The sequence below is a fragment of the Cyprinus carpio genome, chromosome A2 (genome assembly GCF_018340385.1).
Source record: "Cyprinus carpio isolate SPL01 chromosome A2, ASM1834038v1, whole genome shotgun sequence".
Classification (NCBI taxonomy): domain Eukaryota; kingdom Metazoa; phylum Chordata; class Actinopteri; order Cypriniformes; family Cyprinidae; genus Cyprinus; species Cyprinus carpio.
Window position 1 is genome coordinate 25500877 of NC_056573.1, and position 144179 is coordinate 25645055.

General features: G+C 35.0%; 6 protein-coding genes across 8 annotated transcripts in view; 3 read left to right on the plus strand and 3 right to left on the minus strand.

Moving 5' to 3' along the window:
* Positions 1–25667: 25667 nt before the first annotated feature.
* On the minus strand, positions 25668–31649 carry LOC109079466 (C2 calcium-dependent domain-containing protein 4C-like). The gene is made up of 2 exons (XM_019094616.2): positions 31514–31649; positions 25668–29533 (listed from the first exon to the last, which is right to left on the minus strand). Exon 2 carries the CDS (start codon positions 29494–29496, stop codon positions 28231–28233), a length of 1266 nt encoding a protein of 421 aa, XP_018950161.1. The 5' UTR covers positions 29497–29533; positions 31514–31649; the 3' UTR covers positions 25668–28230.
* A 6064-nt stretch (positions 31650–37713) lies between these two features.
* LOC109079455 (ras-related protein Rab-31-like) lies at positions 37714–47639 on the minus strand. Its single transcript, XM_019094605.2, has 7 exons — positions 47444–47639; positions 44566–44645; positions 43675–43756; positions 42661–42732; positions 42046–42152; positions 41258–41367; positions 37714–39661 (listed from the first exon to the last, which is right to left on the minus strand). Exons 1-7 carry the CDS (start codon positions 47477–47479, stop codon positions 39564–39566), a joined length of 585 nt encoding a protein of 194 aa, XP_018950150.1. The 5' UTR covers positions 47480–47639; the 3' UTR covers positions 37714–39563.
* Positions 47640–49062: 1423 nt separating this feature from the next.
* On the minus strand, positions 49063–64038 carry LOC109079424 (ralA-binding protein 1-like). 2 transcript variants are annotated; one of them, XM_042712494.1, is made up of 10 exons: positions 63907–64038; positions 61053–61387; positions 58883–59317; positions 57340–57689; positions 56055–56216; positions 54706–54837; positions 53188–53298; positions 52740–52861; positions 52246–52366; positions 49063–52141 (listed from the first exon to the last, which is right to left on the minus strand). In XM_042712494.1, the coding sequence occupies exons 2-10, from the start codon at positions 61297–61299 to the stop codon at positions 51830–51832; spliced, it is 1992 nt and encodes a 663-aa protein (XP_042568428.1). In that variant the 5' UTR covers positions 61300–61387; positions 63907–64038; the 3' UTR covers positions 49063–51829. The 2 variants fall into 2 exon arrangements, with proteins under 2 accessions (XP_042568428.1, XP_042568433.1); XM_042712499.1 differs by lacking the exons at positions 61053–61387; positions 63907–64038 and adding an exon at positions 59480–59979.
* A 4604-nt stretch (positions 64039–68642) lies between these two features.
* Positions 68643–92764, plus strand: LOC109079425 (cyclic AMP-responsive element-binding protein 3-like protein 3-A). 2 transcript variants are annotated; one of them, XM_042712510.1, is made up of 11 exons: positions 68643–68810; positions 72952–73062; positions 74068–74350; positions 76334–76467; positions 77894–78004; positions 79382–79488; positions 82753–82821; positions 84991–85075; positions 88832–88898; positions 88974–89070; positions 89866–90002. In XM_042712510.1, the coding sequence occupies exons 1-10, from the start codon at positions 68790–68792 to the stop codon at positions 89042–89044; spliced, it is 1059 nt and encodes a 352-aa protein (XP_042568444.1). In that variant the 5' UTR covers positions 68643–68789; the 3' UTR covers positions 89045–89070; positions 89866–90002. The 2 variants fall into 2 exon arrangements, with proteins under 2 accessions (XP_042568444.1, XP_042568437.1); XM_042712503.1 differs by lacking the exon at positions 88832–88898 and having other exon boundaries at positions 68648–68810; positions 89866–92764.
* Positions 92765–95316: 2552 nt separating this feature from the next.
* rxfp3.2a (relaxin family peptide receptor 3.2a) lies at positions 95317–97809 on the plus strand. The gene has a single exon (XM_019094590.2). The coding sequence runs from the start codon at positions 95997–95999 to the stop codon at positions 97194–97196; it is 1200 nt and encodes a 399-aa protein (XP_018950135.1). The 5' UTR covers positions 95317–95996; the 3' UTR covers positions 97197–97809.
* Positions 97810–143861: 46052 nt separating this feature from the next.
* The window catches only part of LOC109048451 (CUGBP Elav-like family member 5), a 133095-nt gene continuing 132777 nt past the window's right edge, over positions 143862–144179 (plus strand). Inside the window, exon 1 of the mRNA XM_042712531.1 lies at positions 143862–144179. This exon is cut by the window's right edge and continues 177 nt beyond it. Coding sequence (XP_042568465.1) covers positions 143870–144179 — 310 coding nt within the window. The 5' untranslated portion in view covers positions 143862–143869.

Here is a 144179-nt window from a genome sequence, read left to right on the forward strand (position 1 = left end):
ATGTTTCCTTGAGTGTAAAACAAAAACAACATTAACATGCAACATTTCAAAAAAGGTACGAGTTAAATAGTTAACAAAAATGATTCATTACCATTGACCGCACCACTAGTATTCTAATGAAATGTTAATGCTACGGCTATTTATGTAGAGCTGGAAAGATCATCCTGACCGTCCTGCATCCTAATGTTCACGTTTTGCTCTTGGCAGCACATCTCGACTCATTAGGCTGGAAGCCACAGGTAAACGCATTCTCATTAGCCTCTTTTCTAGCTCACTAACATAACCAATGAACCCAACAAACATCATAAGAGCCATATTTGTCTGTACGAGACATTTGTTACTTTGCTGGTTATTTTTACATGCAGTGTCTGCTGGCATTACCTAGAACAGAAGATTCAGATGCTCTTAAGTACGGTACATACGTAAACACTTTGTTAACAGGACTGTTTGTTTGGAGGACAGCCTGTTCTCTCATGGTTAACTTGAAAAGAGTGTTTTAGACTTCAAATATACCAAATGAACAGCAGCAGTTCCTTCTGAAGAAGAGATGATTAAACTAAGGATGTACATTATAGGATTGTTTCAAAATGAGCCAGTGTTTTAAAGGGATGGTTCACCCAAAAATGAAAAAATTGCTGTTAACTCACCCTCAGGCCATCTTCAGTAGAACAGTAAAGAAGATTTTTTTTTAGCTGAAACCGTAGTCCTTGGAGATTCATAAAGTGCAAGTCAGCGGCTACAGATTTTTGAGAATTAAAAAAAAGCATATGAACAAGCACAAAATTAATACCCATGGTTCCTGACAATATATTGAGGTCTTATGAAGCAAAATGATCAGTCTGTGCAAGAAACTGAACATTATTTACAACATTATTACCTGTAATAATGGAGTGATATCTGGTTCGTGAATGAATAACTCTTTTGAACCATTTTTTATTTTTTGGTACTAGCTGAACCAAGAAAAACTCAATTTTGGGTGTGCCTGACAGTCACTCCAACTCAAAATGAGCAAAAATACCAGCGTATATGATCCTATGATACTGTTTTTTGCCAACTCATTCAGCGCTCCAGTTCCTCCAACAGCCACTGAACTGAGGAAACTGAACCGAGCACTTGAATGAAGCAGCGGAATTAACATTTTTATGGTTTCTGAGCTAGTTTATTCACTTTAAATGCTTTAGGCATGTAAAACATCAACATTTCACAAGATTATTGGGTGCTTTAATAATATGATTGTGTATATGTTACGTTATTGTGTGATTACGTAAATGAACTAGTGAATTGAACCAGTTCATTGAAACAAACTGTCCAAAAGAATCATTTAGCGGAAAATAAGGTTAAGGATTACAGGTAATAATGATGTAAATAATGTTCAGTTTCTTGCGCAGACCGATCGTTTCACTTCATAAGACCTCAATATATCGTCAGGAGCCACAGGTATTAATTTTTCCTTGAAATGCTTTTTTATTCTCAATGACAGGCAGCCGCAGACTTGAATCACCAAGGACCATGGTTTCAGCTAAAAATATCTTTACTCTTCTATTGAAGAAAAAAAATCACCTACATCTTGGATGGCCTGAGGGTGAGGAAATAAACTGCAAATTTTAAGGTTAGCATTTGTATAATTGCATTGTTTGTCAACATAGTGACAATGTCAACTGACTGAGAAAAACTGACACATCTAGCAAATCATGAAACAAATCAGTATGCTGCATTCTCAGCTGGTTTTGCATCATTTCCCATCTACAAACTCAGTGAAATCACAGCAGCTTCTCTGACTGAATGATACACTCTAAAATCAAAGATGCGTGTAAAAAAAAATCACGTATGAATACCAAAGCGGCACGGATTAAAATCATTTGAACTCACCCACACACCACAAGGTTCAGGTGACCTCTGACCCTCAGCCTCAGAATAAAAATATTGTTTCCTGCCAACAGAATAAGAAATGTTTACTCCACTGTTCAGCTACTAACAAATAGTACTACTGACTGACCTTGTGCAAATGATAAATACTGCATCAAGCTGCAGTTTTCATTCATTTGTATTTTAGCATGATTATTATTATTTATAAATATTCATGCAGTTATTTATACTGTGGCGTATTATGTACGTTTTGCTTTTCAGTATGTGGGTCCAAGTCAAACTCTGGCTCAGCTGGCAACTCCAGAAAGTGGATGAAGCCAAATTCAAACAGCTGCAAAGAGAGACTCAATGGGAAATGGGCTGAAATTGTTCACAAAGTGATTATTAATAAAGCTGAAGCTATTTCTTGCCAAATAACAAGACTAAACAATATCATATTCCAAAGCTTTGTCAGCTTAGTTGGCCACTGAAACTTCAGTTGTTTTGCACTTTGCACTGGTGTTTCTTCAACTACAAACACTTGAATGACTTTTTAATAATAATAATAATAATAATAATAATATGCACAAATTAAATGCTGCTTTGAGATGTGAAAATGATATTTGTTCGAGATGGTTGATTACAAAATTCTTCTGTGATGCACATATATCCACAGTTGGACACTGGTAAAAGACAAATATTAGTAAAAAGAATGTTAAAGTGTGCATTAAAAACTATATAGTTTAAGAAACATTCACATATGTGACCTTCTTGAGCTGTCTGTGAACCTTTCACATTTTTGGTCCACCATCCACTGTTTCCTTGCTGCACATTACACCGTATGCACGAATTGAGTCACGTCACTCACATCTGGCATAGACATATTCTTACTTCTGCAGAAACAAGGAACACTTAATAACTACCACTTTCCACCGAACACCCACTCACATTTCATTCTTCAAAAACATAGTTTGGCTTTTACACTGAATGTTCTGTATCGTGATTTACCACCAGCAGACTTTATTACAGAACACTTACTGTAAGCACAATAAACTTCTTGTTTCTGCTTAATGTTCTCCTGAAATCCTCAGCAGTGGACATGTGTGTCCTCCCCAGAGGACGTCCCCTCAGGAACGGCTGTTAGTGTGGAGGACGGGTCTCTCTTTCTCTGCAGAATGAGAGACAGCGAGACAGCTTTCATCTGAGAAGTTTAACCTGCAGGTCTAGAGGTCAAAATGCATCCGATTTTGTAGTCAGATCTCGATTTTATAAAAAACACAGACATGCCATCTGCATCCAGTTCAATGATTAGAACTGCTGCTACAAACTGCTTTAATTATCATCAACTCAGCTAGCTAACTAAATATACTAAAACTGAAAACTATGTGTACTTCACAAAAAACAAACAAAATGACTAAAACACTAAAATGATCTAATTCAAAATATTAACAAAACTAAGGATCAATGGTTCTACAATCCCTCTCAGCTCAGGTCTTGCTAAATAAGTGCAAACAATTAAAGCATTACATTTTGTAGATTTAAAATCTATTATTTTAGGTTTTGAGTCAGAAAATTCAATTGCAAAATATGCTTATTTTGTCTAGCAGCATTTTTTTTTCTGATTTGCATTTTTCAAACACTAACAAATGCAAACAGTGCAGACAATTAAATCATAAAGTTTTATTGATTAAATAAATATATTTTACCCTTAAAATCTATAAACATATTTTATTTCAGCTAGTAGCCAAGGCAATATTTCTCATTTTCGTTTAGTTTAAGTACTAAAATAACTCAAACTAAATAAACTTAATTAAAAAGAAACAATATAAAAATAAAAAACTAAACTAAAATTAAAATGAAAACAGAAAAAAAGATCTAATTAAAAAATATGAACAAAAACAATAAAAGTATATCAATGATACTATAACAAATCTGTCAACAACTCAACTCTTGCAAAAAAAAAAAAAAAGTGCAAACAATTAAAGCATTCAATTTTATAGACTTAAAATTGATATTTTAGAGAAGTGGTCTGAATTGGCAGGCATTTCTAGCCGGCTCGTGGCCGATCATCTACAGTGATGAGGCCCCTGCAGACTTTTCTTGATGGATGACTATAAATACTGGAGCTGGTCCACAAACCCCCTTCAGTGCAGCGGCTCTCTTCTGACTCACTGAGTTCTTTTAATAGCACGCTTAGCATGCTGCCGAGGGCTGGAGGCTTTGGAACCCCACTTGTTTGATTAGCCACTTCACCCCGGACTGTTTCTTCACTTTTGAGTCACACTGAGAAAATGCCGGTCATTCTGTATGAATACTGAAACACTAAGTAATGTTTTGGTCAGTAGGTATGCAGTATGGTGACCTTTCTTATGGCTTGCAACATTGTTCTAGCCAAAACTTCTTCAACTAGTCACCAGTTTAAATGACCTGTTTTGTTGGATACTAGATAAGGTACTTTGCATAATCTTGCTGGTCAGTCCACCTGGCTGCAAAAGTAACCATCATAACTGTACGCTGTTCTCTAAAACTAGTTAAAAGAGTTCACACAAAAATGAAAATTTGCTGAAAATGTACTCATCCTCAGGCCATCCAAGATGTAGGTGAGATGGTTTCTTCATGGCAAAAGATTTGGGGAAAGTTAGCATTACATCACTTGAATGGGTGCCGTCAGAATGAGAGTCCAAACATTGTGAGATTATTGTGATAAAAACATCACAAGTGATCCACACCACTCCAGTCCATCAATTAATGTCTTGTGAAGTGAAAAGCTCAGCTATGTGATCAGCTAGAGACAAAAAAGCAGCAAAATCTGACCACGCCCCCAAGCCACGCCCCCGGCTCTTATTGTCAAAAAAATATATATTTGTATAATATAATATAATATAATATAATATAATATAATATAATATAATATAATATAATATAATATAATATAATATAATTTGTATTATTAAAGTACCTGCCAAAAGTTTGGAAATATTACAGTTATTAATGATTTTGAAATAAATCTCTTCTGCTCACCAAGGCTGCATTTATTTGATCAAAAATAAAGTAGCCTACAAACAGCAATATTGTGAAATATTATTACAAAAAAAAAAAAACATCAAATATTTTCAGCATCATGACTCCAGTCTTCAGTGTCACATGATCTTCAGAAATCATTCTAATATGCTGATTGGCTGCTCAATAAACATTCCTGATTAGTATATATGTTGAAAACAGTTCTGCTAATTTATATTTTGTGTGGAAATGGTGATACATTTTACATTTTGGTGAGTCATTTTTCATGATTCTTTGATAAATATAAAGTTCAATGAACAGCATTTATTTGCATCTATCAAATATATTTATTACATTTATAAAAACATTTATTAAATAGAAATCTTTTGAAACATTTAAAATGTCTTCATGTGTATGATGAATAAAATTATTAATTTCTCTCTCTTTTTTTAAATCTTACCACAAATGTGAGTGGTATCCTTGTTTCAACAAAAATGTTAAACAGCAAAAACAGTTTTTAACATTGATAATAATAAATAGTAAGTGTTTCTTGAGCAGCGAATCAGCATATTAGAATGATTTTTGAAGGATCATGTGACACTGAAACTTCTCTTTGTAAACAACAACAGATTTATAAATGATTCTAATGACGAATGTTGCGTTCCCAAATGTAAATGAAAGCGACTCAAACGCAGCTAGCATTTACAGTGAATCAACACTGAAAACACTGTACTGTTACAGCAGACATGTAGCACATCAGACTATAGCTTATATTTATATAATTACATCACTACCATTGATTTTTATGATCAAATTCTCACCACCGTTCATAAAAAGCTACCGGACGAGTAACACGTTTAGAAAACATAACCTTTTAAAGAATGCAGACTCATTTGTAAATCATTTGGATAGAAGAGCCTTCTAAATATTTAAATGTAAATGCAAATAAATGTTTAATGTTGATTTTTAAGCTTCTCCAAACTGCTCCAACCTGTTCAAACGGTAAATGTTGGCATCTTCGAAATCATCAGCCATCCAAAATTGGGATAAAATAATTTAATAGGGAAGATTGTTGTTTTCATGCAGCTAACTTGTACCAACAGCACTCAACAGCTAATTAGATAGTTAAAAAATAATATGGCTCCCATCCTATCGTCATAGCAACAAGAACAGTGTTTCAAGGTACATGTCATTTTAACTAAAATCAACTCTCTCTCTCTCTCTCTCTCTCTCTCTCTCTCTCTCTCTCTCTCTCTCTCTCTCTCTCTCTCTCTATCTCAACATATGACACATAACTCAAAGAAAACAAACGCACCTACACCAGTGCAAATAATACTGTTTCCATTATTATAAAATGCTCTGTTCCACAACATTGGCAATGGCATGTGGTAACAGTACCACCACAGTAATGTTTTAATTTCAAATCATTTTCAAATCTGAAATAATTAGTTATTTATTGGTGTACTTTAACATTGCAATGCTATCCAACACCGTCTGTTATCCTGTGTCAAATAACAGATGCAGATGTTATTTACAGTATTTTGTAAGAAATAAATCTCAAACAATACAGAGCCAGATATCTCCTAATTAAAGGGAATGATCATTTCTAATGCTTTAGCTCACATAAGTGAAGGGTCACGCGACTCTATTTGATGCTGAGTGCCGTTAGCAAGAAGGATCGAAAAAGCCTCTTGATGTGAGTGTAATTACTACACTCCACTGAACCTGGAAAACACTTTGAATATCCCTCTAGAGACAATCAGCCAAGGCAAAAAAATAAAATAAAAAATTAAGTCAAGTCACTATACAGGCAAATCCTCTTTATTTATTTTTATTTTTTTCATTAGATCGTTGGGCTACTTTGCCTCCATAACATGCCTTTATTCAGACATTTAAGTGTTTATTTTATTACACTTTATGTATTCTTTGTCTATATCAATTACACACACATCTTTAAAGGCCATTTTCTCAAAAATAGTTATATATATATATATATATGTTTAATTCATCAAAGAATCCTGAAAAACAGTTTTTACTGTATTTTTGATCAAATAAATGCAGCAATAAAAGAGTATGATGATATCTATTTCATTGATGATATCAAAGAGTATGATGACAGGTTTTTACTCTATTCACCTGTGGTATCTTACCTTAAAAACAAGTTGACTTCATGCGTCTTTCAGCTGTGCATGTGTGTTAAAGATGGCTTGGTTGAGGAAATGTGTTTTTTTGGATACTTTAATGTGACGAAGGCAAAAAAAGAGGACGAAACAAAGAGGATCCGATGAAAAAAAGCCTTGCGGTGGCAAGAGAAAAAACAGATGAAAGAAAACAAAGCCAGAGCTGGATACGACAGGACAGAACAAGGCCGCTTCAATCATGACTGCACATAACAATCCTCCAGGACACATTTAAGGGCACTTTACAACCACACGCCTAAAACTTACCCATTTCCCCTCAACTTCTACTTCATTTGTTAAAACAAATCCGAAAGGCCTTGATTCAGTTCCGTACGCTGGGATTTTACACGTCTGTCTTCATATAAGAATAAATAAATATTATTTCTCTGTGCTTTTGTGACAAATCAGTCAGTTTGTCACGTCCTCCTCGTATTGTTATTAAAGCTCGTCCTGAGTGGCTGCCAGCGAGGAGACATGAAAGAGAAATTATGATTCTGACAAACACCGTCACAATGTTCTCAATACTCCGCCGTCACGCGGCGGATAGGAGTGCGCTTCAAAGGAAATGTCAGCGTGAGATCATGAGAGACTGACAGCGGCTCACAGTGACACGACTCAATCAAGTGTGTCAGTTTGACTCGTACACGACGTGAGGAGGAATAAAAAAAAGTTGATGCAAAGAGACTCATTCTGCTCCTTTTGTGGCATCAATGGAAAACCTCTTTCAGAGAATAAATTGTACAGAAGGGCATTAAAAGAAGTCTGACTGCTAATTGAAACAGATATGTTGCCAATGGACAGTCCTTAATAGTATACAAAGGTATAGTAATTTTGCTTTGGCACTCTTTGAGTATATAATATCTTAATATAATATTATAAAACAGACAGTTCCAACTCCAGTTGGATCCCATTGAAAAAAAGGAGATTAATGCACATTTTATATTAATGCATCGAATCAAAACTAAATGAACTATATACTCTGTGGAACTGCTTTTTCATTTCATTAAAAAAATTAAATAAAATAGAATAAAATACATCCATCCTCCAAACCGCTTATCCTCTGTATGTTCACGGGAAAATGAATAAAAAAAAATAAAAATAAAAAAATAATAAAAATAAAATAAATAAATAAAATGTAATTAAAAAAAACACAATAAAATTTAATTATTTTTTTCCCCCATGAGAGTTACCCATCCACTCTTCTCTAAAATAAAAACAGAAGCAGCAATGGTTCATTATTGTAAATTAAAATCGACATTTACAGTGAAAACAAAACATTTAACTTTCATTTGTATATACTGCATTATGGATAGATTTTAGCATGACACCAGCTTTTCCTTATTGAGAACCACAAATCGTACCAGAAAGACAGCCTAATGGTGGTTTACATTTTTAATGAATAGTTGGGACACCAAAAACTGTATATCTGGCACCTTAGTGATATGGGACACAGCCAACGGCACAGTTGATGCTCTCAGCGTGACAGAAGCTCCAGCTCACAGTCATAATTCTCATCTTAATATGATAATAAATACACTATATTATACACCTAGATCTCATTGTCTGGGATTGTTTATCTCTCAAATATGAAGAGATATTTGAGCCTCGCATCATTTCTTTTTCAACCTACATTCACTTCTTATGCAAACAGCAACAAATCCAAGGCAAACACTTCATATCCTCTGAGGACTGAAAGATGGATCTTAAATGTATCCCTATTCATGACACAAACTTCAACTTGGAAAATAAAGCACCAATCGAATAGATCTTTTGACTATAAAATATTGATTTATTTAATGCTTTTTAGAAACCGAGTTCAGGAGGAATATGCTCATTTCTTTGTGATGTGTGTCTAAAGAGCTGCTTCAGGGTTTCAATAATTCTCCCAGCAACCTTCCACCAAACCACAAAACCAGGAGCGTAGGAATGATTTGACAAGTGTGGAGAGAGACACATTAAAGACATGGGTTTTGATTATCTGCACAGAAATGAGGGTTGCAAAATTGTCTTTAAATTGTGTTATAATGGTTACTACACCTCTGCCTAAACCTCCATCTGAACTTGCACTGAGTCTTGTGTACAAGCCTCTGCATTGAGAACAAGTCAAACAAGTTTTTTTTTTTTTCACTTTTATGGTCTATATACCATAAAATACTCTAAAATGGCTTTACTTGTCATTTTATCGCCTTATACAATAAAAATTTGGGGTTGGCAAGATTTTTGAAAGAAGTCTCTTCTGCTCATCAAGACTGCATTTATTTGATCTAAAATACAGTAAAATTTGTAAAATTGTGAAATAGTATTAGAATTTAAAATAAGTGCTTTGTATTTGAATATATTTTAAGATGTAATTTATTCCTGTGATGCAAAGCTGAATTGTCAGCATCATTACTCCAGTCTTCAGTCACATGATCCTTCAGAAATCATTCTAATATGCAGATTTTCTGCTCAAGAAACATTTCTTGTTATTAATAATGCTGAAAATAGTTGTGCTCCTTCAGATTTCTGAGTAAACTGTGATCATTTGTTTTGAAGATTCTTGTAAGAATATAAAGAATATAAACAGCATTGATTTGAAACAGAAATCTTCTGTATCATTTTAAATGTCTTTATTGTCACTTTTGATCAGTTTAATGCATCCTTACTGAGTAAAAGTATTAATGTCCTAAAAATTAAATTGTCATATTTCTAATATGTTACAAAAAAGGTCCAGATTTCATCCCTGACTACAAATTAGTAGGTTGACAGAAGCAGGTGCTGAAGTAACTAGTGCTTGGCATCATCAGATCTCTCCAGCTGTTTTCTTCTGTGCCTGTTAAATCAGCTCTGCGTTTCTGATTAGGTGTCTATTTGTGTCTGTTTGCTCACTGGCTGTAGCAACTCAATAGAGCTTTGTAATATGCTGCATTAGGAAAAACAGCAGAGTGGAGCTTCTAACAACTCTATGTAAATTCAGCAGAAAGTATCAGGACACCTCGTACGAGATTTCAATGACCCACTGCTGCAACTTGGTTAGCATTGTTTTCGTATAGTATGTACTGCCGTTTTTATTATTTTTTGAAAATAAACAACATCCACTATAGTGCTTCTTCACAAAATAATAATAATATAAAAAGAATAAAATAAAAATAAATTTAAAAAAATCTATTAGGATATTTTTAGGCTTTTTCCCATGAGAGTTACCTATTACCTATTGTGTAAAATTACACAGGAATCATTTTAAAGTATTCCGACATAAAATAGACAATTACAGTGAGAACAAATAATATGCATTATAGTACTCAATGTTTTTTTAAGTGAGTGAAGCAGTATACTATCGCATGCGCACATAATGTTGCACGTCAGCAGCTTTGTGTCAACTGTGTCTGTATTATTCACATTACATGACATCATTCCTTATCAATCTACAGTTTGCTTCCACAGCGCTGTGGTAATATGAACAAAGACAAAGAAAAATTAAATAGGAAGCTGAAGAACAAACTAAATGAGTTGACTTGATTATAAATCACATTCAGATGCTGCGTTGACTGAAATAAACTACACGAGCAGCATTCCTCAACACAACTAAACATAGCTTGTGTCTGGACTCATTTCATTTCCATCCATTTGCCTTAAATTTCCAAGCATTCCTGTAAGAAGGGAGGGAATCATATAACAACACCAGCATTTCCTTCCTGTTGTTCGAGTCATCTTTGATCTATAATTTCCTGGAAAACATTAGCTACTATGGTTTGCAGCATCTTTGGTGGTGGATTTAGATGCGGCTCTAGCATTCTGCTCTCCCTTCGAGGGCTAATAGCTCAATTATTCATAACTCCAATTTACGTCTCCAGGAAAAAATAAATAATTAAATAAATCTGCACGTGAAGAAGGAGATGGGGGGTGATACACGCTCATTAAGAAAGGCTGGGAAGGTAAGTGACAGTAACACTAAATGGGCCACTCGTCTTCCGCACGAGCGTGTAAACGACATTCACATGTCTCCTAATGAGGAGGACAAAACATCCCCAAATGATTTTTTGAGCAATTTCAGTTTCACGATGTAAACACGGGAAATACAGAGAGGTACTTAATTGCTCTTGGGAAAAATGATTGAGTGAGAAAAAAAGTGTATTTATGAAGTGTGATTGTAACTGGGAAAAAATCTGTGGAATTCTTCTATAAAAAATTGTTATAAAATAAAATTTTAATATTAGATTAAAAATTTTTTACATTAGAGATGTTGCCTTGGCAACTAACTGAAATAAATTAATCATAGTCACATTTTTTATTTATATTTTTATTTATTTTCATTCTATTGTATTATTTTTTGTTTATTATTATACAAATAATAATACAATTGACAAAAGCACAAACATATTAAACTAAAAGAGGTACTTAATTGGTTTTGGTAAAAAGAGATTGAGTGAGAGAAAAAAAACGGTTTATGAAGTGTGATTGTTACTGGGAAAAATTTGTGGATTTCTACTGTAAAACAATTTTTTGTTATATAAAATAAAATTTAAATATTAGATGAAAAAAAACATTAGAAATGTTGCCTTGGCAACTAACTGAAATAAGTTAATCATAGTCAAATTTATTATTTATATTTTATATATAATTTATAGCTAATTTATTTTCATTCTTTTATTATTATTATTATTATACAAATAATAATAAAAATGGCAAAAGCACATAACACATTTACTAAAAATATTAAACTAAAATAAAAATGAAAAATTGAAATCATAAAAATAATAGCCAATTCAAAATGTTAATAAGAACTATATTAGTATATAAATACTAAATACTAAAGTAACAGGAAAGTACTAGATTCATACTGACAATTGGAAGCGTAATCAAACTAAAACTAAATCTCAAAAAATAAATGAATGAATTAATAAATAAACAGAACCTAAAGAGTAACATTATTAAACAAAAAAGTATAACAAAATTACTAAAAATCAAACTAAAATTAAAATGAAAACAGAAGATATAAAATTAAATGAAATTAGTTAAATTAAATTAAATTAAATTCAAAATATGAATAAAAACTATCATATATAAATAATACTAAAATAACAATACACTCTAATTGGTAGTTGAAAGCATAATGAAGTTAGCCAAAATAAAGAAATATACACACAAGATGGTGCTGAGGGTTTGTAATAATAAATTAATAAACTAACTAACTAAATAAATAAATGGTTTAAACTCATAACTCATGTAGAAAAGCAGCAAAGCGCATGTGAAAAGAGTGTTTACACAGTCATTAAGGCACAACAGCTAAAATAGTCTGTTTAATTCTAAGGGCCAAAGAGAAGGTGGGAAATAATCATGAAAACTAAACTGTTTTGGCACAAGAAACCATGTCTAACATGGGGAAAAATTTAAATGTTAAAGACTTAAGACATTATACTTCAATTTACTGATCAATCTTGTTCATGACACCAAAATAAAACCCAAATAAACAAGTATATCTGTTTTTACCACAGATAAGGAGAAAGTCTCCACACAGCTTCACAACAATGACAAAAAACCCTGAATCCTGATGCCAAACTGTGCACGAACAACACACACATAAACCCGTTAGGACGACACACTGGAGCGATTACTGCTATCTGTGTGGGTTAATTTGGTGCTTTTGAAACAACACAGATGGCCATCAGTCAGCGGTTCAGCGGCCATAGAGCCAGTGGGTTGATAGGGAGGATATAATGCTTATGACCCAAATAAAACTGGACACACTGGCTCTTCGCCGATGTTGGGAATGGAATACTAGCTTCCTACTTACTGAATACTGTGCAATAAAAACTGTTTTTAAAAATAGTAGTAGATATTATTCCACAATAAACCTTTTGGATAGTAGTATGCAAGCAGATCCATCATACCTGGAGAAATCAATTACTCCACTGAAGTACACGATTTGAAGATCACGATCTTTGTGCATGCTCACTTCTGAACCCCACTGGTTTTAAGCCCAAACTCTGGAGCTGCAGGAATGATGACTGAATTGAGTTGAGTTAATGACATCAGAAAAACATACACAGTACCTGGGCTTTAAGCAAGCAGACAAGGCAAATCAAAATATGTTTAATAATTTAAAGAACATTCAATAAATTTTGCAAACTTGTCAAGTTAATGTTGTGAAAGCAATGCTTGCACTCTTCAGGAAGTTAAAATTAGAATGTCTTGCTTATAGCTGCCTTTGCATATATTAAACTATAGGACAAAGTACTTTAACATCCACACATCACATTTTAAGCTATTATCTGTTCAAGAGTGTTCAAGAGGTTACGGCAAATAATGAAAGGTCACAGATTGTTGATGACAGCCAGTTTTCCAAAACCTAGACTGAAAATGAATAAACTTGGTTATTTAGCAGCCCCAATTGTTTGGTTTTAGAATAATTTGATGAGAAATTATTAAGATCATAATCATCATCCAGGGTTGGGATGTAATCCCAATGAGCTGGTTATGAACTATATGAGCTATATTAAATTAAATATATATGGCACAAAAAAGCTTCAGATTCGCAAACAAATGACTCTTATGAGCCAGTTCTTTTAAGCAGTGTAGTCCGATTCACAAAAAATGTCTCTGATGAGCTGGTTCTTTTACAGTAAGAGAATCATAAATACTGGATCCTCTTTTATCCAGTTCACAAACAAATGACTTATATGGGTCGGATCTCGAAAGACAAATGAGGTACTGGTTTGGTAACTGAGTGGTAACTGAAATAACATCTGACTCTAAATAAATGAACTGCAGGCTAACATTAGTTTTAGTGTCCATCTCGAACGCAAGTTTTATGTACCAGACTCCTCCAGTACGCTTTTGCCGATCTCTAAATGAATTTATTGTCTTTTGAACAGAACACTGCGTCCTGTTTGTGCAAATAAATATGCATTCACACTACAACTCCACTGTTTCAAATGGCTGCCAGCCAAAAAACAAGAATAATTACAAAGCAAAATAAGACAATAATGACATATCACACAGAATTCTTCCCATTGTTGTTTTCTTCTGGGATGCAGAAGTCTCATTGCTTTCTGGGAGAAATTATTTTTTGAGGCTGACTGTATCTGTCTTCTCTAAGTTTCAAATGATAAGCACAGATGACATATGCAGATATCAGAACTGAGGTGCTGTAAGGACGGATGTACGTGTTTATTTGAGGCTGATTCATCAGTCTGTCTAAATGAAACAGCCACATTCAGCACAGCATGCTCATTAGGAGATACTTCTGCACTGAAACCAGACAGAACATTTTTATTTTTCTAATGCATTCTGACACTACACAAGTATAAGTCTTGCAGAAAGATGAACTCTAATTTCAAACTCAGAGTGACTGAGCTTTAGGCCACTTTCACACCTTTCTGTTGTGATCCCAGTCAGTTTGACGTCAGAGTTTGATTCATTTGGTTACTGAAGTTAAAAAGGTCTGTTTCAAAAGGTTCAATTCATGTGAACTCCAGTACACAGTTCGCAATTAGTATGTAAACAATCCACTAATGATAACATATACTGCAATTTGCATTTTCTGATCACACACTTATTATAGTAATTATATAAACTGCTTTAGTGTCTTTTGCGATGCAACCATGGTTTTGATGGATAATCCAAAGGGACAAATACTCATTCAAGGAACTGAATTTTATTTGATCTTTTGGGATAAAAAGCTCAGTATTCTGTGAAAACATTCGCACAACTTCTTCACCAGTCCAAACCCATTATTCACTGAAAGTAGGCTGCAAAAATGACTCGTTCTGCACTTCTGTCACCTTATAATAACATAATAGAAATTAATGACCGCCCCCACATTAACACTTCCACGCCTACACATCATCTACTTGACTTCCAAAGGATACCAATGTTAGGATTGAGTGCATGGCTAAAATTGATTTTAAACATTGTGCCAGATTCATGTCATGAATGTTAGCATGACACAATTTACTGTGGATTGTGTAATGAACCACTATTAAGAAGCCGGATGAAGCAACCTTTGCAGAAAGGTTAAAGTTAAAGGAACAGTTAGTCCAAAAAATGAATGCTGAAATTTAAATGCTGAAAATGTAACTTCTAAGATGTAGATGAGTTTGTTTCTTCATCAGAAAAGATTTGGAGAAATTAAGCATTACATCACCTGTTCATCAATGTATCCTCTGCAGTGAATGGGTGCCGTCAGAATGAGAGTCCAAACAGCTGATAAAAACATCACAATAATCCACAAGTAATCCACACCACTCCAGTCCATCAGTTAATGTCTTGTGAACAGAAAAACTTTGTGTTTGTAAGAAACAAATCCATCATTAATTCATTTTTAAACTTTAAAAAGTTGCCAATGCAACATTTTTGCTTAAAGCATTAAAATAACTAAAACATAATAAAAAATATATAGACATATTAAAAAATATATATAAGAATAACTTTATTGTTCAGACTTTTCTCCCCATACACCAAAGGTTTATCTAATTTTTCCATAATAATATTTGTTTTTTTTTTCATTTGCTTATTTTTAATTAATGCAATATTAAATAAAAAATAAAAAATAAATTCGTATTTGAGTTTGAAAGAAAAAATGTAACAGTGCAAAAGGCAACAAAAAAGCTTGGGCATTACTGACTCTTGAGGACATATATATATATCATTTCAGGCACACTGAACAAATCAATATCACATAATCATACACTCATTAACCATAAGTACTGTGTTCAACTGCCAAATAGCCCCTCATTGCTATGATGACCCAGCAGTTCTGAAAGTGAATCTGCCCACTTTAAATGCAAATGAGTGCTAATTTTGTGGGAAAATACATGATAGCCCATGAAATGATGTTTGAATAATGTTGTCTGCTCTCCAGCAGTGAAAATGCTTTATAGGATTACTGAGGCTCTTTTTAAATGGTTACTTCACCCTTATGTCAGTCCAAACTGGACTTTTTTTCTTCTTGGATGTTTTGAAGGATGTTCATGCTGTTCATTTATATATAATATGATACACCACGTGCTGTAAGGTTCAAAAACAGTCTATAACTAACATTAAAGCAATAGCTCAAAAACGGTTGCTTCCAGCTAAAATATGAGTCTTCTATCCATTATACTGCTTTCTCCAGTATTAAAAAAGAAGTCTCATTTGAATCAGGAGAGAAATATGCACAGATCAAGCACCGCTTACAAGCCAAAACAGATTTGTCTGTGGATTTTCATGTGGACTTTTTCACTAGAGGAAGCGTTATTATGGATTACAGACTTTAAAAAGCAAAGATTTTAAGTTAAAAATGTCTTTTCACATCACAAGACATTAACTGATGGACTGGAGTGGTGTGGACTACTTGTGGATTATTGTGATGTTTTTATCAGCTGTTTGGACTCTCATTCTGACGGTACCCATTCACTGTAGAGCATCTATTGGTGCATAACATTTTATTTATTACACTGCATCAGCAGCTGATTGGATACTAAAAAGAGAGTGATCTTTATATAAATGGTGCAGATTTCTTTCAAATAATCAACTGATCATTCACAGTAAGATCTGAAATGTGTATTAAATTAGTACAGTCATGTGCATTCAAAAAATGGAATTACAAAATGTTAATCTAAATCGTAAACTACATATAATTGTGTACATTCTTTTTTATAACAGTGCTCCATGACACTAACGATTCAATGCTACAAGCCTTATCTGATCAGTGCTTCACGCTTGGATCACCATGAATTATATCAAAGATGATGTGTTTAATTTCCTCCATTTTCATCTTAATAGGCAGCAAAAATGTGTAAGTTGCTTTTCCTGAATGTAGTAAACACTGCGGCGCTATCAAAACAATCATCTGTTTAAGCGGCCCAACACAGAAACATTGGCTCATCCAACAGTGATGCCAGCTGCACAGAAATCACACACTTCACCTTTAAGTGAGGAGCCTGCCAGAAAAAAAAGTGTCGTCCCACACATTATCCGTGGATTATGAAATATTGTTTACATAGCCGAGATGTAGAAACTCAAACACTGAAATGAGTCTGACTGCAACTGTATGTACATTTTTTCCCCTTGAAATGTCAGTTTCAACATCATTCTGATGGTATACTGACTTCTAAAAATGTGAATGATTAATTCTGTTTCTTTTCCCAATGTCTGCTGTGGCAGTGTGGAAGTTTGATGAGCGGGTACAAAATTCCACGAAAGGGGCGGATGGCTTCACGATAACAACAAATGCACGCGTACAGTACAGCTTTTCACTGTAATTGCTACAATGATATATTCACAACACTGAATTCCACTCAACTGTAGGGCAGTAGCGTGATTAAATATTTAGTAAAGAGTAGGCTATATAAAACAAAATGTATAATAAATATTAATACATATCTGACACAAGACAAATATTAAACACATGAAGAAGGTTAATGGTTGTTGTACAAATTAACATATTCAACATACCCAAATTAGAAATAAAATAGCAAAATATCTTTTCATGTTGCTATGGCAGCAACACAAAAGCAAAAAAGTAATCGACTGCTTGTTGACTGGGTGGATCTCTTGACCAGATTATTGATTTCCATCTATGTGCATTCTGATTAATTGTTTAAATACACACAATCAGCGTGGCACAATATGTGCACATGCATTTATTTACGTGCACACTTCAGGATATAAAGTGGGTCATAATCACCCAATAAAGGCTAGAGAGAAAAGCTCTGGGGTCGAACCTAAATTGGCATCTAATAAACCCCACAGCGCTGTTCTTTGACTGAAATATCAGTGAGCGGCCAGCAGCATTTGATCTGTTATAAATAGCAGCTGAATACGCAGTCCTGTGCCTTTAGAGCAGATAGCGCACTGCTCATGTTGATTAGGCTGTGATTGGTGTGCGGCAGCGTTTTGGCTCCTTTATTCACCATTGCCTCGCAATCATCAAAACTCACCACACAAGCTTTTATCTACACACTCAAAGGCGTCTGGGAGGAGAACACCGACCAATCAAACACAACTCCCAGCCCGCACCTTCTCCACAGAGTGAGTAAAGGGCCCTGTGTTTTAATTAGGACTTAATTATTGCCTGCTTTTGCTTGTATTGTTCACTTGGTTCAAATTTGGCAACACAATAGCCAGCACTTCAGATTCAGAAATTTTTACTGTTTTCATTTTGACCAGACTTAAAGAAGCAGGTTGTCTCATTATTTACATGACTTATCCTCATGTTGGGGGTGTCATGAAAATAAAATAAAATAAAATAAAATAAAATAAAATAAAATAAAATAAAATAAAATAAATTAAAGATGGACAAAAGTGAAATCTAAAAAAAGTAGAAATGTTTCTCTGGTAACTGAAATAAAACAGGTTCAAGATGAAAGCAGTGTTATTTTATTATCAGCAAGATACTATAGATTTTTATTTTGAATGTTTTATTATTTTTACATTTCTGTTTTTATTTTCATTTTAAAGTTTCAGTAAATTTGTTGTGCTTTTTTGTAATTGTTTGTAGTTTTTTTAATGTCTAGTTTTTTAGTGTTTTTTTTTATTTCAGTTTTAGTTTTAGTTATTTTAGTACATCAAATTAAACTAAATGAAAATGAGAAATGTTGCACTGGCTACCTAAAATTATATATTTTGTTTTGTTTTGTTTTGTTTAAGTTAACGTTTATTTTGTTTATTTTAAAGGTTTTAGTTTCAGTTTTTGTTAACTTTAATAATCCTGGTTTAAAGTACTAAAATTACTCAAACTAAAACTGAAATAAAATAAAATAAAATAAATCTAAATAAAATTATATTTAAAAAAAACATACAAAAATGACAAAAGTACATAGAATACTAACATTTAAAAACTGAAAATATAAAAATATTATTAAATATATAAACAAAAATAATTAAATGGTGTTATTTTCTCTATAGAAAAGGAGATGTTTATGCATCCGTTTTCTATATAAAGACAATTGAAACTAACTTGACAAGTTTATATTTGAATTATAATATAACAGGTCAAATTTATCTTTTAGTTTTTCAAATAATCTGAAACCTATAAAACCTGAAACTGAAAAAAGTCCCAGAAGCTGAAATGTTTCATGAATAAAATCTTGCCTTCTGTCTTAACAGGAAAAGAATGTTGAGATTTGAAAAACAACCTCATTGATTTAATGAATGTATTCAGCACATATTTATAGCTAAAAAAACATATTTTGATGATTTCTTTCCTGAAACTATTTCAGACATTACAGAAGGTACCCAAATGGATATGCTTGGATATGTCATATGGTATTTATATGAAGACAGTTTCCACAGAGACACTCATATACACAAACCCACTCACATACACTCATGCAGATCTATTTACAGTAATGGCACCATGAGAGCTGTGGAGAAAAAGTGGAATTCACGAGGATGAAGGTTACAGATGTCAAGACTGCTTGACACAAAAAACACTTCTGGAAATTGAGCAGCATCTCAACTGGTGGGTCGCAGGTCTGTGCTGATGCTCACAGCAGGGAAAAACAATGCTGCATGCAAATAATAACATACAATTACTCATATAATTGTATATTGTTAAAATAAGATGTCAAAGTCCAATCAAATATGTCAAATTAGACAAACTAGTTGCAAAATACGCCATCATCTTCAAAAACTTTGATCGAAAGAACTGTAATGTAAATGATAAATATAACCTAGATTACATTAAATATGATTCATATTTACAATTTTTTTAGACTTGGCAACTAACTGAAATAAGTTAAAGTTGAAGTACCAAAACTAAAATTAAAATAATAAATGAAATAAAATAAAATAAAACTATATAGAAATCAAAACTAATTAACTAATAAAAATACATAAAATTACTAAAACAAATTAAAATTAAAATCTATAATTCAAAAATAATAGCTAATTCAAAATATTAATGAGTACTATAATAGGATATAAGTAATAATTAAATACATTTTTTTTCCATGGAAAAGAGATGTTTGTGCAGCTCTATTCCATTCAAAGACAGTAGAAATCAACTAGACAATTTCTTTTTAAAAGATTACATAACATAAAATCGAATTTATTTCCTGAAATAAAATCAATTAAACAAAAATCAAAAAACTAACTAAAACCGTAACTGAAGAAAAAATAAGTTTCATAGCTGAAATGTTTTATGTATTATATCTTCATAAAAAAATTAAAAATTTGCAAAACAACAGCTCTAGATGATGTCTAATCATGCACAACTGACCGAACTTCACTACATTTATTTGCAGAGAACAGTACAGATATCTTAATGATGAATGCAATCAAACATTAATACACTGGTTATAAATAAATGAAAATAAAAAATAATTCTCAGTTTTTGAAGATTCCCAAATGAACTTCATTTTCAATTCGCTGTATTTTGTTTCTTAAAATGTGTCTGGTTAGACATCATGCTGCAGTTTCACTCCTCTCAGAGTCATTTAATTTGCTTTAATGCCCTTTTGCATTGACTCTGAAAGTGACTCAGCTCAGCCAATCAGGAATAACCATGGAGCTGTTTTTAGTGAGCGGCGCCAAGGAAAACCGGTGAAAGATCACAGCACCTGCCTTATTACCATTACAAGCCTTAGAGGAAACATTTCCTAAACTTCTGTGAGTTACGCTTAACTTTTAATGCTCCTATGATCTGATGAAATATGGACACAATGGTTCTTTTGTTGCCATAGCAACATTTTTTACTTGGTGAAGTATTTTTGCATCTTACCAGTATAAAGTTGATACTGTGTTTCCAACACGGCCTCGTAACAGAGACTGTAGTGAACAGCAGGCAGAAAATGCATTATAAATTAATATCCAAAATGCATTATTATTATTACTGATTATTCCTGCTGCAGACATGAACAATACTTTAAATTTAACTGCTTTCTAAAGAAATTGCCCTTACAATTTGATACATTTGGAAAAACAGTCCAAAAAAGCCATATCAGAGACCTGAAGACGGGTCAGTAACTCTGCCCACTGATTTGTGACACCCTGGGTTGCCAGTTGGCAGAAAACACAGTCTATTGCAGCCATGGAAGCCAGCAAACAAACTGGCTCAGAGACTGCAGATTCTACCCTACCTAAAAGACTTCAGAAAAACTTTGATAATTTTTAAAACTCATCAACTTACAGTATGTAAGGCTCGTGGCCTTCCATTTTCAGTGGCGCTCGTTCACGTTTCGTGTCCTCAATCTGGCAACCCTCGTGAGTGTTGAGTCTGGAGGAGATAGAAACAGCGATCCAATATTGTGAATTTAGACTCCAGTACCCATTTCAACCGTTAGCTGTCAATATTACATATTTTTCTATTGGCGAGCGCCACAAAAATCAATTTTCAATATTAATATGAATAAATATTAATAGATTGACCAGGTATTAAAAAAATTTAAAAAACCTTGGTTTTGTTTCATTACCTAATCTGTCAGCTATCACAAAATGTTCAATATTTCCAATGACCTTTCGTATTGTTGTGCTTTGCTACCAGCTGAGGAAATTATTACGATGACTTCAACTGAGATGCTTTGTAAGTCAGATCTGCCCTTGTAATTAAAGTAAAAGTTTATGTTGGCAGTAACAGAATTAAAAAAGTGGGTAAATATATCCAGAAAGACTAGTTTAGGCTAAACTGGCCTAATATCTGCAGTCAGTGTGTGATCTGTCTTGGGTGTCGCTCCAGAAGCTTCCTTGAAAACATGTTTCGAAGCAGATGTACAGAACATACTGCTCACAAAGATCCGACCAACTGGATTCAAAACCAGACTGCAAATGTTCTTCACCGTTGCCATAGAAACCCTGGGCCAAACCCACAATCCAAAACACAGTATGGCCGACTTTTCTCAGTTGGCTGTTATTCTGAAGAAAAGCCACTTGAAAGACTGACAAACAATTTCTTCCACAATGAGGCACAATCGCTCAGTCAAACATGAAAGCTATAATTAGCATAAATATAACTTATGTCTATGAGCATCCATAAGGCAAAATGATGCTGTTACATCTCGAGAGCGCCTGTAATTTCAGTGCATTGTTGAAATAAGTGCAACTAACTTACTGTGCATGTAATATTTATTGTAATACTTATTGATTCTTGACTTGTTGACCCTTGGTTAGAGGTTTATACATCTGTCTGACCTGATTTGATCAGTTGAAGCATGTTGAATTGAATGGAAAAGAAAAAAAGATTGAATATACACAAACAAACAAATACATACATAATATACACATATGATGGTGAATAAATAATGACAATTTTTTTTTTTTGTGAATTTTCTCTTTAACTATTTTAAATGTTTTCTTTGGCTCCCTTTGTGCACTTCTCTGCAGCACTTTTAAAGACATCAAACTCACTTACTCCAGTAGAAAGAGCTCCCAAATCTAATCCAAAACTCATTATGGGTTTAAAAGCCAAGATAAAGACTTTATCACTTCTCTAAAAAACGGTCCTGAGTTTCATAACTGTTTAGGTTTGTGTATCTTCTACCCATAAATTAGGATCTGTCATAGTGCTATGCTACCAACAGCACATCATTCTTTCATTTTCTTTGTATCTCCAGTGACTGTAACTGATTTAACAGAACAATACGAGCACCATCTTATAAGTCACTTCGATAAAACTGACTGCCATTGAAATAAATGCAAATGCATCTGTCCAAAGCAAACCTGTCCAAAACATTAATCATCCACGGAAACACAAAATCCTTACTCAGATAAAAACAAAACTCTAAAAACTGCCTATTGGTTTACATGTACTGGCTAATGTTAGCACAGCTAAATATGTTGTTATACATGTGTGATCAGTAATACATGAGAAAAAAACCCCCCTGAAAATCCTATTGAAAGAATTCTTATATTTAAAAAGTATTATTATTGTTGTTGCATATTCATGAGATTAATAAAAATAAATTGAGGTAATTCATTGGAGAATGGATTATTGTGGATTCAATGATGAATTTGTTTCGTACAAACACAGCTTTTCACTTCACCAGACATTAACTGATGGACTGGAGTGGTGTGGATTACTTGTGGATTATTGTGATGTTTTTATCAGCTGTTTGGACTCTCATTCTGACGGCACCCATTCACTGCAGAGGATCCACTGGTGAGCGAGTGATGAAATTTCTTAAAATCTGTTCTGATGACTGTACAGTGTGAAAAGCCAGACAGTAGTACAGCATCAAGAAGCAGTAACCACCTGCAAAAATTACATCTGACATCAGACATGCAATCTGGGTTATATATGAAGCGACGGGAACACTTTTTGTATGGAGAGACACAGAGGAGACTGTTGACAAAGGAATTGTTGAATAAAGTCATTCTTTTTGTTTTCTTCGCTTACAAAAAGTGTTACTATCACTTCGTATAACCCAGATTCCACGTCTGATGGCAGATGGAGTATTCTGACGACGACTTAGGCATACCTTTTCTGGACCTTGACACTGTTATTTACTTACAGTCACAGGCCTCCCGGTTTTCATCCAAAATATCTTAAATTGTGTTCCGAAGACAAAAAAAGCTTCTACGGGTTTGGAACGACACATGGTCATTTTATGGTGTGATGAGACCAAAAATTTGAATTTTTGTCAGAAAAAACACATTGCATACATGAAAACCTACTTTTTTGAATGTGAAGAACACATTTTTGTCATTTCACCATAAACTTAAACTTCACAATAAAACACCATAAAACACCTGGAGAAACAACAAATCTGGCATTTGGACACAAGCCATGATTTCTTGCCCAGACAAAACATACTGAAAAAAAACCAAGAACAGTTACCACATTTTATGGTGGTCTTATCTGTTTTCTGTAGGGTTTTGTATGTATAGCGTATACTTTTAACATATCAGCAGCATTTAAATCATAAAACCACCACTATTAAATAATTACCAGCACCTTTAACATTAAAGTTTAAGAACATTTCTTTCAACCCTATACTTAGATCAAAATAAGTGTAACACACTTGTGAAAAATCAATACAGAAAATTCCTTCAATTTAATGGGGTGCATTGGGCCATATTTTTTACATTCATTTCTTAGGGAGTATAAATATTACAAATCCATTAAATTAAGTCAGTATTAGAATTGCAGGAACCTTTGATGCAAGTGTTTGAATTTAATATACTGTACCATATAGTGTAACCCTCATTTAGCAATACTTTTTCTCCACAAACTTTTTAATGGAAAAGTTATATATAAATTAAAGCAACATTGGAAAAGTAATGTCATTTGTACTTTCTTTGTTAACCATTCAAGATTTCAAAATTCAGCTACAAGTGTAAAATTAATAGAAATGCAATAAAATAACTCCTTGAATTCAATCTTTTATGAAGCTCAAAGGATTTGTATGTGTCTAAAGTTTTAGATGCTGTTGTTGCTGTACATCTGTACAAGTGTCTATGCAAACACAGAAAAATGTATGTGTGCTAGAAACTCACTTGCAAATACACAAAATCATGTTCACTTTTCCAGAAACATTCTGGACTAGATTCAAATCTGAGGGTTAAAGGACAGAGATCAATCATTGTACACCATCTACACAACATTTATTGAGCAAGAAAATAGACAAAGCAATAGCATGATCCAGTAAATTTATGAATAGAACATCAGTCTGGAAAAGAGGAAGAGATACAGAGAGAAAATAAAGCACTGGAAATAAGCTAATACAAACAAACAAAAACAAACGTCATGACGACAGTGCATCTAATTAAAACCACATCCACCTTCAGAATAACAAGCCAAAACACCACACTATTTCTGTGTTTGAAACGGCACATCACAGGTGAGGGGTGTTTATGTACACATGCATAGGAATGCTGCGGCTGGTGACGGGCTCAGGGAAGGAACGGGAATCAAGTACAGTGGATAGGCACTTCATTTTCCATGACTTGCAAGACACTTTAATCTCACGTACAGGAAGATGGTTACGAAAATGAATATGATTTAACACCCCCCATATTGAATCCCTTCTGGAATCTATTTCTCATCTTCTAATTTGAATTCTCTGCCAATCAAAAAGAGCAAAAAGAGCTCCAACAGGAAATGGAAATAATTTAATAAATTAATCTTTGTACCCTGGAAGTATACAGTGTGGAAAAAAATCACATGAAGCACATATGGAGTGATTCATATCCGGAGTGTAATTGCGGGCCATTTCTTTTTTTTTCTCTTTAATAATAAATGTTTTTAGCTTGGTGAAAGTGACATGCAAGTGGTTTCAGTGAAGGAAGAAAGATGATAAACCAACAAAGCTGAAAATACCCAGGTACAAATTAATAAATCATGGAAAAACGGAAAAGCTTTTGAAAAGGACAAATTCATCAATTAAATCACTGCATTTAAAGGGAAAGCACTAAAACTGATCATTTCAAACATATGCTGCATGCTTTATCATGAAAGGAAATCTAAAAGAGCAATTGAGGTCAAGATGAAATGAAAACTTTTCAAAACTTTTTTGCAGTCAAAATTCAGACATTTTAAAAGGGAATGTTGGAGAAAGATTTCCCCAGGCAGATTTCATAATGGGTTTAAGTTGATCGCACGGATTTGTAACGATGACCAACAGAAAGGTACTTGGATTGAAAGTGAGCTGTACTTCATGCATCACTACACTATTGATATTAGACAATGGATCTATTTTTGCATGTACAATTTTTGTGTGATGTTTTTTGTTGAAATTTAACTTTTTTGTGTGTGATTCATCTGCATGTTATTCCAAAAAAATGGGGAAAAAAAAAAAAACAGTTTTCAGAGGTGGCAACCAACAACAACTCTTTAGCAACTTTTGCACAAGAAAATCACTCACGTTCCAGTAGAAAACATGAAATTCCATTTGGTGTCACATGTGGCACATAAATTACACTTCACCCTTAAGAATATGCAAATGATTCATCAAAAACACACAGATGTGTTGCCTTGAACTGAAGCCAGAACTGAGAGACAATCTGTCTCACTTCTAATAGCGCTGCAATTGTGTGAATCCACTCAAGAACCGAAGAGTGTGGTAACCTGATTGAAGAGCTCTTAGGAACATTACAGGACACTCTTTAGGTCAAACAAAGAGCTTGCCACGTATGACGCATTACAGTGTCTCATACAAGGGTAATTTTAAAGTCCAAATTTATCTGACTTGGATTTAATCAACAGTATTTAAATGGAACCGTAGGGTGAGGTGAAAATCCAATTCATTTTCAGGTTTTTAGATATGATATAAAGCTTTTAAGACAGAATTTTCATTTCAGCCTGTTATTTTTATAACACCTTTTTTCCTCAAAATACCAGTGGAGAAAATGAATGAGAAAAATACATGTCCAAAATAGGGGGGGAAGCGGGAAGTCGCTGTTATGTTCTGTTGTAAAAAAGAGTATCAGTACTAAATAGTGGTAGTGCTGTGGATCCAATACAGGGGATGACATGAAGAAATGACGTGAGCTTATATCTTACATGTTCACCATCTGACTTAATAACAATAGAAATTAAAACTTGAGGGCTTGAACACTGCCATGCAACTGCTCCCATTGGAAAACATCCACAAACACATCTACTATAAACATGCCAAAAATCTGTGCACATATTTAATAGAAGAATAATCATCTGAACACTTTCTGAACATAAACACTGTATGGAGAAATTCCATATTTCCTGGGGGATGTCCTATTAAACAATTTTATACTTTACTAAACAATATCCACAATGCACCATGAAGTGTTGCAAATCAAAAATGTAATCTATTAAAGTGCACACATACGAAAATACACTATGTTCCCTAACCTGAGATTGAAACTAAAATGGCACTAGTGGGCAGCGTTAATGTCCTTTAGAAACATAAACACTTACGTTTTTGTTCTGAAGAAACTTCTTTGCAAGCATTGTGTATTTTAGCATAGCCTCTATATAACAGTTTAACATGTGCAACTTTTGGTTACTTGTATATCCCTTACAAAAGCAGTACCATGGTAAAGCAATAAGTATAATGGCAATTCGAAGAATACAATGATACATTCAGGTTACATGTCTAAAAACTTGGGCCACATGAAAAAAATAATGGTATAGACTGCCATATGGTACTTCAAAGAATGGCATGGTATTAGTTGGTACTTGCCCAAAAGCAAGGTATTTCCATAGTACATGCCCCCAAAATGATGATGGTAAAGCAATGGTATCAGATCAGGTATATACTACAATACTTTTGATATTCATATAAATAACCATGGTAAATATCAAAACTATGGGATTACCACAGTACATACCCAAGAACCCATGCCAGTCCAAGTTACTGCAAAAAATGCCATGGCATTTTCAAAAGCATGTCCAAAAATGTGGTAATACCATGGTAGTTTTTGGCACTTTTTGTTTCCTGTAGTATTTTGAACTCTTTCTCGAAACTGTGCAATATTTAGTCAACATTGTATAGGGAATATGGAGTGATTTCAGGTGCAGCTACACAGAAGCAGATTTAAAAGAGCCTTCTACATATTTACAGAAATCACATTGTCATGACATTCATGATGATGTCAAATGTTCTGTCCAATCACGAATCACTCCCTCTCTGAAGTTCTGTCACTCAAAGTGAGCAGCTTGTCACTCAATAAGGCTGAAGGGTGTTTTTAACTGCACAGATTCAGCGTTCAAAAAGAAAAGAGCAAAAGTCCAGTTTTACAGTGAGACTGAGAGAAATGCCACAGTCTGAAACCCTAAAGAGTGGAATTAGAGAGGCAAAAGGTGAAACACTGTTATTATAGCAATACAGGGGAAATATATATATATATATATACATATTTGTCACTTTCGTACATTTTAAGGCTGATGAAGCATGCATTTGCATCTGGCCTTAAGTGACTTCAAAACTTCAGTCTACAAGAATGTGCTGTTGTTGTGGAGATACGCCATGTGGATGGGGAGCTGTTTTTATCTAATGGGGTCTCCAACAGTGAGACCCAGCAGGGTCTGCAATCAAGAAGACATTGGTCTCAACACAAACACGAACCTGGGAACTCATACAATCGAAGCATGCCTGTAAACTCATGGGCTGTATATACAGAACATCTCACACATACAGTACATCCATTCACTCTCACTGCTGGTAAACATGTTAGGAAGCTGCACGCAGTTAGTTGGAGAGTTTTGCAACCAAAGGGACCAACCACTTTGAGCACTCAAAATCAGAGCTGGGATATTTCCTTGTCTGGTTCTGTTAGTTGAAGACTGCATCGGTGTGTTTGCCCCATGGTGGGAGATAAAGTCTGACCTCTAGATCCCAGAAAGCAACTCCTTCAAGGGTACCTCCCTCTCTCCCAGTAAGGTATTTCTCTTCAGACTGGTGCCCTTGTTGACTACCTTCATCTTGATGGCAAGGTTTTTCACCTGCGCAACAGGAAGGGAGTCAAAGTAAAAGTCCTCGTTGAAGACAGGGTTGCGGCTGTTCTTGATAATGGTGCTCCGCTGTTTCTGGAGCTTTCCCGGATTCAGGTACAGAGCCACGCAACAATTGATGGCCTTCACATCGAACTGCTTATCATAGAGGTCCTCGGCCGCCAAGACACGGACATGAAGCCTGGTGGCATCAATGTCGTAGTCTGTGCAGATGCGTAGAGTTCCACCCTTGTGGAGGTTGACAGTGTGCTGTGTGAAGCGATCCATGTTGCCTCCGTGTTTGCGTCCTCGGAATGCTGGAGAAGGAGGGCAACGAAAGCGCCTCGGAATATTCGGGCTGGTCTCCACAGAGCTGCATTCATCCGTGGAGAGAGAACTGTGCCGGGCGAAGGAGCGCTTGGCCCGGGATACTTTGGCTTGGGTTTCATGGGTGAACACCTTGAGGAGGGATGCGGAACGTGACAACAGAGGGGAGCTGAACGGGGAGGACTCGGCTGAGGAGCACGTGTCGCTTTCCCCCCCGCTGAAGTAGCGGTAGGGGTTGGAATGGGAGGTGTTACAGTCGCTGGGGTTTAAGTGGTTGCCCTGCGACTTGCGTTGGGTGTTGGGTGAGGTGAGCGGACTTGTGGGGTCGCTATGGAAGAGGGACTCTTTTCGCCTCGTGTGAGGACTTTCCATGAGCGTGGCGAAACCGTAGGAGGTTTGCGCTTTGGGTACGTAGGGCAAGGACATGGCCGTTTGGGACTGGGGGTCTGCGTTTGTGTTGAGGTCGCCCACTTCCCCGACCACCAAGTCATCTGCACTCTCAATCTGGATGATGTGGCGGTTTGCAGCTTTAAGCAAGTTCTTGGTGTCTCCAGCCAACTTGTTAATGAGGCGCGGGCTGCGCGGACTGCCCTGTGGCATCTTGCAGCATATGGTCTGATCGGATATAGAAGAATGGAGCCCGTTTTTTGGCTTCATCTCCGGCGTCTCCTCCTCTGGGGGGCAGCACACCAATTTGGGCGGAATAAAGAAGTCAGGAATCTTGTCAGGGGTGAGGACATTGCTGTAGGTGGGGGCTTTGCTCTGTCTGTCAGCAGAGTCTCCCTGTCGGAGAACTTTTCCCTCCACTGAACCGCGGATCTTTTCCAGCAGCCACATCTCTCGGCGGGGTCTGGGAGAGACGTGCAATTGCACCCTGTGGGCACAGAGAGTGAGACGAAATATCATCAACCCACACTGACACCTGCGATTCATGAATGCAAATACAAACTGCTACACCTCCTCGCTGCTTTAGGTACACTGTCACCCAGTTGCTTCTTGGGAGATTCTGACACTATATGTTAACACATTTCTAACATTAAAAAGCAATTGTTACAGACAGCTGACACCTGTCTCCTTTTCCGTTATCAATAGTACACTGTCACCTCGTGGAGATGCCGCTCAACATGCACTCAGCATCATTCTTTCATCACACATTCAGTCCTCAAAACTTATTCACATAAGAAATATATGCAGAATGTACAACAATGGTTTCAAAAATCCCCAGAACACAATGTGTGCATTTTATTAACTATAAGTGCAGGTACACTGTAAAAAAAGAAAAAAAAAAAAAAAAAAAAAAGATAGAAAATGACTTGTCCTCATCTTATTTATTTATTTATTTATTTAGTAGTTCAGTTTTATTCAGGCATATTAAATTATATTTTTGACTTCAGTAAAACCTGGTAGGTTTAGACATTACTGCTACTATGTTTTTATCTTACCTAAATATTTATATATTGATTTATGTTGTATTTCCCGCTCACAATATCCAACCACACATTCAAGTATTTTTCTACAGTCTTTAATGTTTATTACCAAGATTTTCAACCAGAGGTTTCTGGACACCTGGGGGTCCGTGACGGTACTGGGTTTATAATTTAAAGATTTAATGACATTTCTACAATGTAAAAAAAAAAGATATATATTCTCCTTAATGAGTTATTTCTTTCTGATCTGACCCTTAACAATTATTCTCCTTAGTGAGTTATTTCTTTCTGATCTGACCCTTAAAAATTATTTTTACTGGTAACCAAATGAAGTACGTTGAATTAGTCATATTAAATATTTTAACTGATAAAACAATAAATTTTAATTCAATTTTTTGTTAGTTACCTGAAAGACTGAACATTAGCTAATGTCATATTTACAAATGGCATATTTACAAAGCAATTTCCAAAAAATAAAATAAAAAATAAAAAAAAAAGAATGTTAGTCATTTTAAAGTTATTATAAAGTGTTATAAAATTAGTCTTGTTTAGTTTTTATTGGTGCGAGTCCCCGAGTCTATAAACATTGAAAACCCTCTCTATTAGGTCATTTCTTGATGCATGCACCTTGAGTCCTCTGCGCAACAGCTGCACTTCAGGTCAGTGTTTAGCGTTACGTGTGGAGAGCGCAGCACTCTGTGATGTGAAATACGGACTGCGCAGCTCTTGATCTGTGACTGCAGATGAAGCTGCAAAGAGGGAATTAATTTGTTCAAAAGTAAATCATATGCAGAATATCAGGCGCTGTCTAATTTTAAAAAAGCATCTGCAATGTCGAAACTGGTACACTTGAGAGATTTTGCATGCAGATGTGAACTGATAATGACTGATGATATCTAATAAAATACAACAGTTACTACATTTAAATTGTAATTAATTAATGTAGGAGCTCTTTTAAACAGTGTAGGAACCAAGGTACTTCCAAGAACACCATGGTGACTCCACTATGGTTCTTTTGTCGAAGTGTTAATTACTTAATTTTTTACAAAGTAGCCTAAGGCACTGCGTGGAACTGGTATATTTTTAAGAGAGAAAAATATTCAACAGGTGGCATTTTATATTGAATTAAAACTCAACGAAGATAAATACTATTCTTTTCTCTGTAAATATAGACAAACAAAACCATTTTTGACAACAGATCATTTCAACCACCTGTAACACGGTAAAACTGATGCAACTGCCATTTCCACATTCCACAACACATTTCTAATGAGCAATAGTTTGATACTCAGATATTTAGCGCCGATGTTTAGTTTTATATACATCTGCGAGTAAAAATACTATTAAATAACGAAACAACGCATGCATTTAAACTTTTCCAAAGCTGTTCTTGAATTAAAAACCCGTTGAATCTCAGTTGAACTTACGTTAAGTGGTTTGTGGTCCGGAAGTGAAGTGCGTGCTTCAATCCATATGTTGTTTTTCGTCTCACCGTCGTTCGGGTCTCCGGTATTCCAGGACAGAACTGTCTGTTGGCACTGCGCGTCTACTCGCGGCTTTAATAGCGCATCGACCCCCCCCCCCCCCCCCCCCCCCCCCCGCGGGCGCGCGTATCAGCCAGTGGGAGTGCGCGCACGGTAACGCGCACCACTCTGGAATTTCTCGCAGTCCGTATCAATTTATGGGTTCAGAATAGAATACTATACTGCTTATTGCACTGTATGTATTGTATACTGCCTATTACCTAAAAAAAAAAATACAAATGGACAATGTTAGGAACAGAACAGAATGCTCAATAAAGACTACGATGTAGCTTCATTATGCATACTATTTAAAATTATGCAATAAGTAAATATTAGTTATATTTGAAATGGAATACTGAATCACGTCTTGTGATGAGAAAAGCTGCATGTTTGTAAGAAACAAATCCATCAAGACATTTTTAATTTCAAAGCATGAAATACGAGTCGTCTATCCATAATATTGCTTTCTCCAGTGAAAAAGTCGCCTCATTTGAATTAGGACAGAAATATGCACAGATCAAGTGCTGTTTATAAAAGCCAAAACAGTTCTAGCAAAGACATTACATACTGTACTTCACAGCACAGTATGCATACAGCAGAAAATAGCATGAGTGGTATTGCAGTATGCCATTCTGAACATAACCAAAAATGGGCAGTGTGCCATTTCTCATGCAGGAAAACTGCTTCTCTCTATCAGGAAAATCATGACGCATGGATAATATGAGCAGGCTGCGATGGGCAGGGTTCAAAACACCTAAACCTTTTTTTGTATATTATTCACAACTGGTAGAATCTTATAGCTGGCCAGTTAGAGAGAAGCATTTTGAATGAAATAGTGCTCTAAGAGGATGTGTAGGCCTAACTGTGTTTGATTTGCTGTTCTCTGATCTGCCTCTGTTTCCCTGGAAACTTGAAGAGAGGACTATGGAAACGCACACCCATATTGTTCATGCAAAAGCAGAAAACTTTTCCAAAAGTCACCTAATTGGAGAAAATGCATGTAAAAGTCACAGCAGACATACAGCTTTGTGCTTTTCCCCAGATTTAAATACAGCTGTTTCAGGTCTGTGCACGCAAAAGAACAGCTAGCTCACATGAAAGAGCAAAGGAACATTTTGACAAATTCAAAATCCTGCATTATTTTTAGGTCTCTCATTCTGACGGCACCCATTCACTGCAGAGGATCCATTGGTGAGCAAGTGATGGAATGCAACATTTCTCCAAATCTGTCTGATGAAGACACAAATACACCTGCAAATAAAGCAATAAACAAATAAACCTACATCTTGGACGGCCTGAGGGTGAGTAAATGTTTATTTTTGGGTGAACTATTCCTTTAATTGTTCATCAAAATCACTACAACACAACCAAAACTTCAGAAAATGAAAATCAGAACCATGTGAGCAATTAATGCATGCATCTATTTAAATTATCTGGAGTAGAGAAATGTGTGCTTCTCCATTTTAACGCAAAACACAAATTCAACACCGCATCCCCAGGTATGCTGTTTTATAGCCATCCTCCATCTCTCTCATTCACTATCTCTCTCATCTGCAGTCTGGGCATAACATTAAAATGCAATTAACTAATTGCCTGGAGAGGTGACGTGACATGACATTCAGCCAAGTATGGTTGACCCATACTCAGAATTAGTGCTCTGCATTTAACCCATCCGAAGTGCACACACACAGAGGAAGTGAACACACATACACACTGTACACCCGGAGCAGTGGGCAGCCATTATGCTAATTGCCTGGAGCAGTTGGGGGTTCGATGCCTTGCTCAAGGGCACCTAAGTCGTGGTATTAGGTGGAGAGAGTGTACATGCACTCCCCCCATCCACAATTCCTGCCGGCCCGAGACTCGAACTCACAACCCTTCGATTGGGATCCGACTCTCTAACCATTAGGCCACGACTCCCCCTAACTTGCAATTAACTAATTGCCTGGAGAGGTGAGGAGCATTATGGCTATGAAAGTTCCACGATGATCACATTCACTCTGATTTCCCAGGATGCATCATGGGCTGAGCTACTGTCACACAAGTATGCCTTTATTTCTAATTCATCATCTAAAAAAGTCTTCATCATGTGCATACAAATGCACAGATGATCTTGCAAAAGCCGGTTGGTGGTTTTTCTCTACAGTATCTCTCTATGAAACAATGAGGGGGTTTCGATATTAATTATAGACTGTTCTTTTATCTGCAGAAAGTATTATGCACATCTGAGATAATGTCATCCACTTTAACTGTGGCATAACAAAAGCTGGTGTCCAACTGCGGCCCATTCAGCACTGATGATAGTGCTTACAGATCTAAAGTCTATCATCACAGAGAGGGTAATGGCTTCAGACCAATTCAGAAACATTCAAATATGGACACATCATTATGTTTTTACAATTTTTTGTGCATCAAGAGTTTATGGAGTTTTTTTGCAGCCACTTTTCAATGATATCACCATAGAAAAACAACATTTAAAGGCATGGTTCAGTCAAAAATGAAAATCCTGTCATCATTTACTCACTCTGAACCTGTATGACTTCCTTTCTGAACAGCATTGAACCTTTCAGTGAATGGACAAAAAAAAAAAATTAAACAATTGTTTGTTGTTTATATTAGTTGACAGTGCATTATGTTAACAAACAGAACTTTTGATTTTAAAAGCGTGTTAGTAAATGGTAAAATTAAGATTGGTTAAGATTACTAAAAATGCTGTTCATTGTTAGTTTATGCAAACTAATGTTAACAAATTCAATATTATTGTAAAACATGAGATTTTTGACATGACTATGAATGAAATGAGATTTATGAAACAAATAACCAAAGCCATCAAAAGACTCAGACCACTGGGCTCATACAACTACATTCTACATTGGTTCTTCATTGGTTATTTGCAGTACTTTAGGTTCATTAAAGTGCCTTCTTCTCATCAAAAACCATTAAAAAATAGGTTCTTCAAATCAGTATTCCTGTGGCTCATACAGTATACAACAGAAAGGTCATGGGCTTGATTCCCATGCATGAACTGATAAAATTTAAACCTTAAGTGCAATGTAAGTCATTTTGGATAATTGCATCTGCCAAATGAATAAATGTATGTGATTCTACAGTATATGTACAGGTACTGTGCATATAGGGAACTTCCTGGTTCAATGCCAGTTTAGCTCTATTAACAACATCTGTGGAATGGTTGAAAATAATTAAAATTAATTTCTCAGCTTGTAAAAACTAACCAACATGCACTGTAAGTGTTTCATGTCCCAGACATATATACATATGCATAGATTAGTGCTATATATTAGTGCTTATAATTTCGAATTCCATGTTGTTCAAGACAAACGCTGACCACTGGTTTACAGGAGGTATCACAGGAACTTGCTCTCCCATTTGGGAACCGTTGTGACATAATATTTCAACAAGCAATGTAAACAACAGGTCTAATGATCTCTGTTGGGTCATTCTCACACTTACTGAACCACTCTGGTATCAGGAGGAGGAGGAGACAAAAAACCTCTGCTTTCACATACATCTATAGCACGTGCCTACAATGACAGAAATTAAATGGTTACTGCCATGTGGCACACAATGCAATTTTAACATCTATTCACACCAGTGTGCAGACAATTACACCCATTTAGGGAGATTCTACTAAAAGCAGGGCTCTGACTAAAAAAGAGCCATTTTCCAGCCCCTATGAGAGGTAGAAAAAGAGTCAAAGCACAGATGACAATAACATCTGAACCTCCGTGAAAGAATAAAAAGATCATCTTAGGAAGCCGCAGTGAAAACCTGCTTCCCGGTCCCTTGCCACCGCTGTTGTTGTCTCTTCCCAGCTCGTTCCCATGGTGATGTGGGCTACACGATTTACTGACATTTGGCCACAAGTTATTTTGTTCCGCTCTCCTCTCTTGAATCGCCCACTTGTCTCATCAGCGAGAAAGTCCAGGCAAGCAGTGGGCGTCCGCACGTGGATCTGTTAAACAGGAGAATCGTGGAGACCAGTGTAATGAACCCCAACGTCAACCTGTCACAAACACCCACTGGCCAAGAACACCTGCGTCACCTCTGGCCATCAAAAGGTCACTCAGGTATTACAGCTGTTTTACCTGAGATGAAAGAGGGTCTGCGGGGTCAGCCACAGAGTTAGCTGAGCTTAAGGTGTAATCTGCACAAAACAATAGCCTTTATTTTCCTGCAGAAGCAATAGAAAGCAAGACGAGTGCGAGACATTGTTCCATTTCCTTTCTTTTCAAGGGTTTTCCAAAGGTTCCTAATCAAAAAAATACTTGAACATCTGATCAACTTGTGCTTGACACAGCTCTGACCTAGCAGTTTCAAACACAGCATCACTGCACAGAATATCAGAATAAAAATGAATGAAACTTGAATTAAAGTCTTAAAAATAAAGGTTCCAAAAAGCGTTTCTCACAGTGATGTCATAGAAGGACCATTCAGAGTTCCTCAAAGAACCATTCAGTGAACAGTTCTTAAAATAACTTTTTTTTTTTTGCCAAGTATAAAGGTGAAATGTAAACAATTTATGGTTGTTAAAGCTTCTTCATGGAACCATAGATGCCAATAAAGAACCTTTATTTATAAGCGCATATAAGAAAATACTTCTATAGACTTTGACTTAATTGGGTCAGTAAGCAACCACCTAGCAACCACTCAAAACACACTAGCAACTATATGGCAATGTGCTAAATAAATAAAGCTTTATGTTGTCAGTGGAGCAGTGATACATAAAAATGAATGTGCCTGGGACCCAATGATGTGTGTGGAAATGGTAAAGAGAAGCAGACCTAGCACCGAACCCTGAGGTACCCCATTGGTGTGGTTAGATACCAAACCTTTAAGTGAACAAGTCTTTAAAAAAAACACACATTTTTGTGCATAACATTAATAATCTAAAGAACCTTTTCCACTATAAAGATAGAATGGAAAAATTCCATGGATATTAAAGCTTCTTCATGGAACCATAGAGGCCAATAACGAAGCTGTATTTATAAGAATGTGTAAGAAAATACTTGTCTTCTACTGTGATGTGACAAACAAGATAGTAAAAGAAAAATCTTAATTAGTGGCGCTTACTAAGCCTAACATCTTTCCTGTTGCTTGTTTGTTTTGTGCCAGACAGTTTGTGCTAAAAACATAATACCTTAAATTGCACAGCTTGTTTAGGTGTGCAATTACTTTTCTGAGGTTTAGACTTACCACTTCCAACTGGCAGCTGATAAAACAGGAAAAATCCCATAAGCTTTGAAGGAGGGAGCTGAGCCAGATACCAGAATCTCATACAGACTTTGACTTGGGGCAGTAAGCAACCACTGAAAACACTATAGCAACCATATAGCAAGGTGCAAAAAATGAAGTAGAGTTATGTGTTGTCAGTGCAGCAGTGATCAGCTTTGCATCAGTAATAAAATATATTTATTTTAATTTAAAATATATATTTTAAATTGTAATGTTTCACAATATTACTAGTTTTAATGTACTATTGATGAAATAAATGCAGCCTTGATGAGCTTCTTTCAAAAACATAAAAAGGTAGTGTATATACATAGATGCATACATTGTCTATGTCTGCTAAACCAGTTTTAAAGGTTTTAGGATCTTGCAAAATATCGGTTCAGTCATGTGTGTCCAAACTTTTGTCTGACAGGTTAAGCTTAATGTGTTGCAAACAAGCATCCACAGTCAACATGGTTGTCAACACTATTAAAATGTTCAAATGGTACCAGTTCCAAACACCACAGAGGGAAAGAGAGAGAGAGAGAGAGAGAGAGAGAGAGAGAGAGAGAGAGAACACCTAACTGAATCAGATATTTTGACTGCTGCTGAGATACAGTAACAATGCTGAAAAGTTTAGACCCGTACTTCGCTTGAAGAAGAAAAGAGAAATTGGACAGCTGTAGCTGCCTGTGTGCTAAATTGCTCCTTTGGGATTTTGAAAATCTGTCGTACTGTAATCTTTAGATACTGTATGAGAATTGCACTAAATACTGTGATTTTTATGTTCCAAAACAATTACATCTTCAGCACTATCCAAATCTGTAGGAATACTCATGAATCAATAAAATACGCAATAATATTTTAAGAAAACATTTGCATACTGCATTTGTAGTTTATTGATGACTTCTGGTACAAAATGTGTTTGATACCATTGTAACAACATCACATAAGTGAAGCATTAAGTTAACCAACAAAAGGTAGGTTTAAAAATACAAATATAAAGTTTAATTGAAAATGACATCACACCATTGTCACCAGGTCTCATCTAGTTACGATTCAGACTGAATTTGCTAGATTAAGGCATCAACGTGAATTCACACTAACTTTTAGACTTTCTAACTTAGAGAGCTACAGGTATGATAATATACTCAAATTAAATGTTAAATTGCACGTGGTGCTTTTTCAGTTATGGCTGTGGTGATTTACAAACAAAAAAACAAAACTGTTAGTGGAACCAGCGCTGCATGTGTGACTGACAGAAAAAATTATTCTGATTACAAAATTGACAACCTACTCTACAGGACAGGCAACCAATCCACTCATGACCACACCAAGGTAGGCTGGTTATGTAAGAGCTCACAATTACTCAGCTTTTATGCTTTTAGCCTCAAAGGTGAAGTGTGTAATTTCGGTAGCACTAGTGTCACCAAATGTAACTGCAAAAATTATGACCCAACCATCGGTACGATCCATGTGTGCGACAGGTCAGCCGAACTGATACCTGTCCCAAACTCATGAGAAAGTAAGCAAACAAGAACAAATGCCACAGAATCACAGTGTTTAAATTGTTTGGGGAAATTAACCTAGTAATGGTTAGTTTTCCTACAAATTTAGTGATCAGATAACAAGTGCACTCGTTTAACAGATTAAAAGAATTTTCTTCAGTTACAAAATCAATTGAAAAACCCCAAACCTAAGACATTTAGTGGGGGAAAAATATGAACACTTGAGACTTTTCAACACTGACAGCAACAGGTGAGCAGAGGTTTGCAGAAGAGCGAACAAAACTTGTGTTCAATTTAAAGCCAATTGTGCCCCCTGGTGGTGAATCCCCTCATATTTTCATTTAATAAAGGTAAATATTCTACATTTAACCAATGACCAGAATCATAACCTTTATTTATTTTTAGGATGAATAAATTGGCAACACTTTATTTTACAGTGTCCTTATAATGAATTACTAAAATAAAAACAATTACTATGTGCAATTTTGCAGAGTTTTACAAAAATGACATTAAAACGTGGTTTATTAGTATTAAGCAGTAGTAGTATGAAAATGTATAATACAATGATCATTGTAATACAAAATGTGACCAACACATTTGCGAATCTCTATCTTTCATCTAAAGTGGGTATAGAAAAGAACCCCCCCCCCACCTTTAAAATAATCACTTTTTGTTCCTTTGCAGCCTGAAATAAAGACGGACACAGTTTTTGTTTTATCCAGCTGTACTTCATTCTTCATTTCCTATGTCACTGTAAGTGTTCAAATAAAGCCAGATTAGAAATACCCTATTAAAATTATTGTTTTTACATATCAAAACGGCAATGTCAGACATAAAAATAACATTTCCAAGGCACTTATTGTGTAAACATTGTGCTAACTACGAACATTTCTATTTGTCACAATACTGCATTTAAAAAGACTTGATATGAAAATTATTCCAAGTTGTGATAACTCGCATTGCTCAGCATCACTGCAATGTTCAGAGAACATGAATATGGTTCAGCTGAAGAATGGCTGAGTTTCCTACTGTAATATGTATGTCTGCCAGTCATGTGACTGTATCCACATCTGGTTAATAGACTCCTACATTAAAACACATTGATTTGTGTGTATTGTGATTCTAATTTCACTTCACTTTATCACTTTTTTCACTTTAATCTATGCATCACATGGGATCATGTTGCAGGGTGCTCGTAGTGACTTGCAGATGGATGTCTAACAGCAGCGTTTGCTGGAGGGAGGAGGCTGTCCTGTCAGTTTAAAGGACTCGTTGCTGTCAGCGTCTGTGTTCTCCAGCGGAGGGATCTGTCGACCTACACAGATATGAGAACATGAACAATTAGGCCACAACCCGGTAGAAAACACTGTGTGTGCATGTTATTGCACTAGATAAAATACAATGACATATAAGTGTGTAGACATAATTAAATGCATCTTTTCACTACACACTGATGTCTAATGTGAAACAGAGGAGATGAAAACATGTTAAAGTCATCATCACTGATTACTAGAATAAAATACTCCACTAAAGGAATTCAATTTCTTTATTATCAATAAATGTACACTACACTACCGAGCAAAAGTCTGGGGTCAGTAAGAGTTTTTAATGTTTCTGAAAGGTCTCTCATGCTCAATGAGGCTACATTTATTTGATCAAAAATTCTATAAAACAGAAATATTGTGAAATATTATTGCAAATTAAAAAGAACTGTTTCCTACTTGAACGTATTGCAGAATATATTTTTTGATGTGATGCAAAGCTGAATTTTCAGCATCATTACTCCAGTTTTTAGAGCCACGTGATTTTTTTGTTTCAGGATTTTTTTTTTTAACAAAGTTTAAAAGAACAGCATTTTGAAAAATAAAAATAATAAATAAATATTTTGGAACATTATAAATGTCTTTATTGTCACTTTTGATCAAATTAATGCATCCTTGCTGAATACAAATATTAATGCACTTAAAAAGAAAAAAAAAATCTAAATCTTGCAACATTTATATTACCTTTACATTTAAGCATTTAGCAGATGCATTTATCCACAGCAACTTACAACTGAGTATAATAGAAGCAATCAAATAAACAAAAGAGCAACAATATCAGTGCTGTGACAAGTCCTGGTTAGCAAGGTGTGTGTGGTTTTTATGTATTTATTTTTAAATAATAAATAATAAGAATAAAAATAGATAGAATAGAAATAGAACAGAGAGAGCTAGTATTAGAGGGTCAAGTTATTATTATTATTTTTTAATAAATAAAAAGAAAGCAAATAGACAGAATTTAAAAATAATAGAGAACTCTAGTGTTAGAGGGTCAAGTTTTTTTTATACTATAGTAGTACAGTTATTGAGCATTAATGTGTTTTATATGTAAATTGGCATTCCCAAAATATTATTAATATATATATATATATATATATATATATATATATATATATATATATATATATATATATATATATATATATATATATCAGAATTAAAATGGTTCCTGCTTCACAGTAACAACCTCTTTACCCTGGTAAAATCACTGTAAAGCACTCCCTGTGAAGCCAAAAAAATAAAAATTTAAAATAATTGTGACTTTTTATCTCATAATTCTGACCTTTTTCATCAGAAATTCAAGTTTACATCTCGCAATTTTAACTTTTTCCTCTGAATTCTGCATGTGCATGCGGTCAGGTCAGGTGTTTAAAAATCCAGGGAAAAAAGAGCCGCAAGATTTTAATTTGTGAGAAATAAGCTTGCATATCAACTCGAGAATGCTTTCGTAAAAAAATAAAAGTGAATAACGAAGGAGATGCTACAGTAACAAACAAGAGCAGTAGCAAGCACTATAAGCTGTAATGATCACGTTTGCTACGGTGGGCCAGATGTGGCGTGGACACTTGGGTAGTTTTAGTGACACTTACTGATTTTCTGAAACAACTCCTCTATGTTTACTGCATTTCTGGCACTGGTCTCCATAAATATGGCTGCAATGGACTCTGCGAAATCTTTCGCCTCTTTAGTTGGAACTTCCCTATAAAAAAAACAAAAAACATTGAATATGAGTAAACAATCAGCTCACTCACAGACATCACTGAGTGTTTGCTTAGCCTGAGGAACATGATCAACTGAGGACAGGGCCGAAGCAAACATCAGAGGGGTTTGTGGTAAATGAGCACTGGACCGCCTGCAAATGTCAAGTAATTATACAGACACAAAGACCGCCAGCTGGGAAAATTACGAGGGAAAAGTGATTAAGCATGATTAAAAATTTCTAAATGGAAACGGCTTAATTAACAGAGACACAGTCTCAGCAAAACTATAATTGAAGGTGCAGTTTCCTGCCATTGAGATGTTGTGAGTCTAAATTTCTCAGAACAGAAAAAGCTCAGATAAACTCTAATAATCACAACTGAAGTGAAACAGCAATCGCAAACCACCTTACTTCCACAATGTGAGGCAAAACAGGATACTTAATGAGGAAAACATCAAGCAGGACTTGATTTTATGCTTCAGGAATTGACAGGATGGCAAGGTATTACATTTTATTTATGAAGTTCTGGACATTTTGATGAATTTGATCTGCTCTCAATGTGCAATTTTGATTTTCTCAAGACATACGGAATATGAAAAGCTGAGCGGCTGCAGGTTTTGGAAAGAAACTTAATGGAATATAATCCATTTTCAGAAAGAGAAAGAGGGTTTTATTAACCTGATATCGCCCAGATCGGTTTTATTTCCTGCGATGGCCACGACTATATCCTCCGGCCCGTGTTCCTTCAGCTCCTTCACCCACTTCTTTAACATCTGGAATGAATCCTGCAGAAACCAGACACATCACAAAACACATGGAGCCTAAAATAAGAGTTTGCTCTTCCGTACATTTCTTTTACGTATCAACTTTGCTTCTCCTGAAATTCCTCAGGAGCTAAAATGAAATAGACACCAACGAGTCAATAACTGTCATCCAGTAAGAGCTCAGAGCTATGAAATTGAGGGTAGAAGCTATAAAATGTGGACAGCCGCTCAGATCATTTGATCGTGGATACATTTGAATGGAAATGTTTATATCGGGATCTTTGAGGTTTGTTTTGGAAAATCTGAGCACAGTTTGAGACACTGATGTGAAATCACTTGGGTCTTTTTCAGTACGAGTTAAATCTCCTTTTAATCTCATTGCTTAAGACACAACTCCCATAATTATAAACCAATAAACAATGAGTCAATCACAATGGCATATTTCAGTGGTTTGCACCTAAAGCACAGTTAAACATGTTTTTTAAATAGAAACAACTTGAAAATGAATTGCACAAACATACTAACTTACGAGTTTTGTGATGTCATAAACAACGACGGCGGCTGCAGAGCCCCTGTAATACATGGGAGCCAGCGAATGAAACTGCAGAAAAATAACATACACTGTCAGAGCTGGGAGCTTTTAAAGATTCAAAAAGGTTAATTTTGATGATTATATTTTAAATAAGGTTAGCATCTCTATTACTATTGCTCTTATATGGGGTTAGTGACTTCTGACAAGTTTTGCACAGGAAAACACCACCTATATTTTCTTTAAAAAAAAATAATATAAAGTGTAGTTACTGTAGCATTATACTGAAGCATATTAGGATGCCTTGTGGTGGTTTTGGTTCAGACAGATGCAGGAGATGTATGACGTCAAGTTCAAAAGGAGACTAGACACTAATATTGAACATCCAGACGTGAACACAAAGACCCGCCAGCACTTCTCAAACTCACACACACATTTCCACCACACCCAGTGAGTCATACTTACAGTGAACTCTGAACTGTGTGTGTGTGTTGGAAATAAAATGCGATTTCTTTAAATAATAACTGTGATGATGTCAAATGTGACTTCGATTGGTCTTGCATCCTTTAATCGTTTGTATCCAAAAATAAACTTCTGTCATCATTTACACACTGTCAAGATATTCCAATTGTAAATGACAGAATTCCCCTTCCTTTTTTAGTTTTAAGTTGGGAATTAAAGGGCACAGAATCACTGACAGGAATCCAAACATGTTTAACCTGTGTGTGTGTGTGTGTGTGTGTGGGATGCTATGAAATCATGCGATGGGTTGTGTGTTTTTAGCCTACAAGCTCTGTTCAGGTTGCATGAGATAGAAATAGATGCACGAATCTGCTCAGAGATCTTCAAATAAACACAAATTTATGCAGGATTGTGACATTGAGGAAGAAAAAGACGGTCTCGGGTGAAATAAAAATGAACAAATAGACAAAAGTTGGACAGAAATGTATAATTAAACAATCATACACCTAAACCCCAATTTCTAAATAAATAAAACAAAATAATCTTTCTCACCCGTTCCTGCCCTGCGGTGTCCCAGATCAGAAATTTGTGAAGTTCATTTCCACAGGAGACGGTCTTAGTTAAAAAAGATGCACTGAAAGAACAGATATTATCATGATAAACATATGATTTGATAATAATAATAATAAATTCAATTTTGATTGAATATATATATATTCATTCATATACATTCATATATATTAAATAATTCATTTTTTTAAATAGTATACATTTATAAACTATAATAATATATATAAACTATTAAATTTTTTTATATAATTATTTAATAATATTCATATACATTCATATATGTGTATATATATATATATATATATATATTAAAAATTATTATTTTTATTTTTTAAATAGTATACATTTATAAACTATTAATATATACAGTATATATATATATATATATATATATTATATACTATTAATTTTTTAAATAATTCATTATATATATATATATATATATATATATATATATATATATATATATATATATATATATATATATATATATATTATAATAGTATACATTTATACACTATTTAAAATAGATGTGTAATAGTCATCGTTCAAGGAGGAAATTGCATCACATGATTAAATATGAAAAAAACAAACAGTTTCTGTTTTAGTGCAAACTGTGTAAAACAAAAGGCTAAAAATATTCTCTTCTCCAAGTGTAATGAGTAACCCCACCGAGAGAAATCAGCATGTGCTGATGTAAACAAAACTGAGAGGAAACAACTGAACTGATCCTGAATCGGCTGTTCTGAACCGTTGGTTTGACTCATGAAGGAATATTTAGACACACGTTCTTCCTCCTCCACATGAGCTGACGGATGTGATTTCTTCACCTCAGTTATGTGTAAATCAAGCGTTTAGTAGAGATGAACTTACCCAATCGTTGGACTGATGTTGTGGTCAAAGTGATCTTGAACGAATCGACACACAATACTTGATTTCCCCACACCTGTGTCCTACAGTTATGAGGAAAACAAAAGCACTGAAACATCATGAAATATCAAACATACAGAGCCAGATCAGATGATGTGGACAATAAGAATTTGAGGTTTCATGTTTTGTTTAGTTAGTTTTCTGCAGTATGTAATTTCTGAAGTATGCATGCTGTACACTGTGGAATAAAAGTTTCTGTGTATAACATACATGGGTGATATATATGACTACAGCATACTGTAGGGGTCGACCGATTATCGGTGTGGCCGATTATCGGCGCCGATATTAAGCATTTTTATTGTTATCGGCATCGGCCATTTTCAAAACCGATTTGCCGATAAAACCATTTTATTTTGAAATGCGCGATCTGGCACTGATCCAGCCACCTCAGTCAGAGCGCACCGCTCTGTGGCCTAGACTAAGCCCCGCCCATCGTCCGTCTGATTTGTTGGGAGTCACGAGCCTGGCCAATCAATACGGCTGGCGCTGCAGGAAAATGTTCCGCTCTCACACCGAAAGCACAGGAGCTGCTTCAGTGATCATCATCACACATCAATAAGTTATCTCTCGAAGGTAAGAATGCAGTAAACGTTCCTGAAGTTGCAATAAATCACTACACTGAAGTTGCAAAACACCTAAATATAATCGATTTATGATGACAAGCCCCGTTCAGTTATTATACCGTGAATTCCCGGTCAATGTCCGTCATTGCAGTGATATGCTTTAACGGATCATCACATCAGTGCTGAGATAGTGAAACTAAAACCTACTTCTCTCACCATTCGGCCAACTTAACGTTATATTGTGAATAGATTATCAACACGAATGAATTCACTCACGTCTGCTGAGGTTTTTTTTTTTTTGTGTTGTTCACATAGCTCCACTGAACAGCGTCCGTTCCGTTAGGGCTCTTAGTCAAATAAATTGCGCATATTTGGAGAAATGTTGCTTTATTCTAACATGATTGCAAAATAATTTATCATACAGATTCAGAATAACCATTATGCAATTTTGAAGAGCTGAAAGGGCATCAAGCGCGAGCTCTGACGCGACGCGAGCTCCCTATTCCTGATTTAGTTATCTCCGCGGCCGCGCTCTCTCATTTGACTAATAACCAGGGTGCGTGCGATTTGCCGGGAGGGATGGGGGGATTTCCCCCCTTCTGGTCTATGCATCCCTGCCTCTGCTGAATAACTTTTATCCCCGGTGGGGATAAAAACATCTTGCAAACCCGCTCTGACGTCCAGATCTGATTCAAATGATTCGCGATACGCGATCCGATTGAAGCGCATCGAAACAGTGAATCATTTTGCGACGCAATGGTTTTAACTGATTCGGAGTTTCAAAAAGCTCCGTTGTTTTTTTGCTCGCTTTCTCGATGTAATTTGTTGTTTGAATAACCGTGGACATTAAATCATTACAATTAATAGGGCCTAACGTAGGCTTACAATGTTTTATTAAACTGAGATCACACTAAATACAATTTCCGTCCTATTAAAAACATTTCATAAAATTTTTCAAAAGCATCCCCCCCTTTGTTTATTTCACAAATCGCACCCTGCTTATAACCCTATGCTAATAACGTAAATTGTCAATAATCTCACATTGCGCGTTTCTGGATGACGCTGTCCTGTATACTTCCTAGTTTGTATCGCCGTGATAAACAGTCAAACAAACATTTTACACATCAAAAATAAAAAAAAAAACACTATTACAATATGGGTTGTGTGTGATTTTAATGCAATTCTGGGTTGCAAATAAAATGCTAAATATAACACACACACACACATACATATATATATATATAGAGAGAGAGAGAGAGAGATTACATTTATTTTCCATTATTTGTTCATTTGTTGCTGTTTAAATTTGCTTTAAGTTTTACTTTGTTTATAGGATGCTGCTAATGGATGCAAGTTTTACTTAGTTTACAGAATGCTGCTGATGGATGCTCCCAGCACTTTTTATGTTTGTTGTTATTATTAATATTAATGTTGTTATTATGAACAGTTCTCAGAATTAAAGATGTGTTAAAATAATTTAAAGAGAGTCTTTGTCAGAGGCCTTTTTATTCTTAATTTTGACATTAATTTTCATTTTTACACAAGTCACATATCGGTTCAAAATATCGGTTATCGGTCTCCTTGATCTGTAATAATCGGTATCGGCATCGGCCCTGAAAAACGCATATCGGTCGATCCCTAGCATACTGTATCCCACAATGCACTTAACCTGACCTTCAGTTTATAGTGAATAAGTGTTTTAAACTTTTGTATGCTGCATTGTTGTCAATTGGACTCATCACATTGGTTATCACATTGGAATGCATTTTAAATCCAGTTTTGCATCAAATGTCTTTAGATTAATTTAAATTAATAAGTCATAAATAACTGTAAGTCACAGTTGGCGATAAAAATTTGCATAATGTGCGCAGTGTCACATGGTGCAGACAATCAGTGTAGTATTATGCTCTTCAGTTAATTTTTTTAAAAATAATATGCAACACGCAGTATATACTGCGCAATATGAAGTGCGCAGTGCGCAAGAATTCCATTTCGAACACAGCCATCCAGCCGGCGGTGACGTGATGGCCGCAAACATTCCAAAAGAATTAATTTAACTTATGCGAAAAATGCCTTAAGTTATATGTTAACATATCACGATGCTTCACATGACTGAAAGAGCAACTTCGAAACGGCAAAACATCCCTGCGTGTTGATTACGAGAAAAGGAATCAGAAATAATCAGAGTTCCTGTCAGTGCGTTTGTGTCGACGGATCCTGAAGCGAATGAAGCCGCAGACGGAGGAATCTCAACTCACCCCGAGCAGACAAACTTTCAGTTCCCTGATGGCCATTATAAAGCACGTTAAGGCAGCTGGAGCATTATTTTAACAGTCCCTGGTCTTGTTTTGTCGACTCTCGTCCATCACGGTCACAGCGGACTGTTCATCTGTAAAACACAAACTCTGATCATCTCCTTCCCAAATCTAACGGAAACCGACTGGCCGAGCTGTCACTCACATCACGTGATGACATAAACCACGCCTCAAAGAGAGAGATTGTTCAAATAATAATTTACATTACATTTACATTTAGTCATTTAGCAGACGCTTTTATCCAAAGCGACTTACAAATGAGGACAATGGAAGCAATCAAAAACAACAAAAGAGCAATGATATATAAGTGCTATAACAAGTCTCAGTTAGCCTAAACCCAGTATACGTAGCAAGGGCTTTTAAATAATATAATAAATAAAAAGAAAACAGATAGAATAGAAAAAGAATAGAGCAAGCTAGTGTTAGAGGTCTTTTTTTTATAATTGTATAATAAATGAAAAGAAAATAGACAGAATACAAAAAGATTAGAAAGGGAGTTAGATTTTTTTTTTTTTTTTTAAATAGAATTAGAATAGTGAGTGCAAAAGTTAGAGGATCAAATAAAGATGGAAGAGATGTGTTTTAAGCCGATTCTTGAAGATGGTATAACTATTCTTTATATAATATAACTACAAACTCTAATTCCAATAAAAATCATGAAATTGAGTGAGCCAAATAAATGTATACCCATTATTATTATTTGCATATGGTTTATTTATCTTCTAATTGTACTATTAAGTAAAAATAAAAAAATATATATATAGAAAAAAAAAAATTGTAGTGTATTTATTATTTATTCACATGAGCTATGCATACACATTGTGTATGCCACACAATTTTAATGTCACATTTAAGTTACCTTTTCATTTTTAAAATTATTTCAAACATCAGTTTTCAATGGTTTATGTTTAAAATATCAAAACATTATTTATTCATTTGTAACTGCAGGTTAAAGTATTCCATGTCCCTCAGAGCTGCATTAAACAGTGAGTAAAAACATCTAAGATGCAGCTTCTGTGTTTTCTCTACATTGCAAAGATCAATTTTGTTGATACTGATTGCATTTGCTTGGTAAAAGCCCAAATGCAAGAATTTGACCTAAAAGATGGTGCACACTTTTAGAAAAAAAATTGTCCATAAATTTGTTGATGTATAATTATTTAAAAGACCTACACTATTTAAAGAGCAAGTAATTAATTGCTAATTAAAATCATATTATTACATTAACCGGAAACAAAATTAAATATGTATAACACACATTAAGTGGAACTTTTAATTATTGTATTTTTTATTTCTTTATTTTTGTGTGCCACCCCATGTTTAACTGTGGCCTCATCCGGCCCCCCTTATTAAAATTTTCTGGGTGCGCCACTGTTTGTATCCAGTGGTTTTCTCTGCCTGGCAACTTACTTCTTGTGTTAAATTAGACCATATACCTTCATAACTGTGTTAATAATCACAGCAGTCACAGAGGGCATCCAGCAAGATCCTCGCCTTCATCGCAGGAGCAACAGGTCGATCCTTCATATTCTTTATTGCAGTGAAATATCCTCAAACTTGAATTAAATCCAACCTATCATTTTATTTTAGATGGCAGCATTCTGTTCGCAATGATCATGAGCTACAGAAGCTTTGTTTATAATATGAAAAACTATAATTTACAAAAGTAGATGAGCTGGCATGAGATAAGTTCTAACAAACAGACATTAATGAAAAAAAAAAAAGATCTTTTTTTTTTTTTTTTTTTTACATAGGATATAGCTGACAAAAAGTCTGTCAATAGCTTTGATTAGAATTATACAGTATTTCTGAAATACAACTTCCTTGACAGCATGAGAAAACAAACCCAAAGCAAATTAGGGTGGAAATGTGTTACATCAGAAAGAGATTAATAATATACAATAATCCAGTAGTAAACTAGCATTCAACAAGCACTTAAGACAAAAATAATAATCACAAAATAAAGTGAAACTGACAGAATATTGGAAGTGAAAAAGGAAAAATTGGTGACAATCTAGTGCAAGTTTCCAAAATGACTATGGATCAGTGTTTCAGAACATCTGTAACAACAGTGTCAAAACTTCAGGACTAGTCAGGTGGATCTCTCAAAAACCAATGCTCATATTTTACCCCAAATCAACAGAAAAATAAGACATTTTGCAGAAAGAAAATGAGGTTTTCTTTCAATTATAAGCATCATTTTATTTATGCAAAACATTTTTTCTTTGATCCTGATCACCTACACTTATTAAAACCATCCATAATAACCCCTCAAACTTCATCAGTGATCAAAAGTATTCTTGTGCTTCATGAAACATGTTTTAAAAAACATAACGTGACATTACGTGAACGTACGGAAACTAATACAAATGTTACCAAGTCCACAATAAACGGCTCATTCTCATTCTATAAGCGCAGATCTGCATGTTTTAGTGCAGTTACAGCTTAGATGTTTATATATAATGATTATTAAATATTGTAATTCATAATAAACGTTCAAAACGGTCTCCTTTGAATATCTTAATAGGCAAAAATACAATCTAGCTGTATTACAATGTCCCAGAGCATCTTCAAAGTAACTCTTCTGTGCACCTACACACAGTCACCTATGGCACAGTGGATTCACAAACACACAACTTCATTTTCACTGATTTTGACTCAGTTTGATCTCGGTTCTAGACCTGGACCCACAACAGGAGAGCTGGCAGCCGATTATGATTTCTTATCACCTTATTTTTTGCATTGGCAATAGACATCGGCAATGTTTTTTTTTTCTTTTTTGGGGATTTAATTATAAGCTAAACTGCATAAATAAAATGGATTTGTTAATAATAACCACTAAAGTGAATCTGCTTGTCTGAAATGATTGTAACGTGAATACAGAAGATACGGATGTTCGTCACATGTGGTTTGGAGTTTTTACACAGGTTGCAATTAAGGGTTGTGTCATAACATCCTATTAGCAATCAGTATTTAATGGCTTAGTTTCTTGAAATGCTTTAAGTATTTAAGTGAATCTTAAGACATGTCACATTTCTATGAAAGCCTGTTTACGTCATGGAATAAATAAAGGTAACTGCAACTTTTTATCTTGAAACTTTTATGATTTTATTTCTCATAAATCAGACTTTTTTCCCCTTCAGAATTACGAGATAAACTAGCAACTGCAAGAAACAAAGTCTGAATTGTGAGATAAAAAGTCAAAATTACCTTTTTTAATTTTATTGTGTGGTAGAAAAAAAAAAACAATTGCAAAATGTAAACTCATAATTCTGAGAAAAAAGTCAATTTTGTCCGAGGTAAACTCAGAAAAGACAGAATTCTTAATTTTTAGCTCACAATTCTGACTTTTTTTTTTTTTTTTTTCTAAACTGCAAAATGTGAAAATAAGTTTCAATTACTATTTTTTTTTTTCGTGGAAATGGGCTTTTGTAGATTTTAACCCAAAATCGAAAGGAAAAATGTGTAAAGAACTTTTTTTTTTTTTTTTTTTTGCATTGTGACATTAATTTAATGGCTATTAAGGACAATTTGCACTTAAAATTCTATAATTAAATATTTTTACATTTAAATCGGCGTAAATTCAGTACAACAAATAATATCATGATATATACTTTATCATGTAAATAATACCAATATTTTTCTATATTTCCACATTTCTATCATGAAAATTACATTTTATTTGAATTAAGGTATTGAGAATGTGGAAAGTTATTATGTGGAAAGTGCTTAATAGTAATGTAAATAATGTTAGAATGCAAAAAATAAAAAATAAAATAAAAGCCTTAAAAACAGGCTTAATTTTCTTAATGCATAATAATATAATATAATTTAATATAATTTTTTTCTTTTGATTTTGGAGTTAAAATTGACCTGAACAGATGAGATTCACATATATTATTATTTTTTTTAAACAAACTTGGGATTTTTAAACACAAACCCCTAACACTCCTAACTATTTAAAAAAAAAAAAAAAAAGATAATTAGCCCCTCTCTTTAGACAGGGGTCAAAGGACAGATCGAATCTGAGCACTCACAAAGATCTGTTTTATACTGCTGCAATTTCACATACAAACTTAAACTGATCAAAAGAATCCAATTTCACTCTATTGTTAATCTAATGAGAAATGTTTTCCATACTCCCCTCTCTTTAGACCACTTGACCTATAAATCACAGATCGCGTCTGATCTCATCTCGCCTCTGTCCTCTGCTGTCCAGTTTTCTCCCAGTGTAATGAACATCTCACTTCACCTTGCTGATCCTTGACCAAGATGTCACAATTATGTGATGAGCAAACACAAGCGCAGGTGTAGTGATGGTCAGATGGGTCACAGGTTGGCCTCCCTCTTGTCTTTGCTGGGCGATGGCTTCATGGCATCTTTTCCAGGCTTCCCATTGGCTGGGGCGGCACCGGTTGCGGCAGTGGATTCCAAAGCGACCGCTGCAGCACGTTTGATTGGCTCATCCACTCTAGATCGTTCCTCTGGGCTGGGCTGGGAGGGTGGGGCCTGTTCAGAAGTGGGCGGGGCTGTGAGCTCCTGTTGTAACTTGTGGCTCTGAAGGAGGCGGAGCTGAACACGCAGTTCCAATATAGCCTCCTGTTCTTCATGGATGGCCTGATTCAGATGAGTGTTTTTATTCTGCAGAGAAAGAAACAAATTGAAGACAAGGATGAGATAGAGGGCTCAGCAAATAGTCAATTAAAATTTAACTTTGTACAAATCTTCACTTGCTTCCTTCTCACCTCTAGCTCTTCGTTCTGTTTCTGCAGGTCTTCTAGAATCATCTGCAGTTCCTCTTCATCTTCACTCTCGCTCTCACTGTCTGATGAATACTCCTCTGTTTCACTGCGGCCCTGCTGACGGCTGTGTGTGTGTCATTTTAAGCAGAAAATGAAAAACAATGAGTCAAAGAAATAAACAGTAAGATGAACCTTGCATTGGTCAGATCTGCTAAACTGTAGCCCTGTTTTGATACATTTACTGCCAATTACACATACATTAATGTTTTTGAAAGAGGATTCTTATGCTTACCAAGGCAAAGCTGTTTTCAACACTTTTAGCTCTTTCTTAAGCAAATCACTATATTAGAATGATATCTGAAGAATCATGTGATGGTACTTTTAATCAACTTATTGCAGCCTTGGTGAGCAGAAGAGAAAACGTTGCTTCGCACAGAAATCATGCATTATTAAAATTAGCAATAAATTTGTTCATTTCACCTGTGTGTGATTCTCACCTCTGTATATCTGCGATCTCTGCACGTAGTCGCTCAATTTCTTCTTTCTCTGTGGCGATTTGCCGGCGCAGCACCTGCTCCAGTGATATCAGCTCCTCCTGCTCTGTTAGGATCTCATTCTCCTGCAGGGGCGGTAGAGAAACACACCAAACACCACACAGAGAGAATCAGCAGCTGCATCCCAATCCACAAGTGCAGAAACTGTAGGGCAGAATCGGAACATGCTATATGACAGAAATAAGAGCCCTCTTTTACATGCCAGCATCTGCACATTATGTGTTTCTGTAGGTTCACGTGTTAAAAACAGCTGCGGCGTATACTATGCAAAGTACAGTGCCGCTTATCATTGACCAGCTGATTTGTTTATCTGTCAGACAGCCTTTTCAGTGTCGAACCAGGATCTGAAACACAGTGAAAGTAGCAGTAGCGTTCGAGCAGGTGGCCTCACCTGTGCCAGGAGAAGATTAATGACTTCCTCCTCGTTCTCAGACATCTCCTCCTTTGATACGTCCTCTTTAGACAGGCTGGCGATTTCCTGTGCGATTTTAGTCTCACACTCCTGTAGATTCAGAGGGACAGAGAAGAAACGACACATGAGGAGGTTTCTAGAAGTGTGGCATGATTTAAAAAATGGGGCATAAATTAAATATTTATAGTTGCAAACATTTGTTTTTAGTGAGCAGTTTCTTACAGAAGTGACGTACAATAAAGCTTTTTGTTTGTTTATAATTTAGCACCATGCTAAATGACCCAGCTACTGTATAATCATGGCAAGAAATAGCTAAAAATAAATAAATATAAACAACATATAAAATCGAAAGGGTTTTCAAAGTTTATCTTTGATTTAAATAAATCTAAAAATAAATCTGGTCTCATTTAATTAAAAATCTTTTATAAAGTTTGTTTTAAGTTGTGATTTGTTCATTCATCTCTCTCTTTTTTTAACATTGATTTTTCAACAAAATATTTTGTATAAATATATTAAAGGAAAATGCAGTGAATAAATAAATAAATAAACAGAACAAGGGGTATACATTGTTTCTGAGGCAAGCATACAGTAGGTTAACATATACACAATCACTGATAATTAAACATTACAGTACTCCATACATTTCTCCCAAAATATTGGAAACAGATCCCTTTTAAGTCTCAAAATAAAAGTTAAAGGGATAGTTCATCCAAAAATGAAAAGCACCCCATGATTTACTCATCCTCAAGCTATCCTAGGTGTATATACTTTCTTCTTTCAGACGAATACAATCAGAGTTATATTGAAAAATGTCCTGGCTCTTCCAAGCTTTATAATGGCAGTGAATGGGTGTCAAGATTTTGAAACAAAATAAAGTGCGTCCATCCCTCATAAGAAGTGCTCCACACGGCCTCTCCAGTGGGTTTATAAAGGCCTTCTAAAGTGAAGCGATGCATTTGTGTAAGAAAAATATCCATATCTACAACTTATAAACAGTAATCTCTAGCTTCTGCTAACTTTCATATGCGCGTTCACAAGAAAGTGGCGTTCCAGCAGATGACGAAGAACCTAGAATGGCTTGAGGGTGGGTAAATCATGGGGTAATTTTCATTTTTGGGAGAACTATTTGTTAATTCTTCCATATAATATGTTTTCCTAATTTCTGCATTTGGAATTATAACATTCCTAATTTTCATTTGATCTAAAATGTCAGCATTAGGGGCCGTTCACATATCGCATCTTTTGCATGCTCAAGTTCATTATTTCAAATGTAGACGCGTGGCAGACGCCTCTGGAGCGCATGCACCTGAATACTTTGGAAAAACAGAAAGTGGTGCGCCTAGTGTTTTCCACGCATTTTTAGGTGTGACATGTGAACAGCTCCTTATTCTTTCTGTAAGGAATTGCATTTGATTATTCATTCTCAGACAATCTTATTACGAGACTGTATGTGTGCTGATGTCTAGTAAAGCAGGGGTCAAGGGTCAGAGCTCTTGCCTGTCTCTTGGCCTCGCGGAGCTTGCGTTTCAGTGCAGTGACGATCCGCTGCACCTCCCAGAGTCTCTCCTCCTTGGACAGATCCTTCACACCGGCCTGCAGATCTCTGTGCAGACGGTTCAACAGGAACTCCTGCAGAAAAACACATGCACACATGTAAAATCAGTAGTGATGCACTGAAATGTACTTTTTACGGAAACACCGAAAATTGACAAAGTAGTTTCCATTTATGCGAAAATATTGTTTATATAATAATGAAATAATCTGTCAATTAATAATCTACATTTAAAATAAAAATAAAAAAACTATTTATAGAAACATTTAAATTGTCCGAACTAGAATTCTGTTCCTGTTCCAAATTGTTGTTGAAATATAAACATAACATAAACAATCATGACAGATTTATTCAAACACATATTTAATAAAACATCACTAACAGGTTTAATAAAAGTATACTATGTGCCATCGGAGAAGCACTAATAAAATGACACTGTTTTGGTCAATGATTTCGGTTCTCCAAAACCATTTCGGCTGAAACAGAAAATGCATTTTTTTGCTGACAATTTTTGGTTACCGAAATATCAGTATAACTCAAAACCTCTACAAATCTCAGCTGTCCATGAGCAAATAAGACTTAAAACTTAAGACTTAAAAATAAGTTTTTTTCTTTCTTTCTGAGAAAAAGATCGCAACCTCTCAAACTGTGTTCAGCAATCTGCAATTAAAAGTCAGATTTCAGTGAACTCAAATATTTCTCATCAAATGATCTGAGCTGCATACATTTAATAACTCTATACTCACACTGTATGATAGCTATAGACTTATTTGTGTCTTAGTCCTTCAACAGGTTTTTATGAGAATCATCTCTCACACAGAGCAACCTCTGAGCCATCAACCTTTGTTATTGTTAGTTTGTCGGAGTCATGTGATGGCGGCTATAGATTCACACAACTCAGAACTGTTTTCGTTTTTGCTGCTCCAGAACTGTTTTTGTTCCCAGTCTCTCCTCACTCACAGAGTTTGGATTCATCTCCTGTTTTGAATATCACACGCATGTCCTTGTTCTAGAGTCACATTTGCCTTTGACACAATAAAGCAAATTATTTTATGTAAAACATAAAACAAAACTTCTTCCACGATACAGCTTCCTCTTCCAGGTAAATCATACGATCTGGATCTCAAAATGACAAAATTGTCATGAAAACAGTCCTGCATTATTCTTTATGCAAAATATAATTTTGTCATCTTTCGTGTAAATTTTGACCTGTTAGATATGTTTGTGAGATTGAGTCACTTCTTTTATTTTAAGTATAGGGCTACAGCTGTATTGTTTCAGTTCTGTGACCCACCTGTCTGCGGATCTCCTCTTTAATGCTCTCCTGGGTCTCAGGTAGGGTCGGCATGGTGGCCATATTGGACCAACGCAGAGGATGGACTACCGGCTTCAGAACCACATCACCGAACAGCTCGCGGACGTGAGTGAAAAACACGTACAGCACACGATTCCCAATCTAAAAACCAGAAATTGATTTTGTGTCATACAGGAATAAACAGCCATGGTGAACATTAAAATAAGACACAACCACTGTTTATGGAAGGTAGATTTATTGTTATTGCCCAATCATGCTACCCCCTCTTCTCCACATCATTTGCAGTCCTCTCTCAAATACAAATGACCCCAAACAAGATCTCATTAGCAGTATGAGGGCACCTCTATCCTCCATGTGTCCTGAGAGACTATAAAGTAGAACAGCCTTCAGTCTGAGCAGAAATGATTCCAAAACCATCTACTGTGAGACTATTAATGACGATTAGCAAGTTTGCAACATTTTACTATACTAAACCTCTCGTACAGAATAAAATCTTTACTATGTACTTCAATCCAGGGTACAAAATTAACTTTTTGTATTGCACATGGAAAAAGGACCATTATTGTTCACAATATTAAAAAAAAGATTATGAAGTAATACAAGACACTTGAAATCCAGTATTTAAAATAATAATAAATAATAATAATTAGTGATAATGTTGAATAAGCCGAAGGAAGCTTTATTCATATGGGTTCATATGGGTGAGAATGTAATTGAATGTTAAGAAATGTTCTTCTATAGACCTAAAAGGTAAAACAAACAAATAAATAAATGCATTTATCATTAATAAATTATAAATAATGTGTTGTAATATTGCAATTGAAAAAAATGCCCAATATTATTCACAATATTTACTCAGCTAAAGCTAATCTGTTTTAATGTGAGAAGAAAGAGTTTGTGGAGTGATAAAACATGAAACGCTGTGTTTAAATAACAACAAAAATAACAGTAAATAGGCACGGCTAATTTTCTGAAAATTCATATTAAGAACAAAAAACCAAAAAGCTTAAAACAAAGAATTTTATTAAATAATCTGATTGTAAATCAGTTATAAATGTTCTTCTGCAGGCCTAAAATATTCTTTAATAATATTACAGTATAAATGCTAATGTATAAATTATTGGTATATTTTATAATAATTTAATTTGAAGAATTTCATTTTTTTTTTTTTTTTACACATTTTCAGACTTGCCAATACAACTGTAGAATAAGCCATACTGTATGTCATCATCAAGCAAACATCACCTGTAGATTATAAACTCACCTGTACGGTTGGATTGAGCACAATCGAGATGTTCTGGATGTTCATCTTGGTGTCAGTCTCGCGGGCGATGACGTGGTCCATGTGAGTGAAGAGCCAGGCCAGGAGGAGTCTGCTCCCCGCGGGAACCTCCCCCAGGAGCCTCTGAAACTCCTGCAGCTTCTCTGCCTCGCTGGGCCGCCCGCAGGCCTCATCGAAACGCTGGGCCAGCTCTTTACACAGCAGGTTATCGGGCAGCTCTCGCAGGTACTGCTTCAACAGGCTGGCCACCGTGTGAGGATCATACTCCTCCAGACACGGACACTCCTCACGGTCGTACGCTGCTTTCAGCTCGTCAACCTTTGACTTCATACCTACAGGAACAACATGGAGGCAAGAGTCAAAAGCTGCAAGGAACATTTGATTTGGACTTTTACGTGCAGACAAAAGAAAAGCTGGTAAGGTGCATGTATTTGTTGTCCGTTCAGATATTTGTAACACTCAGGCATGCAGTGTGAGCACGTTTGAGATAGACCTGAGCATGTGACTTCATTTGAGTGGTCTTGCATTGTATTAAACATGATAAATGGAAAATGGACAAATATTCTATCAAAAGTGAACCAAAAAGCAGCCCAAGCCCACTTTTAAGAACAATTTAAATCTGAAAAACAATAAGGTTGCGTTTAAATACTTTTAAAGTGCTTTAAAAGTCTAAATCCAGACACAGATGTGAAAACACATTGAGATTACAGATGTTAAGATTTGCTTTGCAAATTTGTTCATTTTTATATATACACTGCTGTTCAAAAGTTTGATAAAAATTAAGATGATTTTTTTTTTGTTTTTGAAAGAAATAGTTTTATTCAGCAAGGTTACTTTAAATTGCTCAAAAGTGACAGTAAAAATATTTATAATATCACAAAAGATCTATATTCCAAGTAAATGATGTTCTTTTAAACTTTATTTATCAAACAATCTGGTTTCCACAAAAAAATATTAAGCAGAACAAATGATGCCTGCTGAAAATTCAGCTTTGCATCACAAGAATAAATTATATTTTAAAATCTATTCCAATAGAAAATAGTTGTTTTAAACTGTAAAAATATTTTACAAAATTACTATATTGTATTTTTGATTAAATAATCACAGCCTTGGCGAGTATAAGAGACTTCTGTCAAAACATTAAGAAAATTTAGTATTCATCAGTCACTTTGTCTGATGGGAGAAAAATTAAATTTTAAACACCGGTAACAGAGTGCCATCCTAAATAGAGGGAAGGAAATTAGCTTATTATAGAATATTCTGGGTGTTTTTTAGCTTAATATTAATGGAATATTGTCGATAATTTGACTTCAAAAGATTTTAAGAGAATTTGACAAAAAACAAGTACAGGAACTTTTTATTTGAAATAATTTAGGTTAATAATAAAATAATTATTAATAATTAATATTAGGTCAGTGCATTACTGAAAATTATTGTGTGCAATAATTGAAAACAACCCAGAATATTCCTTTAAATAAATATAAAAATGAGATTTCAGTTCACAGGAAGTAGAACAGGGTCGTACCAGAGACACGATAGATGCCTTCACATTTCATGCCGTAGCTCTCGATGTAGTCCACACACTCTCTGAAGATGGCTGGGAGCTGTATCCCATCATACAGCGCCGTTCTCCTCACCGCTTCCGCTAAAGACACTCCGAAGATCGGCCGGAACGTCGTCGCCGCCTCTGTGATGACCGGTTCGGGCTCGGCGCTGGGCTTTTTCTTCTTTTTCTTCTCTTTCCACTGTTTCACGACGTCCGCTGCCGTCAGGTCTTTGGACTTCTTGTCCTTGGCCTTCTCCTCTTTAGGCCCCTTTTCCTTCACTTTGAAGTCCTTTTCTTTCTTCTTGGAGAAACTGGGCTTCTTGAAGACGTGGATGCCCTTGGAGCGCTTCATCTTAGACGGGCTCTCGGCCTCATCGGCAGAACTGTCCTCCTGGAACGCAGCGTATCCCTCGGCTAAAGGGAGAGGAGATAAAAAAGAAGAGATAAGGTGAAGAGAAGAGAAGAGAAGAGAAGAGAAGAGAAGAGAAGAGAAGAGAAGAGAAGAGAAGAGAAGAGAAGAGAAGAGAAGAGAAGAGAAGAGAAGAGAAGAGAAGAGAAGCAACCTTCTTCCAATACCTGATGCTAAAAAGAAACCGTCCTATTAACGGCTGTGCAAAATTTACTGTCCCACCGTCTGTGTCTCTGAAGGTTAGGTGAGACTGTGAGGAGCAGAACGAAACGAGAACGACAGAAAGACACTGAAAACTGCTCTAAAGAGGTCAGCTTACAATTTAGTAATACCCCCCTGTGCCAGCTCTTTTTTTAGTGATCTATTTCCCTGTCCTGACACTGACTTCACCCTGAGCAGAACAGTAATCAGCAGCTCACAAACAAGGCTCTGACCCTCATCAGTCAGTATTCATGACTGGCCCCTCCTCAGCCACTTTAACACACCTACAGGGATGGACAGGGTGTGTCTTTAAAAGCTCCATCACTTCCTGCTTGTGTGCAATAGGCTGCGGCAGGGAGGCTAAATATAGCGTCAGGAAAACAACAAATTCACTCTGAGTCTGCACAGAATCTGGAACATCTGCACACTGAGGGCAGAAGTCCATACTATCAACTAGAGCTGGGCTATAGAGCTACAAAAATTATATCTCACTAGTCTTTTGATGCTGTTTCATATATAATGTACCATTCAAAGGTCTGGGGTTGGTCAAGTCTTTTTTTATGTCTTTGGAACTCTCTTATACTCATCACGGCTGCATTTGCTTGATAAAAAAATACAATAAAAACTGTAAAAATGTGAAAAATTATTACAATTTAAGGTCTGGGGTTGTTCCTCTCGCCCTCTCTCCGTCTCCCTCTCGTCCTCTATCTCTCTCCTCTTCGCTCTCCACCCAGTCCTCTCCCTCTTCCTCTCTCTCTCTCCTCTCATTCTCCCATCTCTCTCTCCTCTCTCTCTCTCTCTCTCTCTCTCTCTCTCTCTGATGCTCTCTCTCTTCTCTCTCTCTCTCTCTCTCTCTCTCTCTCTCTCTCTATATATATATATAATTCCTGCGATGCAAAGCTGAATTTTCAGCATCATTACTCCAGTCTTCAGTGTCACATGATCCTTCAGAAATCATTCTAATATGCTGATTTGCTGCTCAAATATGTTTGTTATTATTATCAGTGCTGAAAACAGTTGTGCTGCTTCAGATTTCTCTGGAAACTTATACATTTTTCAGCATTCTTTGATGAATAGAAAGTTCAAATAGCATTTATTTAAGATAGAAATCTTCTGTAACATTATAAATCTCTTTACTCTAACTTTTGATCACTTTAAACTTCATTCATGTATTGGAAATTAATATATAGTTACACATTTTATAGTTTACATATAAAAAAAAAAAAAAAAAGTTTACAAAATTAAAGAAAAACAAAAAAACAACAACAACTAGATTACTAAAACTTAAACTAAAATTAAAATAAAAAATAAAAAAAATAAAAAAAAAATCAGAAGAATTATAATAGTCTCTCAATGATACCAAAATAACATAACTGGCATGAAAAGTGCTGCTGTGGTTTCTTTATTTACGATGAATGTCACTTGTGTTAGAGCTTGTGATCTAATGCAACAACATTCAAGTCTTTATTTAGATGCAAGTATCAGTATGAGCATCATTGCTGAGTGTAAATACACAGCGTGTGATTGTGTTTATCTTACTGCGTTTCTCCTTCTTCTTAAACTTGTTCTTCTTCTTGTTGTGCTCCTTTTCATCATCGGACGCCACGTCGGGCGGCTCATGGTGGTGTCCGTCGTGAGGGGGTGAGGGGTCGCCCGTACGATACAGACCTGGAAACTTAGTGGGGCTGATCTCTTCTGAGCTCGGGGTACGAGCCACGCCCCCAGGATGCTCCGCCCTCCTCTGCTCCGCAGGGCTGCTACTGGGTGGCAGGAAGCACTCCGTCATCTCTGCGCCACCCTGCTATTGGCTCCTTGCAGCACGATGCCCAGGGATTGGCTGTTGGATCTGATGACACGTCACCTCTCCATGTCACCTGAGGGAAAAAAAAACTAATTATTTCAACAAGTTATTTCAAATCCTCACACTCAAAATCCCACTTCAGGATGGCAGATTCTTATCTCACACTTTCTGATGTACAACGGTGAATCTGAACTGTAAGAACTGTGCAATGAGTCTACTATCTGTGTTCAAACACATTTTGCAGACATTATGCCCTCATGGCAGCAGTGTGTTTTGTAAACAGCAGTGTTCTTGCATCAGATGAACAGATTACTTTAACATGAATGATCATGATGTCTCTCAAAACCCATTCTGTAAACTCTGTGTGAATTTCTGTGTGATTAAATGCTCAAACCAGTTCATATAATGTCATAATGATACCACTCCCCTCTAGTGACCATAAGGGTTTTTGCATCTTAAAAACCTCATGAATTTTGTCACTGCACTAAAAATGCTTTTATGGGCAGAGAAGTACAAACTGGAACACTAAAGTCACCTTCTCCATTCTAAACTGATCAATGATTTAGTGAACTATTAGAATCATGATCAAAAATCCAACAACAGCACAAAAACACTAATTAGACAAAGCTTTAAATAAACTGAGTCCCGACTCCCAAGCCATACATAACAACACCTAGAAGTTTTGAAAACTTAAAAGAGTACCAACTAGTAGCACTTTGAGCTACAATGTTTCATGAAAAGTGACTTATAAATGATTATATGGTTTGATTAAAAAAAAAGTAAAACAACTTTTCACTTTGAAAGTAAAACAATTAACTATAAATCCATATTTTGTAGGGACACATCCAAACCAGCTCATTTTACTCCATAAATACCATCATAAGCTCAAACACATGCCCAACAGAGACAGACGTGTTTAATGAAGAAAAATGATCTACAAGTTCAGACTCACAATGAAACAGAGTATGCAACAAGAAAAAGAAAATGAGGGCTGACCTTGATTTTATCTTTCAGAGCTGACATCAAGTTATAACATACTGATATAAAAACTACAAAGACAAAAGTATTTTCCTTAGAAAAACTTGCATTTACAAATCATTCACAACAAAACCAGAAACATGTATTTAGACAGCAAAATTGGCCACTTTTGAGTTCATGTTGAGTTCACTCACAAAAGTTTCTATATAATTCAATATAATATAATTTAATGATTTTTTTTTTTACTCATCTAAACAATAAATTGGCATGAGAAATGTTAAAGGGATACTCCACCCCAAAATGAAAATTTTGTCATTAATCACTTACCCTCATGTCGTTTCAAACCCGTAAAAGCTTTGTTCGTCTTCGGAACACAATTTAAGATATTTTGGATGAAAACTGGGACAAACTGTTTTATTTCAAATCAAAGCTAAATATATGTAGAAACAGTGCATCCTTGTGGCGCGGATGATACAGAAGAGCATACACAGCATACGGTGATATGGAGAGACACAGAGGAGACTGTTGACAAAGAAATAATTGAATAAAGTCGTTATTTTTGTTTTCTTCTCTTACAAAAAATGTTCCCGTCACTTAATATAACCCAGATTGCACATCTGATGGCAGATGGAGTATTCTGACCACGACTTTCATACTTTTTATGGAGCGTGACACTGTTATTTATTTGGCAGTCTATGGGACAGTCACAGGCCTCCTGGTTTTCATCCAAAATATCTTAAATTGTGTTCCGAAGACGAACAAAGCTTTTACGGGTTTGGAACGACATGGGGGCAAGCAATTAATGACAACATTTTCATTTTGGGGTGGAGTATCCCTTTAAGATAGTTAAAAAGTGCATGTAAAATAATCATACTTTGTACAGTAAACAACAATTTTAGATCAGTTTTAGGCTTTAGTATGACTCACTGCTCAAGTTTAATGTCAAATACACATTATACATATGTACATTAGGACACACACACATGCCATTAAGACCGTGTATATATATATATATATATATATATATAAGGTGTTTTATTATTTGGTGTTTTATTATATATGTATGTGTATATATGTATGTATATGTGTATATATATATATATATGTATACACACACACACACACACACACACACACACACACACGGGGGGGGGGGTATTATAAAATAATACATTCAAAACAGGTACTCACAAAATTATAGTGCTTTAAAGGCAATTTGACTAATTACGAGGAAATAATTTTTTCTACTGAAGAGCAGAATAAATCTCTCCTGACAGCAGCTGTTTCGTTGAATAAAACAAGCCTGACCATATGACAGACTATCTTTAAACGCGTTAAAACAATGAATGAACCGCACTTAAAAGATGCTTTACCAGCGAGAAAAAACGTATAATACCAACGGTGCTAATAATATAATATTTAAAGGTAAGTTACATAAAAGTAGATTCATAAACTAGCATGCTTGCTAACGAACCTCTGGTTTTATGGACAAAGTCAACCTCTCACACTATTAAAACACAAATACATTGTATGAACGAAAAAATAAGCCATATTTCTTGACCAAATATTAGAGAACGTGTACAAATATATTTAAAAAAGAATCCGTGCACAAACCTTCTGTTATGAATGTAACAGCTGCACTTCCTGTAGCTTGTTTACGTCCCATCTGACGCGCGCGCATGCGCAGTTGGAGCCCCCTTGAATTATGGGAGCTCTAGTTTGAATTATCTGCACTTGCCAGCTGCTGTCATAGGTGTCATCTAACGTTTGGATCATTTTGAGGACATTTACATTCTGAGGATATTAATTTACATGACAAAACAATATAACATTATATTTCTACATTATTCTCAGTATTTTCTATGAGGCCAGCAGATGAAGCTGTTGAGCCACAGACCAATAGTGCAGTGTTTGAGCTGAATGAATGTCAGGGGAGTTCATTCATATCTATGATGGGGGGAAACTGTTTCCTAGTAACAAAGGCAGCCCTTCCTAGTTGTTCTTCCTCTGGTTAGGTCATTTCAGGGATTGCTGTCAAATCACATATGATTCAAGCATTATCATTGTGTTTATGGTTGTGCAACTCATTATCTAAGATGCCAGATAAGAATTTGGACATATTTTATGGCATCCATCATAAAACTGCAGTAGAAAATGCAGCTGTATGAGTCAGTGGTTACTGTTAGTGAACTGGCACCAGTGTTGTTTTCATTAATTGGGATACTTACAGTATATGAGAGTTTATGTTCATATTTTATTTCGTATGTTCATACTTTTCATTTAATTTTTTTTTAAATAATTTTTATTAGTTATTGTTTTTTTAAAATGTCTATAGTTTTTTTTTATGGCAACACTTTAAAATAAGGTGTCATTTTTAACATTAGTTAATGTAGTAACTAAAACAAACAAACAATGAACAATATTACAGTATTTATTAGTCTTTGTTAATGTTAGTTATTAATAAATATACAGTTGTTTTTCTTAGTTCATGTTAGTTCACAGTGCATTAACTAATGTTAACAAACACAACTTTTGATTTTAATAATGCATTAGTAAACGTTTAAATTAATATTAACTAAGAATAATAAATGTTGTAGAAGTATTGTTCATTCTTAGTTTAAGTTAATAAAGTAGTTAACTAATGAAACCTTATTGTAAAATGTTACCATTTTTATTTATGTACATTAGCACTTTTAGTTTTAGAGTGCATCACGTTAAATTAAATGAAAATGAGAAATGTTGATGAAATAAAATAAGTTTAAGTTATATCTTATTTCAGCTAATGTTTTGTTTACTTATTGCACATATAAATGTTTTAGTATGGTTTTAGTAAACTACAGCAACACTGACTGGTGAATCCAATGTCTGCTCATAACATAAAATTACCCAATCAAATTCTGCCTTGACATGAAGAGCTTGAAAATGTAACGTCCAACATTGTTTCAGTAGACTGTGAATGCTGTTTGAATTGGTTTCTGATCTTTAAAAAAAAAAAAAAAAACATACACACAAATAATCATTTGTTTTTCTCGACTTCTTTTGTACAACTTGACAGCCAATGATCATCATGCCTTTCTATTGTATAGATTAGAGCAGCTTTGACATTTTCATAATAACCTATTTTGTGTTCTACTGGTAAAGGTCACATGAGTTTGGAGTGACCTGAGGGTAGACAGATGATGACAGAATCGACTGTGAATGACGGATTTTACCTAAAATAACCTTAAAGGAGTAGTTGCATTAAAATGTGCTGAAACAGGTCAGAACAGATTTAGAGAATTTTAGCATTATGTCACCAATGGATCCACTGCAGTCGATGGGTGCCATCAGAATGAGAGTCCAAACAGCTGAAAAAAACATCACAATAATCAGTAATAGTTCAAGTCTAAAGCTGTGCATTTTTAAGAAACAAAACCATTATCTCGGTCTGATGGACACCCATGTTTGAATTATAACATTATGTAGTAAATTTAGTAAGCTGTTTTTTCCTCATGGTGACTATTGGATGGTTTCAGAGTTTACTTTCCTTATGGAAACATTTTGTTCTCACAATGAAGGCAACACCTGACCCACACTCATATACTCACACAAATAAATCTGTGGATCCAAAATTGGAACAGTGAGTTAATTGGTTTTCTTGACCTTTTTGGTGGTAGATCTGAACCATTTTCTTGGAAGAATTGTGCTTGGTGTGAGACTTTAACTACTTTACTTGCAGACGTTCCACCTTTACCATCCACACACACACACACACACACACACACACACACACACACACACACACACACACACACACACACACACACACACACACACACACACACACACACACACACACACACACGAGTCAATAATATCAAAGATCCTAATACCCTTCAGTTAAAGTAAAAAAAAAAAGCAAAATGCCTCACTGTCTGTTTGACAGAGTAAATATGACCTTTGCTCTTCAATGAGAGTGTCCAGAGTCTCTGGTCATGTCAGGTTTATTTGCAGGCATGCCTGGGAGGCACTAAGAAATTTTTTCTGACCTTCAGTACAGCTTTAGGAGAACAATATATTTTTATTTTTAATATATATTGGCACGTCATGGGTCAACAGTTTCCCCAAAGACTTCTATTGCAAATTAATTTCTGTAAATGCTTTTTCTTTGTTTTTGTAAACTCAGTTGACATTATTTTCTATGGTTATTAACATCATGTCACAGATTCTATACAAAGAAGTGTGCATTCTGTTAAATAACACTTAAAAATGTGGTGTAGAAACAATTCTCACTCAAAAGTTAGTAAATTTCTCAATTATTTAACAAAGAAGCATCAAGTAACACTTTGTATTAAGTACATTTTGAAGTAGAAAGTAGTATTTTATTGTAAAATGTACTACAATAATCTTTGTTTTAACTTTGAAACATATTTTCATGTACATGAATATGAATATTTAACCGTTTAGCTGCTAAAGTGTTTTATGTGACGTGAGGCCAAGTATGGTGTCCCTTTCTCTGAATTTTTGCTGTGCAGTTATCCCATCCAAGTGCACACACACACAAAACAGTAAGTAGTGAACAAGCGGGTACCGAGACTCACAACCACAACCTTTGTGTTACAAGTCGGACTCTTTAACCCAGGGGTCACCAAACTCAGTCCTGGAGGGCCGGTGTCCTGCAGAGTTTAGCTCAAACTTGCCTCAACACACCTGCTTGGAGGTTTCTAGTATAGTTTGATTCGCCGGTTAAGGTGTGTTTAATTAGGGTTGGAACTAAACTGTGCAGGACACCGGCCCTCCAGGAACGAGTTTGGTGACCCCTGCTCTAACCATTAGGCCACGAGTCATGACTGCCCTGTGTTGTTAATAAGTTGCTAGGTAGTTGCTAAATGTGGTTAAAATTGGTTCTGAGGCTGTTGATATAGAAGTTTGCACAATAATAGTATGCTTATTTTGTCAAGCCGACATATAATCACTGAAACAAGTCTGGAGTTGTCCATGAGTTATGTAACACTTTCCTCTTTTTTTTCTGATGAGCAGAACAATGTGTAGTTCCCAATGTTAGCAGTCTTATCCTATATGATACCAGCTGGGACAGATACAGGATAAGCATGCAGTGATTGCACAGTTAAAGACTTGTTTATTTTCAGGTTTGGGTTTATCTCTGTGCCGAGCGGTCATGGAGGTTGTAAGAATGCACAGGTTCATGCACATACAGCATGTCGCTATTTCAGGAAGATTTCAGTATGTAAATATGCACTGCAAGTCTACAAAAAAACACGTTACCTTATTGGTTACATTACCTGATTCTTTTAATATCTCCCATGCAATTAAACTAAGATCTATAGATGTTTTTCCTGAGAAAGAGTCCAATAATCTCAAATCTCCTCTAGTGTTTTAGAAAAGAGTTTGTTTCTTCATCATTACATATTTGGAGAAACTAAGCATTCCATCATTTGCTCACCAATGGATCCTCAGCAGTGAATGGGTGCCAAACAGTTGATAAAAACACCACAATAATCCACAAATAATCCACACCACTCCAGATCTTTAATTAAAATTTTTTGAAGTGAAAAGCTGCCCGTTTGTAAGAAATAAATATCATTAAGATGTTTTTAAGTTTTGCTTCTGGCTAAAATAAAAGTCCATAATCTTCCTTCTGTGAAAAATTCCATCCCCCTTTGTCCTCTCACATCAAAATATCCACCTATTTATTTGTTTAGAACTGTTTTGACTGTTATTGGTTGTTAACGGGGATTGATCTGCTTATTTCTCTCCCGATTTAGACAAATTTTTCACCGGAGAAAGCAGTATTATGGATTAATATTTTAGCCAGAAGCAACATTTTAAAGTTTAAAAATTAATGAAGGATTTGTTTCTTACAAACACAGTTTTTCACATTTCAAGACAGTAACCGATGGACTAGAGTTTGCACTCTCATTCTGACGGCACCCATTCACTGCAGAGCATCCATTGCTGAGCAAGTGATGGAATGCTAACTTTCTCCAAATCTGTTTGGATGAAGAAACAAACTCATTTACATCTTGGATGGCCTGAGGGTGAGGACATTTTCAAATTTTCCTTTTTGGATGAACTATTGCTATAAGTCTCTTGAGCTGTGAAATTGAAACCTCTAAGCAATAAAATCTTCTCACATGTCTCCACATAATTTACATTTTAAGTTGGACAGTGATGTCATCCTCTCCTGTTATCATGTCAATTTATTTTGATGAAATCATCATCATCATCTTCTCACTGATACACAGAATGCAGATCCTCACATGTATGATTTAACCTGTCAGTCAAAGCCCTCTGAGCATTAACAACCCAGCTGAATCACAGGCTCATTATCTGGAGTTTATCTGCAGTTTCAACTTTGCCCTAAAACAGATAACACTTTCAAGAACACAAATGTGCAGAGAACAGCACCAAACTGACATACTCTGGTTTTCTCTCTGGATTTTAAGAATTTTCTTCTGTTTGCTTGTATTTCTGTTGGTGATTCGAGTGCCTGGAACATGGCACTTCTCTCAGACAAGGTGAAGTATTGCATTTCCTTTGCTTTTTTGATTTTTATTGTTAGTGTCAAATTAGAATCGGGTCACTGTCAGACAGGTAACACTGCCCTTTTTAATGTTTTTAAGTACTTACATTTGAAAAGCTTATTGCCAAACTGGCCTACTTCAGGCTCAATGAAACGACCTCAAGTAAAGACATTATGAGAAAACCATACCTGTTTGGATCCTCTAAAATATTGTGGCTTCAAATTTTTTACATATTTCGAAAAATAAGTGAGTGTATACTAATAGTATCACTCGGTTTTCTGTTTAAGAAAAAGTATTGTATGATGAATACATATAAAAGATACCAGTCAAAAGTTTGGAATAATGAAGAATTTTTATTGTTTTTAAAAGAAGTCTCTTCTGCTTATGAATACTGCATTTATTTGCTCAAAAATACAGTAAAACTGTATTATTGTGAAATATTATTACAAAAACTGTTTTTCTATTTTTAATTTTTTTTTTTAATTATTCCTGTGATGACAAAGCTGAATTATCAATGGTGATTACTTCAGTCTTTAAGTTTCAAATTATGATCATGAGTGAGTTTTTTTTTTTTTTTTTTTTTGAAAAACATTATAAAAACGTAATTATTCCAAACTTTTGAGCGATATTGAAAGTTCATATTGAGATCTTTGACTTCTGAATAAGACTTTGGCATGTTGGCAAATATGCACTGAAACAAGGGGGGTATATATACACAGGGTAAGGAGGTAACAAGGGGGTGGAGCCAATGAATTGTCATGGAAACAAACAAGGCAGCTAGAACAAAAGGCAAACAGGAGTGAACACAGAAACACTGGTGAAAACACACAAGACGGGAACACAGGCTGGGATCATGACATACTGTATACTTCAGCTAGTTGCCAAAGCAGCTCATACTAGTGTTTTTCAAAATATGTAAATATCATTTTTATTTAATTTAATTTTTATTAATTTGATGAACTAAAATAGCTTAAATTGAAAAAAAAAAAACTATATAGACAGAATAGAAAAAACATGACAAAAAGATAGCAAAATGATTAAAACAGAAAATAATACAATTCAAAATATTAATTAAAACTAAAATAATATCTTACTTATACTAAAATAAAACTGTATTGAAGAGATCTCTATGAAATTAATATAAATAGCTCAAATGATTTGATCTTCATAGAATTTGATGAAAGATGTTATTTTTCTTCCCAAAGGCAATAATACAATTCAGAAATGGACTTATCTACCAAGATATAAAGAGTAAATTGTAGAAGTTTAGTTTGAGAAAATGTTTCTAGAAACATTACGAGATCATGTCTATTGGCTTAGCACAACTAACATGTTAATGTAATTCTGTACAGATAGCTTATCAGCCCAAACAAACTTAAACAGAAAACCAATAAAACTGTGATTCATAGCCTATGGTTTCAATCCAGTGTGGGTGTGTGTGCATGCAATCCTGAAACAATGCTTTAACCACCCTGGGGTTGAGTTTTCTTTCTCTGACAGAAGGATTTTTCACTCACAGCTTTAAAAATGTAGTACATCAAGATGTTGTTCAGAGCATGATATTCTTTTTCCTTTGTATTTCTCTTCTATACTGAGTTTTCTGTGTCTTTGAAGTCAGCAGAGCTGATGAGAAGGCTCAAAAGTCTTCATCACTCCCCATCTTCAACAGGTCAGATGTAAAGCATGACAGCTGCATCTGGGTCATGAGGTTTTGTGTCATTGTGCTCATTATATCAGATGAATGGCCCACCACACGGATTCATTGTTTTGTTTGTGGTTTTTTTGTTTGTTTTGTAACCTGCCTTGTGGTTTGATACTGGCTTTCTGTTGGTTTTTGTGTAACCAGGCTTGTGTATGTGTTAAGAATGTCATATTCTATGGGTGTTCTCTGTGCTACAGTACAATAACATTGCAGGCTTTCAAATGAATACTTTATGCCAGTTCAACGGACCTGGTTAAACTTTAACGGTTGGAGCAGCTTCCTGCCTCATTTGTGGAGGGAAGTTTTTCATTCAGGACCCCAGATATATGAAAATATCAAAGACTCTTCTGAAGAAAATCTGAGAGGTCACCACAGTGCAAGGCCTTATCCATGTCTTGGACACTGAGGGATGAACAGTCTAAACAACTAGAACAATGAAGGAAATTCTATATCTAATTCACTTTGAGAAGTAATCATTTTGAAGTATTTGCAAATAATATTTTAAAATATGCACACATTCACTCCTATTTGTATGCCTAATACAGTATGTCAAAAATTCAGAAGGTTTAATTTCTCGTCACATTAAGTTACAATCCCATATTTTCAATTCAAAACTGAGAAATCTGAGGAAAAAAGTAAATTAGTTGGCATTACTTGATATCACTTTCGTTTTTTTAAAATTCTGTCGTAAAACAAATATTAAATGTTACAACTCTTCAGTCTTATCTTGCTCTCTTTCAACGTTAAACTGACACATCATGGTTTTTACATAATGAATTATTTAATGAACAATTTGACTGACAGCAGTGGTTTTTGAGGCAAAGTTGTTCAGTATGAAGAGATTTATCAAATGATAGGAATATTGTGTGGCTATGTGAAACACCACAAGATAAGAGAGGCGTAAAACTCATTAGCTCCACCTAGTGGCCAATTTCTTTCTAAATTCTTACAGACCTTTTGGACCATGAGTCAAGCATGCCCACCAAGTTTGATTTCGTTCTGCCTCTGTTAACCTTGTCTATTAGGTGCTTAAAATTCCAATGGCAGCCATGTTTTTTGAGATACATAGACATTTTGTGGCACTTTGGACAAAGACATGACATACCAATTTTCAAGTCAATCAGACTATCGAGTGCATAGTTATAGCCATTTTTATGTTTTCTTTTCCCCTGCTATAGCTCCACCAATTGGCCAAACTCTCTTACATCCGTGTTCCAAATTTGGCGAAAATATCGCTTTCCATTCAAGAGACACAGTCGTTTTAGTAAAAGCGGCTCCACCCTTTATGAAAGATTTGGGATCCACTTTTCAGAGAATCTTTCTGCACTGGTTTGGTTCCGATCGGGTGAAAAACCTAGGACTAGCTCACAAAAGTAGGTTTTAAAATAACAACAAAATACCTGAAAATTTGACACTGAAATCCAAGGCATGCGTTTTGTCCATTGTGAGCCAAGAATTCCAACGATATAAGGCACTTGAGTACTCAATTGATTGATTGAATCCCTAAAAACAAAAAATAGACTAAATGAAGACGTTGCAATCAAGTTCCAGTGAAATACAGTATATTCACAATCTTCTATGATGCCTTTAAGTCCATCATTCTGTGAGTATTTTGAGTGGCAGTTTCTCTCTGTGGTTGTGGGGTGTTCATGGGTAGAAATACACAAATAAGTTAAAGTCTGTCTCTTTTATTTCCAATTATGTTTATGAAAGCTCAAAGTAGCATGAGCCCTTCACAACGGTACAAGGCAATGAAAGGTAACCCAAGCAATAATTTAAGACAACAATATGGACCATAAATTCAATATCCCTGTTACTTACATAGCAGAGAAGAGGAGAGAAATATCCTCAACTGAGCAAAAAACTAAAAAGAGAACAAACATGATTGGTAGCAAACCTGTTACAGTTTAAAAGTTAAAATGAATAGACATTGAGAATGAAATCCTTTACCTGTTGAGAGTGTGCTGACAGTCTGTGTTTCTGGATGATTGATGGCTGACAGTTACAGAATAAAGAATAAAGAACCTTAAACTCGAACACAAAGAACCGTTTCAGCATAAAAGGGCTTAAAGAACCTTCATTTTTAGAGTGCAGGATTAATTGTAAAGTATGTGTTTGACACACAAAGGAAGATATAACCAAGATTCCATTAGAATGACCCAAAGTTAACTATTTCAAGTATGAAAAGCGCTTCTCATTCTGACAGAAGAAGAAAGGACACAGCATTTAAAGGTCATTTTGTTGACTGATATGACGCAGTTTATCCGTAGTTTGGTTCTGATGTTTGAATGGTATCTTAATGGTAAAAAGACAGAATGGCAGTATTTTTTACAGTAATTTACCAGGTGTAATGCGTGAAAGCACCTTATGTCATGGCACACATTTGTTTTTCCCCTATTTCCTCTAACTTCTTATCTTTCTTCTACATCTCAGGGTTACTCTGGGACTGAACTCCTAGACCTGCTCCTGGAGCCCCATATGGTCCCTCACATGAACAGCAATGGTTACCATGGCAACCCAGCCTGGTCAATCACAGATCAAAGCGTGAGTGAACTGGCATTTGATATTTGTGACCTGAGTTTTATATGATAAATCGCTAGACAACCTTCCTGCTGAGAGCATGCTGAGAAAATTTCATTTTTAGTTATTTTAATTTGGTTAATTAATGAGACACCCTGAAAGGCTCCCTGTAAACACAGTGACAGCATATTACATGTCTGACCCAAATTTATCTGTCAGCTTCTGTGTGTGTTGTGTGTGTTGGTGTCTGACACTGTGTGTGTGTGTGTGTGACTACTTAACCATATTTTGGGGACAAATATGTACCCAAAAGTTAGCAAAACCTGACAAAATCTCCAAAAACCTCCCTTTGGGGATGTCCTAATTTTGTAAAACTAAAGTAAACAAAGTTTTTTTTTTTTTTTTTTTTTTTTTGAAATTGTAAAAATGCAGAAGGTTTTCTGTGAGGGGTAGGATTAGGGGAAGGAGTAGGTTTAAAAAGTGTATAACTCTGTTATCTGTATATACAAACTATAGAAGTCTATGTAATGTCCCCATTTAAATAGCTAAGTAAATGTGCTGTATACATGTGTCAGCATTTTAAGACATCATAGGCACCATCCATATATATATATATATATATATATATATATATCTATATATATATATATATATATATATATATATATATACGCTCACCAAGTCTGCATTTAATTTATAAAAAATACAGTAAAAACAGTATTATGAAATATTAAAATGTAAAATTACAGTTTTCTATGTTGCAAAGCTGAATTTTCAGCGTGATTTGTCAATTTTTTGGTGTAACGTGATTATTCAAGTATTAAGTCACATGATCCTTTTTAATGATTGTTAAACTTTTCTGATTATTATCTATAATAATAAACTGTGATACATTTTTTTCTGTATAGAAAGTTCAAAAGTACATAATTTCTTTGAATTTCTTTGTACAAAACTTTACTGTCATCTTTCTGTCAATTTAACACATCCAGAGAGGTTACAGTTTTGTGTGACTCCTTTGTGTTCCTGCAGATTCTGTGTCATGGTGAAGGTGTTGTTGATAACTTCTTGGACTCCTTGTTGCAATTGTCAAATGGCGTGTCACAGCCCTGCTCTCCTCTGTGGGTCCCCTCCCCCTCTGACAGCGGAATCAGTGACGACACCCCGTCTGACCACCCGGACAGCCCGCCGCCGTCCACCAGCCCGCTTTTCAACTCCATCTATCTCCCTCAGCATCCTCATCTTCTCCCTCAGCATCTTCAGCAGCAGGACGCACCTGTCGCAAACACAGAGCCTGATATCTCCATTGATCTGGGTGAGATTTCACTCTTCAAGCAGTTACTAAAACCATAAAAACCCACTTTGTTACTTGAAATTTGAACTGAAATAAACAACACTATATTTCAGCTACAGTTGCCAAGGCAACATTTCTCAGTTTAGTTTAGCTTAAATTAATGTACTAAAAATAACAAAAATGGAAATACAAATTAATGACATAAATGATAATAAAATAATGCAGTCAAAAAATGTCAACAATCTTTATGTAATTGTGTATTTAAAGAGTACAATTAGGGAAACTATACACAAGAATTTATGCTGCATCAGAGATGCACTAAGAAATCAACTCAACTTGCTAAGAAAACATCACATTTTGTTTTTGTTTTTCTGCTTGGGAACATATTGTTTACTACCCTCTGCAGGCTGTACTGATTTTCTGTAATAGTACAGCTGCAGGACAGGACAACATATGAACATTTTGTTGATCTCAATTAGCTCTGGATTCATGGATCTTGAATAACTGATACTGACTTGCTTCAAAATTGCCAAATAAGGCAAAATTGCAGGGTATCGCAAATAATGTGGGGAATGGTTGAATTTTCATTTATTCTTTCAATCATAAAAAAAAAAAAAATCTGTAGGGTCTTAAAACCATCACAACACATAATAGGCCTTCAAAACTTTCAGTGTTCAAAGCCTGAGTAAATTTAATGAAGAATGACTAACCTAAACAGAGTCAAACTGAATAAACCTATAAATCTGAAGCAGGCAGGAGAAGCCTGTGATCTTCCAGATGCTAAATTTCTCAGCCAAAACCAATAGGCAATTATTCAGAATGATATCTGTTATCTCTTGATATCTCTAGTGATTTTTTATTTTTATTTTTTTATTTTTTTAGATAACTAATGAACTGTGAGCTCTGGATAACTTTCCATAGCTTAATGCATTGTTAAGTGACATATTGTTCCCAAGCCCTTTTATTTGATATCTTTCGGTTGAAACACTATTGAGAGGTTACATGAGACGTGATACATTTCAGTAAGTTGTACTGTATCATTCAACATACAGTTCCCTCCACCAAAATTGGGACCCTTGGTAAATACTTGTAAAGGTGGCTGTGAAAATAAATCACATTGTGCGCTAAAAAATTTAAATATGAATGGGAATATACTTCAGAAATATTTTACTCATAAGAATTTCTAGGGGTGCCAGTAATTGTTGCCAACATGCATTTGAGAGAGAGAGAGAAAAACAACAACAAAGAAAAAATTATTTTGAAATGTTTACCCCTACTTTCAATTGTTTTACTTCAAAGAAAAATTGAATGAAAGATCAAAAAAGATAAACAGATTTATTTTCACAGCCACCTCTGGTCATATTTACCAAGGATGCTAATTTTAGTGGAGGGCATTGTGCCTTTTGTGCTATAACTTCTATCAACGTGGAATTAACGAACTGCCGCTTGAACTGAAGTGCTTCAGCAATCTGCCACATCACATTTAAGCATCCAAATGGCATTAATTGTTTGAATTTTGTGAAAATAAAATGTACAGGATTTGAAAGCTGAGACTTTGTTTCTTTTCAGCCGTAACAAAGCACAAAGCTCTTTGCGATTATTGGATGGGAGCCACATTACAAATTATTGGTTGATACAGCAGTGCATCCCTACTAACAATCACCCTAAACAGCAGCAACCACATAGAAATGTGCTAACAACCACCCAAAAATACCTTAGCAACTGCATACCAATGCCCTGAAACCACTCAGAGCAAAAGCACCCAAATAGCAATTTGCTAAACACATTAGCAGCCACCTAGCAACACCCAAGAACAGTAGCAACCATATATAAATGTGCTAAGAACACCTTAGCAACACCCTAGAAACCACTCGAACAGTATCTACCACACAGTAGTGTACTAACAACCACTAAGAAATTGAAAAAAATGTTTGTTGTCTGTTGGTCTTCAGACACAGTGTGATGTGAACGTATTCTGAGTGTGTGTGTGTGTTGTGTGTGCAGAAGATTGGGAGGCCTGTCTGTTCTCCGATGGTCTGACAGACTCTCAGAGCACGTCAGCAGTGCTGAGAACTCAACCAGCCACCGTTTACCAGCTCACCGTAAAAGACCTGCTGCTTTCCAACAACGGAGAAGTGGTGAGTACTGAGAGAACATAAACAGACACCATGCAGTGTATGTGACTCAACTGTCCTGCCGTGACATTCAGTGTGAAACATACAGCTAGTGTGACATACACACAGATGACAACCGGCATGGGGAGAGGAAGAGAGAGAGAGAGAGAGAGAGCAGTGGAGCTGTCAGATTTCATACTGGAAAACAGGACATGTGGAGGAACTCGGGGAGAAAGAGAAAAACACATAGCTCTGTTCCAAAACCTAGACAACATTTTAAGGTTGTACGTAGCATAAGATGTACTGAAATTTGATTAAATAAATGCATCCTTGGTGAGCATAAGAGTTCTTTCAACAACATGAAGAAAAAAAATCTTAATTATTCCAAACTTTTGTCTGCCAGTGCATATAAAATTAAATACAAGAAAAAAAGATGAAAAACAATTACAAATCTAGTGTTTCACCCAATATTGTGTTTTAGAAATGTGGAAACCAACATATTTTTTAAAAACAACTAGTCCAGGGGTTGCCTAAAATGACCAGCTAATCAATCTTAAGGAAGCCCCATAATTTAACTGGCTCAGGTTGACCTGACATGCATTCTTAGGTGACATTTACATAAGATGTATTCAGTTCATCTATAATAAGTGAAATAGAGTGCATCAGAATGCAGGTGTCTCAGGAGCATTTTAAAAAGCTTTTAGCTTAAAAACTCAAGGACACTCAAAAAATAATAAATAAATAAAAGCACAAGGTGCACCCCAATGGACTGGTGATAAGTCTCAACATTCAGTTGTGAAATCATGCGAACTGTGCATGTTATCAGCATTAATGCATCACTGCTAATATATATATATATATTTTAACAAATGGCATGGAACATAGGGGTCTTTAAAAGTTGAACTTTTTATCACCACATGGTCTCTTAACACACATGCACACACAAAATAGTGAGGTATGATGCAACAGCACATATAATATGTTTACAGTTTTTTAAACAGTTAATGGCATGTTTAGGATGGAGTAGCCAATGTGTTTAATCATACAGCTCTTCACTGGTAATGACTTTGACCTGTAAATATTCCCGGGCAACATAAAGCACAATAGAGAGCTGTTACTGCATTTCACAACACTTTAATACCTCCACAGATGCTGTTTCAGTGTTTGGCTTGTTGCTGCATTGAGTCATTGATTTATGTGTTGTGATGTACACTGGGGAAAAAAACAAGTGAGCAGATGTATCGATGTAGCACTTTCCTGAGTCTGAAAGGATTTGTTGTCATTATGCAATGCAATGCATTCATACCTGAGACTAAGTGGAGTGTCCTTGTGTGGCACTTTGCAGCTTCGTCCCAACTAATAATATCCACAGCTGCTTACAGAATGAATAATTATAATATGCAATACAAATTTTAAAAGAACATGAAACAAAATGTGTGTTTCTGTCTAGTCAAAACCCTCCACCCAGCAATCCCAGCAAGAACTGTTTCTTAATGAAGATGAGAAGAAACTTTTAGCCAAGGAAGGACTCAGTCTTCCCAGCCAACTGCCTCTTAACAAGGTATTTTGAACACACACAGGTTCTATATGAATTAGACCACACCCATCTCTCCAAAACCACGCCCTCTATCTGAAACTCTGCCGTAATAAGCTAACCAGCTAAACCCTCAACCTCTTGTCCCATTCAAGGAAAGTCTGTTCACTTGGTAGCTATATTTGCAAGCATTTTGGGTATCCAAATTCAGTGCCTATGTATTTAAATGGGGAAATCAAGAAGTGATTTACAATTAAAAAAATAACATTTCAAACCAACAAAAAATCTGACATAAACAAATAGTGTTGACGGAATAGTTAAAAAGGAAATTATGCAGAAAATTGACTTACCCTCAGGCCATCCAACATTCAACGATTTGTTTCTTTATCAGAATAGATTTGGAGAAATTTAGCATTACATTACTTGCTCAGCAATGGATCCTCTGCAGTGAATGGGTGCCATCAGAATGAGAGTCCAAACAGCTGATAAAAACATCACAATAATCCACAATACATGTCTTGTAAAGCGCTGACGTTTTCTCACTCCAAACTGTATTCTATCCATAATATTCTTTATTGAAAAAGTAATCTCGTCTGAATCAAGAGAGAAATCTGCACAGATTAAGCACTGCATGCAAGTGAAAACAGTCCAAAACAATAAATATGTGGGTGGATTTTGATGTGAGAGATAACAGGGGATAAACCTTTCACTGGAGGAAGCGTTATTATGGACTAGGGACTCGTATTTTGGCCAGTTATGGTTTTAAGTTTCCTTAATGATTATGGTTTTGTTTTATACAAATGTACAGCTTTTTACTTCACAAGATTCACTATGATGCTTTTGATGCAATGACGCTGATTGGCTCTTTTTATTTAGAAGATGGGACTTATTCCGTTATATTTTGCATTGCACCTCTCATATGTAGTGATAAAAGTTCACCATATAGGTATACCTATAAAGTCTTTGGTACACATCTCTCACACCTGTGGTTATGACATCATAACATCACATGACCACTCTTGTAATATCATCACAGTAACAACCTTTCCATCTCCTACACGTGTAATTTCTGCACGTTTACTGCTGGAAGCCTGATCAGACATCAGTAGGAAGGAAGTTGGCTTTTATAAAGGCTGAGATGAATGAAGTCAGTGATGAAAGGCACCTCTCATCAAAATAACACCTAATTCCTTTCAGCTGCAGAGGTTTTTCCCTCTGTGTGCTAGAATAATGGATAATGACAAGATTAAGCTGATTTGATTTTACTCACATGTCGCCTGCGGTTTCAGACCTAACAAAATCTGTTTCAAAAGAATTGGTTGAAATGTAGACTCCTGTGCATCTCATTTCTAGATGAATTCATCTTAACATTTTGTCTGGCCCATTCTCTCGTGATTTTCTTAGTACGAAGAAAAGATGTTGAAGAAGATTCGGAGGAAAATCCGGAACAAGCAGTCGGCACAGGAGAGCCGCAAGAAAAAGAAGGAATATGTAGATGGACTGGAGGGAAGGTGATTATAGACATGCATATACTGTGTGTATTCATGCATACATATACATAAATAACATAATATAACATAACATTTATATACTTTTAAATTCAAGCTTTATTTCAATCATTTCAGCTTACAAATCTCGTCTCACATTAAAAATATACAGTAGAATGAGAAAACAGATCTAAAAACATAGACGTTCAAAATTTGAGAATTAGTATGTTTTTTTTTTTTTAAAGAAATTACTGTTTTTACTGTTTTAGAGAGGATACATTATATTGATCAAAAGTGACAGGAAAGACATTTGTATTTCTATTTCTGCTGTTCTTATGAACTTCATATTCATCAAAAACTGTATCATGGTTTCCACAGCTGTTTACTGCTGTTCTTATGAACTTCAAAATATGTATCATGGTTTCCACAGCTGTTTACATATAATAATAATAATAATAATATAACAATCAGAAAAGTTTCTTGAGCAGCAAATATGTGTATTTGAATGCTGGCGTAATGATGCTTTGCATCACAGAAATAAATTATATTTTAAAATATATTCAAATAGAAATGCAAATTTCTTTAAAGTTTCAAATTTCAAATTCAAAGTTCTTTAAAATTGTAGTAATATTTTACAGTTTTTTTCTGTATTTTTGATTAAAATAAGGCATTCTTGGTGAGAATAAGAGATTTCTTTAAAGTCTTCAAACTTTTGCATGGTAGTGTATACTGTGAACTGCTGTACAGTTTGTACCTGACTTGTGTACAATAATAGCATTCACCTCAGATGTCCTGGTTGTGGTACAGGTAAACACAGTCTGAATGAATGAATATGATATCAAAGGAAAACTCATTACTAAATAAACTTGCAGTAAAGTTGAAATTGAGGTCGAAAGTCATTAAAAATCCAGGCTTGAAATTATCTTAACTTAGGATCAAAGGAATCAAATATCCTCAGAGAGGCTGGAGAAATCATTTAGAACACACTGCTGCACAAATTTCTGGCATGAAATTGCCCTCTAAGGAAGAGCTCGTGGGTTTATCTGTCCAAAGGACAAACTCATTTCACAGCCAGCGCTGCAGTCACTAAAAGCACCACAGCCATCTAGCTGTTTTTTATTCACAAGTCAGTCGTGTGAACTTACTGTTCGATGCTAACAGACACCTGTGGGCAGGGGCGCCACTGCATTTTCAGGGCCCCCTGAACATCATATTGACCTGGGCCCCCTCCCCAATCATGTAATTTACATACATTTACATTTACAGATTTGCTTTAGTAGAATATATTCTCCTTGTTTATTGATTTTGGGGTTAAATGTGACCTGGATATTATGTTTTATGAGATTCATCTGAATCCAGTAAATGTTTGTTATTGTGCAAATTAGAAATCTAGTGTTATGGCTTATTTATTTCCCATTCATGAGAAATACTAGACCAACAAATACAGGTCCTTCTCAAAAAATTTGCATATTGTGATAAAAGTTCATTATTTTCCATAATGTAATGATAAAAATTTAACTTTCATATATTTTAGATTCATTGCACACCAACTGAAATATTTCAGGTCTTTTATTGTTTTAATACTGATGATTTTGGCATACAGCTCATGAAAACCCAAAATTCCTATCTCAAAAAATTAGCATATTTCATCCGACCAATAAAAGAAAAGTGTTTTTAATAATTAAAAGTGTTTTTAATAATTCAAATAATTATGTTCAGTTATGCACTCAATACTTGGTCGGGAATCCTTTTGCAGAAATGACTGCTTCAATGCGGTGGGGCATGGAGGCAATCAGCCTGTGGCACTGCTGAGGTGTTATGGAGGCCCAGGATGCTTCGATAGCGGCCTTAAGGTCATCCAGAGTGTTGGGTCTTGCGTCTCTCAACTTTCTCTTCACAATATCCCACAGATTCTCTATGGGGTTCAGGTCAGGAGAGTTGGCAGGCCAATTGAGCACAGTAATACCATGGTCAGTAAACCATTTACCAGTGGTTTTGACACTGTGAGCAGGTGCCAGGTCGTGCTGAAAAACGGAAATCTTCATGTCCATAAAGCTTTTCAGCAAATGGAAGCATGAAGTGCTCCAAAATCTCCTGATAGCTAGCTGCATTGACCCTGCCCTTTGATAAAAACACAGTGGCCCAACACCAGCAGCTGACATGGCACCCCAGACCATCACTGACTGTGGGTACTTGACACTGGACTTCAGGCATTTTGGCATTCCTTCTCCCCAGTCTTCCTCCAGACTCTGGCACCTTGATTTCCGAATGACATGCAAAATTTGCTTTTCATCCGAAAAAAGTACTTTGGACCACTGAGCAACAGTCCAGTGCTGCTTCTCTGTAGCCCAGGTCAGGCGCTTCTGCCGCTGTTTTGGTTCAAAAGCACACGCCTGTGCACGGTGGCTCTGGATGTTTCTACTCCAGACTCAGTCCACTGCTTCCGCAGGTCCCCCAAGGTCTGGAATCGGTCCTTCTCCCCAATCTTCCTCAGGGTCCACGGTCACCTCTTCTCGTTGTGAAGCGTTTTTTGCCACACTTTTTCCTGCCCACAGACTTCCCACTGAGGTGCCTTGATACAGCACTCTGGGAACAGCCTATTCGTTCAGAAATTTCTTTCTGTGTCTTACCCTCTCGCTTGAGGGTGTCAATGATGGTCCTTCTGGACAGCAGTCAGGTCGGCAGTCTTACCCATGATTGCGGTTTTGAGTAATGAACCAGGCTGGGAGTTTTTAAAAGCCTCAGGAATCTTTTGCAGGTGTTTAGAGTTAATTAGTTGATTCAGATGATTAGGTTTAATAGCTCGTTTAGAGAACCTTTTCATGATATGCTAATTTTTTGAGATAGGAATTTTGGGTTTTCATGAGCTGTATGCCAAAATCATCAGTATTAAAAACAATAAAAAGACCTGAAATATTTCAGTTGGTGTGCAATGAATCTAAAATATATGAAAGTTTAATTTTATCATTACATTATGGAAAATAATGAACTTTTATCACAATATGCTAATTTTTTGAGAAGGACCTGTATTACTGAATTATCGTCAAGTCAAGTCACCTTTATTTATATAGCACTTTTAACAATAAAGATTGTGTCAAAGCAATGTTACAGTATTAAATAGGAAAATAGTGTGTCAATAATGCAAAATGACTATAGTAAAATCTTAATTTGGCAGTTCATCATTGAATCGTCTAATGTAATTAATGCTACCAGCACCACATGCACTATATAGGGAGTGTTTGTGTGTGTGTTTATCACTGAATAATTGGCCAATATACTCTGGTCTAGAATGGCTGCCTGCAGTGCTCAGAATCAGGAATTACAGAAGAAAGTCCTCCAGCTGGAGAAGACCAACACGTAAGTCTTGTTTTACAACAATATCAGATCAGCTCCACTTTGACAAGGCTATAAATCAGTAATTTTTAAATAGTTTGACTTCAGGATCTGGATTTACATTGGACACAAGTGGCCCAATACAGTACTGAAACTGTTGAAAAGAAAACTAAAATGTCCTTAAAAATAAATTAAGAAAAAATTTTTCCTCTGCAGTTTTCAAGGATGAGGTCATGTCGCACAATCTTTCTATGTTGGCATCTGCCTAATTTCATGCAAAACAAAAAATATAGGAAGCTCCTTCTCCTCCCTTTATAAAGCAATTTATTTTGGTATTAAAACTATGCAAGATTATATAGTTAGTTGCATTTTATTATTTGCATTTAATATTGGTATCCCCTGCTGTTTGTGATCCTCTTTATCACATTTTTATATCATGTGTATTATCTCATATTAACATTTTAATCACTTTTTTTATACATAGAATAAATGAACTCACATATGCTTATGAATATAGAATAAATAAACCTTTTAAGAAACAAACCATGGACAGTTACAATGTGTCCCTCCAGTACTGCTGTAAAATATGTAGTTTTATAACCTGCTGATGTACAGTAAACTAGCTTTTTAACTGTGCTATAAACCTGGCCCTCCTCAAATCACATTCCATTATGAGATTCATTTACGAAACGTTTCTTCTTTCAATCTTTTACTGGTTATTTTATAGTCTATTTAACATGCTATAAACTCAGCTATTACATTTAAGGATAATTCTAGTGGAAAAAAAGGCCTAAAATAGAGCAATATTCCATGATTGGCTATGCATTATAATAACCCCATTGTTAGGCAAGACGCAAAAAAAAAAAAAAAAAAAAAAAAAAAAAAATTTTCATGTGCATTCAAGACACCAGAATTGGTCAGTCTTACTGAACCCTTAAGCACTTTTGAAAAATGTTTAATCACAATATTTTCATTTTGATTCACTTTAGGTTTACATCATGGCTTATGATTCTTTTAGTTTCTTTTTTTTCCTAAGCTACACTAACTTTTTTTTTCTTCATAACTTCATAAATCATAAAACCATCTCCCAAACCGTGTTTTTGCCTTACCCTAAATCATTACGATAAGCCTATAATAATTATTCATATTTAACAGTTGTCGGGACATATTTAACGGGAAACTGTACTTTCATCATTCTTCTGTGTGTGTTCATGTCATATCCATAAATAATGGTAAGAAGGTCCAACTACTACTATATGCAGGGGAAGAAGCTTAAAGCCACAACTAAAACTTGAACTGAAAAGTGTTTGAAAGAAAAAAAAAGGGAAATCGACACTCGTAATAAAACACGATTTCAAGATTTGCATTAGCCAGTCATCATTTGTTGTACTGACTAGATTCACAAACTAATGTTTATGTTGGTAACAATGCTAATCTCTACAAGTTAATGCATTGGTTTAGTTGCCTATAAATAGCCTTACAAAGTTATATTATAAGTACTGTACATGATCATCCACCTCAAACCATCAGATTCATCCGTGTAGAACAGCGGAGCCGAAGCACAACTGACGTAATGACCAAAACAATTGTTAAATAGTGTAGCTTTAAATGTTTCCATGAAACCATTCTTCAATAACTAGTAATATATCAGAATTCTACTCCGTATTCAACATGCAAAATGTGTTCAGTCCCTTTTAAAAAGAAAAATCCTCTGTTAATCATAATTTCAAATAACAATATACTAAAGATATTGCCAAAGAGTGTTTTTTTTTCCTTTTTTTTATTACAATTGACTTTTGACATACTGTTTATATGTATTTACTTATCAATCAGAATTTCAGTAGAATCTTATTTGAGGATTCTTGTTTGATCCTTTTAGGACTGGCTTTAAATGAGAAGTATTTAAGTAGTAAATTAATAATTAATAAGTAAAAACTGAGAGTGTTTGAATATATTGATGAGCAGAAGCATCTTCTTTGATGGACTTAACTTCAAAACTTGTTTTAACATGCTGACATTTTCAAAACACTCTGCAGGACTGTGAAATCCTTTCACTCCCTGCATATTTGTCCTTGGATGAAGCCATTTCTTTTTAAAGCACAACTCGGCACTTTACTCCAAAGTTCACATCAAATGGAAGTTCCATTACTGCTTCCTCTAACTTGGATCACACTCTCTCCATCTATCTGCCAGGTCTCTGATGGAGCAGTTACGCTGGCTGCAGTCTCTGGTGATGAATGGCTCCAGTAAACCGGCTCAGACGGGAACCTGCATCCTGGTAAGATGACAGCACAGGAAGAGGAGCCTAAGAAAAGGAAAGAAATTAAGGAAGGAAAGAAGGAAGGAAGGAAGATGGGAAGCTCTATGCTTTGAAGGAATCCGCTCCAGGCATTTTTACAAATGAAGCGCAATCAAAGTCTAGCTTCAAAGTGAACATTTGCAGAAGAGGTAGAAAAAAGGAGGAAAGTAAATGTTCTGTGACACATAGGCCAGAGAAGAGAGAGAATTCAGCGGTGTCGTCAGCATTACTTAATTAACTCACTCTTCTTCTTTATTACAACTGATTACATCAGTGACTGATCTCAATGCCACCACCCATAGAGAGCTTAACAATCTATTAAAACTTTGCACAGATTACCAAGATAAAGTCTACAAAAAGAAGTCAGGAATCTCACACATTTCTAAAGGCTTTAAAAGGGTCGCTGGAAAATGTGACCAAAATTATTATTTTTTTTTTTTTATTTTTTTTTTTATTTTTTTTTACACATTTTATATAATGACTGGAAATTAACTGCTTTAGAAAAAAAAAATATTTTGAACTATAAAAATACTTTCAATTTAATAATAATAATAAAAAAATCTTCAGTTTTTTATATAGAAAAAGATAAATTCAGATTAATACAAAGTAAATATTTTTATTTTCATATTTCATATGATTATTATTAATATTAATTTTGAAAATATAAAAAAATGCAACACATTATATTATTATATATAATTAACATTTAATTTAAATATAAATATTTAATTTTAAATAATTATATCTGCAATAATTTTATTTAAAAATAAACTTTATATTTAATTTAAATATATCTTAATTATATTTAAATTTATATTTAATATAATTGTTGTATATTATTGCATTATATTTATTTTTCTAATATATACAGTATATGTAAAGAGTTAGTAATTAAATGTATTATATTTAATTAAATCATACAGTTTTAATCATACAGATTTAATATATAAATGTTTCTTTACAAAATAAATAATAATAATAATAATAATAATAATAATAATAATAATAATAATAATAATAAGTTTTATTAAATCAATATTTCATTTTATCTTTTCAGATCATCTCTTTCAAATGCTCTAAGTTTTGCTCTTCACATACTCTTCTGAAAGAGCATTAAAATGCAAACGCATTGAAAGTGAATGAAAAATATACCAGAGGGAACAAAAATCACTGTTAATGTTTTGTGGTCTGTCTCTCTGATCTGCAGGACAATTCGTACTGGCTGCTGGCTGCTCTCTGTCGAGATGCGTCAGTCAATACAATTACATTCTCCTTTAATTATAAATCCTGTCTTGAATCTTATAGGATTAGATCTCTGCCACAATTCTGCACACGGAAGATCATATTTTCAGAGTGCAAAAGTGCGTTTTGCACGCACACAAACTAAGTTTTGTGGAGAAAATGTTTGTCTCGCAAAGAAGAAAGTATTTCGAGCACACGAAAATCAATTTTGTAATTAAAATAAATTTTTGGATGTTTGCGCGTGCAATGTTTCACTAGCTTGCTCCCTTGATGCCCGCCCTCAGTGCTCTCTAAATGCCAACGGCTCGCTTTCTCAACGCAACCCAGTGTTACAATATGCCATAATTCCGGCCAATCAGAGACAAAATTCAGATTGGCTGCCTTGACAACCAATCACAACATTCCTTGCATTACTGATGACAGCGGAAGAGTGCATGCATAATTATGCAAAGTTGATATTCTGATTATATTTTTTTCCAAGCACATTTTACCAATTCCAAACGACATCAATCTTAATAACTACTATTAATCTTGTAATCATTTATAATTGATATATAATTATTCATGAAAGCTGGAAGTGAAAAATGTCTTACTCAAAATATTCAGGTGTGTATATGCAGTACTAGAAATTGCAAAGTTAATGCATAACCATTGGACAGCAAAATGCTCAGTGGGTCAGCAGGGTAAGTCAAAAACATGTGTTGAAGGTAAGATGCATGTTAACTGCAAAAGAGTTAGGAATTAAGGTGAAGAATTAGGTGTGAAATCACCAGGAACCATTTAGCCCCCATTTTCCAGAACTGCAACCTACCTGGAGTCTCCAGAAGTACAAGGTGTCAGGTTCTCAGAGACTTAGGTTAAGTATAGAATCCTACAAAATACTCCTACTTAATAAGAATCACATACTGAAGTGTAGTAAAATACTTGAAGACTGATATAATATATATATATATATATATATATATATATATTATATAGATATATATATATATATATATATATATATGACTATATATATATATAGGCTTTATAGACACATAAGTTGAGAGTGACTCTTGAAGGAAGAGCACCACATCCTCTTGTACCACTGTTTGAAGAATTTATCTTCCAGAATCTGGCAGTAAGTTTGGGGAGTTTTTCACTTCCAGCCTTCATGAACAATTATATATCAGTTATAAGTGATTAAATACAGGATTAATAGTAGTTATTAAGACTGATGTTGTCTGGAATTGGTAAAATGTGCTTGGAAAAAAATATAATCAGAATATCAACTTGCGTAATATTTATGCATGCACTGTATTTCCCCTCTTCTGCTGTCATCAGTAATGCAAGGAATGTTGTGATTGGTTGTCAAGGCAGCCGATCAGAATTTAGCAGCGTCGTCTCTGATTGGCTGGAGTTATGGCATATTGTAATGCTGGGTTGCATTGAGCAAGCGAGCCGTTGGCATTTACTGAGCACTGAGGGGGGCATCAAGGGAGCAAGCTAGTGAAACACTGCACGCGCAAAAGAGAAGGTCTGCACACATCCAAAAACTTATTTTAAATGCAAAATTGATTTTAGTCCCCTTTTAATACTTTCTTTGTGAGACAAAGATTTTTTCCACAAAACTCAGATCAAAATATGATCTCTCGTGCGCAGAATTGTGGCAGAGATCTAACCCCATAGAATCTCTCCCTTGAGCAGATGAATGAATCAATTCAAAAGTGAGTCACCGAGAGTGTGTTTGAATTAAAATGAACACAGATGCCATGAAGATAAATGAAGTGGACTGTCTGGATATTACAATAATGCTGACATGTAAAGAGCTGACTTCATGATTTACAGCATCTCAAAAACATGTTTAGAAAGGAAAGAGCTGAAAAGGAAGGAATGAAAGGAAGAAAGAAACGAAGGAAGGAAAGGAAAAAGAAGGACTGAATGTTATTATAATAAATTATAATAATTGTAATTTATTCATGTACTGTAAACCACTGTTCTTTTTTTAGAGTTTTAGTTTTTTTTTTGAGAAATTAAAAAATTTTATTCAACAAGAATTAATTAAATTGATCAAAAGTGAAAGTAAAGAGACATTTATAATGTAACAAAAGATTTATATTTAAATTAATGGAGTTCTTTTCAACTTTATTCATCCAAAAATCCTGAAAAATAAAATAATCAGAAATGTTTCTTGAGCAGCAAATCAGCATTAGAATAATTTCTGAAGGATCATGTGATACTGAAGACTGGAGTAATGATGCTGAAAATTTAAAATACATTTATAACACAGTTGTTTTAAATTTTACAAATATTTTATTTTATTTTTTTTTTTTTTTTTACTGCAGTTTTGATCAAACAAATTCAGCCTTGGTGAGAAATAGAGATCAAGATGTTTCAAAAACATTCAAAAAAATCTCACCAACCCCAAACTACCCCAAAAGTATATGAGAAATGATATTGCAATATTACTGATCCTTGTTTTTCTGCATCTTATCTTTCCTGTGCATTTAACAGAAAGAGAACGAGAATGAGGATGATGATTATAATGAAAGTGTTGATTGGAACATGGCGTTTAAAGGATGTAGGTCATCAGCTGACCCATATAGCAGGAATTGCTTATTCACTTCCTCTCGTTTAATATTCCTTCTTTTCCTAGGTGCTGGTCCTCTCTTTCTCTCTCATTCTCATCCCGTGCCTCCAGCCCATCTCACAAAGGAGGGTCGCTGACCCCGGTGACTTCAGCGCCGGGAAAGGTCAGTCGACATCGACATCATGCCACATGAAAAGCACTGCAAATAATCATCATATTATGCTTTTGTACGCATTTCAGAAAACTATGTAACCACCAAACATCTCTGTTTACCATCTGAGGCATATAGTGAACCTTGTTTACTGATCCAAGATGCCATTATAAACATATGAGACGCTGATTTTTATAATATAGACACATAAGCACTAGGGCGCCACATCAAGGCATAACTTGATTTATATTCAGGTTTTCTTTAACAGGACATTAATGGGAACAGACAATTTATAGCTCACATTTGAGCGTCGTCAGGCACTTCTGTACTTTCAGAGCAGTGACAGCAGAAAGCACTGGGGTCACAGCTGTCAGACGTTACACAAAGCATGTTCCTCACAATATATATATATATATATATATATATATATATATATATATATATATATATATATATATATATATATATATATATATTAATATTAGCTGATGAGCCCCCTTTGGAGATGTCATGGGCTCATCGACGAAACATCATTGACAGAGGGAGCCCACCTAATGATCACAATGACGTAACTACTTTCCCATTACTGTTAACTTATCTGTCTTATATTTTTACATACTTGTAATAATATCAAAGTGCATGCAAATGTCAAGATCAAGAATACTTAACTGGAACATGCTAGCACAAAAAGGATGTTTCCATCTCGTTCTGTGTTTAAATATATATATACATGTTTGAATGTATGAATGTTTGACTCTAAAAAGTGCCTAGACTGAGGTCTGTTTTACTCTTCCCTCTCTCCTGCAGTTCAGTCCAGGTCACTGCGCTCAGTGATGGAGGTCTACAGCATCCAGCCTGGCTACTCCATCAACAGGGATGGGGACGTGTCCTCGTCCCCTCACAGCAAGCTTCGGCTCAGACCTGAGTACGCCGACATGGACCCTCTACATCACAACCACAGCTACAGAGACGGCGAGCATCACCACGGCGACCCCATCACGGGCCACGCTGCCACACTGAGGTGGATAACGCATCATGAGAAAGACAGGAAGTGATGTAACGGATTGGCACACATTATACCAGCCGTTTGACCAAGGCATCACAACTGACTCCGGAAGTTACAGTCTGACTTACATGTAAAGCAAACAACCTCTGTTTGTTTTGCTTTCACCTGGCATTGAGTTGTGGGTTTGTCTGAACAGATTAAATAATATTAGACTGGAATGGAAAAATAAATAATGCAGTTGATGATGCAGCAGCCTACAGCATGCAAAAATGTACAAAGAACACAAAATATATTGCAACATTTTGTGGAAAAAGTACATATTTCACTGATGCTTTAGTTTACTTTCGAATAACATATTTCAAAACTCAGAGTGTCGTACAAAGATTTCATGCAACTAACCAGGCAAATCTAGTCAATATTTCATTCTCAAGCATTTCTTTGCATCAATATTTGTAAACATTTTACTACAGCATCGCAGCTCATTCTGGACAAAAACTGCCCGCAGACAGGAAGTGACTGTCTGATTGACACGTAAACGTTTGTTTTGCCTTTACTTGGCATGTAGTTGCAGGAATATCTGAATATATTTTACATCCATTACAGACTGGAATTTAAAAATAAATGCAAATAATGATGCAGCAGCATGCAAAAATTTGTCCAGAAAACACACACAAATAGTGTAAACTGTTCCGAAAATATATACTTTAGACACTTAAGTTTACTTGTGAATAAAAAAAAATAAAAAAAAAAATTCTGAGTATTGTACAAAGATTTCATGCTGGCTAAATGTGGCAAATCTAATGATTACTTCATCCTCAAGCATTCATTGCATTAACATTTATAAACATTTTACTATGGCATTGCAGCTCATTCCGGCCAAAAATCCACTCACGACAGGAAGTGACCAACCACCCACGGTTTGCTTTGCTATTATATGGCATTGAGTTGTGGGTTCATCTTAATAGATTATACTGCAATAATAGACAGGAATAGAAAGATAAATAATGCAAATAATGATGCATATATTAAAAATAGTGTAAAATATTGCAGGTTTGTCTGAAGAGATTATACCACAATAACAGACTGAAATGGAAAAATAAATCATTTGTATTATGATGCAGCAGCCTATGCAAAAACGTTGAACAGAAAACACAAAAATAAGTGTAAAATGTTGTGGATTTATCTGAACACATTAAATCACAATAACAGACTTGAGAGGAAAAATGAATAATTCAAATAATGATGCAGCAGCCTATGCAAAAGATGTACAGAAAACACTTAAAAGAGTGTAAAATGTGTAAAGAAAATGTACATATTTCAAAGATGCTTACAGTAAGTTTAAAAACTCATACAAAAATGTGTTGCATCTAACCTGGAAAACGTTAGCTATATCATGACTTTGTTTCCAAGTGGATTAAGTGTTTAAATTGTGTAAAACCAGCCAATCAGATTCAGTTCCTCTAGCTTGAGGAAGTGTTTTCTGTTTAATATGCATCAGTGAGCATGTGCATCCACAAATTTGCACCAAAGCCAAATGTTGGCCTGCGTTTTACACGCTGCTGTTGGGGAAGAGATTAATCAGTGGGAATTGGCCTAACACGGCACATTGCATCAAAAGCAGACACTCCTGCCAAGAGGTGTGCGGATCACTGTGCCAAGATAAGCTTTACTTCGACTGCTTGATCAACTCAGATTGATGCACAGAGCTCAACTCATTTGTGCAGAATCAAGCAGCCGCACGAGCACAATGTCCCAACCTATAACTGGGCATTACATCCAGGCACTCGTTAATGTGAGTTCATAACCAGCAATACTTTACCCTAATATTTATAGTTTTTGTTTGCAATTTTCTTCTGCACAGAGCTCCCAGGAGCATTTTGATTCACAGTTCCATGAATGCTAAACAACTTTTACTTTTTGTTGCTCAGTAAACTAGATGCATAGTCCTTTTAGTATTGCATACAACAAGCAGTAGATTTGAGCTCTAGAATGGCTGGGTATGAGCAGTGAGTGTGGTAGTTTGTTCAAGCAGGTATTTGCACTCTCTCGCTCCACCTCCATGAACCTCCAGGCAGCTGTTGCCTGACCATCAAATATGTGTATAATTAGACCCATGAGTATTGCACATCTCGAGACCTCAGCGTTCATCAGCGCATCACGAGTGGTCAAGGGCATATGTGGCTTTCATTCATTTAAAAGCACCTTTCGCTCCAATATGCACCAGAGTTTCAGGTGCAGTTACTGATGTCAGTGTGCTAAAGAGGTTAAGGAGGAGTGCCGAGGAATAACAATTACCTGTTTCACATGCTTTTGCATTAAAACTGCACCACAGGCCTCCACTGGCACACTGTCTTCTGTGTGCAGCTCCAGGAAATACAGCACAACCTTGGACAGAATGAGCAGCTTGGTTTTCTTACTGCACAGCCCTCCTTTGGGCTTTTTGCTCTACTTCTTGTTGGGTTTATTTTTACATTACAAACTGCATGATTGAAGCATTGAGTCTTTTGAATATTATTGATCAATTGGTAAACAGTAAATGAGTATGTTAAACTGTATTTTCCAAGATAAAGGTTTCAGGAGTGTACAACATTATGGTAAAACCTTGACCAAGTTCAACTGAATGTATTTATTTCCTATTGCTTTGTATTTTTAGTCAATACTCTGACTTGAATGACATGTCCACTTGTAAATAAACGACCTTGTGTGGGTGTTGTATGGGAAGTTTCCTTGAGATTAATTTGAAAAGCTTATGATTGATACATTTAGTACATATATATATATATATATATATATATATATATATATATATATATATATATATATATATATATATATATATATATATATATATATATATATATATATATTCAATTTCAATTTCGCAAAATTTTTTAGACAGATGTTTTAGTTAAAAGTTATAATACAAAGGTTTCGATCTTTAGAAGTTGTTCATCTTTTCATCAGAAGAAGTATGCAGTCTCATTTCATATCAGATACAAATAACCAAACACACAGTCTCTCCTGATAAAAGCTCCTAGTCTAAAATCATGCACAATTCTTTCAGGAATTTAAAAACTCCATTGCAAATGTGGGTCTAGTAAACTTTCAGCCAAAATACAAGTCTATAATCCAGTAAAAAAGTCCACCCCCATTGTCCTCTCACATCAAAATCAGTCCAAACTTATTTATTTATTTTTTAACTGAAGAAAGCAACATTATGGATTAGTATTAATGACAGTTTGAAGTAAAAAAAAAAAAAAAAAAGAAAAAAAGAAAAGAAACCCTTTTAATGATGGATTTTTTGTTTGTTTGTTTGTTTGTTTGTTTTTTTACAAACACAGCTTTTCACTTCACAAGAGAGGTGTGGATTTCTTGTGGATTATTGTGATGTTTTTATCAGCTGTTTGGACTCTCATTCTGACGGCACCCATTCACTGCAGTGCATCCATTGCTGAGCAAGAGATGCATGCTATGGAAAAACAAACTCATCTAAAGTTTTGGCTCATTTGTGCACCACAATCATATTATAATCATATTATATATTATATTTTGGGACTATAAAAATGTAAGATTAGTAACTTACAATGTGAAAAGTAATAATTATCCAGTTCCAATTTGATACTTAGAGAATTCTTCTTTGATCCCATTAGGATCCTTTATATGACATCATTTATTAGGATCCTTTTCACATTCCTCAATATATCTTGACTAGTTTTCTATGCACATAAGTAATGTTTATCTGGACTAAATGTTCGAGAAGACAATCCCCGACTGAGTATCTCAGAATCTGTACGGTGGAAGCCAGTTGTCCTGGAATGAACTCAATTAACGCATCAGTCGTCTTGAGGAAAAGTCGACTGACCCTCCACCTCTAACATGATCAATCACTGTCTCTCAGAGCCCAGGGCGAGTAGCGTGTTCTGGATCACAGATCCTTCCTCAAAGAGCTGAGTTGAGCAGGAGAACAGAAAGAACAGCTGAATGTGTGCGAGAATCAGTGCCTGCTCTGATCTCTCTCTTGTCTGAATACTGACCCAGTTTTACATGCAAATGCTGATGGCCAGCAAACTCAACAGAACTCAGGCACCATCTCACTCATGCATTTAAATAAACTTCTCAAAGGAATAAAATGTTTTAAATTTCAAGTTATTTAACAAAGATGGAAATCATATGTATTAGTTTGCTTTTATCACAATTAAGTGGATTTGAAACTTTTTAATCAGATGATTTTTGTTGACATCTGCTTCGCTACTAACATGAAAATATTACTGGCACTTTTTAATTTTCATTATTTTCTCTAATAAACTTGTCTTAAGTATATTATTTTAAATGGTAATCAATTTATATATTATTTCATCATCAATTTATCTTCACAGAAATTAAAAAATATATGTGGAGAAATATTAGTGTCAAAAACCTTTGTAAAATATATTTAGCCTTTTTGCCATTTCTCATACAATTCTGGAATGAATTTTGATATTGTTTTTCGTGAATCTTAAAATATATTTGTAATTTTTGCCATTTCTCATACAATTCTGGAATGAATTTTGATATTGTTTTTCGAAGTGGGCAGTCCACACTCTGTGCAACACAAACCATTAGGCCACGACATTTTTTTATGCCCGCGCGCCCGGGCCAGTTTGGGGTTCGATGACTTGCTCAAGGGCACCTCATATTGAATGGTACTGTAATGCACTCCCCCCCACCCACAATTCCTGCCGGCCCGAGACTCAAAAAAACTCACAACCCTTCATAGTCCGAATACATAGGCCAACGACTTCCCAGGGCCATGACTTACCCAATAAATTGTACACATCAAAACCCATAAATATTATATACATAAATACATATTATATATACATAAATTTTGTATATGTATACATATTATATATACATATACAAAAAATATTATATACATAAATACATAAATATTATATTTCGCTTAATGCTACAAAATATGAAACTTTTTTTTTTTTTTTTTTGCTCGAAATTAACCAAATTTAAATAATGAACAAACATCATAAACCATCTCCCAACCCCTGTTTTTGCCCCCAAAATCACATTCTATTTCAGAGTTGTCTGACGGATTTCCTGGGAAACTGCATACTTTTTTTATTATTATTATTATTGAAGAAATTACTGAACATAAATTTTAATAATTAAGTCCACATACACAGGAAAGAAGATCAATCTTAATCTGTAAAACAGCATTTAAGGAAATTACTTTCCTCGTTCCTGTTTATGTCATATCCGCTATGCATTGAGGAGATTCACAAAACAACTTTTATGTTGGTAACAATGCCAGTTCCTAATCCAGTTAAAATTTTGACTCTAAATAGCTTTGCCAATTATTGTTTCTGATATTAATAGCAATCGTATGGCGTTGCCAAACTTTTGTAAAGTTATTTAAAACAATTGATTTCAGCAAGTCAAAGCAACAAAGGCATATTAGCTGCTTACCTGCTCATTAGGGGTGGGCGCTATACCGGTATGAAAGTGACAACATGATATGGATTTTGCTATACTGTAGATACCATTATATATTCATGAATTCAAATGTGGAATATAGGCTACATTTATTCATTTAGCAGATGTTTTTATCCAAATGTCTATTTTGTAGCTTTATCCAGGTTAAATAAAAATAAACAACATTTCTGAGATTTTTTTTTTTTTCAATTGCAAGTGAAAACTTCCCCATGTGACAGTAGTCTGTCCTATATAAACCCCGGTGATGCTCCAGGAGCTCATTCAGGTGCGGAGAGTCAGAGAAGAGAGGAGTGGCACAGATTCACGCAGCAACCGTATTTGAATCTGGGGATAAATAGTTTACACGCATAAGGATCGCATGCTGCATCTGTAGGATGACTTATAGGAAAACATCTGTGTAACACATGGAATCTAACTGAAATTGTATGGTGCGTAAAGAAGTGCCATGCAGGGGAACAGCAGCGCGTTGGCACCGGGTTTAGCGGCTTGCGGTCCGGCACTGGACGAGGGCGATGCGCTGTCGAACCAGATCACTCTCCACAACCTGTCGCTCCGCTGCTGGCTGCAGCTGCTCTCTAAAGAGTCCGCGCCGGAGCTCTACGGCGACAGCTCGAGCATGGCCATGCGCGTCGTGATCGCGCTCGTCTACCTGATCGTGTGCGCACTGGGGCTCGTCGGGAACCTGCTGGCGCTTTACCTGCTCCAGTCGCGCCACAGACTCAAGCAGTCGTCCATCAACTGCTTCGTTATGAGTTTAGCCGTGACGGACCTGCAGTTCGTCCTGACTCTTCCGTTCTGGGCCGTGGACACCGCTTTAGACTTCAGATGGCCGTTTGGAAAGGTGATGTGCAAGATCATCAGCTCGGTCACCACTATGAACATGTACGCGAGCGTGTTCTTCTTGACAGCCATGAGCGTTGCGCGCTACTGCTCCCTGTCCTCATCCTTACGAATACAAAGTCCCAAAACGGCCTCGGCTGAGGTCAAGTGGGCCAGTTTTGGAATCTGGATCGTGTCCGTGGTGGCCACCATTCCTCACGCGGTTTACTCCACCACGGCGCAGGTGTCCGACGACGAGCTGTGCCTCGTCCGCTTCTCGGATTCCGGTAACTGGGACCCGCAGCTGCTTCTGGGTCTCTATCAAACCCAGAAGGTACTTCTGGGCTTCGTGATTCCGCTGGTCATCATCTGTGTTTGTTACCTTCTCCTGCTGCGCTTCGTTCTGCGGCGGCGCGTCAGTGGAATTCCTGGCTCGGACAGCGAGAGAGGGCGGCACAAGCGCCGTTCCAAAGTCACCAGATCGGTCACCATCGTGGTTCTTTCGTTCTTTCTGTGCTGGCTGCCCAACCAGGCGCTGACACTTTGGGGGGTACTTATTAAATTTGACCTGGTGCCATTCAGTAACGCGTTTTACAACGCGCAGGCCTACGCGTTCCCCATCACTGTGTGCCTTGCGCACACCAACAGCTGCCTGAACCCGGTGCTATACTGTCTGATCCGCCAGGAGTACCGGACCGGCCTCAAGAAACTGCTGTTTAGAGCCACTCCATCCTTTCGGAACCTGGCCAAGCTGGTGTCCCGGGGGAAGAAGGTGGCGGAGGCTCCGCCCGGAGTGTCCGTGGTGCAGATGGAGATCGGGATGTGACGTTACCAATGAGGAAAAAGCCACTGAGACTCGTTTGAACTGTATAATGCATCTTTGTATACATCTGCAACGTGGACTTTCAAATATCAGACACTGCTGATATGAAATAGCGTTGCATTGATGCGTATAAAACATGAACGGCAAAATTCTGGACACATTTTTTTTTTCGGGGTTCTCACGATTTCAAAACCATCAAGATGCGTTTTCCCCCCCTTAATATCCCCCCTTTTCATATAAGTTTAAGGAAATATATCTTAAAAAGCTTCAGTTTTTTTTCCTTAAAAGATTTGTTGTTTGTTTAAATGTAATTATCCTATTTACTTTTGTTTAATGGGTGAATTGAAGCAGCATAAAGTGTCTACACATGTTCATTCCTCAATACATAATTCCCATACTTCTGTTTAGATTATTGGACTATGTTTTACGCTATTTCAGTCCTTTAATTACAAAATGTCACGTTAAATTCAATTTTACCTGGCATTTCTTTATAATTATTTGTGAAATTTACAGTTAATGTTTGAGTAAAAAATCTACACATTTTTTATAGTGTACTACTTCATTGTTTTTTTGTATTCATTCATTCATTCATTCATTATTTATTTATTTATTTATTTATTTATTTATTTGTTTGTTTGTTTGTTTGTTTTTTTTTTTTTTATTTATATATATTTTTTTTTTTTTTTTGTAAGGGTGAAACAAAAAATGGATGAACTGAAATAGATATTGATGTAAAAGCATCAACAAGTGCTCATCATACATGTTTGTCGTTCAGTACTAATTTCATACTTTAGTTTATTTCACAGTTTTGATGACATCACTGTGGACCCTTTTCACAGACAGCACATTTCCAGAATTGTTATAATCGTAAATAAAAATTAAGTAAATTTATAACACTATGCTCTGTGTCACATCACTGTATGAGCCAACTATGATGACATCTTTTGCTGAGAGCACAGAAAATGTGAAAAGGGTCCATTATTGTAAAATATTGATAATAGTTATCATAAGAAATGAGAAGGTGTGTCCAAACTCCTGAATGCTAATGTGTTATGAGATGATAATAGTTGATTCTATTGCATGGAAAACCCAAACATCTCAAACAATCAACCTCTCCATAGATATGCAGTTTCCAAAAGCTGAGCTTCAGGACTATAACTCGCTCGCTGAGACTGAGTTTTTTCTCTCGTGCTGGGAGAAAATGGAAATATGGAATGGAAAAAAGAAAATAAGAATATTGAATGAACTTTGTGGACCTTCAGAGAAAAAAAGCCATGAGGAGAGAAAGAGTTTACTAAACTGTCCTTGAACCCTTTGTATAGTTCAGTCCTTTTATCGTCTCTGAACCAATGCTGCTGAGTGCTGTCCAAACACAATCATCAATAACGCTGTCTTTCTGATGGATCATTTTCAAGGAAAAAAAAAATATTGAAAACTTTTAGGCGTGTTTCTCTCACGTATGAATCCACTTCTGAATCTTTGCTGAATTGTATATGGCTCAGTGTAAATAAAAATGTTTCAAGGCAAATCCTTAATTTTTATTGATTTATACTGTGTGAGAAATGTTTACATGATACACAAAATATTTGCAGGAATATTCAGTGTACAACAAGAACACACTGCACAAAGTTCTACAGTGCAAAGCAACTGTCTTGACCTTCCATAACCAGTTTTATTTACAGTCACAATTATTCTGACCAAATTATTTGAGCAAAATGACAAGGATTAACATATTGTGATTGGCGCAAACGACAGATACAGTGTGGTGTCAGGCCTCAGGGAGGCTTTTATTTACCAGTAATAAAACATAAAATGTCCAAAACGGGGAATAAAGTGTCCAAGGGGAAGGAGTGTTCAAAAAGAGGAATTGGTTTTGGTGTTGTAATTGTTGTTGGGAATAGTGAGGGGGTATGGTGTTCAGAAAGGAGGCATGCACGGCTAATGCTGCACTGGAATTTAAGATGACACGGCTTGAATTAGAATTTTTTTATTTTTGTAATGCTCTTAAAATTACTCTAAAGATTATTTAGTTTTTATATGTTGTCGAATGTGGTTTGTTACTTTTGGATTCAGAGCACTGTCAATCACTGATTCGCTTATTGTAGCTTCTAAATCTGATAATGCACAACACCGAAGCACTGGCAGTGCTTTAAAGCCTTTTCATCATGATGCCAATAATAAAGCTATTGATTCTGAATGGGCCAGTCACTGATTGTGATGCAGATTTTTTTCAAAAAGGAGGAAGACACTCAACTCGTTTATGGTATGTAAACATTCAATTATAGATTTTAAAATATCGCACTGGTCACATTAAGACAATATTTATTATAATGACTTTCATATGACTGATCACGCTGTAGCTCATATGAGTAACAAAATGCTTCATCTGTGTCCAGATTTGACTCCAATTAGCTATAAAAACTGACACTTGAAATCAACATTTATATGTCAACTTTTACTTTTAAAGTAGTCATTAATAATGTCTGATATATATATATATATATATATATATATATATATATATATATATATATATATATATAATAACCTAATACAAGAAATTTTATGCAATAAAAAATAATTCTTTATGTCTTCCGTTCTGATGTTCTTACGTTCTCTCTCAGCAAACGGATTATATGTATTTATATACACCTTGGTATTGCAGATGATAAATGGTGCATAATTTAGAGGTAAATATTTAGGGAAATCCCTTTAAAATAATAATAAAAAAATTACAGAAAAAAATATTTAACTAAAATAACTTTGTCTTCATTAATTTGTATATTATAAGTGTTTGTTAGGATTTTGACCACGGCTCCGGGAGGCAGCCATTCTATCACAATATTTACACAAAATTTACACAATTTGTATTTTTAATTATTTATCATTATCGAGTTAAACGAAATACATTAATTTATACCAACAAGACACATTTTTATGGGTTAAATCAAGTAAAAATATCTCTTTAAGTTGTCAATTGCAGGTTGCCACTTTTTGAAGTGTATGCTTTAACTTACTAATTTTAATAATAGGTGATATGATGCACATGCAACAGCTACTGAGAGAGAAAGCAAGCATTTGATTCATTCAGAAATTATTTTTGCTGCTTTCTTAATTAAAATGTGCAAATGCAACAGTTCTTGAACAACTTATGCAATTCACTTAAGTTTAAGAAGTTTACTTAAACCATTTGCATTAAAACCTCTGACCACAGCCAAATTAAGTTCAGCCAAGGAATTATTATTATTTATTTATTTTATTTAATCATTTGAGTGATTGTGCATTTACATTATAGCCTGGCTTGTAAACAGGTCAGTTGCAGGAATGGGGATGAGATGATGATGTTTCTATGACACGCTTCTTGCTTGATGAAAGCCATACTTCATGCACACAGAAAAATAATTCACTTCTGTTCTGTTCAATGGTATCCATTTGGAGATCATGTTCACTGCTGTATGCACGAGCATGACCTCTCATCTCACGTTCATCAATGTGAGCTGTCAGTCTTGGTTAAATCTTCACATCTCTCCACATGCTCGAACAGATTTCATGTGAGATGTACAAACTTAGGTCATGAAGGACTCTTCACTAATCATGTCTAATACAGTTCTTTATTCTTGCATCTATTTTAATAAATCGGTTTCAGGTTTTACAGCTGTGACTGAAGAACAACATCTAACCCCTGAGATGCCAATGCACTGGATCTCGTTTTTATATTTAATTTCTTTTTAATTTAAATTTCATTCAGATTCTGATTTACATTGGGTCTATGAATTTAAAACCGGTGGCATGGCATTGCTTTATGGCAGAGCCGACAGTGGATTTATTTCAGGATTCCGTGGTGAATCTTACATTTGTTTGCCTGTTACCTGGATTTCAGGATGAAATTGCTGAACACTCTGTGCTGGAAGCTTAACCTACATTTTTCATGGACTTCAGAATAAAGCAGCATAGCTAATGCGTGGGCTTTGGTTTGATTCCATTTAAACCGAAAAGCAGCAGAGCTAATGTACAGCACAAATATCTTTCAGTGCCATTATAGTCAATTTTGTATGACTGGCCTCTTTGTACATCACTTTATCAGTTTAAATAAAAAAGCACAAATTTAACATGACCGAATGCATCAAGTTTCTCTATACACTTTTCTTTTGTAATGGCCTGAAAAAAAGAAAGAAAAGAAAATAACATTGGTAATAATTATAATATAATAAATTATAATAATTGAAATAACATTGGTAATAAATAATAAATAATAATAATAATAATAATAATTAAATAATAATAATAATATTATTATTATTATTATTATTATTATTATAATTCATGCTTTCCAGACAATCAGTAATGGTGAGGATTTTCAGTTTCTTTGCAAATTATATCATTAAATCATAAAAGATATAGTGAAAGGTTTTTTAGAAAAACTCAAAATATTGTGATAAAAGAGGGTTATTTCAAAATCTTATAATAGTAAAATATAATAGTATCGCAGTGATACTAAAATTATAAACATACTATTATATTCATTTAAACACACACACACAGTGGAGTACAATGTTCAAACATTATATATTATAGAACTGATATCCCTGTACCTCAGCAGCATGAAGCAGCAGCCTTGGAATAGAGAAAAATGACAAACAAGGTTCATTTGAGCTCAAGGGCATCGCTAGACAATTCACATCATTTAACAATTCACAGCAGGTGTGTATGATCTCATTCCCCTGACAGCTGCACAGCACTCACTCATCTCCATCATCAATATCCACATCAAAAATACCACTGCATGAAAGAACTCGTTTTCTGCACATTTTAGCATCATTGAAAGACAAATATAGTATGTTTCTTTGTCAGAGCTGACTTACCAAAGAGAATGAAATCTCATGTGACTGTCCTGTTAGAATATAGGTTAAATGAAAATATTTTGATTTATTTACAGCAGGAAAGTTAGGGAGCAGAGATGATCCGCTTTGCAATTCTGAAGTGGATTTGCCATTTAAATGTGTAGTTCTTACGAATCTGAAGGATGCAGCAGCTGTTTGATTTAAATGAATTTTTGTAAAGGTCATTGATGCTCTTCTGTCAGTTTAATCAGGAGCTCTGTGGAAAATCTATAGAACAGAAAAATATGTAATGTTAATTTCATGCTATGATGAGACGTAATGCTCAACTAGTTCTAATTTAGAATTAAGTTGGTGTTTTTAAATACAGTCACACATTAAAATGAACACAGTTGTCATTATCCAAATTAATATAAATAATTATATATAAATTATTTTACTACTTTCAATTTTTCATTTTTAAAATGATCTTTCAGTAATTAAGTGCTTTTGTCATTTTTAATAGTTTTTTTTTAAGTATTACCATTTAAGTTTAATATATATGTATATATATATATTATGTTAGCTTTAGTTTTTATTGATTTAATTATTCCCAGTTCTCTAATTTTAGTGGTTCAACTAAATAAAAAAAAAGTTTAGTTTTATTGTTTTGTTTTCTTAATTAGTTTTCTTAATTATAAATATAAATATTATATATAAATAAATATATATATATATGTATATATATATATATATATATATATATATATATATATATATATATATATATATTATATATATATATATATATATATATATATAAAACTAATAATAAACTTAAAAAAAAAAACCTAAACTTATTTCAGTATATATTTCATTTCAAATAACAAAAATGTTTTCATAGTTTTAGTTTTAACCCTGGACAAAACAAAAATAATAAAACTTAAAATGTAAAATGAATACAGGAAATATAAAAATAAAAACTATTTCAAAATATTTTTAAAAAAATCTAATGGTATCAATAGTACTAAAACAGCACTGCGAGGACCAGAACAGGACAGTTTTATTTACTATAATGTAATGATGCAGCCAAAATAAATACATTTCTGAATCCTGAATAAAATCTTATCTGTTAACAATACACAACATCCAGGCTGAAAACCCAATTTGAAGAGAGATCAACATCACAGCACCATCAGTTCAATATCACCTGTAATACACAACATAAAAAAACAAATGCCTAAAATAAATGTATGTCTCATAATTAGGCAGAACTCCCTGTGAGACGCAGAGAGATAATTAACCAGAGTCTGTGCATCGAAATGAGCTCTTAACCTTCAACACGCACCTCGTTTGAAGAACCACGTAGATCCTGCCTCTCACTCTGAAACATGCACTTATGCAGAAAACATAAAGCTGTGATTGCTAAAGACTGAGAAAAGACCGAAAGGTTATTAGTATTAATCTTTTTTTTTCTTTTTAATTTTTACGTTTTAGTTGCTTTTGTGGAGTTAGTTTTCATTAGCTTTTGTTTTTAAATATTTAACTATATAGTTTTTTTTTAAATATTTGTTTCATTTTCAGTTTTTGTTCCAAATGTTGCTTTAGCAAGAAGCTGTAATGAGTTTTTAATGAGTAGCTGCATTTATTTTTAATATTTCAGTTAAAATTAATTACAATAATTTTCAGCTAACACATTTTTTATGCTTTTAGTAAACTAAAATAACCCTGGTCTTAAAAAATCTGATCCCGAATGTTTAAGAAGCCTTTAGTTTAAAAAGTTTTTTAGGATGATGATAAATAAAAGAAAGAAAAACAAACTGTTTTACAACTTACAATAAATTATAAGTACATATATAATTAAAGTAATACCAATTATTTTCTATTAAAACTAAACATATTAAAATAACATGTAAATATGTGGTAAAATAGTCATTTTTTTAACCAGACTGAACTATTTCAAATATAGTATTAAGTACTGAACGCTTGGTTTGATTTGTTTTCTGTTATGGATGGATTTCATTGCATACGTGCGATGCTGCCTTGCGTTTTACATAAAATGATGCCTTAAAATGCTTCCTACGGTAAATGGGCATATCACTAGATTTTTAAACAGAACCATATCTATACAGAATAATAAGTGCTTTAAATGAATAGTTATAATAGATTAGTTTGTTTCTTCATCAGAACAGATTTGGAGAAATGTAGCATTCCATCACTTGCACACCAATGGATCCTCTGCAGTGAATGGGTGCCGTCAGAATGAGAGTCCAAACAACGGATAAAAACATCACAATAGTCCACAAGTAATCCACACCACTCCAGTTCATAAGTTAATGTCTTGTGAATAGAAAAGCTGTGTGATGGAATGCTACATTGAAACTTATACTGTATATGGGTTACTGTAAAAAAGAAAAAAAAAAGAAAAAAAGAAAAAGAAAATAAATAAATAAAAATCTGAGGCAAAGTTGCAGTTTTTTTTTTCTTTTGTGGAAACTGACATTAGGACACTTTCACAACTTCACATGTATTTTTTTAAGTCTTAGTCTTGTGAGAATGATCTCTACCGTTGTGTTATCACTGTGTTTGTCTCTGTAAAACCACTGAAAAAAACAAAACAAGCACAGTCTCTCATTAAAGTATCAACAGTGATTGGTGACAGGCCAAAGCTAGAGGCCAAACTGTTGATTTTCATTCTGTATGTGTGTGTTCAGACAGGTCATACAGGGTGCCAAGGGCTGAAGAGAGCAAGAGGAAGATTCAGCGCCAACAACTCTATTCTGATCCTAATGACCATCTGTTACTCTCAGATCAGATCGTTGCTCTATTCTTACAATCAGGTTTATAATTTTATGCATTATCATGCACAGAGTCACATTCACTGTAAACTAAAATCCGAAGAAAAACAGATAATGTTCCATCTTTTTTTTCTAATAAAAAAAAAAAAAACTTAAGATCAAGTTTTTCATGGGTTGCTAGAATAGACCAGACTCCAACTTCAAAATCTTCAACCCCAACTTCACTCAAAAAAAAAAAAAAAAAAAAAAAAAAAAAAAAAAAAAATAATAATAATAATAATAATAATGATACAAAATTATAATAATAAGAATAAAAAAATGGCAAACAACATTTTCTGTTTGTTCAAATGAGCTAAAAGAGTCACAATTCCTGAACATTTTGTCACAGCTTAATTTGATTATGATCAATACACTTAAATGTAATAAAAGTTAAGTTAATTTAAATTATTTTGTGTTAATACTATATGAATATTTGTTGACGTAATTGAGTATTTTGTTGACATAACTTACCGGGCAGTGGATCTCCAGTAATGCATTGTTTTTATTATAATTTTGTTGTTATTGTTGTTGTGATTTTCAGCAATGAGAAAGACTAGTTGACATAATATTATAGAAAATAAATGATCTATCTATATATATATATATAATATATATATATATATATATATATATATATATATATATATATATATATATATACATAATTTTTTTTATTTAATTATATATTTTTTAATTATGCATTTTTCTATACTTTTCTACTAATTTATGGTGGTGGTCAAATTATTGAAAACAAATAAATACAAATAAATACTGCTAAAATACTTAATTTTAAATTCAAATTAAATTCCCGTATATTACAAAAACAGTCAGATTTCTTTACTCTTGTACCTTCATATGAATTCCTCTGAACAGCTCTGCACATCTCACACCGGCTGTAACATCACATGCACTTCACATCCCACTGGACGCTTTCCGCACTTGTGTTGTGAGTTTCACACAGCTCCTACGTCACATGCCTTCAAACGCACCGCACGCCTCTGCTCTCCTCTCTAAAACTGACACATTAAATACATAAATAATTGCATTAAAAAGCTTATCATAATTGCTTCCTGTGCCCTGTCACACAGGTCAGGCCCTGACCTTTCTGTCTGGTCTGGCCAGATGATAGTTATCTGGTCAGAGCGGGTAGTCAGGCTCAGCCTTCTAATAGCGCTGGACTTGGCTCTTAGTTATCATGACATGCCTGTGCTCTTGTCTCCCCGCAGACGTCAGATCAGATCCACACGCCTCCAGCCACGCATAACACTGAAGTCAAAGAAGAAGCCTGTCTGCTGGAAAACACAAGGATCTCTTTTCATTTTTCTGACAGTGAAACACCTGACTTATGAGACTTGCAGGATTCACTGAACATGATATATCTAGTATATATATTCGCTATAATAAAATAGACAGTCAACTGATCAAAAGATAACAGAGGAACACAGACCAGCCTTTTTGTATTTGAGTCATTACACACTTAAAATATTTTTTTGTTTTCTTTTCAGTCATTTTAAATCATGGGTTAAGAACGTCTGAAATTATTTGCAGATTTTATTCTCTTCTTTAAGCCTTTTCTGCTATATTTGGTCAAAAATACAGTGAAATATTATTGCAATTTAAAATAACTGCTGTTTATTTGAATGTATTTTAAAATGTAAACTATTCCTGCAATTTCCAGCATCATTGCTCCAGTCTTCAGGGTCACATGATTCTTGAGAAATCATTCTAATATGCTGATTTGCTGCTCAAGAAACATTCAAATCAATGTCAAAAACAGTTGAGCTGCTTAATATTTTTGTAGAAACTGTGATTTCTTTCAGGATTTTTTTCTGGATTTATTGATGAATAGAAAGCCTTCACTGTCACTTTTGATCAATGTAATGCATCTTTACTGAATAAAAAAAATTTATTTAAAAAAGAAATAATCTTACTGATCCAAAACTTTTGAACAGAAAACAATCCATATCAGTAAAATATTTACATTCACATACTACAAATGAAGCATTTTTCTCTGGTTTTCCAGATAAAACAAGATAAATGGAGAATCAAAAATTTTTCTTTTTAAAGAATATTTTGGATAATCTTAAAGGGATACTCCACCCCAAATTGAAAATTGTGTCATTATTCACCTACCCCCATGTCGTTCCAAACCCGTAAAAGCTTTGTTCGTCTTTGGAACACAATTTAAGATATTTTGGATGAAAACCGGGAGGCCTGTGACTGTCCCATAGACTGCCAAGTAAAATAGGTCCATAAAAATATGAAAAGCATTGTCAGAATAGTTCATCTGCCATCAGTGATTCAACCGTAACGTTTTAAAGCGACAAGAATACTTTTTGTACACGAATAAAACAAAAATACTGACTTTATTCAACAAATTGTCTCCTATGTGTCTCTCCGCATCACTGTAGCACCATTTTGGAGAATATGAGCTGTACGCAGGCAGCTTACACTTTTCTGGAAGGACATGGGGGTAAGTGATTAATGACAAAATTTTCATTTTGGGATGGAGTATCTCTTTAAGTTTTCCTACCCTCAGCGATAACGTCTTATATTTAATAAGAAAAATATGTGGCACCAAAAAGTACCTGGAGACCTCAGTTACACTTAAAACTGAATATTGTTGAATTAGATTAATGCTGGAAGATTTTTTTTTTTTTCCTCAGAACTAACATCACTTTTCTTCACCATTTTCATGCAACATCTTTAAGGTCTTTCAAACACCCACTGAAAAGCCAAATCAGACTCAAAAATGACATTATATTGCTACTTTTACAGCAGGGAGGAAAAGCAGCAGCAGATAGTTAGAAATCAAGATGAGATTCATGCCAACAGCTACTTCAACAACAATCCCCGAGCTTTTCAACACTGAAGACTGTGCATATAATCCACCTCCACATCAAAAGCTACATGTAATAATTCGCAGAGCAATCTGATTGGTGCAGAGGGAGAGGGGCATGTTTAAAAGCAACAGGAGGTTGATCAGCCACTCAAATTGCCATTAGATGTTTTAGGTTTGACTGAAGTGTCTAAATACTTTCAATACCCCTTCAATACTTTAGAAAAGTAATTTACAGTGAATGATTGTGCTGCTGTAGCTCAGGCCCTCAGTATATTCTGATAAACTGCCTAGCTGTGTTGTGGTAAGATGGATTCAATTCAATTCAAGTTTATTTGTATAGCGCTTTTTACAATACAAATCATTGCAAAGCAACTTTACAGAAAATGAAGTTTCTACAATACTTAGTAGTAATTTATCAGTGTGCATATGGCAGAAATTTTCGGAAAAATGTATTTTTAAAATTTATATTTAGACGTAGTCAACCAGACGATGAACACTATTAACACCAATTATATGATGTAAATCCCGTGGCAAAACTGAGAAACAAATAAAGACATAATTAGCGTAGCTGCTGTTCCAAACAAGTAAAATTAATTAGTTTAACCCAAGCTAAAGAATATTAATGCGCATTTGTTCAGATATAACTGCAGTCACAAATTATGAGATGCATTATTTGAATGCTTGGCGAAAGAGATGTGTTTTTAATCTAGATTTAAACAGAGAGAGTGTGTCTGAACCCCGAACATTATCAGGAAGGCTATTCCAGAGTTTGGGTGCCAAATGCGAAAAAGCTCTACCTCCTTTAGGGGACTTTGCTATCCTAGGAACTACCAAAAGTTTAGTGTTTTGTGACCTTAGGGAGCGTGACGGATTGTAGCGTGGTATAAGGCTAGTTAGGAACGCAGGAGCTAAACCATTTAGGGCCTTATAGGTAAGTAATAATTTTTTGTAACTGATACGGAACTTAATAGGTATAGCCAGTGCAGAGACCGTAAAATTGGGGTAATATGATCATATTTTCTTGACCTGGTAAGGACTCTAGCCACTGCATTTTGGACTACCTGTAGCTTGTTTATTGAGGATGCAGGACAACCACCTAGAAGTGCATTACAATAGTCCAGTCTAGAGGTCATGTATCCATGAACTAGTTTTTCTGCATCAGAAACAGGTAACATGTTTCGTAGCTTGGCAATATTTCTAAGATGGAAGAATGCTGTTTTTGTAACATGGGAAATATGGTTTTCAAAAGACAAGTTGCTGTCTAATATAACACCCAGATTTTTGACTGTAGAGGAAGTAACAGTACATCCGTCTAATTGCAAACTGTAAACTACGAGATTTTGAGTAATGTTTTTTGGTCCAATAAGTAATATCTCTGTCTTATCTGAATTTAATAGGACAAAAAAAATGGTCATCCAGTCTTTTACATTTTTTACACACTCTGTTAGCTTAGATAATTTAGAAGTTTCATCTGGTCTCGTTGAGATATATAGTTGAGTATCATCAGCATAACAGTGGAAACTAATAGCTTAGATAATTTAGAAGTTTCATCTGGTGTTGTTTGTATATTTTTGAGTATCATAGGAATTAGGGTAGATCCTTGTGGCACTCCATATTTTACTGGTGATAATTGAGATGACCCCCCCATTTAAATAAACAAAGTGGTAGCGATTGGAAAGGTAGGATCTAAACCATCTTAAAGCCTGCCCTTGGATACCTGTATAGTTTTGTAATCTATCTATGAGTATGTCGTGATCTATGGTGTCGAACGCAGCACTAAGATCAAGTAAAACTAGCAATGAGATGCAGCCTTGATCTGACGGAAGAAGCAAGTCATTTGTAATTTTAACAACTGCAGTTGGTGGGGCCTGAGACTGAAATTCTTCATAGATATCATTTTTTTGCAGGAAGAAGCACAATTGAGCAGACACAACTTTTTCTAAAATTATAGACATAAATGGAAGATTTGAAATGGGCCTATAATTTTTCAGTTCACTAGGATCTAGTTGTGGTTTCTTAATAAGAGGCTTAATAAGTGCCAATGTTTTTGGGATGTGACCTAGAGATAATGACGAGTTAATAATATTGAGAAGCAGTTCTTCGGGTACAGGTAACAAATCTTTCAGTAATTTAGTGGGTACAGGATCTAATAAACATGTTGTTGGTTTAGATGCATTGAATTAATATGAAATGTACCCAATATTTGCATCCTGTGATGATTAATGCACTCAAAACACACTGTGAAGAAAATATCAGACTAGTTCATCATCATCACCTTGAGCCTCAAAATGTTTCTTTAAAAAAAAAAAAAAAACACTGGCCTATTGCTCCTAACAAAGTCCACCAAGTTATGACAGTATAAAGGTGGATCTCTTTCGATCTCATTGTATTGCGCGGTTGGCTGTGTCACCGACTTATGAAGTCTGATTCTCACCGACGGCTTTGTTTCTCTCCCAGGAGCTCAAAAGGTTCCAGCCTTGTAACTTTGTTATGTGCATCCATTCATCCATCAATTTGTCCAGAGCCTCAGGACCTGCCAATTATAGATTTTATTCAAGGGTGTCATGTTGCAAACCTGAGCAGAAGAAACGCTATTAAAGCGATATGGTCTGGAGAGTTTGTTGCTGTGTTTCAAAGCCTAGCTGTAGACACAAATGAGACAATAGTTGCCATTCAGCAAAAGAGTAGATCTATGAAATTGATGTGGAGCAGCTCAAATCATTTGATCTTTGACTTATATGAGAAAATGAATTTTTCTGAAGAAACAAATGTGAGATTACTAGGCTCATTTTCTCAGTATTACAATCTGAGGAGGAGGAGATTTGAATAAAAATCTACATCTGCTCGTTAATAAATTTCACTGATGCCTAGGAGAAACAACTGACATATAAAAGAGATGTTAACATTTCATGAGGAGAAAGATGGGGGGAAATGAATAAATACATGGAACATTGTTTAATAACTAGTTTTTGATGTTAAAAGGACATAAAATGACAGCATCTGCTCAAAGTCAAGTAAAACAACTCAGTGAGCTGAATGTTGTGTCTCTTTATATTAACACAATGGGAGACTGAAATGCACAGAATTTATGACTCTACACATGCATGGTCGATGAAAAAAAGTAATAATAAGTCTACTTAAAGATATGATTTTTAATTTAAAAAATGCTATTTTATACACAAGTGATAGAATATGACATTATGCAAAGTAATCAAATATAAATTGGATTTCAAATTCAATTGTTGTAATGCATTTGAATGAAAGGGGGATTTTCTAAATCTATTATAAATGGAATACGTGCCTGGTGGCCATCTGGGGGTCTGTCTTAATTGCTATAGTGTCTTCTGCTCTTCATTTATGAATACAATTTATTCAGTGTCAGTCTGGAATAATAAGCCTACTTACAGTTGTCAAAGTTCATTATTTGAATTTGACCAAAAGCACTGTTTTTTTCCTTCAGTAATTGTTGCCACTTAATGTTGACATATGCTATATTTCTCTAATGCTGTTAATGTCTTAAAATGGAGAGTCATTTAGGTGCCTCGCTCTCTCTCTATGGAATCAGAGAGCGAGTGAATGTTGAGCTGAAGGTGAGCATATCACCTGTGTACTGCAAGATCAATGCTTATTTGAGTCTATCAAATGAAACTGGACGTGTCAGGTGTACAGTGCATTCATCATAATTTACCGGGACAGTCTGTAGCTGCTGACAGTGAAGGTCTTGTAGGCTCCGCCAGTTAAAATGCTGGATTTTAATAAGCTGACCAGCAGTGAAGAGTCTTCTGACAATATGGATGAAAATCAAGGTAAATATAAATGATCTTGGAAGAACGGCGCAAATATTTATGAGTGATGTCCTCTTCAGAAAGAATTCTGTTTATTTGCATTCTGAACACTGAGAGAGAAGGGAATTCTCCAAAGATTCAGTGCACTAATAAACAAGGTCTCTTGAACATCTCAAGTGTTTCTCCTGAGCAAGAAGTGACAATAAAAGTGACAATAAAATGTAATAGCTGTGTGTGTGACAGTTATTTGTATCCCTATTGTATCATCTTCACCTTTTGTAATTGTTATGTAGAAGTCCCTCAGTTGTTCTCAGAGTAAAAAGATGGATCTCAAAATCATACAGTGTCTGTTGGAAAGGGTTCAGATATGCAGAATATGCTGTAAACCAAAGAATGTGCAGGAGCTGGAGGATTTTTCAGAAGGCAGTTGATCTGCTCAGGACCAGCAAGGGACTTATGAACAACTATCACAAAACATAAACAGTCGTGGATCATCTAGGAAATGACACACAGTATTAATATTTAAGTGTATGTAAACTTTTGAACAGTCATTTTTACAAATTCAGTTATTGTCTTGTGGAGTATATAAACATCTGTTATGTGAAACAGCTTATTCAAGACAGTACTAAATAAAAATATCATGCAGCTTTCACGATCCCTGTTATTTTGTTAAATTATGAACATTTTGCATATTCTGCAAGGGGTATGTAAACTTATATGCACACATATATAAATACAGTTATTATGTTTAGTAGAAATGAAAATCAAAACAGATTTTCTTTTTGTCTTATCAACATAAAAAAAATTCTAGTAACCTTTATTAAAAAAAACTTCATAAACAGGAATTAGCATTAATCATTAAAAAAATTATTACATTTATAAATATACTAAGAATTTATGAAAATACTGAATAACAGAGGTGTGTCTGTATATATGTACACACACTTTCTTAATTAATAATAGTAATAACTTTTTTTTATAATTTATTGAGACAATCTTTTGCCATTTGAGCATGAAACTTTCACACACACACACACACACACACACACGCACGCACGCACGCACGCACGCACGCACACACACACACACACACACACACACACACACAGTAAAAAGACAGACATGTAAAATAAAACTACAGACAGACACAAAGAAAATGAGAGACTCAATGTTTGCATGACTTAATCGAACATGGTTTAGACCTGCTTTCTTCTGTCTGTTGTGTTTTCTCTTATGCGCTCCAGCTTCTTTCCTCTGACAGACGAATCAATGCGAGTGTTTCAGCTCACTTCATCTGCTGATTCAGTGACATGATTAATCTGACCTGCCATGACCCGCCCAAAACAAACCACATCAGGTTTAACCGTTTAGTTTTCTGTCTCTTCTGTAAATCAGCTAGGCACATTCTAGACTTCTTCACTTGTTTGTAGAAAGTTTTCTTTTTGTTCTGCTAAACCTTTCATTGACTTGTTTTATTTCATTTAAAAACTTTCCTCCCACTGACATTTTGCTCAAGAAGATAACACAGAATAATCTTTTAAGACCACTGTCATGGCTTCCACCCACACCATCAGAGTTATCTCTCATAACACCACATCCAAGTGGGCGACGCTTTCTGTCCCTGAAAGCAATAGCAGAAGTTACAAACCTACAGGTTTTCTACCTTGCTTTGTCCATTAATTCCTTCTTAAAAGAAATATGTGGAGACACACTGCTATCACTTATGTATCAAAAGCAACAGAAAACCTTTTTATATGGTTGCCACTCAATTTTCAATTAAATGCATTTTCAAACATTTCTGTAACCACAAAATTCATTACGAATGTGAGGTGAGGAAACCATAGTAACAGCTGTTGCCCAAGCAGTATTAGTTAATATGACATACTGTGACACACAATTTTTTTTTTATAAATATTTACAATGTCATTAATAAATGAAAGCTTATTTCTGTCATGGTATTTAAAAAATAATTAAAAAAATAAAAGAATAAAATAAAACAAAAATGAAATCTCAATTCAGATTTTTTCCCCCTGGCAATTCTGAGCTTACAGTATATCTCACAATTCTTACATTTTTGCTCACAATTCAAGGTCAAAAAAGTCAAACTATACTTATGGACTCCATGTTTCACAGAAAAAACAAGAAAACTGCATCAAACACTTTTTTCTTGTTGCAAATTTGAGAATAAAAGTCTGAATTTTGAGTTATGAACTTGTAATTGCATTTTAAAAGTCAGAATTGTAAGAAAAGAAAAAAAAAAGAATTCAAAGAAAAGAAGTCAGAATTTACATAATTAATTAATATTAACTAAAATGAGGAACTCGCAATTATCCTGAACTGAGATAAAAGGTTGAAATTAATTTATTTAAATTTGTGCTTTTTGTTATTTAATCTTGATTGACCATTAAGACTGGAAACACAAATTTTGATCCAATATACATGCAGGAGGCATTGATGCTAGTTGTCGAAAGTCAGAGCCAGTCTGAAATTTTAGCTGACAGATGTCACAGAAAATCATATAGCGTACAGTATGATTGGCACAAATGCCAATTTTCTAGCTTCAGATATCAAACGTGTCAAAGGCTTGTGTTTCTGAGTGAGTTTGTTGTGGTCGGAATGACAGAGGTTTATGCTCAGTTTTCCTCTGTAACCATTTACAAAATCGGCAAGTGTATGATGCCTAGTGTTTTAATATCTCATCGAGAAATCATGTGTAGTGTATTCCAGGTATAGCCAACTGAGATAGTGGCAGACGAACCTCAACTGACTGAAAGCCAAAAATTGCTCACAGAAGTTTCTTTAAACACACTGTGGCCATTCAATATTTGCAGTGGAGGGTCTGACAGAGAACTATAATCAAAGCTGCAGGCACTTAAGACCTCAAGAGAGAACGTGAGCTTTCATCATTTTTTCAAGCTCAAAAATCACTTGATGAGAGGCAGAAAAGACCTGTGGTTTCATGTTTTCCTCTGATGGCTGTGGATGATTTGTCTGTCACAGTAGTCAGTCTTTTGTCTAGTCCAGCCCAGACACACAGTAAACGCTTCTTTTGTGGCTCCCAACTGTCAGGAAGATTCATTGATCAACACAAAAAATATGAACCACAGACCATCGTGAGAAACACGGAGGACACTAAAAGAGTAGAAACTATAGAAACAGTCCAGAAACAGAAAACAGCGTGAGGTAATTACAGCTTCTACTTTATTTGCAAGAAAAGCATTTCCACCTCACAATTTGGTTACAACTTGTTAGAATGAAGAGGAGAAGCTAATTTTATTTAATGGCTGCTCTCTCGCGTTTATCATCACAAAGACTTTCAAACCTTCAATCGCCATTTTTAACTTCAAACTGTTGCCTCGAATACATTGAGAATCCATAATTTCCTTTCTAATATGCTTTCTACAGTGAAAAAGTCATCTCTGAATCAGGAGAGAAATCTGCACAGATCAAGCATTGTTTACAAGCGAAAACAGTTCAATATCATTCTAAACAAATATGTGGGAGGATTTTGATGTGAGAGGACAACAGGAGAAGGACTTTTCCACTGGAGGAAGCATTATGGGTGATGGGCTTGCATTTTGGCCAGACACAATGGTTTAAATCTAACAGGTCTTGATGAATTTGTTTCTGACAAACATGCAGCTTTTTGCGTCACAAGACATTAACCGATGGACTGGAGTGGATTATGGATTATTGTGATGTTTTTAATCGGCTGTTTGGACTCTCATTCTGACGGCACCCATTCATTGCAGAGGATCCACTGGTGAAACAGCTACATTTCTCCAAATATGTTCCCATGAATAAACATCAAATCAATTTTTCATTTTTGGGTGAATTATTCATAAAAAAATAAAAATAATAATAAAATACGCTAGCTAAATGCAAACAATTCCATGCACATGCATGGATATATATATATTTATATTTATTTATTTTTGCGAATAAATTTGTATATTCAGTGATATGCCAACTGAATTAAAAATATGCATCTAAGGATATGGCAACAGCATTTTTCATTAGTTTAGGTCAAAGTTAGTTCTACATCAGCAAATACTTTGGCTTTGTTCATGATCTGGCAACATGAAATCATAAAAAAGACCTTGAGTATTACGATCTAATATTATGCACTGGAAGAAAAACTAATCACAGTTTTAGCAGAATCAGAGAATCAAAGCAAAGCATACAAAGAGCATACGAGAGTGAGCAATGGATAGACAGCAAATGATTATAAAAGAGCAGGATATGGACTGACAGATAGTGAGAAAAAATAAGAAGAAAAAAGCAGCGGTAAGAGCAGCTGACTGTGACATATGGAACTCTTTGAGAAAGAACTGAGGAAATGAAAGACGGAAAAGAGGAAAGGACAGAAAATACAGAGAGAGGTTTAAAATCAGATTGCATCTTAGCATTGACAAATCTTAATGCAAAAGCAAAAGAAGAAGCTGTCAATGTCATTCCTACATTATCATGTTCCCAACATATATGTCTTAATATACAAAACATTTAATAACATTTAAATTATTCATTAAAAACTCTCTTTATTTTTAAGGTGTATACTGTAGTTTTTAGAGTGTATAGAGCTTTAAATGATATTTAGTCTTGGAAGAGTTTAATGAGAAACATTTGAGTTTATATTGAGATAGATTTGATCTCTATTTAATCTCAATGCTGTCTAGGAGAAGTAACTGAGATTAAGCGATTTCATTCGTGATGTGAGAACTGTCACGTTCAGCTCTAAAGTCTGCTGTCTCCAAGGAACGGTGAAAACGAGGTAATGAGGACAAGGAATTTTCTGCAATTCATTCTAAAGGTGACCAGTCCATAATTGCTCAGAAACTTCTTGAAACATTTTATTAAACTTTGATAATTGCCTTAATCTTTTAAACAACTGAAAAGATGGTGATCAAACTATTATCAAAATAAAGTTACATTCAGTTGACAAATTTGTTGACTTTTGAAGATCAAGTTCTTTTTTTTTTTTTTTTTTTACCTGGAAAGGAGGTATTTTGATGCACAAAGTAGTTTTTTATTGTATCTTATAACAATAGTTAATAGTTAATTTAAAACCCATATTATTTTAACCCATAATATTTTATTTAAATTCAGCTTTAAAATAACAGTGAAAAAACACTTTTTAAAACTGTTTTTTCCAGTTATTACCCCTGAGCAGATTCTGGCTCATAGATTAAATTTAATAGTGGAAGTGATGCTTATTATGGGGTGAAAAGGGTATTCTGAAATACAGTACATACATAAAAGGTTACATGCATGAAACTGAATGGAAAGTGGTCCATTAAAAAAGAAGTGAAAGGGCATTCATCAATAAAGATGCAGGGAAGCGTCCGTGTTCCTTCAGATGGAAACAAACCCCTGCTGCGTCTGTGGAAGATTCCCCATCAATTCTACAAAGTAAGAGCAAAGTGTGGATTTCAATGAGGCAGGAGGTGCGAGAGCAGGAGAATGTAAGTTTGCAGATCAAAGCAACTCATTCAAAGAGCACAGATATCGACATGACTTAAAGCACCTGCTCGGGCCACTCACTGAACTGATCTGCTCTAATGAACAGCGGATTATACCTGAAACGCTGTCAGAAAATCCTTAAATCATCATTGATTTCTCATGTGCTTTCAGCTCCATGTGAGATTTCAAAAAGTAAAAAACACACCTCTACTCAACATGACACATGATTTGAGTTACACAACTCAGTTTTAACAACAGTTGAGGCAAAATCTACGGAAGAACTGTGGCAACTTTCCAAAGATGCCTAGATCAACCTAAATGCAAACGGTGTGCAAGTAATATATATATTGCCACATTTTGTACTGAATTTGCTCCCAAGACAAGTACAACAAAACACAAACATTACTCTAGAGATATTATGTACTTTTAAAATAAGGATGCTCTGATCAGGACTTTGGAGCCAATTGTCGATCACATGAAGCAGTATCTGCCAATACAATCACCAATACCAATCTTTTCAAAGCCTTCTTTTATCATGTAGATGATAAATTATATAATTGATATAATTATCTCACCTAAATGTTTTATCATGCAGTGCATTTTGTTTTTCACAATGGGGCAATTGTTGCACAATAGCTTACACATAGCGAAAGCTTGATTTGGTGAGCTGTATGTGAGGCGGCCTTATGTGTGCACGCTTTGCGTTGAGTGTGCATGAGCGCACCGCCGCTGAAAAGCGAGTGAGTGCTGAATGGTTTAAACACTGGCAAGACATAAAAAGAAATGCAAATTATAAACATTAGTGACAATGTGACACTGCCTTGATTGTGCAAGTTACATTTCCTGTCAACTTTGCAGCGTGCAGCTCCCTTATATTGCAGATGCCATGTGCTGATTTGAAACCATTTGCGTATTTTGAGAGGGAAAGAGAGAGCGTGCAGATTCACTTACGTTGTTTGTGAAATTACATCTCACAGAAAGTTTTCAAATGACTTTGTAAGTTATTTCAATAAAAAAGTTGAATTGTACCTCACCTTCAGCATGACAATAATTTTACCCGCGCCAAACAGAGATTGAGACGGTGCCGCTGCATGTCATACCAAATCTCTTAATGCAGGCGCGTCATCAGCTTCAGATCAGAATTCCTTTTCTTTTTAAATGGAAAAAAAAAAATACTCACATTATTCACAGGGCAGCTGAAAATGCTGTCATGAATCTCACTAATTAGGCACACAACACCTACACTTAACCCAGAATGGAAGAGATGTGTCATGGGAAATTAACTGTATATTGTGGCATAAGAGCACATAATTGGCAAAAGTGAAGTTCACCTGAGGATTACATCATGAGTATTAGTGCCATCTTTTATGAGATGATTCGCGCTGCTTCTGTCTGGAGAAAATCCACACATTCTGAGTGATTAAAATAGAAGACAAGATTATTAATAACACAGCATTAGTGGAAACTGCAGCTGGGTTGTTAGTTAGCCAGAGCTCATAAAATATGAAATATGACACTCATACCCTGAAGAAAAGAACCTGAAATTGTGGTTTGTCCATCATAGATCCAAAATCCTATGTTTTGATTCTTGTCCAATTGGCCTCAATTGGTCTGTCTGCTCTGAAGGGCAATTTAATGAACTTTTTTATGTTTTTCTTATTGGCCATTTAGTTTTGATTTATTTTTTTTGTTTGAAGTGTATTTTTATGTTCTTTTTTGTAATTCCTGGAGGGCTGGAGCCTTGTAGAGTTTTGTTTCAACTCTGCTCCAGCACACAAACCATGTAGCTTTCAAAAAAGCCTGAAAGACTTGAGTAGTTGGATCAGGTCTGTTTAATTAGGGTTGAATCGAATGGTGCATTCAAGTCCTCCTGGGAAATTCATATTTACGAGCTTACAAGTCTTAATTACGCCGTCAGGTGCGTTCAAGGACTATTGCAAATATAATGCTGAGAGTTCAAGGTGACTGGTTTAAAAATCTTTAAGGGGTTTCAATTGTGGCATTATATATTTAATTATGCTTCCATAAGAATCGAGAATCGTTCCTTGTCCCTGAACTAAATAAATGTTCTCAACTCGGCAGAACAGCTGAGGTTGCCGTTTTCTTTAAGCGGAGACATTTCAATTTATTTTCTGAAGTGGTAACGGGAGATTCAAATGAGATTTTCTCAAATGCACAACATTTGCTTTTACTTTAATTTTTAATATTTTCTAAGGTTTGTGATCTGAACAAACCCCCAAATATTAGACTTAAACACATTTGACATGCAAATGTGAAAAACTTCAACATTTCTAAAACGAACTAAATATGTACATCACTGTCATTGGTTGTTGCTGCAACACATCACTGTTCAAGTCAACAATCACCTCAACAATTCACAATAATGTCCTGCTGTCAATAAAGGTTATGAAAAATCAAACAAAGTGGCTCCCCATCGGTTCATGAATTTGAATTGAATTGGAATGACAGGAAGAGGAATTTACTGAATTGCAATATAGTGTGTTAGTGCATGTCCACCTTTTCTATTGATTTTCCCCACAGGGATTTAAAAATAAAAATTTTGTTAAAGCATTATAAGCCTTGAAAAAGCCAGACACCTGCACAAAACGAAAACAGCAGACGGGCTGAATAAGGCTACATTTACACGACAATGGTATAGCCAAAAACGGAAAAGTTTTTCCCTTGCGTTTTTAAAAAAGTTTCAAGTGTCTTTTACAAATCTCAAGTCAGACCATTCTATTTTTGTTTTAAATCTTGAAATTATACAATCTAATTCAAATAAAAAAACAACTGCTCATGCATGTAGCATCTTTGTTTGGATACACTAAAGGGGGCTGTACTGTATCAACTACCTCAGGGACTACCTCATCTATCCAACAACCCTGCTATTGAAGTTTCACTAATAAACCTCGTCAACAGTATGCCTGCAGGCCAGACTGAGTTTCTAGAACATCCCGTCCTCTCTGCAGATGTCAAAAGGGCCGTCATCGGTTAATGAGCTGTTAGCTTGTTGTTTTGGGACAGAACATGTTGAGCTCTTCATCCCAGCGGTGGCAAAACTGGCATATCATGTCTGTAATGGAGCTTGAAATGTGTGCCGCTGAGACGTTTGCTGATCTCGTGGACAGGACTTTCAGTCTCCTCTGGACTCAGTTACTCAGATTTTACTGGCCTGATTCTAATGTGACCCTCCAAGTGTGGCTTTTTAAAGCTGCCCTTACTCTTTTGGCAACTGACAGTAAAACCACCTCCAACTAACCACTTTAAATATGTACCTTGGGCAACACGTGAATATTCAGCTGCGCAAAACACCTCCACTGTATCAGCTCCCGCGGCTTGACAAGTGCCTGACATTTCTCATACTCAATCATCAGTTTTCTAACCACTTAAAGCTTTCTGCATAATTACATGTGATAATGCATGTGGAGCTTTGAAAATAAGGAAATTGGGTTCATTGTTAGTGGTATCAACTGTCATAAAGAATTACACATCAGTGTGAGCAACTTAAATCCACATTACGGCATGATAAATTCATAAATGGGCACAAAGTACTAAATAATCAGACAAAGTTTCACTTTGGAAACTCAAGTGAATATTAAACATGAAATTAATCAAATAGATGGATAATGCATCTTGTACCTTCTGAATACTGATTATAACAGGATGATATATATGACAGTTTGTGAATTTATTAGTGTGCTTGCTAGAGAAACTAAAACATTTTCTACTATTTGATAGGTTTGCCAGGTAGAATGGATAGCAAAAATAAAGCAGACATAACAAATTAGCAAAGTCATAACATGGTAATGCACGCTGCATAATTTGCAATGGTTAAACTAGGTCTGAACTCCAAAGCTGCATTTGGACAAATCAAGTTTAAACTTGAATATTGATCCCATTTACATTCTTAGTTTATTAATTTGATTTTGATTGTTTTATAAACTTTCATCAAAGCATCCCATCCTACATTTGTTCTAATTAAATATCATTTTTACTCCAAAATACATCAGACTATAGAAATAAAATGGATTGTGAATTTCCTTTCACACTGACAGAGTTAAGAAAAGGAATGAAACTGAATTCGTCAAACCGTGATGAGCAGCTATTATTATCAAACTGATTTCAGACAGGATGGAAGGATTCAAAATGACCCAAACCAACTAAAACCACAAAACATCACCAAGCAAAGGTCCCATTAGAATCCATTGCTTATACTTGCAGATGTTTTTGCTGTTGTTTTCCCTCCAAAATTATGTCACTTCCAGGAAGATGATGCCATTGTGGAACTGGCCTTACTACATGGGGGAATAATTATTATACAGTATAAAAAAAAAAAAAAAAGTATCTTATACTCACCAATGGTGCATTTATTTAATAAATAACACAGTAAAAACAGTAATATTGTGGAGAAAATATTACAGTTTAAAATAACTGTGTTCTGTTGTAATATATTATAAAATTTAATTTATACCTGTGATGCAATGCTGAATTTTCAGCTCCAGTTTTCAGTGTCACATGATCCTTCAGAAATCATTCTAATATGATTTGCATCTCAAGAAACATTTCTGATTATTATCAATGTTGAAAACAGTTGTGCTGCTTCATATGTTTGTGATAACCATGATACTTTTTTCAGGACTCTTTGTTGAATAGAAAGAACAACATTTATTTGAAATAGATTTGTTTTGTTTTTTTACATAAATGTCTCTGCTGCCACTTTTATTTATTTATTTTTAAATCAATTTAATGTGTTCTTGCTGAATAAAATTATTAAAAATGTTACTGAAATGAAGCTTTTGAATGATAGTGTATGATTACAGTATAGTAGGAATGACCCAGGACAGAGTTTTAAAGATACAACTAAACTGATCTGAATACATGAAAGCCATCAGGTGATAATGATAATAGGACATTTTCTCCATGTGTCTTATGTAAACAGCTGAAATAAAATTTCAATAGATGAGATGAGAAAAATATCCCACTGTTGTGGATGAGCCAATAATACTGTATCTTGTGTGTCAGATGGACAGATTAATGAAGCCACTTCACTTTTAAAATTAGAATTTGATTATAGAATTTGTGAATTTCAGATCTGGAGGCTCTTTCGTGTAAAGATTGCCTGAGACAACCATAGTACAACTGTAATTAATGTTCTTGTGTGTCTTTCTGCCCAACTCGATATCTCACCTTCGGCAAGCAAGAATTGCATTGTCAGCATTTGCACAGAAACCTACCAGACGGGAACACAAGTGTCCCCACAGAGACCCCTACAGCTGAAGAGGTCATTCATTTTAAAAAAGCCCAAGAGACTGTTTTCGTATTTTTACCAATTGCTTTGTTTTTTTTTTTTTTTTTTTTTTTTTTTTTTTTTGCTCTGCCATCTGTCTGCAAATTGCAGTGAACCTTTTCAATTAAGTCTGAATTGGCCGGGGGGCCGCATGTCGGAGGGAGAGAGTCTCAGTGACGCAGAGGAAGGGTGTTTCACTGTGAGATAAGGCCACACTTATATGACTCACGGCGGTTTGGAGACAACGAAAGTGATATGGTTTCCAAATTGGTTTCAGGTATTCTGAGTTTTACTATCACTGAGGGCGAATGACTGTGACTGCATCCGAGCCAAGGATCATGGGATATGCCAGGGATACCTGTCTGATGTACTTTGCTGAAGCCTTTGTTGTTGTTATATTCCCAGACTACTTACTTTTTAGTGTACATGGTGTTTTTTGATGCCGTTACTGGAGGCCACTTTCATGCACATCTGATGTGTTTCTCTAATCTAATCAGCTCATTAACAGAGTGCTATGCTAATGAGTCAAATCAAAGACTGCATTTCATTTGTAAAAGAGAAAATGTTTATCACTTCAGTGCATAGCTCCACGAGTGCTGCAATGTGACTGTGACGTCACATATCCACACCCGAAAACTGAAGTTGCGTTCTCTCTTCCCTTCACACTCAGCAGCAACATCATCAAATACAGACGACACTTCAGTCATGAAAACCTGAGGTTTTGGGTGTAATTACATTATATATTTGTCTAAATAAATATAAATACATATTATTAATAACTTATATAATATTAGACTCATTTATGCTAAATAAATAATATTAGAAATAAAGTTAAATGTATTGAATTCGTTAAAAGTCATTTAATTAATACATTTATTCAACCCCCCCAAGATGTAAGAAACCAGTTTTACACTCACAAAGGTTGGAGAGCTAGACATGACAAAAAGGCAGAGGAAGTACAAATACCAATGAATACTACTTACACTGAATACAATTATTATTATTATTTTTAAGCATTTATGGCCTACTTGTAATTTGCACCTAAGTGTACAAATAGTCACAAGAACTCATGTCAAAAATTGTAAAAATAAATAAATAAATAATTGTGCCCATGTAGATAATTTTGAACATAAAATTATGTGGGTCAAATAGACCCGTAAATTCATGTATCAAATATGATACAGCTTTATGAGGTTAAAGACTAACCCCTGGTTCCACAGACAAGGCTTAAGCCTAGTCCCAGACTAAAATGCATGTCTGGGCTGTTTCTAACTGACTGATCTTGGGATGTGTTATTTGAATTGTTTTTTCTCTGGATGATATTAAAATATGTAAGTGTTGTTTTTTTTTGTGTCATGTTTATAAATTGCCTTAGAAAATGTTATTTTATATCCTGGCTTAATCTAAACCCTGTCTATGAAACCAGGTCTGAAAATATCAGTATCAGTAAAACTAAATCTTATATTATGTGTGAGATTAAGTGTTAATTTATTAATATGGAGATCTTTATATATATTAGTATGCTATAACTGATATGATTTTTTTTATTTTATTTTGCATTTGTATTTTCTGAAGTATTTGCATACAAATAAAACAAACAAACAAAACAACAGGTTATAAACTAATAAAATAATGAAGTCATGCGTTAAGAACAAATGGCGCTACCAAATGAAGTATGCAGATTTGCCAAGTACAGATTTTAATTTCTGTTCATATTTGAGGGAGCAGGTTTGAAAAGTTGAAGTCATGAATATTTTTCTGCTGATCGCCATGAGATCTCTTGATAAGGTTGTTGGGTAACAAAGCAGGAAGGTGTTCGTATGCCGCGGAGGCTACAGGACGCTTGAACAGCCCGGAGGGGGAGCTGAGACGTCCATTCTGAGATGTGCTGGATGTGAGGGCCGGGAATGATTGGAAAATGATCTAAGCGGTCTGACTGTTCAACAGCAGGCGGTCTGAGCTGCAACATGGCAATTCAGGTGTCTGCCAACAGAGAACAATTGCCTGCCATCATAACAATGTCTACAGTGTCATTTTCTGGCACGCTGTACAAGATTCTGTAAAAGAGATTTATAAGGTGGTGTTTGTACCCTTACACAATAAGAATGAAATTTCTTTAATTAAATTTGGAGTCTGGTGAAGCCAAAAGCTGCGTGTTTGTAAAAAAACAAATCCATCAAGACGTTTTAACTTTGAACTGTAATTTCTGGGCAAACAAATCCATAATAACTCTTCCTCCGGCGAAAAAGTCCATCTGTTGTTCTCTCATCAAAATCCTCCCACATATTTTAGAGCCCATTGTAAACGATGCTTGATCTGTGCATATTTCTCTCCTGATTCAGATGAGATTACTTTTTCACTGGAGAAAAAAAAAAATATTATGAATAGAGGATTTTAGCTCAGGGGTGTCAAACTCAATTCCTGGAGGACTGGAGTCCTGCAGAGTTTAAATTTGTTTCTAATTAACCATCTGATCCAGCTAATCAAGTCTTTCAGGTTTATTTGAAAACTACTTTGTATGCGTGTTGTAGTAGGGTTGGAACAAAACTCTCCAGGGCTCCGGCCCTCCAGGAACTGAGTTTGACACCCCTCTTTTAGCTGGAAGCAACGTTTTGAAGTTAGAAACATCTTAACAATAGATTTGTTTCTTACAAACACACAGCTTTTGGCTTCACAAGACGTTAATCGATGGACTGGAGTGGTGTGGATAACTTGTGGATTATTGTGATGTATTTATCAGACTCTCATTCTGATGGCACCCGTTTGTTGCAGAGGATCTATTGTTAATATTACATTTCTCCAAATCTGTTCTCATGTTCTCAAAACTATTCCTTTAAGAATGTTTAGCTACTGGAAACAGACAGAAATATTGAAGAAAAAAAAAAAAGTATTTTTGCAGTGCATTTCATATCAACCAGCAATCAAGCAGCAGCATTCTGACCAGCTCTGAGCCATAAGCACTTAACCACTTCACCACCCCTCCAAAACATGTTTGTGCTTCAGTATGAAATAGCCTATAATAACTCAGTATGAACTATAATAATCTGCTTCCTGCAGCACAGCAGAAACCGGCCGGTTACACAAATATCGATCTGTTGACAATCACTTTGCCTGCTCGTTTAGACAATTTGTCGTGGATAACCTATTCATATGCTGTATTTTTCTAAAACAGCATATGACCCTTTTCAAGGTCTCTGTAGTGATTTTGTCAGATCTATTGTTGACTAAAGGCTTTGTGCTGTCGAAAGAATCACTGCAGACGTTTAAGGGTTCATGTGATGAATGTACCACGGGGTTCTGGAAGGAATCCAGGCCAGCACAGCCTGTACCAAGACTTTGTTCTAGTTCAGGGGTAGGCAAAGTCGGTCCTGGAGTGCCGATGTCCTGCAGAGTTTAGCTCTAACCCTAATCAAACACACCTGAACAAGCTAATCAAGGTCTTCAGGATTACTAAGGCTACAGGCAGGTGAGGAAGCATCTGCTGACTTTACCGGAACAGATCTGGTCCCTGGAGCAATCAGAACACGAGCTCCATGTTTATCCAGCCTTTCCCCATGCCTCTATTGTTTTATTTGGCGTTTCTGCATGAGCGTTTTTGAACAGACACAAGAGGGTTAGAGAGGCTTTCAGTTTTTCTCTCAGAAGTGGCTGGATCACTAGAGGACTGTCAAAACAGTCTTGATGGCGCCTCAAGGACATGTTAAAGTCTCTGCGGCAGCTGAAGTATGGTTGACTTGTAGTGGCCCCTCTCATCAGTCATGATGTGCAAGCGGTCACCATCCGACTCGAACACCCTCCTCATTGGTTAAAGCAGCACTTCCAAAAGCTCGTCTGGAGAATTTATTGGATTGCTGCGGTGATATTTTCTGCATTGCTTCGTTCAGTGATAAACATAAACATAAATAAATTATATTTTACAGTAAATTCAAACAGAAAACAGTTATTTTAAATTGCAATATTATTTCTCAATATCATTAGTTTTATTGTATTTTTTTATCAAATGCAGCCTTGGTGAGCAGAAGAGACTTCTGAAAAAAAAAAAAAAAAAACCTAACCCCAAATATTTTCCCAGAAAATTGCACGTCTACATTTCCTTTTTTTTTTCTTTTTTCTGCATTCTTTAGCCTGTCTGTGCAAAATACTAATTTACTTTGAATAAATGCACACTTTAATCAATCACAGCAGATTCAGATTACAGACTTTTTACGACAGACATTACGAAACTGCACAAGAAATGTCAAATTCTACTTCTTTACACGTTAAGCTGCTATAATACCATAAACTCCCCCTCCAAAAATCTGACATGTTGTATCTCATGTTGTGTCAGGCTTTGAATTTCAAAAAGACTTCAAAATAAATCCAATTTAGGAACTGAGGTGTTGACAGGAAGTGGAAGCAATGAGGTAAAGCGGCAAAAATAACCTTCAGATGGAACATGAGCCAAACATGGGCAGATAACAACACGTTTAAAAATGAATAGGATTAATTCATTAAAAACATTCCAGCCACATGATGAGATCAGAAAGAAACGACAGACTAACGGTACGAGCTTAAGTGAAAATCCGCCCCGACTCTTTGATGAAGCTGCAAAGCTTCTTAATCAAAATTGTTTTAATAATGAGCATGAATGGTCAGATGGGGTTTAGCACAGCTGTGCTTTTGAAGGATGCTAATCTGAGTGTGTGTTCACCGCTCAGTGTTTGTGAAAGCATGTGTATTTTTGTGTGGGTGACGACTAAGACAAAGACTCTAAATCTAATGAGCTGCTGTGCTGTCTGTTGTCGACATATTAACTGAAATTGATCCTTATAAATGGAGTCATCATTCAAAAACTTAGGAGTTGGTAATATTTTTGAAAGAAGTGACCAAGGAGCCACTAATTGTGGCCACATTGTACTAATTTGTTCCCTCGTTTTAGTAAATCATGACCATGTGTTATTAATGCATTCCCTCGCTTTAATTAAATCAAAATGAGGGAATAAATTAGTACAACATGGGTATGGTTTTTGGATGAGGAAACCAATTAATGTTTTGGGAATGAACTCTTTATTTGTGGCTATGCTTTTACTAAAATGAGAGAACAAAGAAAATAGTTCCAACGAGGGAACAAATTCTTAATTTGTTACTATGAGAAATATATTATATAAATAAAAAATATATATTTTGTCCGCATATCATATGCAAGGCTCCGTATGTCTTCAGCTCATCAAGGCTGTATTTATTTTTTACAGTATAAACAGTAATATTGTGAAATATTACAATTTAAAATAACTGTTTTCTGTTTGAATATACTGTAAAATTTAATTTATGCATGTGATGCAAAACTGATATTTCAGCATCATTACTCCAGTCTTCAGTGTCACATGTTCCTTCAGAAATCATTCTTTTTAGGTTTTATTTGAAGAGATGTACCCAGTGTCAAGGCCAAGTCAGCTCGCCTGTGAAAAGAGAGGCACAGTATCAGTTGGTCATGCTTCTCAGTCTCAGTCTGTTCACCTGCAGTCCACCTGAATCATAACGCACACAAATGTCAAGCTACAGTCTGATCAGCTTCTGCATTCAAGCTCTGGAAGTGTGTCTTCCTTTAAATGGTCTGTTCCTGTATCATTAGGACCAACTCTAAAAACTTCAGGCAGGGGCGTCGGACTGGGGGTAAAACCAGTACTGATTACCAGGGCCCCAAAGGAAGAGAGGGCCCTTGAAAAGTCTGGAATATATTTTATTTTACCTGGATATTTTCTTTGGGGGCTCATGGGGGCCCATCAGGACTGCCTATGCATAGGGCCCGGGATCTTGTGCAATGCCCCTGCCTTCAGGTGCTCATTACCACAAAAAACAAACAAACAAACAAAAAAAAACCTGTTGATTCGATCCAGTTTCATCTTTGCCTTCATCATCACATGGTTCCTTTATTGATGCAAATTTGATTCATTATTATGCAAAACTTGTCAAGAACATATCTTTGGGTCACACTTTACCCCAAAGGCAAAAGAAAAATCAAGAAATTTCGCATAAAAAAAAAGAATGAATATGTTAATTGTCAGGACAATTTGGAACATGGATTGTGCAATATATATATATATATATATATATATATATATATATATATATATATATATATATATATATATATATATATATTACAGCTTTTCATTGTTATTTTAGTATTATTTAGCTACTATTATATAGTTTATTAATGTGATTATATTTTCATTTTAGCTTAAATTTTTAGTAATTTATGCTGTTTTACATTATTTTTTTACATTTCTATTCAGCTTTATTTTTATTTCAGTTTTCAACGTTTTTACCTAATATTTATATTTAATTTTATTTCAGAAAATATAAAAACAACAACAACAAAAAAAAAACACTACTTCTTTTATGCTGTTTCAAATAAAATAAGTGTATACAAACACAACAAAACATTACTGTAAATGAAAATTTAATGAATAGCATAGTTACAAAAAAATAATACATTGTAATAATGAGAATTAGATAAGGTAATATGCTAATCAAAATTTCATGATGCAAAAAATCTTAAATAAAAACCTAAACATTACGCTGCATTTATAATAATAATAATAATAATAATAATAATAATAAGTTTAATTAATAGCCAGGTCATTGGAACTTAAATGTATACAGAAAATTCTGAAATGAGCAGAATGGGTAAAAATGATTGACTAGTAGGAGTTGAAGTGTGTTTGCTAACCTGACATTGCAGAAAACATCAGATTACAGAATAGCAATACAACAGTGGTGAAGAAAAGGCTGTAAAATATTCACAGACCTGAACTGAACTGTAACAGGAGTTCAGCTGTAATAGCTTGTGCCTTTTCTCATCACGGTTTCTAAGCTTGTCTGAAATCTTTTTATCTGAACATCATTAACTTTAAAGTACACACTTCAGTACAATACTCATGGTTAATTAAAGTTAGTGTAGGCAATTTCGAAGAGGCTAGAAACAGAAATATACATAAGGAGATAAATATCCTTTACAAAATATAATGAATACTGGTTCACAAAAAGCCCCATTAATTCCCCATGAACTACTATGACCTGGATGAAGAAGAGCTTTCTAAATGCATGACTTAAAGAAAGAGATTCGCTGAACCTTCCTTTCACCACAACATCCAAAATCCAGACATCTTTTGAAGTGAATGATTGCAGCAGGCTAAGAAAAAAAAAAAGCTACTTTTCTTCTAAAGAAACCACAAGAGGCCTCAGACCATGAGAGAGAAAACTGAGAGTGAAAAACAGCAAAAGGTAGATTACGAATCTTCTTTAAGTCTGAGCAGGAGCTTGTAGGCACTTGATTGGTTTTTGATTCTCATGTGGTCATAGGAAACTCATCGGCACTGTCCTGATTTCAGCTGAACACACTATCAATCCAAGAGTGCCGTGTATCCACTGGGAAACCTACCTGCTTAGATGAGCTTTTACCTAAAACACATTTGAAAGACATAAGGAGGTCACATTTCAAAGAAGTTTCGGTCCATACCCGATGTATTAAGCTAAAGAATTTTAGCATTCCATCACTTGCTCACCAGTGGATCCTCTGCAGTGAATGGGTGCCGTCAGAATGAGAGTCCAAACAGCTGATAAAAACATCACAATAATCCACAGCACTCCAGTCCATCAGTTAATGTCTTGTGAAGATGATCTGTAAATGTAATGCTACATTTCTCCAAATCTGTTCTGATGAAGAAAAACTCATCTACAGTTTGGAAAACCTGAGGGTGAGTGCATTTTCAGCACATTATCATTTTTGGGTGAACTACTCCTTTAATAACACATATTCCAATGTCTATACTTGAAGGATCTCATGTATAAATCATGTAATACCTAGTGATCTTGTAAACTAGGAAACAGATTATATTACAGAAATAATAATAATATAAACAGATAATTATTACAGAAAGACACACGCAGCTTTGTAATACTGTGCCCTAAAGCAAACTCTTGACAGACTGGAGGATCTCGAACTGTAAGTATTGTGCTTTACACATTCAAGCGCTGTCTACTTCCAAGGTTACTATTATTTTCTTTCGAGCAGCATGTGGAAGCCCAGAGGACAGTCTGGTGCTGTTGATACACTGAGTCTAATCGATTCATTTGTCCTGAAACCGAAGGATTTGCATGCAACACATCAAGGTTGATGGTCGACAGCATTGTACAGGAAGTGAGATCAACACTGCCTATGTATAAATTAAGTCCATAATTCATTGTAGTTTTGCAATACATTAACCCAAAGTCATGATTTATTGCTCTTTATATTCTTTTTGTATTTTTGTGGTGATGTAATTATTGTTGTTTGTTGTAAAACAGCAGCAAACTGGTGGTAAGTTGTTAATAAAAGGTATACATAATAGTAAAGCTAGTATCTGCCTTTGAATTTAATTTCCTAAATTCACCTGTCGATCACCAAACATTCTTAATCTTATTTAAGACCTGTAATTGCTACTTACATTGTTCTCAGCAAGCATTCTTGATTCCCTAAATATAATGGCCTTCTCCCTGTATTATTAGAGCACATCTTCTCATTCTCTGGATATTTCTCTTCCTTACTGACATGCTTCATCAGCTCTATTCAGGTCTCTGTCAGGCAGTGAGTCCTCCCAGTCCAATAAAGTGCTGATCAGCTTCCCTCTGCAGAGAAAACAAACACACGTAGTGATGAGACAGAGCAAACATGCGGTGTATGCGCAGAATGTGTTTGCTATTTTTAAAGTGTTTTATGTACAGATGCGTCAGACAGACGTCTTTGTGCGCTTCATGTTTTACTGAGCATCGTGTACCATGAACATTTTTAAGACAGCATGTAAAGTTAACAAACCATCCCATCAATGTTGCCAATATCAAACACTGTTACTTTTATGATCTTTTACATGTTTTGAAAAGTTATCACCATTAACTAAACCTAAAATAAAATTATTAAAAAGAGTTGTTTAGTAGAAAAGAAGATTGTTTTTTTTGTTTGCTGAGTAGTCATTTTTTATTTTTTTTATTATTTTTTTTTTTTTTTGTTTAACTTTTGTTGTAATAAAACTAAAACTGAAATAAAATTAAAAACTACAGACACTAAAAAAGTAATAAAATCTAAATTACTAGAACTTTTAGTAAATTTTAGTTGGTTAAGGTGGATATGGAAATTATAGAATTATAAATATTAATATAAACTACAACAGTATATTAATGATACTAAAATAACACTGCTGATGTCATTTTACTAAAATATTTTACATTTGAGCATCTGGGGCCAGCAAAATATTGCACATTTTATAGACCCAAAAATACTTGTTAAGAATGTCCTTATCTTTTCTCTTTAAATAGTTTAAACCAAAACTTCCTACAGATCATTGTAAATAACTTCTGAAAGTTAGAATATTCTCTGACTTGTCTCAAATCCCCAAAGGTAAGATGCTTTATAAATGTATTGTTTTTTTTATATATATATATAAATTGTTGTAATTAAGCATTACAAGGATTTTCAAACATTTTACTTAACTTCTAATTTGTAACCTATTACATTTCCAAAGTAACCTTCCCAACATTGTTCATGTGTGTGTGTGTGTATGTATGTATGTATAATTTTTTCACTATAGGCATATAATAAATAATAAATTCCCTAATAAAATTGTTTGTGTACTGTGAAATTCTGTCTTTCGATCATGGAAAATCATTGACTGTTAAGGTCCATTCCTCTAAAACGGTGCAATCACCTGCAAGATCGGAGTCCTCTTGAGCGTGTGACATCGCAGTAGCGTCCGGTTGGCTTCACACCCATCACTCCGATTACAGTGTCCCGAACATATTGCCTGAAACTACCCAGGGCACAAGTACTTATCAGTGTGACAGCTGCAGTACCTGCACATGACCCGTTGTCTCCTTTGATAGAGATGAGTGTGTGTGTGTGATGAATAGCACAGCATTCTCACAGCGTTTATCTGCTAGACAGAGCTATGATGCACATTCAAATTCAAAACCACACACGTTCAATGCCAAACAAACACTGTGCACTAGAAAAATACACCTGAATCAATATTTTTTTGGAGACTGTACATTCAAAGACTTTTCTGTAAATGGAATCGGTTTTCTTTATTTACATATTTTTCTGTCAAACTGGTGGAATTATATTTTTTTTGAGTCAGTGCCGTATTTTTTGTTGCTTTTTTATATGAGTTTTTGAAAAAAAAAGAGATGTTTTTAGAGAGCGCGGAGTTTTGTGTCAACATACAAAATGCCTTACAGTTTATAAAGTCTTTGAACATTAAAGGAACATTTCAGGTTCAGCACAAGTTCAATCAATACAACCCAAGATGTAGATGAGTTGGGTTTCTTCATGGGAACAGATTTGGAGAAATTTAGCATAACATCACTTGCTCACCAATGGATCCTCTGCATGAATGGGTGCCGTCAGAATGAGCGTGCAAACAGCTGATAAAAACCATCATAACAATCCACAAAACTCCAGTCGATCAATTAACATCTTGTGAAATGACATTAAGGGGTTTTAAATTTTAGCTGTCAATATCATCTTAAATATGAGTCCATAATCCATACTAACAATTCCTCCAGTGAAAAGTCCATCCCCTGTTGTCCTCTCACATCAAAATCCATCGACATATTTGTTTAGAGCTGTTTTGGACTGTTTTTGCTTGTAAACAGTGCTTGATCTGTGCAGATTTCTCTCCTGATTCAGACAGGACAACTTTTTTCCAATGGAGAAAGCAATATTATAGATAGAGGACTCCTATTCTAGCAAGAAGCAACTGGGCTGGATCAGAATATTTGATTATTTGAATATTCGTTCGGTGGGTTGGCATTCGATTTTCAATTTTGAGATTCGAATACTTTTTTTTCCAACACCTGGCATACCCCACGAAACAGTTCTCATTCACGCTTGAATATGAATCGCCCACGAGTGAACGTCATGGAGTCATGATTCAGTTCATATGGAAGAGAAGATAAAAATGCTGAAGACCTCAGCTGTGTGGGAGCACTTTAAATTGAGTGAGGACAAGACAAAGGCAGTGTGCCAAATATGCGATTTGAAATAGGCCTACCACAACAGCACATCAAGTTTGAAAAATCACCTGAATTCTGTAAGTAGTACGCCTATAGAATATTGTTAATGTAAAAAACAAAAAAAAAACAAGCTGCTTTTATCCACCATGTTAATCAGTAATTTTACACATGATAAAAACGTGCACTTAATTTGCTTGGAAAATACTTGTGAATATGGAAGTCATAATAAAAAAAATAAAATTAAATTAAAAAAAAAGGATTCGGAATGGTATTTGGACCAACCCTAACGGTTTGAAGTCAAAAATGTCCTAATGATGGATTTATTTATTACGAGCACACAGCTTTTCACTTCTCAAGACATTAACTGAAGAACTGGAGCGGTGTGGATTACTTGTTGATTGTGATGTTTTTATCAGCTATTTTGACTCTCATTCCGACGGCACCCATTCACTGCAGAGGATCCATTGTTGAGCAAGTGATGTGAAGCTGAATTTGTCCAAATCTGCCTTGATAAGGAAACAAAGTATTTTAATGTATTTTTGTCCAATCTTTGGCCCCATTTATGTCCACTGTATTTGTCTCATTTTAAGTTAGAATTTTTTTATTTTTATTTTTTTAAAGAAGGGACAAATGGAAATAATGTTTGTGGAAATAAACCACAAATGCTTTCGACTAAGCTTAACCTGTAATGAACCCATAATTTAGCTTTAAACAGATTTTGCTTTAGACAAGGAGAATGTATTTAACATACAAAATTACATACTTCACCTATAAATTAGTTTTAAGTTGTTTCTTAAGTCATTTGAAACTTCACAAAGTTTAATTAGTCTGAAGGTTGTTTCGACCGCTAAGTGCTGCTGGTCAAATAAATCATTTAAAGTCTGTCTTTTTACATCATTATCTGCCCTTAGCAACCAGTAACACAGCAACAAGATAAAACCATCCTGAATGTCTGGTACTTGTTAAACTACATAAGACGACGTGGTTATTCTTGTAGACAGACTTCATTAACATGTTCAGAAACACTGATTACATACTTGTCACACTTCTCACATTCTTCAACAAACATGTTCCCATGCAGCTCCGACAATCGATCCTTAGCAGATACAGAGAGAAATAAACAAACCCAATAAGAGCAGAAGAATGAGAAATGAACCAAAAATCAATAACAAGAGAAAGAGGAGTGATTAAAGAAAGGATGAGTAAATGACGACAATTCCATCAATAAGTGCATAACGACTGTGGGTTGTTTATATCAGTTCAAATCAATGCTAGTATTTTAGTATAATTCATATACTATTACAGTTTTTAGAGTGAATTAAATTCTTATTTTTAATTTTAGTAACTTTTGTTTCTGTCATTGTTTTTTTGTATTTTTGTTAAAATGAGTTTTAATTTGAGTTACTTAGTACTTAAAAACCAATTCAGTACTAAAATTAGTAATAATTTTTATATTTTCCATTTATTATTAAAATTGTATTAATTTTTGTATTTTGTAATTACTATTGGTTACATTTTCCATTATTTTGTATTCAAATCAGTGTTATTTTAGTATTATTCATATACTATTATAGGTTTATTTTTATTTTATGTATTTTTGAATTTGTTTTTATTTTAATGTTCAGTTTTCTTTTTGATTACATTTTTAGTAATTTTTGTGTGTTGTCGTCATTTCATTTTTTTTCCTAAAATTATTTAAATACAAATTAAAAAGTTATTTTTTTACATTTTAATTTGAGTTATACTAGTACTTCAACTAAAACTAAACAAAATGTCAAATATTTCCTTAGCAACAAACCGAAGTAAAATAAGTTTTTTTTTTTTTTAGTTTGACAATAACCCTAATTCTAATACAAAACATTACAAAAATAAATAAATAAAAATACAATATATGATGACTGAGGACTTTTAATTATGTCTGCTTAAGTAAAATGTGCAATTCATCATGTTAATATGCTAAATTCATCATTAACAGCCTCAAGTCATTTGCCTGGAACAGGACATGCTGATTGCATTCGCTTGCAGGAACGGAAAATTAAAAGGGCTAATCAACATGACAGATCTGACATCACACACGGGACAGAGGTCAGAACTTTAATCAAAACAGTATGAGAGACCTGGGATTGGCATGAAGCCAGCCAATCAGACTGGATGTTTTTGCACGTAATATCTGTCATTACCTGGGGAAGCCGGAACGCAGGTGAAGGCCGGTTACGTTCTGACTGATGAGGTATTTGAGGTGTCCTGTCCGCTGTAGCTGCAGCAGCGCTATGTGAGTCAGACTTGGACTCGAGTCCTCAAAGGTGGTATTAAAGTGAGGCATCTCACCTCTCTCCTCCATAGTCCACACTCCATTAGGACCTCTGATATACACAGACATCACAGCACAGAGATCACAAACATGCTTTGGCTGAAATATACTGTAGTCTCTTGTCCTCAGTTTCAGTCTGGATCCTTTTTGGTTCATATCCTAAAAAATGTAATCTCCCTTGATCTTTTAAAATATAGAGGTTGATGTACTATAAAAGCAGTGTCAGTTTCAAAACTCAAAATATAGGGGTGACATAATCCATTTATAAGAGGAAGCCAAACCGAAAAGAGATCTAGTTCTGAAACCTGTGCACAATGACATTAACATGCAAATATGCATATTTTCAAGTACAAGTATGTCACCCTTCAAAAGTTTGCATCAAGATTTTTTTTTAATACTTTGATTCAGCAAGGATGCATTAAATTGGTCAAAAGCGACAGTAAATACATTTCAAAGAAAGGTTGTTTAGAACTTTCCATTCGTGAAAGAATCCTGAAAAATAAAATGTATCAGTTCCCACAACATGAAGCAGCACGACTATTTTCAACATTGATAATAATCAGAAATGTTTCTTGAGCAGCAAATCAGCATATTTAAATGATTTCTGAAGATCATGTGACACTAAAGACTGGAGTAATGATGCTGAAAATTGAGGTTGGATCAGGAATAAATGACATTTTAATATATATTTAAATAGAAAACAGCTATTTTAAAATTGTAATATAACTGTTTTGTATTTTTTATCAAATAAATGCAGCTTTGGTGATCATAGACTTCATTTAAAAAAAAAATATATATATATATATATATATATATATTATATATGTATACATACATACATACCATACATACACACACACACGTGTATACTATATATATATATAATATATATATATATATTATATATATATATATATATACTATATATATATATATATATATATATATCTTACCCCAAACTTTAAGTATTGTATAGTGAATAGTGTGTATAGAGTCTATATAATAAACAGAGCATGTTGGTAAAAACGCCAAAGTCATGGGTTTGATTCCCAGTGAAGTTAAATTATAAAATGCATACTTTAAAATACAATGCATCAATTTGAATAAAAATTTTCATCAAATGCATAAATTATACCAGAATTACAGTGCATGCCTGTGTTGCTTTAGGTTTGAAAATGATTATATAAACTATTTTTGGTGCAAGAAACCAGTGAACTTCAGGAGGAAAGAACAAAATGACTCCATTCCCACAAGCTTTCATCTCCTGTCTGATCCTCCTCTCCTTCTGTGATTCAGTGAGCGCTGCTGAGCTGAGCTGCAGGGAATCTTGGATTACAAAGACAGGGTTTTAGTTATCATGGAGAACAGCAGTAGGTCACTGCACTTTCTAATAACTGCAGATGGTGTTACTAAGAGGGACGACTCAGTTCACTTAAACTGGCAGAAATCTAGCTCTTGTGCACTTGGGAATTTACACACACACACACACACAACAGCCAATACTGCTGAAATCCGGTTTGCTTTTTCATGCTTTCCTAGTTACGCACATGCAGCAGCTTTTGCTGCCTGACTTATCAAAAGTTTCCCGTTCTTACTAAACTTGGATAAGCACTTACAAGTACTACATAAACCCCTAAATAAGTCCTATCCAGACTTTAGGCTACTGATCAAAGTCTTGTACACACTGCAGCTTATTCTGGCCAAGAATCATCCACTTAGACAGAAAGAGGGCATATGACTAAACGTTAACCGTCAAACACGGTTAGCTTTTCCTTAATGTGACATATGGAGGCGGGTAAATCTGAAATCGGATGAAAACAAAGGTCTCTTTGCTCACTGTGTCTCAAAATGATAACTTTTGACTGCCTTTCAAAGATTCAATGTCAAAAAGTTTAACAAATGCATGTTTAGTTCTTCCTGAAGCAAGTTTGTTTCCCGGTGCACTGATATAAACCTGTGCACTCTGAATTTCAGAAATTGCATCAAGCCAGGCAATCAGACTGGAGCTCAATGTTTGAGAAAGCTCTTGACATTTTTTGTGTGCAATACGCAGACGGTCAGTAAACAGTCCATGGGCACGCCGTCTGAGCCTGAGCTTACGTATATCCCAAGTAAGCTCTCCACTTATGAAATACTGCATAGCACACCAACAAGCTGTGCAATGTGGGAAATCGAAAGTATTCTAGTGCACTGCTGTTTAGATGAATATGCCTGCACAATATTAAAACACTCAACCATGAAATGCGTCAACCTGTTCCCTTGAAGCAAGGCCAGAGAGTTTGTCTATTTAAACTATATACACAAGTTTTATACTCACCCTCACATCATGCCAAATAGTATAGTAAATAGTATACAACATTGCTTGCATTGATTATTTTTATGCATTTTATTTCTTGCAAATGTTTTGAATCCACACTACCATTCAAAAGTTTAGGGTTAGTAAGTTTTTTTTAAAAGAAATTAACACTTTTATTAGGTAAAGGTGTATTAAAATGATCAAAAGTGACAGTAAAGTCTCATACATTGTTACTATATATATATATATATATATATATATATATATATATATATATATATATATATATATATATATACACACTTCATATAAAAGTTTTTCTTTTGAACTTTAAACGCATTAAAGAATTAATTCCTTAAATATACATCATGGTTTCAACAAAAATATTAAGCATTTTTAACACTGATAATAAGAAATGATTCTTGAGCATTAAATCAGCAAATTAGAATTGATTTATTCCACATTTAATAAATAAATAAACAGACAAAAAAAATACTAAAACTAACTAAAATTCAAATGAAATCAGAAAATAAAAATAATGATTAATGAATGCTGAACATTCAGCTTTGCATCACAGGAATAAATTACATTTTAAAATATATTCAAATAGAAAACATTTTAAATTGTAATAATATTTTACAACATAACAGATTCATTGCATTTTTGATCAAATAAATGTAGCCTTTGTAAGTGTAAGGACTCCTTTAAAAAAAAAAAAAAAAAAAACATTTAAAAAAAGCTTATATTATTACAACATTTTTCCGACTAGTTTTGATGGAAGAAAATATGTTACCTATTCCTACAAATGGCAGATGCTATGACTTAAAGTGCATTCGATTTATACATTTTTAGTAGCAGTGTCCCTTGGGAACCAAACACCTTTTGTATTCCACAGGTTAAGAAGACATGAAGGTGTGTAAATGGTGACAGAATTGTCATTTTATTTTATTATTAATTGCTTTAGCATTATGAAATTAACCCGTGCAGTTAAATGCAACCTGTGAAATGAATCCCCCTGCATACAGTGTTAAGCAACTATGATGACAAACTAGCAGAATGTGAATCCAATTATATCACCAGTGAAATTCATGGAAGTTAAAACATTTGTACATCAAACACAAATCTGAAAGATTACCAAAGTGAAATGAGGTCAACTCGGCTCAGAAGTGTGGAAAAGCACTGCACACACACACACACACACACACACACACACACACAGACACACACACACGCTCTTACACACACACACACACACACACACACACACACACACACACGCTCTTCTTGAATGGGGATTAATTTTATATATTTATATATATATATATATATATATATATATATATATATATATATAATATATATATATATATATATATATATATATATACACACACACACACCAAACAGGTCAAGTTAATTGTTAATTTGTGAGGCACAATTGTGTCTGGACAAGATCATTTGTGATAATCTAACGAGAATCATCATCGAGATTAATGAGAATTACTAACAACCAAACAAGCAAAATCTTAGACACATAATGACAATGAAAACTAGGGTCCCCAGAGTTTAAGTGGAAATGAAAATGTCACAGTGCAATAACATCTTAATGGTTCTTAATAGTTTCTTATTCTTTTAAAGCCGATTCTGAGGTGTAACATCATGCAGACGTTCTTCCTGAAGTCACCCAAATATTAGTAGAGAATATACTGCAAAATAAACCATGTGTAACATGTCAGCTTCACCATCTAAGTTAAATAAACTCAATGAGGATCAGATCTGCTACTGATTCATACTTAAGAAAGTGCTAGAGGCTTCATTCAGAAACGGCCCAAGAGCATTCTTCTAAGAGAAAATGTTAAGACCAGAATTATCATTCAATTATTCTCCCGTGAATTTTTATCAGATGCAAAAAAAAAAAAAAAAAAATTTAAAGCGTTCTTTCAAATGAACAGTGTTTTTTTCCCTTTGATTTGGCTTTGTGATGCCAAAGCCATCACGAGTACAGAATCTAAGCATCTCTCCATCTGGACAGTCAGGCGGTGTTCAGAATAGCACGCTAATAATGCCAACGTTTTTTTTGTAGTATCATTTAAATACTATTATAATTATATTAATATTTTGAATTTATTTTTGTATTACGTTCTCATTTTAAAGTTTAATTTAGTAATTGTTTTAGACTTTTTTTTTAATATGAAGTTTTTATTTATATTAAATTATAAGTTAATACATTTATAGTTTTAATTTTATTTTCAGTTAAATCAGTATTTTCAGTTACCAAGAAATTTTGGTAACTAGATTAAAAATAAGTTTAGCATGCAGCATTTTCTATGCATGGAACACCAAGATGACCAACTACATTTGACAAAAGGTGAAGTATACAAGAGATCATATTCATTGCTGCATATTACTGCTTCACATTCTTAAACTGTGGGCAGTATGCAAAAACACAGCCTAAGGTTTGAAGGAGACTTTCAGCTGTTATTGGTACTAAAACTGCATATCTCCCTCTAGTGACGGCTCTCTGTAGCTACTGTGATTCTGCACGACCCGTATAACATCAGTTTTTCTTAACCCATCCTAATTTGATCTCCTTTGAGGCCATATTAAAATGGGAGTTCAGGGACTTCAGTACAATCTGTTATCAACTAATGCACAAGTGGATTGTATCTTTACAATAAATAAACAAAGCAAACACACAAATAAATACGGAAGCAAACAGAAGCTCTATTTCTGGTTATGAAGAGCATGGTTTTGGTTATTTCCAAAGGATTAAATCCACAGGATTATCCCTGTTTCCTTCCACTGGGCTGCCAGAAGATTACGAATGTGGGTGGAAAACAAATGCACATTAATGCTCTTAAGTTCTTACATGTATTGTAAACAAATGAGACTTGTAACAAAGAAATGGGAGCTAACAAAGAATTCATGATTTTCAGTGAACAGTTGATCATTTCACATAAAGCTATTGCATGACTTCAGATGACTTGTATGTAAAGCAAAAAAAAAAAAAAAAAAAAAAAAGACTACTTGTATGGTGTTTGTCAATTTTTGTGCTTGAGTCACCATCCTCTTTCAAGCTTTCAAAATAGCAGTTTGGAGCGCCATCTACTACAGTACCATAGCACAGATAAACAAAGAACAGACTATACTAGCTTCCCCACATAAACGTATTATTGACTAAAGCTCAAACCATATAAACGTTTTTTTGAATAAAGTTCAAACTAATTGAATTATTTTTGATTAAATACACATTAATAAAAATTAAATATAATAATTATTTTATTTATTTTATTTGGGATAGTTGGTTTCTTTTGTTTTTTGCATGTTTGTCACACTTTAATGTTTCAGATCAAACTAATTTAAAAACAAGTAAACATGGAGTTTTTAAATGAAGGTTTTTATTAAGGGAAAACAAAATATACTTAAAAAAACACTACACAGCCCAGTGTGAAGTGTTTGCCTCCCTGTTAAAACTGTGGTTTATCACACCTGAGTTCAATTTCTCTAGCCACAGCCAGACCTGATTACTGCCACACCTGTTCACAATCAAGAAATCTCTTAAATAGGTCCTGCCTGACAAAGTGAAGTAGACCAAAAGATCATCAAAAGCTAGACATCATGCCGAAAGCCAAAGAAATTCAGAAACAAATGAGAAAGTAGTTGAGATCTATCAGTCTGGAAAAGGTTATAAAGCCGTTTCTAAAGCTTCGGGACACCTTCCCAGGAGTGGCCGGCTGACCAAAATTACCCCAAGAGCACAGCGACGACTCATCCAAGAGATCACAAGACCCCACAACAACATCCTAAGAACTGCAGGCCTCACTTGCCTCAGTTAAGGTCAGTGTTCATGACTCCACCATAAGAAAGAGACTGGGCAAAAATGGTCTGCATGGCAGAGTTCCAAGACGAAAACTGCTGCTGAGCAAAGAGAACAAAGGCTCGTCCCAAGACTTCTGGGAAAATACTCTGTGGACTGACGAGACAAAAGCTAAACTTTTTGGAAGGTATGTGTCCCATCATGTCTGGCATAAAAGTAACACCGCATTTCAGAAAAAGAACATCATACCAAAAGTAAAATGGTGGTGGTAGTGTGATGGTCTGTAGCTTCAGGACCTGGAAAACTTGCTGTGATAAATGGAACCATGAATTCTGCTGTTTACCAAAAAACCCTGAAGGAGAATGTCCGGCCATCGGTTCGTGACCTCAAGCTGAAGCGAACTTGAGTGCTGCAGCAGGACAATGATCCAAAACACACCAGCAAGTCCACCTCTGAATGGCTGAAGGAAAAACAAAATGAAGACTTTGGAGTGGCCTAGTCAAAGTCCTGACCTGAATCCTATTGAGATGCTGTGGCATGACCTTAAAAAGGCGTTTCATGCTCAAAAACCCTCCAATGTGGCTGAATTACTTCAATTCTGCATAGAGGAGTGGCCAACTCCTCCACAGTGCTGTAACCGACTCCTAGCTAGTTTTTCACAAATGCTTGACTGCAGTTGTTGCTGCTAAGGGTGGCCCAACCAGTTATTAGGTTTAGAGGGGCAAACACTTTCACACAAGGCAATGTAGTTTTGGATTTTGTTTCCCTTAATAATAAAAACCTTCACTTAAAAACTGCATGTGTTCACTTCATCTTTTACTAATATTTACATTTGTTTGATCTGAAAAAGTGTGACAAACATGAAAAAAAAAAAAAAAAAATCAGAGGGGGTTTTCATTTTAATGTAAATGTATACAGTGGTGTGAAATCAAATTATTTACAAAAACTTCGTATATTAATGATGCTTATATACAGTTAACAGATCTGTGACAGTCTCTCTGCAGTACCTAAAGTCTGGGATCCCTGACAACGTGCTGATTCCAGCTCCTGAATGTACCACCATGCACTCTGAGCCAGTGTCCTTACTCTAGCCTTCAGAGTTGCTGTAGGCTCTTGGTCTCCTCTCTGACCAGTTTCCTCCGGCTCTTTCATCCAGTTTGGAGTGATGTCCTGATCCAGGGAGGGTCTGTGTTCTACCAAATACCTCCACTTCTTAATAATAGACTTCCCTATGCTTCTATAGGCATTGATAAGGCCTCTGGATTTTTTTTTTTTTTTTTTTTTTTTTTTTTTTTTTTTTTTTGTATTGTATTCATCTCCTGACTTGTGTCTGTCCACAACTTTACTCCAGAGATCTTCTGACAGTGCCTTGCCACCGATAACCGCTTACGTGAGTTTGGTGCGTTGCTTTTTTTTTTTTCTTATTTTAATTTGTTGTTTTTTTTTTTTTTTTTTTTTTTTTTTTTAAATGAATACATTTTTCATTAATCACAGGAGACTTATCATAAATATCGTTGCCCCCTTAACTGTTGTAAAATCAATGTAACAAAGACCTCATTGTCTTATTATTAGCATATAAATTCAATAACTGCCTGATGTTTTTGCTCAGATTTATTTCGTAGAGATATGAAGCGTACAGCCGTCATATTCTTTACACACGTATGTCTACAGAGAATGAAACATATTTTTAATACAGAATAAATGTGCATTTCGTAAAGCAAATATTACATATGACGCTAATATTCACTGAATGGCAACAAATGTAAACATTACCTCCGGGAGGCCGCAGATGCCTTTATTCGTATATACAGGTAGATCAGCTACTGTAATCACCTTTTACTAAATAATGCAAGTTTATTTTTGCACTTTTATGTATTGATGATAATATTATAATTTGACATGCAAGTCCAGAATATTTGTTTTCTGTTCTTATTTTTATGATTGCTTTTTGTTGGAATATATTCATGTCTGTATGTTTCTACAAGTTTTGTTATAAAAAGGAACAGTTTTAGTCTTTCTACTTCAAAATGTCATATTTAATTCAATGCTTTATCTATCTTTTTTTTTTTTATCTATATTATCGTATGTTGTCTATTTTTAGTATTGGTTGGGAGGTGGGGGTACGGGTATGTGAGTGTTGGTCGTGATCGGGTTTGGTTTTCTCCTCCCGTCAGGTGCGGGGGGCGCGAGCGTGACATGTGTCGAATAGAAAGAGAGCGTCGCGCGCGTTTCCAGCTGAGCGCGTACTCTCTCCCGTCGCGTGTGCGCGTGCGTGTGTATGTTGTTACTATTATCGCGCTCTCCGCCGCGCGCAGAATGGCTAGATTCACCCAGACTGAAGCGAGGAGGCAGCAGCATCCTCAGCAGCATCCTCAGCCTGCCCACGCCAGCCTGCTCCTCTCTGGACCGGGGGCGGTACCGAGCCAGGCAGCGGCACCACTGCTCCTCATCCCGCACCAGCCCCAGTACGCGCACATCACCTTCCCCATGCCCATGAACGGCTCAG

What these genes read in the sequence shown, in the direction of transcription:
- LOC109079466 (XM_019094616.2), bottom strand. Translation starts at nt 29,496, where the DNA reads ATGTGGCTGCTGGAAAAGATCCGCGGTTCAGTGGAGGGAAAAGTTCTC.
- LOC109079455 (XM_019094605.2), bottom strand. Translation starts at nt 47,479, where the DNA reads ATGGCCATCAGGGAACTGAAAGTTTGTCTGCTCGGG. An exon ending in TTTATGACATCACAAAACTC is followed by an intron (nt 42,153 to 42,660) that starts GTAAGTTAGTAT and finishes TGGTTTCTGCAG; the next exon opens with GATTCATTCCAGATGTTAAA. An exon ending in GGAGTTGTTTCAGAAAATCA is followed by an intron (nt 39,662 to 41,257) that starts GTAAGTGTCACT and finishes ATATCTGTGTAG; the next exon opens with GTCGACAGATCCCTCCGCTG.
- LOC109079424 (XM_042712494.1), bottom strand. Translation starts at nt 61,299, where the DNA reads ATGACGGAGTGCTTCCTGCCACCCAGTAGCAGCCCTGCGGAGCAGAGG. An exon ending in TCCGCGAGGCCAAGAGACAG is followed by an intron (nt 53,299 to 54,705) that starts GCAAGAGCTCTG and finishes CTGAATCTACAG; the next exon opens with GAGTGTGAGACTAAAATCGC. An exon ending in AACAGAACGAAGAGCTAGAG is followed by an intron (nt 52,142 to 52,245) that starts GTGAGAAGGAAG and finishes CTTTCTCTGCAG; the next exon opens with AATAAAAACACTCATCTGAA.
- LOC109079425 (XM_042712503.1), top strand. Translation starts at nt 68,790, where the DNA reads ATGGCACTTCTCTCAGACAAG. An exon ending in TGGCACTTCTCTCAGACAAG is followed by an intron (nt 68,811 to 72,951) that starts GTGAAGTATTGC and finishes TCTACATCTCAG; the next exon opens with GGTTACTCTGGGACTGAACT. An exon ending in CAGCTGGAGAAGACCAACAC is followed by an intron (nt 82,822 to 84,990) that starts GTAAGTCTTGTT and finishes TCTATCTGCCAG; the next exon opens with GTCTCTGATGGAGCAGTTAC.
- rxfp3.2a (XM_019094590.2), top strand. Translation starts at nt 95,997, where the DNA reads ATGCAGGGGAACAGCAGCGCGTTGGCACCGGGTTTAGCGGCTTGCGGT.